This window comes from Nelumbo lutea, chromosome 5 (assembly GCF_056320005.1).
Source record: "Nelumbo lutea isolate HS-2025 chromosome 5, American lotus-T2T, whole genome shotgun sequence".
NCBI classification, from domain to species: domain Eukaryota; kingdom Viridiplantae; phylum Streptophyta; class Magnoliopsida; order Proteales; family Nelumbonaceae; genus Nelumbo; species Nelumbo lutea.
The window spans coordinates 44793250-44937428 of record NC_142688.1 but is presented as its reverse complement, the minus strand read 5'-3'; the positions used below and the strand labels follow the sequence as shown (position 1 = coordinate 44937428).

At 36.3% G+C, this 144179-nt stretch overlaps 6 protein-coding genes, 1 long non-coding RNA gene, 1 other non-coding gene and 2 pseudogenes across 14 annotated transcripts; 3 read left to right on the top strand and 7 right to left on the bottom strand.

The window, feature by feature from the left end:
• Positions 1 to 16884: 16884 nt before the first annotated feature.
• On the bottom strand, positions 16885 to 18303 carry LOC148852097 (transmembrane emp24 domain-containing protein p24delta3-like). The gene is made up of 4 exons (XM_088945051.1): positions 17902 to 18303; positions 17549 to 17758; positions 17254 to 17330; positions 16885 to 17140 (listed from the first exon to the last, which is right to left on the bottom strand). The coding sequence occupies exons 1-4, from the start codon at positions 18103 to 18105 to the stop codon at positions 16996 to 16998; spliced, it is 636 nt and encodes a 211-aa protein (XP_088801177.1). The 5' UTR covers positions 18106 to 18303; the 3' UTR covers positions 16885 to 16995.
• Positions 18304 to 21796: 3493 nt separating this feature from the next.
• On the top strand, positions 21797 to 23134 carry LOC148852096 (pentatricopeptide repeat-containing protein At1g74600, chloroplastic-like; annotated as a pseudogene).
• A 25307-nt stretch (positions 23135 to 48441) lies between these two features.
• On the bottom strand, positions 48442 to 54393 carry LOC148852095 (transmembrane emp24 domain-containing protein p24delta3-like). Of its 3 annotated transcripts, none has more exons than XM_088945050.1 (4): positions 53905 to 54393; positions 52625 to 52834; positions 52460 to 52536; positions 48442 to 48655 (listed from the first exon to the last, which is right to left on the bottom strand). In XM_088945050.1, exons 1-4 carry the CDS (start codon positions 54109 to 54111, stop codon positions 48622 to 48624), a joined length of 528 nt encoding a protein of 175 aa, XP_088801176.1. In that variant the 5' UTR covers positions 54112 to 54393; the 3' UTR covers positions 48442 to 48621. The 3 variants fall into 3 exon arrangements, with proteins under 3 accessions (XP_088801176.1, XP_088801175.1, XP_088801174.1); XM_088945049.1 differs by lacking the exon at positions 48442 to 48655 and adding an exon at positions 50232 to 50409 and having other exon boundaries at positions 53905 to 54302; XM_088945048.1 differs by lacking the exon at positions 48442 to 48655 and adding an exon at positions 51892 to 52359 and having other exon boundaries at positions 53905 to 54311.
• A 10520-nt stretch (positions 54394 to 64913) lies between these two features.
• LOC148852090 (transmembrane emp24 domain-containing protein p24delta3-like) lies at positions 64914 to 110275 on the bottom strand. Of its 2 annotated transcripts, XM_088945043.1 has the most exons (5): positions 109863 to 110269; positions 109563 to 109749; positions 65696 to 65718; positions 65520 to 65596; positions 64914 to 65407 (listed from the first exon to the last, which is right to left on the bottom strand). In XM_088945043.1, exons 1-5 carry the CDS (start codon positions 110067 to 110069, stop codon positions 65260 to 65262), a joined length of 642 nt encoding a protein of 213 aa, XP_088801169.1. In that variant the 5' UTR covers positions 110070 to 110269; the 3' UTR covers positions 64914 to 65259. The 2 variants fall into 2 exon arrangements, with proteins under 2 accessions (XP_088801169.1, XP_088801170.1); XM_088945044.1 differs by lacking the exons at positions 64914 to 65407; positions 65520 to 65596; positions 65696 to 65718 and adding exons at positions 108815 to 109251; positions 109342 to 109418 and having other exon boundaries at positions 109537 to 109749; positions 109863 to 110275.
• TRNAS-GCU (transfer RNA serine (anticodon GCU)) lies at positions 67532 to 67613 on the bottom strand. Its single transcript has one exon. It is a non-coding gene; the product is annotated as a tRNA-Ser (tRNA).
• On the top strand, positions 76140 to 77765 carry LOC148852093 (transmembrane emp24 domain-containing protein p24delta3-like). Of its 2 annotated transcripts, none has more exons than XM_088945045.1 (4): positions 76140 to 76543; positions 76711 to 76917; positions 77015 to 77091; positions 77212 to 77765. In XM_088945045.1, exons 1-4 carry the CDS (start codon positions 76337 to 76339, stop codon positions 77354 to 77356), a joined length of 636 nt encoding a protein of 211 aa, XP_088801171.1. In that variant the 5' UTR covers positions 76140 to 76336; the 3' UTR covers positions 77357 to 77765. The 2 variants fall into 2 exon arrangements, with proteins under 2 accessions (XP_088801171.1, XP_088801173.1); XM_088945047.1 differs by having other exon boundaries at positions 76147 to 76571.
• LOC148852092 (cytochrome P450 71A1 pseudogene) lies at positions 87298 to 89543 on the bottom strand (annotated as a pseudogene). Its single transcript, XR_016099079.1, has 2 exons — positions 89538 to 89543; positions 87298 to 88136 (listed from the first exon to the last, which is right to left on the bottom strand). The product of XR_016099079.1 is annotated as a cytochrome P450 71A1 pseudogene (transcript).
• LOC148852091 (uncharacterized) lies at positions 104727 to 105534 on the bottom strand. Its single transcript, XR_016099311.1, has 2 exons — positions 105183 to 105534; positions 104727 to 105079 (listed from the first exon to the last, which is right to left on the bottom strand). It is a non-coding gene; the product is annotated as an uncharacterized LOC148852091 (long non-coding RNA).
• Positions 110276 to 120066: 9791 nt separating the features above from the next.
• On the bottom strand, positions 120067 to 122419 carry LOC148852089 (transmembrane emp24 domain-containing protein p24delta3-like). 2 transcript variants are annotated; one of them, XM_088945041.1, is made up of 4 exons: positions 122010 to 122419; positions 121394 to 121603; positions 120712 to 120788; positions 120067 to 120609 (listed from the first exon to the last, which is right to left on the bottom strand). In XM_088945041.1, the coding sequence occupies exons 1-4, from the start codon at positions 122205 to 122207 to the stop codon at positions 120411 to 120413; spliced, it is 684 nt and encodes a 227-aa protein (XP_088801167.1). In that variant the 5' UTR covers positions 122208 to 122419; the 3' UTR covers positions 120067 to 120410. The 2 variants fall into 2 exon arrangements, with proteins under 2 accessions (XP_088801167.1, XP_088801168.1); XM_088945042.1 differs by having other exon boundaries at positions 121394 to 121546.
• An 8593-nt stretch (positions 122420 to 131012) lies between these two features.
• Positions 131013 to 136059, top strand: LOC148852088 (WAT1-related protein At1g44800-like). Its single transcript, XM_088945179.1, has 7 exons — positions 131013 to 131684; positions 132079 to 132141; positions 133283 to 133399; positions 134404 to 134641; positions 134733 to 134891; positions 135389 to 135540; positions 135658 to 136059. Exons 1-7 carry the CDS (start codon positions 131389 to 131391, stop codon positions 135872 to 135874), a joined length of 1242 nt encoding a protein of 413 aa, XP_088801305.1. The 5' UTR covers positions 131013 to 131388; the 3' UTR covers positions 135875 to 136059.
• Positions 136060 to 144179: the final 8120 nt, after the last annotated feature.

The window sequence follows — 144179 nt, the reverse complement described above, 5'->3', positions numbered from 1 at the left end:
TCATTTATGTGTTAAATAATTTAGATTTCTCATTTCTTAATTTTTTAAATAGTTCTCAATTCCCAAAGTTCATAGGAAAGTTCAATATTTTAGTTTTATAATTTTACTAAGAAAAGAAATCAAAATTTTCAAAAAAAATAGTGCAGCCCGATTCGGCCCAGGTCCAAGGCCCGCACTATGGCCAAACCCGGCACGGCCAAAAGCCCGGCCCAACCCAGGCCCATGTACTGGCACAGGTCCGCTTGGGCCTAGGTCGTGGGCTGTACTAGGCCGACCCCCAAAATTTCCATTAAGGAGGACCCGACCATGGGCTATGCCATGCTGGCCCGACATGGCCCACTTTACACCTCTAACTTTGACCTTTAAGGTTGTATCATCCTCTACCACTGTATCCCACTTGATCTCATATAAGTTGCTACCTCATACCATTGTTACCGCACTACCACACATACAGACATACTTTGTCTCTCAATATCAACCTTGTCATGTCCTTGCCAATGCCTCACTCTAAAATCCTTAAATATATTATCTCCTCAGCCTAACACATTTAACGCCCATCAACCCATCTTTGTGTCTAACTTTGCCATGGTCCCACTTCCCTTTCTAGCACTAGCCCAAAAGCCCATTCCATGACAGAACGCCAGAACCTACTTCTTACATTTAAGCCTCCCATGACCCCAATAGGTGTCTGACCAAGCAACAAGAAATTGCTACCTTGGAGCGGATCAAAACATAGTCTATTGTTGATTTGCCACTTGGTAAATGTCCAATTATTTTCAAGGGGGTGTACAAACTAATGGCTAAAGCTGATGGCATAACCAAGCGGTGTTGTCAATACACGCAAATCGAGGGCTATGACTACCATCATTGCACTCTTGGTGAAGCTCATCACTCTTTGATTACTTATTAGAAGTATATGTGGCCATTCCTCCAAGGTTTCTTAAATAAGATAAGAACAAGGTCTATAAGTTGCATAAATCATTATATGGCCTAAAATAAGTTTTTTTTTTTTTTTTTTTCTGGTTTGGGTAGTTTTCCTTTACCCGTGAAGGAATCATGTTTGTACAATCCGTTGTAGATTGTTCCCTTTTAACTTCTTAAGGGTGTTTCTTGTGTGGCTATTCTTGCCTATGTTATGATTTAACCATTATTGGTAATTATGCTTTATGAATTCGCCCTCAAGTCATATCTCGATAGATGTTTTTGATTTAAAGATTTTTATTCACTCCATTATTTCGTTGGTCCGGAGATTACAAATTCTTCTAGCATATTTGTTTGTCAACATAAACATCTTGTATACGTACATATCATATTCGAAACATACATTGTTGAATGTAAAGTAACTTCACACCCTATGGAGTAACAATGCCAATTCACTAATGGATCTGGTTAGTGTTTTCAAAATCAAATCGGGCCAGAAAAATTGGGAATCGGTCACTTGACCGGTTCTGTTACCCCCAAAACTATTTTTGACTAAAAACTGTTGATTTGGTTAGGAAACGGCTGATTTGGGCGGTCGAACTATCAAACTGTTGGCTCGGACAACAATTTTTGTCCATTTTTTGTTTCTTTGTTAATTTTTTTTTTTTTGTTAGAGTGGGTCGTCCATTCGGACCGAACGGTTGGACTATTCAACTTAGGACTATACCCCGCAACGGTTACTTGTCTGGTCCAATTTTAAAAACCTTGGATCTAGTCCATTACTTGGTCATCTAACTCAATTGAGACTTGTTGGCTAACTTGTCTCTTGCTTGAGTGGTTTAACCTAGGAGAGGGATGAATTAAGTTTCTTAAAAATTTTTTCTCACTAAGGTCACCCTCTTTCTAATATAAATGGAAGGGATAAAAGAATAAGAGAAATTGAACAATATAGAAAGTTGAATAGTGATTGCAAGAACAAAGATAAGAAGTAATAAGAATAAACAGAGGCAAAAGTAATACGTACAAGATGCCTATAAGATTCATAGAGGTTTGACTATTCTTAACTTACGCCCTCTTCATGAGCACACCACTTAAGAGTTTTAACTCCACTAATCAATAAACAAATGCAATAGTAATACCTAGATGATGCATGCAAGATTTATAGAGGCTTTACTAGTCATAACCTACGTCCTAGTTGGACTTGTGGCTGCCAACGAAACCTCTTACAATCATTTGATAAACTTACAAGTGCTATCCATATCTTTTCATGTTCTATCCCAAAACACACAATAACAGAAAGTTACAAATTGTACAATCACAATAAGAATACAAGTAAACTATTCATATGTAAGTGGTGTAGTAGTGTACTAAGGTGAAAATATTTAAGTTTCTCTATGAAAAACAATCAAACACAAATCTCTATTTTCTTTTTCTCATAAAGATAATATTCTTTTAGCTCAAAATCTCTTCTCATACTTTTCTCTTTTGCCTTTTATTCTCTTTTTCTTCCTCCTTACTTTCTTCAGTACACTTTGTTCCTTGTTATTCTTGCAATTAGAAAAACACATATAACCGTTATAGATCCTTGGGAATTGATTTTGTACCTATTGCACTCAAAGATGATATCCAACAATAGCTTTCAAGGAAACAGTCATTAGAACTTTAAATACTTAGAAAAATAGAGAGTTGACGATTGATTTTGTGCACAGTGGTCGGCTATTAAGCGTTAGTATCCGATTTCTTCAAATGTTAGGGTTGAAGAACTCTGATAGGTTAGATTGGGAATCAATGACCAAGGTTTGATAGTTAATTTTGATGCATAGGAGATATAAGAAGTTTGTATATTTGTATTTCAAGCATATTAGTATCCTAAATGAATTTGTTATCATCAAAATACATAGAATCAATGTTATCTACCTGACTATCACTTAGCTCAAGTTGAACTACCCTGTTCATGTTCTTACATAGTATCTTAGTACTCTATGAGAGGAATGGATGTAGGCTGCCAAATGAGTCGTGCGTTGCATCAAGGGAGTTTTCTTCATCTTTGTATCATTTTTATTGTTGATGATAATATTTTCTTAAGAGCCTACTATGATTCTAATTAGGCTTCTTGCCCAACCACGAAAAAGTCAGCAATTCACCATGTTACGCAACTCCCTCGTTTCATGGAAAACATACAAGTAAGCTACAGTAGCTTATGGCCTTAACAACAAGTGAAATTCTATGATTGTAGCACATTCTGGTCAGTTAGTTTGTGAAAGCCAAACAACAATTCACATTGTTACCAATCCTGTACCAAATGCATCACATTGATTGTCCTTTTGTTTGTTCGAATGTTTAAGTCAAGACCATAGAGTTGTGTCACATCTCTATTGCTTCATAACCTGCTGATTTGTTAACTAAGGCCTTAGGGGTTGACTAGTTTCATTTTCTTATTGATCATGCCTACATGGAAGGCAAGTTGACAGCTGGTGTTCCACTGACCTTGTAAACTATACATATGTATTTAAGTAAAAAATGATGTCAAAGAAGTTTTCATTTCTTTCAAGCTCTGGTCATATACTGAAATCGTCAATGAATTCTTCTTTCTTTTTTCACATGCAATTACTTTTCGAGTAAAGCAAGCCCATAAGAGTTGATTTTCATGGGAATCCCATAGACCACCGCTGGATTACCATGGGCCAAACCTTGACAAAGAATAAAAAAAGGATAGAAAGGAACCCAAGAAGAACACTATATCCAGACTCTTTTAATGCAGGTTTTTAATTACTTATCATCAAAATAGTCTCAAAAACCATAAGCTCTTAAATGAGGTCTTTGAGTAAATATTATTTTTTAACATGTCCTCTCACACGAAGGAAGTGCGGACAGCATAGGCCCACCCTTACCTTAATTAATTATTATGGGGCGGGGTGATGAGAGTCTAATACCATCTCAAAACACGGTTCAACCTAAAAACTTAAAACTGTTAAATATGGTTGAATGAGTTTTGTTTTTCTATCAAGTAACAAATAGATTATGCAAATATGATATTTGCCCTCTGTTCTTGAGCATTGCAAAACAAGTCAGATGACAGCTCGTCACGTCGCATTCCATGGACCATTGGGTCCACTTCTCTATGGACCTCCAACGAAAGCTCGTCACGTCATCTTTAAAATTTAATTGTCGACTTAACTGCAGCAGTGACGATATATACCACTTCTCTCCTTTTCTTCTTTCTTCGTCTTCTTCTCTTCTAACATAGAGACTCGGAGGAAACCTCAACCGATCATTCAGGTACTCCAGCGTTCATTCACGGTTCACCAAAATTGGAAAACTACAGAGATGAGCAATCGTTTTTTCCTAAATAATGCCCTGTCTGAAAAATGGCATGAAGACTGTTCTCGGGAAGAGCAATTGTTCCCGAAGAATAGATTGGAGATGAGCGCTCGTTCACAAATACAAGTTAGACAGGTCACTCTACAGGAGAAGAACCGGATCACGTATTCGTATTCACAGGTCAGACAAATCACTCTTCAAGAATAGAACCGGACCACCGTATTCGTATTTACAGATCAGACAGATCGCTCATCTCTCTGGTTTTCTTTTGTTCTCTTGGATGAAGCACTATTTCATTGTTTTCTCTTTGGAACAATTCTCTTGCCAGTATTAAGTTGTTTCTCACTTGCTTGGTGAAGAAATTTCTTGAAACTGTAGAGACAAATACACATTGGCGTTGCTAGGTTGCTGATGAGCAGAAACTGGCACTGCTCATTCAGGTGAGCTTCTGGTTCTCGATTGAAAGAAAATGAGAAAAAGAAAACTACTGTGTTTAGTGCTGTCAAGTCTCACTTCTTTTTTAATATAACGTGGCGAGTTTTAACTGGAGAATTCATGTAACTTGATTCACGGGGCGCGTGAGCCCTCCAATAGGAGGCGTGCACGTCATCTCTTAATATAAGCACGTTTAACATTAACTTCTATCCGTCCGGTTGAACTTTAGCGACAGTGAGAAGACCACCAGCGATTTTCCTGTGCAAATTATAGTGAGAAGAGCATCGGCGACGTTCAAAATAGAGGCAACCCTGTTTTGACCACCGGCGCTAAAAGAAGAAAACGACAGTGAGAAGGCGGCGCAGGAAGTTTCTTGGCAGCCTGAAACCACTGTGGTGAGACCGTGAGAAGACCACCGACAACGTTCAAAACAGAGGCAACCCTGTTTTGACAACCGGCGCTAAAAGAAGAAAACGACAGTGAGTTTCAAGGAGGAGGAGGAATCAGTAGTACGATAGAGGCAACCCTGTTTTGACCACTGGGAACCCTAATCTCTGCAGTGTGCAATCAGTAAAACCATTCCCTCAGTACCCGAAAGTAAAATCTCTAGTCGCAGTTTTCGCTACGTTGGCTTTGCTACTTGTGTCGGTTTTTTTCTGGTTGTATAAGAGTAGGGTAGAGGAAATTTGCGGGAAAACAAAGTCACCATGGAAGATGACATCATTCCATTGGCTGAGTTTCAAGTAGGAGGAGGAGGAGGTGTTTGCTTTACTAACAGAGAAAAATCTGATCGGAACGGGAGAATCAGGTAAGGTGTATAGGGCGAGGCTGAAATCCAGACAGATGGTGGCCGTGAAGAAGCTGTGGGAAGGGAGTTCGGCTTCAGTCCAGGCACTCTTAGTCCGGCACCGTTCGCGCATTCCGAGGACGTGCCACACATCTCCGAATCGTGTGAAGGGCTGAAGCATGCGAAGATACTTCAACTCGTTCGTGAGACTCGCTATTAGTTAAACAAAACGAGACATCTCTCCTCTCTTCTCCCTTTGAGTGTCGCAGACGAGACATATCTCCTCCCTCTCTCCCCCACCATCAGCCTGGCGGCGACTTAACAACCAATCAGAAATATCCCTTTCTTGAAAGCCAGAAGTAGTTCCATAGCTGCCACCCTGATTACTAATTATAGTGTTGGTAACAGGTGAAGCAGGTGGGAGTAATGAAAGAGGAGAGGGAAGATGAATACATGGTGATTGCTGGCTGCCTTCTCCTAGGTCCATCATATTCTTCAAAGGTGGCAGCTGCATATCTGCAGGCAAACGAGAGGAAAGGATTGAAGAAGGCAAAGCTTGAGATGCAATTCCAACAGAAAATCGGATGAGATCGTCAAGCTGTGATGAACTTAAAACAGGATTTTCTTTCAAGAATGAGTTCAGTACTAGGCTGTTCATGGAACCGATGGAAGAGTTTGTCTTCAAAAAAGCTGCCGTCTGGAGGAGGCATTGAAAATACTGAAGCTTACCCAACTCATAAGCTTTTGGTGGAGTAGTTTAGCCCGATGTAATAGATGGGGTTGGTCCATGAAGAAGTTAGTTCGAGGTTGGTGGGTGATCGGATGGATGCCCATCTTTATCAGCTTCTTCTTTAGGTGGGTGATCCAGAAAATTTTAATTTCATTATCAGTTCGGCCAGGGAACTGCTTCGCGATTTCCGACCACCTGGTAAACAAAACCAAATTGAGAATTTGAGATATTAGTATATGCGTAAACAATCGGGCATATCAAAACCCAGAATTTGCAGACTAACGAAATTAATTACTTGTTGCGAAGGATGGAATGAAGTGTGAGAATTCTGTTCATCTTCCTGTCAAAATTTTCCTCTCTTGATGTCAGGCCTCAGGTAATTGTTCCATCTTAACCTACAGCTCTTCCCACATCTCTTAAGACCTGCAATATCAAGCACTCAACAAACAAGATGCAATAGGAAAAGAAACCCCAAATAAGAAGTCCAGAGAATGAAAACACTATCCATTTTGTACATTAAAAAAAAAGACAAAAAACAAATGCTGGAGCATAGATCTATCCATTTTGTACATTAAAAAAAATAACAAAGACCAAAAAATCACCTAAAACTGATGTTAAACTAAGTGGAATAAACTCCTCTTTTCATGAAAGAAGAAGAGATGCAAAGAAAACAATACCTGAGGTTGATCCCACCGTCGGTGATGATTGTTTGTCGCTGGCGGTGATAATTGTTAAGTCACCGCTGGGCGGATGGAGGGAGAGAGAGAGAGACGAGAGATGTTTCATCTGCCACACTGAAGGGAGAGGAGAGGAACAAAATGAGTCTCACTAACGGGGTGAAGCATCCTCACATGCTTCAACCCTTCACACACGATTTGGAGACGCGTGACGCGTCCTCCGAGTGCATGAACGGTGCCCTGACTAAGGGTGCCTGGACTGAAGCTGTTGTTTAGTTAGGGACGTTGGGGAGAATCAGGCACAACAACATTGTGAAACTGTTGTTCAGTTGCACGAGCGAGGGCGACGGCATCTCGTTTTGAAATATGTATATCAGAAGATAACATGTTGAAATCAGGCACACGACAACATCAGTGAAGTAGTGAGGATGTTACCGGTGACCTATAGAGAGGAAGAAGATAACATTTGAGATTAAATCTTGGGTTCCAGATCCACCGGAGAAGGAGAAGATGCTTACCGAGGGTTTTTTGCTTGCCGCTGGTTGAATGTTTCACCGTTGGAGGTCGGTGAATCAGTAAGGATGCTGCCGGTTTTCCTAGCTTGGGTGACGATGGAGGGAGAGACTTTGTTTTCTTCCCGCCAGCTTGAACCGGTTAACGGGTACTTAATGTAACGACAACGAGGGATTCGAGTTGAGTCTTGAAGGGGCGACGTGCACGCCTCCTATGGGAGGAAGGCTCACGCGGGTCCACTGAATCCAGACTCTTTTTTTGTGGGTGCCAAGTTTATTACAATTATAGGTGTAATGTGGGCTCACTTTTTTCGGGCCACCCACACAGGCCCGCATGGTGCAAAAGTGTAGGGAGAAGGCTTGGCCCAAATTTTCTTCTTTCTTTTTTTGAAGAAAAACATATTTATATATTACTATATATTGTTATTATTGTGGATTATAGTATGATACCGAAAAAGTTGCATCCAATCAATCGGTATCATAAAAATGACTTAACAAAACCAGTATCATAAAAAAGGTGACTAATGAGTAGAGGTGTGAAGTGGTCCGTGGCTTGTGTAAAGTGCGGGACATGCCGTCCTTTCTGGAGAAAATTTTTGGGGTTGGTCCAGCAAGGCCCATGGCCTAGGTCTGTACGGGTCTGTGTTGTTTCGCTGCGGGCCTGTCCAGATCGGGCTATAGGCCATGTCATGGGTTTGGGCTGTGTTGGGCTAGGCCAAATCGGGCTAGACTAATTTTTGAAAATTTTAGAAATGAAAATTTTAAGTTATCTAACACATAAATGAAAAAATATTTAACCAAATTGAAATAAGAACGATAGAATAACAAATTGGAAGAAAAATAGGAATTTTATTTCATTTAAATTTGATTTATACAAATTGCAAATACAATGATTGGATCATTGGATACATGGGTGAATGAAATATGAGAATGATATAAATTAATAAAATATAAAAAAATGCAATATAGTTGTAAATTGAAAATACAAAATTCCAATGTTAAAAAAATAAAAAAATAGCAAATAAATTAAATAAAATTAAAAAATTACAATAATTTGAAAAAAAAAAGATTTTATACAACTAGTTGACTTCATGAATCATGATTTTCATCATATGCTTTAGGTGAAATCGGGTGTAGTATCATGCACTCTTTTGTCTTGTAATTAATCTATCTTCTGCATCTAGCAAATTCTTTAAGTAGATGCACATCTTTATATTTTCATGCAGCTTTTCTTGTCGTCTAACACTCTCATACCTACACTAGAATAAGACTCCAATAGAACTGTACCTACACTAAAATATCAAAATTATTTGTTCCCTTTCCTAAACTAGAAAAGTTGCTTGTAAATAAAAATTAAATTCAGTAAATGAACTTGTTGTAAAAGTAGTAGACTTCTGTCTTCTACTTATTAAATAAAAATGCTTTTCTCTTTTACTATTGGGCTCAATTTCAAAAGTAGAAGATGCTGACAAGTTGTAAGAATATTTTCAATTATTTGAGATTCATATAAATTGTACATTTCAAATAACAAATTATTAATTTCTTCTTTTTTATTTATAATTTCAATATACATATTTGCACAACATGATTCAATTAAAACATCTAAACCATCTTTCATAATCCTAAGGTCTAATATTGTAGCTAAACAATAAATGGGAGAAATGCTCTCTCAATGTTTTTTAAATTTATTTTCCATTATTTTAAAAATACATTGAAATTGTGGATTATTTCTTTATTTTGCAAAACAATCACTAATTACCATTAATTGATAAGGTAAACTACAACTAATTGGATAATAAATACCTGATAATTCATTAGTTACATAATAAAAATGTTTTAAAAAATCTCTTATACAAATTGCCATTTCATAGTCTTCCTCAAATATAATATCATCAGGCATTTTTGCATTATAAAATTTAGTAAGAATTTGTTTATAAGAAATACAACTTTCTAACATAGCATAGGTAGAATCCCATCTATGTTTTACAGATAATATAAAATGTTTATATTTTAAATCATAATTTTGACATAAATATTTAAATTCTTGTTTTCTTGCCCCTGAACTTTTAATATATATAATACAATTTCTAATTTTAGAAATATGAGTAGAAATAATATTCAAGACATATTGAATACATAAATTTAAGATGTGACATGCACATTTGGCATGAAATAATTTACCATTTAAACATGGTTTTAATTGACATTTTAAAATATTTATCACATAATCATTATTTCTGGCATTATCAAAACTAAAAGAAAATAATTTATTTTCTATTCTATAAGCATGCAAAGTATTTAAAATACTTGCAGCAATAGCTAGCCTAGTATGTGGCCATTCAAGCCTAGTAGAACTTAAATTTCTTATTTTTAAAAGCCAACTTTCATCAATAAAATGGCTGGTAAAACAAATATAACTTATGTTAAAATTAGATATCCAAACATCAGAATTAATTGCAACTTTAGAATTAAAATTTGATAACAAAGAAATTAAAATTTGTTTATATGAATAAAAAAATTTTAAATCATTTGATCAAATAGTATTCCTAGAAACTTTTTTATATTGTAGGTTTACAGAATTATACAACAATTTTTCATGCTTAGGATCTTTAGCTAATATAAATGGTTGTTTTGCATGTACAATATACTTTGTTAATTCTTATCTCATTTTTTCGTGTGAATATTTGAATGTACCAAAATGACCCCTCCCAATTTGTGTTTGTATTACTTCCCTCCCTTTTTCTTCTTCCTTCTCATGTGTGAGCAAATGTTTGCTCAAATGGCCTATACCACCCTTGCTACAATAACTAAAATATTTTTTTTTCAGTTTTGGCAAACTGTTATTTTTCCCTTGTCCTCAATATCTTCTACTTAATTTTTTTTTTTCAAACCGGGCTACTCAACATAGAGGCCCTTCTTTTTCCCCTAGTATTAGTGTCGGGGTGAAGGTTCCACTTCCATCAATATTAATAGCATCGGTGCTAACACTATCATGATGTGATTGAATATCGTCAATAATGAACTTGTTGGGGAATCGGTTTTCGGAAGAGCTAACCATTTTTTTAATTCTAGAAAGATAAAAATTAATTTAATTGGACTTACACGGATTTCCAGTTCAGAATCCCAACTTGATTTCAACGTTTAAAGCCTTTCAACGTCCAAGTCTCCTAAATTGAGATACTTGAACTGGTTGAGCAAGCCTTCTTCTTGTTGAAAGTTGAAACTTTAATAAAGTTGAGACTTGAGAATTGAAAAATTAGACAATCAATCAATCAGAATTACTCAAATTGTAGAGAATTAAGAATGTATGAGTATGAGAGAGAGAAAAGAGATTAAGACAATTGTTGAATTGGTGTGATGAGATTGGTGGAGGATATGACTATTTATAAGAATTGAACATAATTCAATTGCCCAAAATACCCTAAGAACTAGCTATTTTGTAGTTGTTGGGAAGGGTATTTTGGCTTTATATAAAATTATTTATAACATTACCAAAAAGCCCCACTAAATTAGTTGTTATATAGCTGTTGGGGGGCGTTTATGTCATTTTTTCTCCCCTTCATAAGCCAAATGCATAAATACCCCTTATATAGCTGTTTATAGATGTTGGGGGCATTTATGTAAAAACCCCCCAAAAAGCTAAAACTAGCCAATGGGGGGGGGGGGGCAATGACTAGTTTTCGGATAGGCTGAGTGCGGCCCGCTACAGGCCCTACGTTTAGTATTCCGTCAATTGACTAATACTTCCCTTACCGTTTGCATCCATTATTTTTTCATCAAAACCCATATACATGTGAGACCATGTGGTATTTAAAATTCTTTTAAAACCCAATATTACCCCTTCCTCATTCCGAATTCATTTTCGAGAGAACTGAAAAATACTATTTATCGTCTCTTCCCTGGTGCCCACAAATCTAGAATTCTTTAACAAAGTAGTGATTAGTTATGCTCGAAAGATATTGAAGAAGAGGAAGAATATCGTTCTCCTCAGTGGAATGAATTGTCGAAGTAGGCCATCGGATGAGTTTTCTTATGGTTCATATCAGAGATTACTTCATCTGTTTAGCACAAAGTTCTAGCGCAATTGGATTTGTCTCTAATGTCAAAAGAACTCCAAACATCTAGCGAAAGCAGCTTGGTATTTTTTTCTTGTGGACACCATCTTATCCTTCTTTCCAAACAGCGGTGGCGAATCGGCATTGACCCCCTCCACCTTTGGATAATCCCTTCCCCAATCTCTCTCTCTCCTCTTCCATCTCTCTTTCCCCCTCTTCTTCTTCTTCTCTTTCTCCTTCTTCCTCTTCTTCTCCTTCCTTCATCCTCAGCTTTGTTCATCATCTTCTTGACGGTGAACAGGAAGACATCGGTGAAGGGACTTGATCGGACGATCAGGCCATATCCATTCCTAATTTCTAATGACGAAATCACCACTACCACTGCAACTTCCAACAACGGCGGTGATTTCTTCCTTCACCCTCTTTTCCTCTTCATTCTCCCTCTACACCCCCTTCCACCTCCGGTCAGGTCCCTTCTCTCTCTCTCTCTCGCTCTCTCTCCTCTTCCCTCTCTCTTTCCCCCCTCTTCTTCTTCTCTTTCTCATTCTTCCTTATTGCAGATAATTCTCATAGAACCTATCCTAACCAAACCAGCTTTGGAAATAATCCTCTTGAAGGTTATCCTACTAGATCCAAAACTTCTAACCAACCCATAACCAATTTGGATTCTGAGAAAGATAAGGATAAGGACTATAAATCAAGATCAAGATGATCCATCTTGTACTCTATCTTTAGATTAAACTTGGTATCAAAGCCGATGGATTTTTCTCAAGGGAGCAATGGCAGCCATACCGATGTGGATGCTGGTTCAAATATTTCAAGATCAGCATCTTCGATTCCTTCTCTTCAGAATGTGACGTAGTACCTCCCCATCAAGTTAGGCAATGACAACTACCTACTATGGCGTGCGCAGTTCCTTCCTATACTCTGACATCACCATCTGATGGATCTTGTTGAAGGGAAAAGCAGCCTCCACTAGAGATGATACTTGATCCAGTAGGCAAAGAGAGTATTTTGAATCCAGAATATGTCAAATGGTATGACACTGATAAACTTGTTCTAAGTTGGTTAATTTCTTCTCTTACTGAGGCGTCATGGCCCAAGTTGTGGAATTCTCGACTTTAGCAGAAGTATGGTGTTCTCTTGCTTACTCAACCCATGCTAGATCTCGCATCTTGCAACTTAGGAAGTAGTTGCATTGTTTTAAGAAGGGGTCTTTATCTATTTCTGCTTATATTCGAAAGGCAAAATCTATAGCGGATAGTTTGTCTATTGTTGTTGAACCTGTTCATATATTTGATTTGGTTTTATATATTCTAGCTGGGCTAGAAACTGAATGAGTCTGTTGTGACTACCATAACCAACAAGCCAGATGCGCATACCCTTGGTGTGCATGATATTATTGGCTCTCTTCCGAACCATGAGAATTGGCTTGAAGAGCAAGGACTTACCTCATCAGATTCGGGTGTTTCACCAGCTACATTAGTAGTTGGAGTGAAACAAAAAAATAATACAGGGTTCCAGAATCAGCAAAACAATTCTCAGAATATGTACAGCCATGGTAAAGACTGAGAGCGAAGTCAAGAACAAAATTTTTAGAACTATAATTCTTAACAAATTTACAACCAGAATCAATTTTTTAATGGTGGACGAGGTAAGGCACCTCCGATTATCTATCAGATCTGCAACAAACCTGGACATGGTGTGCTCACTTGTAAGAAGGCGAAATACATTTTTGCAAATAACAGTGATCACAATTATGAACCTACCGCCTATAATAGTCTCACTGCGCCTTCCTACAACAACGGTAATTCTTCATTTGATCCAACATGGTATCCGGACTTTGGTGCAAGACATCACATGAAATTCGATGTTGATAACATCCAGAGTCCGTCTGAATACCAGGGTTTAGATTAGGTCAGAGTGGGTAACGACCAAGTTTTGCAAATAAAACATACTGGCTCTTCATCTTTTCTCTTTAATCAACATACTTTCACATTGATTGATATATGTCATGTTCCTACAATTTGCAAAAATTTATTTTCCGTTAGCAAGTTTACAAAGGACAATGATATATTTTTTGAGTTTCACTATGATTATTGCTTTGTAAAGGATTATACAGGGAAAATCCTGCTTCGAGGAGTTAGTAGAGGAGGGTTGTACTGTTTCCCATCAATAGCATCCATTTCACATAGCTCGACAATTACACCTTCTGCTTTTGTTGGTGAACAGACATTCATTCAGGGTTAGCATCAGCGTCTTGGTGATGTAGCACTTCGTAGAGTTTAGCAAGTCCTCTCTCAGTATGGTTTACCGTATTCTGGTCAAAATTCTTATTTATTTGTTTGTGAATCTTGTCAAATGGGTAAGAGTCATCGGTTGTCTTTACCTTTGTCTTTGTCTAGGTCTCAAAGTCCATTGGAACTATTTTTTTTTTTATGTATGGGGTCATTTCCTAGTTAAGTCTAATAAAGGGTATTTTTACTATGTGTTATTTCTTGATGATTATTCAAAAATTTTCTAGATATACCCTTAGCACGAAAACTTGATGTTTTCGAGGTCTTTTTAAAATTTAAGCGACATGTTGAATTGTTCTTCAACTCCAAAATTCGTGCTTTTCAATTTGGATGGGGAGGGGAGTATCGCAAGTTCTCTTCTTATCTTGATTCATAGGGTATCATTCATTGGGTGTCCTATCGACACACACATGAGCATAATGGTATAGTTGAGAGAAAATGTCATCACATTATTGAATCCACTCTCTTTCTTCTGGCTACCTCCAAGCTCCCCTTCTCCTTCTGGGCTGATGTAGCTGAGATAGCCGTATACTTGATTAATCGGCTACCTCTTCCACTTTGTGAGGTTCATCTCCTTTTCAGATGTTGTTTCAGAAGAACCTTGACTACTCTATCCTGCAATGTTTTAAATGTGCCTACTATCCCCTTCTGTGACCATACAATGCTCATAAGTTCCAGTACCGCTCTCTATAATGCATTTTCCTTGGCTATAGTCACTTTCATAAAGGGTACAGGTGCTTTCACCCGTCGACAGGTCAAGAATTTATTGCCCGCCATGTGGTATTCGATGAAGGTCTATTTCTTGGAATTCCTCCAGCTCCACCATCCACCAGCTCAACCAGGATTCTATCTACATGTACCTTCACATATTCTAACATCTCAGGTATCTCCCTCTTCAATTCAGCCACTAGATGCAACACCTCTTCCCAATAGCACCACTTCCAGTTCGGTTGAGAACTCTTCTCCTATACAAGCTCCTGTTCACAGACAACAATGTTTTCGTATGATGGAGGACTTGTTTGCGCACACACCAGCTGTATCACCATCCACTCGGTAGCACTCTATGATCACCTCGTTCTATGGATGGTACTCTCCTTGCTTGATCACATCTCACCACTCGGTATCCCATTCCAGCCGCCTTGCTTAGTTCTCTCTTTTCTGAAATAGCGCCTCACTCCTATACAAAAGCAATCAAGTCTCCCTAATGGAGGTCGGCTATGCAGCTAGAGTTCAATGCTCTTTTGAAAATCAAACATGGGATCTCATGTCGTATCATTCTTCCATGAATGTAATTGGTACTAAATGGGTGCATAAAATTAAGGGGAAGTCAGATGGTTCTTTGGAGCGGTACAAGGCCAGCCTTGTTGCCCAAGGTTTTCATCAGGTACCTGGCATTATTCCACTGATACATTCAGTCCGGTATCCAAATCAATAACTATTCATACCATTTTAGCTCTTGCCACTACTCATCGGTGGTTTGTTCGACAAGTGGACATCAATAATGCTTTTCTTCATGGGCTTATAGTAGAGGACATCTACTATTAAACGCATGAGACCGGATATCTCCTTCTCAGTCAACATGGTTTGTCAATTTCTTCAAACCCCGATTGATGAACATTGGTCTGCTATTAAACGCATCTTGCGTTACCTTAAGGGAACCATAGATCATAGTCTACATTTTGCTGCATCCTCTACTTCTCTTCTGCTGAATGCCTTCACAGATGCTGGCTGGGCCAGTTGCCCCGATGATCGCCGGTCTACGGGTGGCTTTTCCATCTATTTGGGTGGTCATCTAATAAGTTGGAGCTCTAAGAAACAACATACTGTAGCTCGTTCAAGCATGAAGTCTGAATTTTGGTCTCTTGCCAATACTGTCACTGAGTTTTGTGGATTCAATTGCTTTTGATTGATCTTAGGTTTCCAGTTTCCAAGCCCACTGTATGGTGTGACAATCTTGGTGCTACTTACCTTGCTGCTCATCCAGTTTTCCATGCTCGAACCAAGCATGTGGAAGTTGATTTTCACTTCCTACGGGATCTTTGTGTGGCTAACAAATTCCCTTCGGTATCTCTACTCTGAAGATCAAGTAGCTAACATTTTCACAAAACCTCTAGCCACACCACGATTCAATCTTCTTCAATCCAAGCTTCACATTTGGACCATTAGCTTATAAATATGATCCAAACTCTTCACCAAAGCCTATAAATACCATTAGCTTTTGTGCTCCAACACATTGAAGTCAATTCCCTTATGTCTGACTCTCTATTTTCTTTTATTTCTTTAGTTTAAACTTTCCTCTTCTTCTCCTTCCTCCATCTTCATCTCTGTTCATCGTCTTCTTGACGGTGAACAGAGAACTACCACTGGTGAAGGGACCTGGCCGGACGATCAAGCCATATTCATCCCTGATTTCCGATGATGAAATCACTGCCGTTGCAACTTCCAATAGCAGTAGTGATTTCTTCCTTTGCCCCCTTTTCCTCTTCGTTCTCCCTCTCCACCTCCCTTTATCAGAACTTTTTCTTCCACCAATAGAAGGAAAGTATTAATCAATTGTCATAAATAGTAAAGGTAGTGTTAGTCAATTTTCAAATAGTAAGGGTACACAGTCAATTAGCTAAAATACAAGGGTAGTTTAAGAAGTTTACCCTTAATCAATTATTATTATTATTATTATTATTATTATTATGAGTGGTGTGGGATTGTATTGAGCCCAGCCTGTTTTACATCTCAAAGCCATGAGTTTGGATGGACTCTCCACAGAGCAAGCCCCACAGGCACCCCATAGCCTATCCCCCTACTGCATTGGAAATATTTTTTCGTACTGAGGAACGGACTGTAGGGAATGCTTTGTGGGGGGGAGCCCATTCCATCTCTTAAGAGGCTAAGACTCTCGTATGCTAGTGGGTACATTTGGATACCATTCTTCCTTTGGTAAATGCCAAAGATTGTATGGACCCAGCCAATTGAGGGATGGTTCCGTTAGTATATTAGTAGGTTGGACTCAGTTTGAAAGGAGTATATATAAATACAAATATATACGATACAAACAAAATAATATAAATTAGAATGTTTTGAATTCTACATATTTGTATTCGTACTCCTTCCAAACTGAGCAATCACCAAATAATAAAATTAAAAGAAAAAGCTACAGAAAACTTTGCACTAGATTAAAATATTAATTAAGAACACAAAGCTTTGGTGCAATATGTAATTTGGCTCAGATACAAGGGAACAGGGATGTAGTCAACCCATCAAGTCTAAATAAGACTCTTCCTTACGAAGTAGCTCTTCAAATACCATAACTGTAAAGCCGAAACCACTATGCAGATCCCCAAGGACATGATACTGAGCCATGCTACTCTGGCATTGATATCTTCACTTATGTTCCTCATTTCCGCTTCCCTGTTAATAAACAACCAATTACACATCTAGATTAAATGTTATTCTATTTGCATGTCTAAATAACAATGGCAACTAAATTTGTATGCATTGAGTCATAATAGAATAAACAGTACCTGCTTCTGATATGGAACATAGTATCATAAATGGAGTCCGTCATTGCCTCTAGTTTCTTCAGCTCAAGCTCAACATCCTGTATGACACATGATGTATAAATATATGCATCAATTCATATATACACTGAGGCTGTGTTTGTTTGTGATGCAAACACTGAACTGGGGTGGATATCTAACTGCTTGTTTAACATTATAATTAAGAGGCCAAAAATATAAACCCACGACCCACCCATTTTACATTTTACATTTTGCAAACAAACGCAACCCAAGGGAGGGAGAGGGGTTTGGAACAAACCTCGACCGTTTCTTTTTTTGCCATAGAATCCCAGTCCTTTGCAGCAATTCCGATTTTCCAATCAAGGTTAACACTTACTCCTGCATCTGGATAATGGCCATCCAACCAAAAACATACCAAGTAGTTCCCAACCTCGGTGGCTGTGAATGCAAAATGACCATGAGTGACATTTTCTGAACTATAAACTGTGTTCCCATATGGAGATGCCACCTGAAAAAGAGAAAGTGGGTTTATCAAGTCTGGCGCAGATAGAGATGAAAGGATCAATCGTCAATCGATATCCAACAGAAATCACAGGAAATAATACAATTAAAAAGCAACGGACAACGGGGACTTTGTGGTAGAAACCGTACCTTGGCAGTGATGGTGGGGGCGTGTGCTTGGTCGTCGGCGATGAGACTGTAATCACCTGAGATGATGGCGTCGTTGTGGATTTCTTCTGAAACGCACTTGGTCCTTGATGGAGGAATACTCACCCAAATCGCTTCCCCCAAAGGTAGAAGAAGACCCATCGAACATACAAGAAGAAACAAAGCCGGGATGCGTAGCTCCATCATCGTTTTCCCTGTAGAAAACTTGAACCAACGAAGCAAGAGCACCTTCTATTTCTTGATTGATCTCTTTCGCTTGCCCACTCTGGTTGTGAACAGAGATGGAACAAGCGAAAGCCTCGAAGATTCAATGGATAGGGACCAGAAACAAGAACCCAGATAACTATCTCTCAATCTCTGGTCTGGGTTGCTTGTTCATCATTTACAACATGAATTTATAGACGGAGAATGTCTACTTTTGGGGAGTCCGAATCTATTGGAATATCACTATTAAAATGGCAATCGGTATTCCAAGTTTCAACCACACAAAGGCATGTAAACCAGGACCACGCTCCATTTTGAGTCTCATGCGAGACTTTAGGTTGTGTTTGGTTTTATGCAGCTAGCCCTTTGTTAAGCCGAAAAAGTACACATGTATGCCAAATTTGCGTCTGATTAAATTATTTTTCTCGATAAATGCGCAAAAAACATTTTTATCACTTACCAACAATATTTTAATTTTCAGGTAAAAGAATGACATTATTGAAGGGATAATATTCTCTCAATACATATTAGTTATTTTCCGCATGCATGAATAAGTAATTTATCCAAGTCTGAGGGAGATCGGCTTCAATTAAAACAAGCCCAGTGTGTTCGAACAGCCTTTACAGCCTTACATCAGGAATATCTCCGTACTTCTCTGCTTTATTTCATGGAGAGATATCCCCAATACAAGGCTATGATGGCTGTTCAGATGGACTTTGCTCTGACTGATCTGGTCTCAGTCTGAGGAAAGTATTACTTTCACAAATAAACGAGTTTCTCAGAAATTTATTCTTTTCCATGGAGCTTACCAACTTATCCGCCCCACTTCCTAGAAAATGAACGAGGCCGTAGTTAATCACTTTTGCACTAATTCCACCTCGTGGTAGGGCCAAGGTTTAAAATGTTGGTAGTTTGGTAGTGTGTATTGTATTAATAATCATGTTGGGATGCCCTTTGGATACAATTGATATGGAGGAAATATATGAAAATGGTGTTTTTTTTTTTTTTAATTTAATAAGCTACCCAATGGGGGTGGCCCTCCTCCAAATCCCTTGACACCTCAACCTAGTTGATGGTGGGATTCGATCCTAAGTCTTTGCTATAACTAGCTAGACATTATCTATAGGGTGGCCTAGTACCTTGAATATAAGGATGCTTGGATACATTGGGGAAATTCTTAGAAATCCTACAATTACATCAATCACAATAAATCTTAAGTTGAAATAGCTATGTATAAAATATAAATTCATGATAAAAGCACATTTTAATAGTTTATATGATGAGATACATTGTAACCAACGATAACTACAATGTAGGGTCTGTTTGGTTTCCTAGAATAGGTGCCTGGAACTGGATTAGAATAGTCCATTTTGATACCAACTGTTTATTTGATTTCCATTCTTGGGGAAGTGGCCATTCCAAACCCTTGTAGGGAAAGGAATTTCGACTCCCAATCCAGAGTATGTCCAAAAGTAAAGAACTCATGGCAAAACCCCCAAACTCTAATATTAATAATAATAATAATAAAGTATATATAAAATATCAATAAAAAATAATTAAAGTAATAATAAACTAATATTAAAAAACAGCTTATGAAATAATAGTAAAACATTAATAATTAAATAATAACATATTATGAAGGTAATAATACGATAATAATAATAAGATAAGAAAATATTAATATTTAAAATAATAATAAAATACTAGTAAAACATTAATTTGAAAATAAAAATTAATGTAAGAAAAATAATTATTAAATATAATAAAATAATAAATTACTAATAAAATATAACAATGGAAATATTATTAGATGTCATACAATAGCTTTACTAATAATACATCGAACAATGTTCAAGCTTCCAGTCTACTAAAAACTCATTGCAAGACATCAAATTCTTGTTGAACCAATGAGCTTAATAAATTATCAATAGATCCATCTTATAACCTCTTTGAGGCAGTGCCCAGATTGTTACGCCTTTCGTGCGGGTCGGGACTTAACCGACAAAGAATTTTGCCAGTCGTTGGCTCCTCCATCATGGTCACCAACTTCTTTGACCTTCCGGCACTGGCGTTAGCCGGCCCCTATATACGGTCTCATGACTTTGCGGAGACCTGTGTTTTTTATAAACAGTCACTCACGCCTAGTCACTGCGCCCTTCTTAGTTCTTTCTTATTATGAAAATCATTCAAAATATATTAATTGTAAAAGATTTTTTTTTAATTTTAGTTTTTCTTAAAAATTGAGAAAACATTATTTTTGGCATAAATTGTTAATAGATCATTGTTAATTCCACCTTTGAAGTTCTTTCCTATAATAAAAATCATGTAAAAAACTTTTTTTTTAATATTTTTATATTTTTTTGAAAAAATCTATATATCTAACAAATGTAATTTGATATATGTTGAATGGAGTGATTCTTGACTAATAGAAGTACCGATTGCCATATGTCAATTAAAACATGTATTGTCTTTCACGTCCATGCATTGGTACCTTTGGATACCGATATCATACACTTTATACTGAGTGTGTTGTGTTGATGTTTTAAACCTTGGGTGAGGCCACAAAAATACATCTAAGGTCACGATTTATGATTTTAGACATGCTAAAATCTTGTTGTAATAACAAAAATGAACTCGTTTGGTTGGTTGTAGTGAAGACTATTTGGGACCAAAAATGGCCTCACCAAGGTTAGGGGACAGCTACCCTCGTAGTGCACAACAATAACTCAAAAGAGTTCATAGATGATTGCATCCAATTGTTTGTAAGGGTGTAAATGGATCGAATTCGATTAGAAAATTTGAAATATGAATTCGATTCGATATCCGATGGATATTGAAAATTAATATCTGAATTTGAATCCGATTAAATATTCGAATATTTGATTTCATTCAAATTTGATTAATTAATTATTTTAGATAATTAATAAATATTTTATTGATATAAAGTATATAAATATATAAATTATTTATATAACTTAATTATTATATATATTATATATATAAATTAAATAATGAGATATTTATCGAATCGAATAAAGTCATATCCAAATTTGAATCTAATTAACTATCGATAAGAATAGGATATCCATTTTCGACCGATTAAATATTCGAATTATGTGAATTCGACTTGATTATATCAAATATCGAATTTAAAATTAGATTTTCGAATACCGTTGACACCCCTAATTGTTTGTGAGAACAACTGTTGTGCTTTGTCTCGCACGACAAAGGAGATAAACTATATATGACCAACTGCTGTGCTCTGTCTATAATTAATGGGGCTGTAGAAAGTAGAAACCCTTGTCAGGACGTCACACAAGGTATTCACCATTTATTGTTTTGAGTTCAAATTCTTTATTTTGATTCTAAAAATTCTTGTCATGAGCCTCATTTTTTTTTTTAAATGAAAAACGGTTTTGGCATAAGAATAGAGACAGCCTGCAGCACGGAAAATATTTGTATCGCATGCTGCCCATTCTCATTTGTTCTATCTCAAGTTTCTCTCCCTCTCTCTATGGGTATTCGCAGTGGATCTCTACTGTCGTTGATGATCACTTCAAGCTGCGATCTCTCTCTCTTGTGTGCGGAAAATCAAACCACTGAACGTCACCTTGTTCAAACAAAACTATTTTGTGTTTAAAGAAAATGAATTCTCTGCTCTTGGCAATCCAGCATGAATCAAATGAGTTTCCTCAACAGTGAAACTCTCTTGGCAAAATTTCCAATTTTCCCAATCAAATGTATATCTTCTCTCTCCCTCCTTGAAATCCCATTAGCACATCTTTTAACCTAGTTGACTACTTTGGTGGCCCATAGAGAAGTCAAATCAATTCATTCTCACGTCATCAAAACGTCCCTTATTTACTCTGTTCCTGAATGTTATCGTAAATGTGTAGCAATGGACAATGCCATCCGATTGTTCGATGACATCCCTTATCCAAATGTTTTGTTGAATGCTTTCTTTTGGGTCTGATCCCAATCGGTTCACCTATGGGACTGTTCTTTCAGCCTACACTTCCTCTAGGCTATTTTTTCTGGTCAACAAATTTGTTTTCGCATAATAGGAATGAGTATTTTACTAATGGATATGTTTGGATTGGAATGATAGACTTGCTTTCAAAAAGTGAGAGTTTCAAATATGCTTTAACTAGTGTTGTTAAGAATGCGTATGCTGGAATGCTATAATTGTTGGTGTTGTTAAGAATGGGGATAACATACCAAATGTTAGGTGGGTTGTTGATGCCAAACAGTTTTACATTTTCCTGACAGTTTGTACTACACTTGAAGAAGTAGGGGTTGGCAAAGGGTTCATGGGTGGGTGATCAAATGTGGTGCCGACGTATTTGTGGGAATTGCTATTGTTGATCTTTATGCCCAGTAGGGTGATATTGATGAAGTAGTTATTAATGAATTTTCATGATGGCAATCCATAATATAGCTTCTTGGACTACCATAATTTTTTGGTTTGTTCAGAAAGAGGGTTACATTCTGCTCTAAAGTTCTTGAGAGAAATGAAAGTAGTTGGGGAAGAAATTAAATACTTACATAACCACAAGTGTGCTCACTGCTTGTGCTAACCCTGGAATGGTGAGAGAAGCCATCCAAATCCATTCCTTGATTATAAAAAATGGGGTTTATTCAGATTCCACAGCGAGGGGCTCTTTGATTAATATGTATGCAAAAATAGGAGCAATTGAATTGTCTGGGATAGTATTTGGTGATATTGGGTATAACAACTTGAATGCTTGGGCAGCTATTGTATCTGCATTCGCTCAGAACTTGAGTTTAGGAAGGACAATTGAATTATTTGGGAGGACCGTTCAGGGAGGCGAGGCCTAAGACCTGATGAATTTTGTAGTTATAATTTTAGGTACTGTTGACAATTTATACCTTAGGAAACAAATCCATTATTACATTTTTAAAGATGGGTTAATTTCTCATGTTTTTGTTAGGACTGTTTTTACGGCAATGTACTCCAAAATGTGGGAGCATAGAAGAATCTCATCCATAAGGGTAAATTTCATGGGTCTCAATGATGACTGGTTTTCTAGAGCATGTTTGATTATGCTATTATTATTTTGATTAATGAAAAAAATGAATGAGAATGAAATTTGTAACCAAATAAGTTAAAATTTACTCTCATCCTTAGGGTGTCAATCGACCAATTTTCGATTGTATCCAATCTGATCCAAACATTATTAAGTCGGATTTGGATGGTCCATTATAATTATTTGATTGGGCCAATCAAAATAAATTGGTCCATATTCTTATTGGTTTGAAATGGAACTAAATTAAATTTTTAATAATCCAATCATGAGGCCAAACCCTTGTTCAACCGAAGTTGGGTGATACTTTTATAAAAGTAATTTCATAAAAAGTACTTTTACAAAAGCACTTTTATAAAAATATTTTTACGAAAGCACTTTTACAAAAGTACTTTTCTGAAATCACTTTTACAGAAGCAGTTTTGTAAAAGCACTTTATATGAAAGCTCTTTTATGAAAGAACTTTTATAAAAGCACTTTTATGAAAGCACTTTTATGAAAGTACTTTTATAAAAGCACTTCTACAAAAGTAATTTTATAAAAGTAATTTTATAGAAATACTTTTATGAAAGCTTCTATGAAAGTATGCATATAAAAGTATTTTTATATAATTTTTGATATTCTATTCGGTTTGCATTGGATCTGATCTAGTCCATTTGTAAGTGGACTCACATTGGATTGGATAGGGTTGGACCAAATCCAGTTCAATTGACACCTATACTCATCCTTGCTACAAAAAAAAATTCTTTTCCATCTTAGATTTTCATCTTGGGTAAGAATGAGAAAGAATGAGAGTTGAACCCAACATGGCCATAATTTCCAAGGTAAAAGGTCACTAAATAATATAAAATTTTAGTAAGACAATTAACAAATAATAAGTTTGTAATAAGTATAGGACTATGAAAGGTAGGAGGCAAACTTAACAAATCAATAACCTTACATTACCCTCTTCCTTAGACATAGGAGCAAGAGACCCATCAATAGTAGAAACTCTATCCCTTTCTAAAGACAAAGAATAAGTATGAAATAAAGAAGAAACACTAGTCATGTGATTTAATTCATCTAAATCTATAATCTGAGTGGACTTACTAGTAGTGGCATATATATTGTTGTACCTCTCAATCTTTGCCTTAGTAGGAGCTAAAGCCTCCATTGATGTAAAAGGAGGAACAACAAGAGGACCAACTGACCAATAGCCACAGGGTTGTTATATTAGCACTACCCTTTTTTTTACCATATACCTCGTTAAACTAAGTTGGAACCAAGTGACTTACATTAGTTACATACACTTTATTCCTTAGTATCTGAGCTTCTTCCCTTATTTTGAGGTGCCTTATCTTTAGATGTGACTAGGGAAGAATGATCTAGAGTTGGGGTTTGCATTATAGCTTTTCTCCTACTAGATGGTCGGGCGAAATTTCAAAAAATTTATTTCACTCTTACGGGAATTGTATTCCTAGTTTTAGAAAAATTGCATTTTTTTATGATCATTCTTGCATCGAAAATGGACTAGATTTGAAACCAAAAGAAAGGGAGAAGTATACATGATATTGAATCCACAAGTGTAGCTTCCAAAATGGTAGTTCATGCCCAAAGAGTATACCAAAACCATCTTCCACCGAAGATATCACAGCTTGAATTGAAGCCAGTTCAACAACACAATTTTTCAGCAAAAACTATAATCCAACAGCTTGGATCGAGCAAGGGTAGTGAGCATGAATTGAATCTGATATTTTCTTACAAAAATAAAAATTCAAAACTAATCTTTATCAGTTCAAGAACTAGAGGTCGAACTAGGGTTGTGGGCGGCAAGAGCAAAAGGAGAGAACTAAAAGCAGATGTGATCACTGAAACAGTTCACCCTCCTCCTTTTATAAGCCTTAAGAATCAACACTCCTAATCAAATTAGGAGGATCCTAATACAAATGTTTATTTGGATTTGGATTCTTTAAGTGGACAAGACTTATCCTCTTATCCTAATTGCTGATCCAAACCCATATGCATACCCATATTCACCCTGTCACATGACTGTTTAAATTGTCATGTGGCTTTAGGTCCTTTAAATAAGTGGCTCACAACCCTACATAGTTGCTGGCCCATTTGGTTCCCTTTGTATGGCATGGGACCCCAACAATGACCTCACATAAGCTCATATGGGTTCGACCCAACTTCTGTGGAAAAGCCTAGTCGAATTCATTGTCGAGTATAGTGAATCTTGAGTCCATTAGTATGGTCTCTTAATGGGCCCAACAATTATATTAAATGATCATTGAGAGCAGCCATCCTATGATGGCCCTAGGACAATGGACTTAAGTGGGATATAGCACATCCAGTAAAACAACAATAAATGGTTTTTTACACTTAACCTCTCAACCATAATGATCAAACACTACTCGATAGGGAAGGACCTCTCCCCTGGCTGCAAGGTGCAATGTTACACTCTCTGATTGGATGGGTCCCGGGATTTAAAACCTTTTACAAACATTTTTCTTAAAACATAATATTTATATCATATAAATATATTTTACAAAACAAATCTCAAACTCGGTTGAAATCGACTACCGACAGTTTTGGTTTCCATCAAAGAGAGTGTAGTCTCGATCATTTACTTTGTCTGACAAAGGGGCTGGTCCTGTCATTATGATCACCCACTTGAGTGAATTCTCAGACTGCCCCAACATACCTAGGTTTTGATCCTGAATGATCTCATTAATTGGCATATCAAAGACAGCCCAATCCGACACCTAGTGCATTATCATAATTGAGTCTAGGGGTCAAGTGTAATTTTCTAGTTTTTCTCACCAATATTCAAGGTCTAGGGAATAATTGAAAATTGGTTCGGGTTTAGTGTTTCAAACAAATACATAGTACAAGTGCTTCGGGTCCATCCCTAGCAACTAAGACAAGATGCCCCAACCTTCTTGGCAGCACATCAGTGTTAGCCTTGGTAGGATAAACTTCCCCAAGTCTATCCAATGGCTAAGAACATTCTACACTAACATGAGTCTCATAAGTGTCTAGTTTAAGGGTAATTACACAGAAACACACTAATTATAACATGAATCATTTATGTACTTTTATTCATTTACAATAAATGGATATGTACATCAATTTGATTGGAACTAAGGGCATACACTGTCTAACACTGTCTAACACTGCCCACTATGAACATGAACATATGATTGAGAAAGTAAAATATTCTTTTAAGTAAGAATATGGTGGTAGGTAATGTCATACTTAGCATTAAGACTAGCCAACAAATCAAAGATATCACTTGGTTATTACTTTCTATAAACCTATTATGTATATTTTCATCCTCCTTATACTTCAATTGAACTTTGTATAAATGGTCAACTTCAAACCAAAAGGATTATAATGTAGAGAATATGGTTCTCTAAACTATATTAGTCTCTTCCTTCAACTCATAAACTCTAGCAACATCTAAAGATTGAGAATGTTGTTCATCTACATTTACCTAAACCTCTTTTTTAGCTTTCACCCATGGTTTTTAAAAACGAGCTGGTTAGGGGTCTGATTACTGGTTCGAACAGTCCAACCGTTCGACCCGAACGACCGGTTAACCGGCCGGTTTAGTGGTTTGTTGACCAAAATCAATGGTTTTAGGGAAAAAAATGGGTTTGGGGTAAAAACAGAACTGGTCAGGTGACCAGTTCCCGGTTTTTCCTGTCTGATTGTCTGGTCCGATCCGGTTTTGAAAGTCATGCTTTCACCCATAAATAATTCCTCCTAATATGTAATTGCACATATTCATCAACCATGAGATTACCATGTAGTTCTCTTGCACCCACATAGAATAAGTAGGATCTTGGGAATCTGGTTTAGCTATCTCTAGTGATGTTACCAAATTTACCATGACTAAAACCCCAAGTGGCAGTTATCATAGTCTAAGCTCATTCCAAACAATTAGCTACATCTAACTTCATATAGACAATGATACTTGCGTTTTGGAGATCTCTAATGCTTGCAACTTGAACCCTGGGATCCATACCAAGGTTTAAAGTATTGGAAACATAATTTGTATCAGAGAGACAATTTTAAGATATGTATCGAGATACGCTTAAGATACACATGGATTGGAAGTTTGAAACATAATTGGTTTTATATCACTATAAATAAGCTATTTAAACATAAAAATCCATATTTGAGTGATTTATACAAAGTGTGAAATATTAAATGTTTGAAACATAATTGGAAAATATTGAAAAATGATGAAATAATTAAAATGTTTGTGTATGCATACACACCATAGTATTTAAAGAATCAATATAATTTGTATTGATGCTTACTGATGAAGGAAGATTTGGCCCGACCTCTCTATTACACACTTCGCCGAACTGACCCACCTTGTAACAGCTCGGGACACACTTCGCCGAACTGACCCTTGTAACAGCTTGGGATACACTTCGCCGAACTGACCCACCTTGTAACAGCTCGAGATACACTTCGCCGAACTGACCCACCTTGTAATAGCTCGGGATACACTTCGCCGAACTGACCCACCTTGTAACAGCTCAGGATACACTTCGCCGAACTGACCCACCTTGTAATAGTTCGGGATACACTTCGCCGAACTGACCCACCTTGTAAAAGTTCGGGATACACTTCGCCGAACTGACCCTTGTAACAGTTCGGGATACACCTCGCCGAACTGACTTGCCCTATAGATACCTCCGAGCTCAAGACCGCCTCGCTCAGCACTTCACTTCACCTTCTGGGCACCAAAACCAAACAAGTCATACCATGCCTGACACTAGGGAAGTCCGTGCCCGAGGGCTCCATGCCTGACTGACTTGGGATCTAACGTTTGGCGGCAGCACTCTAAACGGCCACCTGCCACCGCCACTGACACCGTCATCTCCAGTTAGAAAGATGGTTAGGCAGTGACGGTTCTGTCTCAGCAGAAAGGACGACGGCCGAATTGACAAGCACAAGGGTAATCATACCCGACCTGACAAGGGCCTCGGGACGATTGCACGAAGTGAATATAAGAGCCCCCTGCCCCCCGACAACGGAGGTATGAAAACTTTGCGTTATCTGGTATTACCTTGCTTTTGAAGGATTCTAACTTGAGCTTCGGAGCCTCTACACCGGGTTCCCCCCGGAGCTTTCCCATCTCCTCCGTTTCAGGTTCCCTGCTACCCCATTCGGAAGCAAGGTAGCGGACAGCTAAGACGGGCCGGATCGCGCTCCATCAATTGGCGCCGTCTGTGGGAAAACGCTTCAAAAAGCCTCCCTCCAAACTTCGATAACCCCTTTTCTTCAAAAAAACCCAACACTCATGGCCTCCTCCAGCAACACCGGATGTGGCACGGAGACAAACGCCACCGGGGAGCAACTTCAAGTCCCCGTAGTGTGTGTTGGACAGTTCACCATCCCCCTTTCGGCGGATGGGATCCCCAGCTTGAATGCGCCACAAGCAGTGGCACCCGTAAACCCTCCTACCACAAGCAATCCCTTTCCTCTCCCCATTGAGACAACCTTCACTGAACCAACTACCGTCCCCCTGGCAGCTAGCCAAAACCGGTTGGAGGACCTGATGCAGTGCATGCGGGCAATGCAAGCCCAAATGCAACAGTTCCAACAGCACCAGCTTCACCAGCACCAAGTGCTGCACAACATCTCCCAGTATCACTATCAGCAGCAGTTCCCCCAACTGCCACCGAACCAACCACTACCACCTCGCCACCCTGCTCCGAGGCCGGTCAAGGCCTCCCCGCAGGATGGACGCCCCCACCAGGCGAAGGCCTCCCGGCTCCAGAACCACCCTAACAGCCAGGCCTCATCCCCGGGCCGAAGAGAGAAAAGAGTCATCCCCGCCTCGCAACCCGCGGGCGGGTCGGGAACCTCACCCGCGAGGTCGGCACCCTGGCGCTCACCGAAAACCGATTCAGCGCCCTGGCGGCGGACTACCAGCATTCCGGGCCCATCGAGCTCGGTAACACGGAGGCCAGCAGCGCTAGTACAAGGCCCGCCCTACGGCGAAGGCGCTTGCGAAGTCGCTGAACCGCCACCCGTGCCTTGTCGGAATTTAGAGGCAAAGACATGAGCTCGGGCGAGGTAGGGGCTGCCCCGGCTCTCTCCGTTCCTTCCCCCCTCGCATCGGAACTCCTGGCGGTCCCCTTACCCAGAGACTTCAAGCTCCCACCTCTGGACAAGTACGACGGGTCCTTCGACCCCAACGACCACGTTGACGCCTTTCAGTCGCAAATGCACCTCGCCAGGGCCAGCGAATCGTGCATGTGCGTGGCCTTTACAACCACCCTCATGGGGGTGGCCCGCACTTGGGACAGGAACCTGGCCCCCGGGTCGATAAAGTGCTGGAACCAGTTCGTGCAAGTCTTCACCACACACTTCATCACCAGCCGACGGTGCCCCAGAATAGAGGAAAGCATCTTCGGAGTGGTCCAAAGAGAAGGAGAACATATTCGAGGCTACATCAAGCGGTTCAACGAAGCATGCTTGCAGATACCGCGGTTGGACCCCACAGTGCAGCTCGCGGCGGCCAAAAGAGGGGTGACGCACAAAGAATTCAAATGGCACATGGTGGCCAACCAGCCCGCAACCGTGGCCGAATTCCTCAAACTCGTGGATAAGTTCATGAGGACAAAGGAAGAAACCAACCAACGAACCGAAGGCGGGAACGAGAAAAGAAAGAGAGAAGGCGAGCTCTCCAACCTAGTGAATAGAAAAAACCTGACCCGGGAGTCGAAGCCAAACCAGTCATTCCAGGTCCCCCTAGCAGTTCGGACGAACTACACGCCGTTAAACACGAGGCGGACAGAGATCTTAATGACGATCAAAGACGCTTCGTATGTTAAGTGGCCACCTCGCCTAAAGGGAAATCCGAACGAGAGAAACAAGAATTTGTATCGTAGTTTCCATAGAGACCATGGTCATAGCACCGAACAGTGTAATAACCTTCGGGACAAGATAGAGGGTCTCATCCGTCGCAGATACTTGAGAAACTTTGTACAGCACAACAATAAAAATAAAGCAGGATGGCAAGGGGAGCACGAAAAGGATGCCCCCGAGTCTAGCAACAGACCTGCCGAACCGTTGTAGAAGCAGCCTCCGGAAGAGAGGCAAGTTCGAGGAACCATCCATGTAATAGTAGGAGGTTCGGTGGTAGCGGGGTGTACCTCGGCAGCAGCTTGGACTTCAGTTCGTGAAGCGGCCCTCGAAGAACGGAACCCACCGAAGAGACCAAAGACCGAAGAGCCAATCTTTTTTACGGAGGATGACGCGCGAGGAGTCCACTACCCCCATGATGACGCGCTTGTCATTAAACTAAGGATCAGCGACTTCGAGGTCATGCGCGTACTCGTAGATTCGGGCAGCTCAGCGGACATCCTCTTCAAATCTGCATTCGACCAGCTGCAGTTACAGAGAAGCGAGCTGAAGCCCGCGAACACTCCCCTGGTGGGTTTTAGCGGAGAGGAAGTCAGGCCCCTCGGAAAAGTAACTGTCCCTGTGGAAGTGGGCACATGGCCTTGTTCGGTCAGACTCAACCATGATTTCCTGGTAGTCGCGACCCCCTTCCCATACAATGCCATTATAGGGCGGCCGATCACGCATATCCTACGGGCAGCGGTCTCCACCTACTATTTGGCCATGAAGTTCCCTACGGACTTCGGTATAGGGGTAGCGCGGGGCGACCAGCTCGAGTCCCACAAGTGCTATGTTGCCGCCCTGAAGGGAAAAACCAAGGCGGCCGACGACCTCGAACTGGAGCGGCCTGCGGAGCAAGGTGAGGAGCGAGTTTCACCCACGGAGGAAACAGTCGCAATTCTGACTTCAGCTACGGACCCAGCTCGCACACTAAGCATCAGAGCTTCCATCGAAGACCCCCTACGAGCCGAACTGGTGAGTTTTTTACTTCAAAATTTAGATATTTTTGCTTGGTCCGCGGCCGACATGCCCGGCATTAGCCCCGGACTAATAACTCACAAACTTAATACTAACCCTGTAGTCAGACCCGTTAGACAGAAGAAACGCAACTTAGCCCCAGAGCGCTGGAGAGCGGTCGACGAGGAGGTCGAGAAGCTCCTCGCAGCAAACTTCATAAGGGAAGTCCATTACCCGAGCTGGGTGGCCAACCCGGTGCTGGTAAAAAAGGCAAGCGGCAAGTGGCGCATGTGCGTCGACTATACCGACCTGAACCGAGCTTGCCCGAAAGATTGCTTCCCCCTCCCCAGAATTGACCGCCTAGTGGACGCGACCTCGGGAAACGAGTTGCTAAGCTTCCTGGATGCCTACTCGGGCTACAACCAAGTTAGGATGGACCCATCCGATGAAGAAAAAACCAGCTTCATAACCGAGTTCGGCCTGTATTGCTACAAAGTCATGCCCTTCGGACTAAAAAGTGCCAGCGCGACTTTCCAAAGACTTGTAAATAGGCTATTTCGGCCCCTGATTGGTACGAAGATAGAGTGCTATGTAGACGACATGGTCGTCAAGACTCAGTTTTCACAAGAATTAATACAAGACTTAGATTATGTTTTCCAAATCCTGCGTCAGTTTAGCATGAAGTTGAACCCCAACAAGTGTGTCTTTGGTGTCACCTCGGGCAAGTTCCTAGGCTACATTGTCAATCGGCGCGGTATTGAGGCCAACCTTGACAAGGTAAAAGCCATTCTAGATATGAAACCACCTCAAAAAGTAAAAGAGGTTCAGAGGCTAAACGGCCGAATAGCCGCTCTAAGCCGCTTCTTGTCTAAATCGGCAAACCGTTGCCTACCCTTCTTTAGGGCAGTCAAAGGCAAAGGGTTCGAGTGGACCCAGGACTGCCAGTTCGCGTTCGACGAACTAAAAGTTTACCTCGCTAGTGTGCCAACCTTAGCCCGGTCCGAGGTGGGCGAGGTCTTAGAACTGTACCTCTCGGCGAGCGACGAGGCAGTCAGTTCGGTACTGATAAAAGAAACAGACTGGGTCCAGCGACCCATCTATTATGTTAGTAAAATTTTGCAGGGAGCAGAGGCAAGGTACCCAGAGATAGAAAAACTAGCATACGCCCTAGTAATAGCAGCTCGGAAACTCCACCCATACTTCCAGGCTCACACCGTCATCGTCCTAATTGACAAACCTCTTAGACAAGTTTTACTCAAACTCGAGGTCTTCGGTCGACTGACGAAATGGGCCATCGAACTCAGCGAGTATGACCTCCAGTACAAACCGAGAACCGCTATCAAGGCCCAAGCTTTGGTAGATTTTATCGCCGAGTGCACTTTCAGCCACGAAGCCCCACAGGTCGAGCCCGAGGTCCCCAGTTCAGGCAAACCCGGATCTCCTGAGCACATAGAGTCCGAACCCCGTGAAGTAGTAGCCAGTGTGGCATCTCTCCTGGTCAGGCAAAGCGTGAACTGGGATGAGGAGCCATGGATCCTTCACGTGGACGGTTCCTCGAACCGGCAAGGCAGCGGAGCTGGAATAATCTTGTGCGGCCCGGGCGGCACAAAATTAGAATACACACTACGCTTTGAGTTCACGGCATCCAACAATGAGGCAGAGTACGAAGCACTGATCGCCGGGCTGGACCTAGCGCGAAAGGTAAAGGCAAAACACTTGGTCATCTACAGCGATTCTCCGCTCGTGGTAAACCAAGTTAACGACGAATACGAAGCACGCGATCTCTCCATGATCGCATATTTGGCCAAAGTAAAAGAAGCCCTGCTCAACTTCCGATCACACATCATCAGGCAAATCCCGAGGTCAGAAAACACTGAGGCCGATGCCCTGTCCCGGTTAGCCAGTATGAGTCACAACAATATGAGAACTGTGTACATAGAGGACTTACCTCGGCCTAGTATTCTCGGGGGGGGGGGGGTAGAGGAGGTCGCTCCCGTCTCAAAAGCAGAGCCGAGCTATATCGATCCACTCGCGAGTTTCCTGATAGACGGAACCCTCCCTACAGAACGCAATGCGGCCAAGAGGGTGCAGTGCCAGGCGGCCAAATATGTCATAATAGACGAACTGTTATACCGACGGTCATACACGCTCCCCTATTTGCGTTGCCTGCGACCTACCGAAGCCGAGTTCGTACTCCGCGACACTCATGAAGGCCTGTGCGGCGGACACTTGGGGGGCAGAGCACTCGCCCAAAACGCACTTCGACAAGGATACTACTGGCCAACAATGAAGGCAGAAGCTGTCGAGCTCATCAAAAAATGCGACAAGTGTCAAAAACACGCTAACATCCACCATCAACCCGCCTCTGACCTCAAATACCTCGCCAGCCCGTGGCCCTTTGCACAATGGGGCATCGACTTCCTAGGGCCATTTCCACCAGCAACAGGCGGAAGAAAATTCTTAGTTGTGGCAGTAGATTATTTTACGAAGTGGATAGAAGCCGAACCTCTGGCGACTGTTATGGCTCGAAACATACAGAACTTCTTCTGGAAGAACATAGTATGTCGGTTTGGGTTACCTCGGGTACTAATCTTCGACAACGGCAAACAGTTCGAGGATATCAAGTTCCAAGAGTGGTGCTAGAACATGGGGATTCGGAAAAATTTCACGTCAGTCGCACACCCGCAGGCAAACGGTCAGACGGAAGTTATAAACAGAGCCATCTTGCGCGGACTGAAAGCACGTCTGGATCGAGCTACGGGATTGTGGGCCGAAGAGCTACCAAGTGTCTTATGGGCTCACCGAACTACCGAAAAAGCAGCCACGGGGGAAACCCCCTTCAACCTCACCTACGGCACTGAAGCAGTAATCCCGGCCGAAATCAAAATACCAACGTTGCGATTAGAAACATACGACGATCAGACGAACGGAGACGAGCTACGTACCAACCTCGACCTACTGGACGAGGTAAGGGACCTCGCGCACATCCGAACAGCAGCATACCAGCAGTAGGTAACTCGCTACTACAATAGCAGAGTTAAGCAACGAAGCTTCCGAGTCGGCGACCTGGTCCTTCGTAAGATTATGGTGCCTGAACCCGGCATGGGCAAGCTTGGACCTAATTGGGAAGGGCCCTATAAAGTAAAAAGAGCGCTCAGGGGCACATACGAACTCAAAACTTTGGAAGGCAAACGAGTACCTCGAACGTGGAACATCGTGAACTTAAGGCGATACTACTTATAAACCACCAATCGAAGTGGAAGAAATCAGGCCCTATGTGCCACAAGGCAAGCCAAGAGGAACTTCGGCGTAGACAAACAAAGAGCACATTATCAGCTTGGAAAAAAATCAGTTTGCGGCATAAAAGACCGCGGAAATTTAATAACCCGGCAAAGAAACAGTTCGGGGAAGATGAGCAAGGGGAAAAAGACACCATTGCAAGAAACAGTACATTGGCGCAAAAAAAAAATTTACATGTCCGGAGCCACTTCTTCGCCATTAGAAGGCACTTCAACAACACCCGAAGGCCCTGCCTCTCCTTCAGAGTCCGGGTCGCCATCGGCAGCATTGGCCATCTCCTGAGTTATACGCGAAGTGGTTATGGCACTTACATCGAGGTCGGGGTACGTATTCCAGATCATCCACTGGCTCAACTTGAACCCCCTCCTGTAAGAGTCCACCATCAAATCGTCAAAACGCGGAGAGGCAATGTAGTCTTCAACTACCTTCTTCTCGGCGTCTTCAATGCCTTGGGAAAAAATCTGCGTTCTCTCCCTGATGTCCTCCTGAAGATATTCGACTTGATGCTGCAAATCCAACCTCAAGTCCGCCATATGCTTGACAACTACCCCCATGGCCTTGGCGTCACGCTGAGACCTCGCCTGTCTGGCCATAGCGACGCGAGCAGCCTCTTCAGCAGCATAAGCAGCCGCCTCAGCAGCCTGGGTATTTGCCTCTACAGCATGGAAGGCTTCTTCAGCAGCATGAGCGGCAGCCTCAGCAGCTCGCGCCTGTCGCGAGCTCCTCTCCACTTGGGCCGCCAAGGCATGAATTGAAGAATTCACCTACCAAAAGAAACAAGTGAGCAAATGACAACAGAAGCAACTGAATAAAAAAGGAAGACAGAATCTAACTTACCACCATGGCATGTGTTACGGCGCGGCAAGCGACCTGATTCAAGGGAAGATCGGTCCACGCCGCGACCTCCTCAGGGAAAGTAGCGTCCCTACTCTTTTGAAGAGCGTAGTTCGGCGTCAACACGCTTCTGAACTCCCCTTGAGCTCTCGAGCCTGAGGGCCCAGCCCGCGTATGAGCAGACCCGGAGTGAGCAGGAGCACTTGAGTATGCAGGAGCGCTCGTATGATTGGTCTCAGCGTAAGGCGCCCCGGCAGTTTCGTGCACCGGTGGAGTCACTTCGGGCTCCCTGGGCAGATCCTCTGGCGTATGGTCTGGGGCTTGGGGCTCCTCATCCAGGGGCAGCTCGGTACGAGTTCGCTTGGCGACCCGCTTCCTCCTCTTCATACCTTGGAACAAATGCCCCCCACGAGTTCTCTCCGCGTCCATCACACCTGCAGAAACAAGTTCGACATCAAAAAAAAAAAACGAAAAGAACAGAGCAAGCAAGAACCGCATAGCTAGAAACCTACCCGAACTCAGGCCGGCTGCAATAAGCTTGGCCTCCGTTAAGTAGTGGTGGCACTTTAAGCCTTGCCGCACCCATTGCCGGAGGCCCTTAACCGTCTCTTTATTGGGAGTCACGCCTAAATCAGGAGCGACCTCACCCCACCCAGTCTGAAAAGGCCATCCTTGTGCACTTCGCACGCCGAAGTAGTCCCGCTTCCACGCTGGGACCTTGTTAGGAAGATCATGTAGAAGCTTAAAACCCTGGCGAGGAGTAAGGTAATACGCCCGTCTCCCCCCAGGAAGAGGACCCGCCTGTCTCTTGAGCATCAAGATAGAGGAGAATATCTCTAGGTCCAAGGGGAAGTTCTGCTCGCAAAAAAGGGAAACTGTCCCCACCAGGTTCCAAATAGAGTTCGGATGAAGCTGGCCAATGGTGACACCGAAGTGGTTTATGACTTCGACGAGAAGGGGATGGAAAGGAAGTCGCAACCCTGTAGTGAGTTGTTCTCGAAAAATCACGATCTCGTCGGGACCGTGTTCCCAAGGAAAGCTACCCGAAGGAATAAAATATGTGTACCCCTCAGGAAGATTGTAAGATAGAAGTATGGATTGAAGCCCCTCAGGCATCATGGTCGAAGGACCAAACCTGTCTAGCATCCGACCTCGGCGGGAGGTAGATGCCAAACTGCCCGAAGCGACTCGGCCCACTAGTTCATAGTCAAGCTCCACCTCAGGATCACTGAGGCAGTCTGGGGACACTGCTCGGTTGGTGGAGCCTACGTCCGCCCTACTCGAAGAATCGTATGAGCTATCAAAGCTAGACATTGGGGAAAAGATGGATTCAAGAAAGTACTCACCGGAAAGTTTGAGAACAAGCCAAAGAACTGTGAAGACTATATAACCAGCCTTGACGCGAGCTGGAAAAGACTTGGACGCGAGCTGAAAGATCGGACGTGAGCTGAAAGGTTGGACGCGAACTCAGTAGACAACCACAGAAGTGACAAACCGACCGGGGTCCCCCACTATTTATAGCTACAGTAACCAAGAATCGACCGTGCAGATCGAAGATGACCCGACGACCCACGTTCCTACTGACCGCACGACCCCTAAGGTCGAGACGTGATTGGCGCACGTCTTTCCGAAAAAAGCAAAACGTCAGCGCACGTCTTTTTGAAACTGACGTCGCTTCGACACGCGTCTTTCCGAAACTGACGCGCCGCACGTCTCCCTGACAGTCGCCCGCGCACGTACAGCAGTGGCACGCCTTTTTGAAATGACCCGCTGTCACGTCCTAGCGGCGCGAATTGGTTTGAAATTTAAAACGTGCGCTGCCACAACCACCAGCATTCTTAAGCACGTTTCCAGTCTTCTCGGAAACCGAAAGAACCCTAGCAAAAGCGTCTCGTGCAGTGAAGGTTCGAAGGACGGGACAAATCCACCTGCTACCTCGCGAAAACTCCCCGCACCATGGCAAAACCCCCGGCGCATGGAGTGGGGGGCAATTGATGAAGGAAGATTTGGCCCGACCTCTCTATTATGTGACACGTGGCAGGAACAACAGCTCGGCAAAAGGGGCCAAGCATAGGCGGGAACAAGGGGACACACTTCGCCAAACTGACCCACCTTGTAACAGCTCGAGACACACTTCGCCGAACTGACCCTTGTCACAGCTCGGGATACACTTCGCCAAACTGACCCACCTTGTAACAGCTCGTGATACACTTCGCCGAACTGACCCACCTTGTAACAGCTCGGGATACACTTCGCCGAACTGACCCACCTTGTAACAGCTCGGGATACACTTCGCCGAACTGACCCACCTTGTAACAGTTCGGGATACACTTCGCCGAACTGACCCTTGTAACAGTTCGGGATACACCTCGCCGAACTGACTTGCCCTATAGATACCTCCGAGCTCAAGACCGCCTTGCTCAGCACTTCACTTCACCTTCTGGACACCAAAACCAAACAAGTCATACCATGCTTGACACTAGGGAAGTCCGTGCCCGAGGGCGCCACGCCTGACTGACTTGGGATCTGACGTTTGGCGGCAACACTCTAAACGGCCACCTGCCACCGCCATTGACACCGCCATCTCCAGTTAGAAAGACGGTTAGGCAGTGACGGTTCTGTCTCAGCAGAAAGGACGACGGCCGAATTGACAAGCACAAGGTTAATCATACCCGACTTGACAAGGGCCTCGGGACGAGTGCACGAAGTGACTATAAGAGCCCCCTGCCCCCCGACAACGGAGGTATGAAAACTTTGCGTTATCTGGTATTACCTTGCTTTTGAAGGATTCTAACTTGAGCTTCGGAGCTTCTACACCGGGTTCCCCCCGGAGCTTTCCCATCTCCTTTGTTTCAGGTTCCCTGCTACCCCGTTCGGAAGCAAGGCAGCGGACAGCTAAGACCGGCCGGATCGCGCTCCATCACTTATCATTTTTCAGAAAATATAATTGATTGGCCTATTGTATCTGTTGGACCTTGACTAGATTGAGTTAAAAATTTGCCAAAATTTCCGGCCCAACTAGTCAAACTCAAAAAGACAAAAGTAGCTGGTTTTTTTTTTTAATTGTTTTAGCACATTGGTTTTGGAAAAACAATAGATTTTTTAAATTGTTTTATCACTTTAATGCAAATTTCTAAAGTCCATAACTTTTTGCTCAGATATATATATAACCTTAGTTTAACCTCTAACCTATGAACCTCTCCCTTTTCTGGGTTCATGTCCAGCCCGATTGTATTGACTGTACATACCTGAAACAGACTGATACGGGCCCGTATTGGACTAATACTAATGACGCCTACAACCCAATAGAAAAACACCTATCCCGGGAAGCAGGAATCACCAAGAAAGAATAATGGTTTCACTAGTGGAGCCAACCAACAAAAATAAACCTCTTATATATTATGATCATAGCCAAACAAAGTAAAAAAAAAGAGTCCCAAATTACTACCAACAAAAACAAAGCAGGCCTACCTCACTTTAGCTATGGTTCCTCTTGCTTTTGGTTGATTCTTCAAGTGAACACCTTGGACGGCACCTAGACACTGAACACTCTAGTATCCATGCCTCAAAGATGGGATTGACCAACCCTTTTTAATTCATTATGTAGTTGGTTTACCCAAAGACTATATAAGACTCATCTACAAGGGCTATAGAAGGTGTAGCTTTGTTACCAACTTCACAATTTTAATTAGCAACCAAAATGAAAATAGTAAATGGTATGTAACAAAGAGCAAGTGGGAAAATGCTTAGAATAGCAAGGGAGAAGAGGGTGACTTGAATAGAAGAGTAGTAGTTTATGGGATCTAAGGAGATCCCCACTAGCGTTTATATTTTTTTACTAATTTAGTGTTAAATTACATGTATTCCCTTCATAAGGTGGCCGCAATATAATACATTAAAAAGGAAAAATAGAAAAGTGGCCAATGGACCAAATAAGGAAGAACTAAGAGGGACAATAAAACAGAAATAACTTATAAATCAGGCCATAAACAAATAAAACAACCATATTAAATGGCCTATCAACAAATAGTTAAGAATTTTCCAAGGTTATCTGTCTATAATAGAAAAGTTTCCTTGGAGGGTACGCAAGGACACTTTAATTTTTCCCAATGAAATGAAAAAGTTTTTTACTAAGATAGTATGCTAAAAAATTGAATGGATAGAGAACTGTCCTGATTTCTCCAGGTCCATGCTTTCATGTCATTTTCAGAAAAATTTGGATATACATAATGAAGTATGCGCAGAAGGTTCACAGTGGTAATGATTTCCCAGTTGTTTAGATGCCTCCTAAAGACTAGCCTCCATAGAAAACCGTTCTCTTCTTGATTATATCTGCCCTCTACTATAGCTTCTTTATCTTGAGCTATTTTGTATAGAGTGAGAAACAACTCAACTGGGAATTGAAGGGAGTTGGAAAGGTTCTCACTTGCTTTAAATCCATTTATGAATTAAACCTCTTTCAATAACCTTCATTGTAAGCTTGCTAACTCATTAGATAGACTATTCAGTTGCAACCCATCTAGTCTTGGCATCTTTTTTCCATTACTCTTTATATAGTTTTGTAGTAATCTACCACAGACGATTTTTTTTTTTTTTCTGTTTGTATCTTTAATTTAATCTTTTCTTCGTTTAATTTAAAAAATCTGATATGATCGATTCTCATTATAGCATTTGCCATTTTATGGAAATAGGTTGTATTTTTATATCCTTTCAGCCATAAGCTTCTTGACCTTTGCCTCCACTTTACTTTCTTTTTGTATGAGAATCTATTAAACTTCATTTTGGCCTCCTCTCTCCTTTTCCTTTTTTCTTGGCACAAAGCTGACCTCTTTATGCTTCTTTGTCAATGTTATCAATTTCTTATAGGCATTAATGTTTTTTCGGATTCCACCATCTTAATTACTTCTTTGTCCAAAATCTTTCTTTGCTTCAGACCCTTCAATTTCAGATGCATAATATTGATGGGCTGAGCCTTCAAAGTAAATTCTAACCACCACTTCTCAACAAAATCAACAAAGCCTTATTATGCTACATATGCCCAAATTTAAAGGGAGTGGGGGTTCCAATAATGCCTCCACTATCGAATAAAAATGGAATGTGATCTAATAGTAGGAGCCTAGGAAAAGCATTTTGAGTATTCTTTGGAAATTTTTCCAATTCAGTTTAGAGAAGGAACTTGTCAAGTTTAACTAGAGCTGGGTTAGCTTGATTATTTGTCCATGTAAAATTTTCACGTGAGAGGGACAAGTTGATTAATTCCCACCTGAAGACAATTTGAAAAGTCTCTCAGGCCTACTTCTTTCCCTCCTCACCCTTATTTCTTTTCATAGAACCTAATTGTGTTGAAATAACCTCCTATGCACCAAGGAAAATTTCTCACCTCTTCTCAAATGTTATTTAACTCTTCCCATAAGTAGGTTCTAGATACATTGACAGTTGGACCATAATGTTGTGGTTAACAACCCACCAAAAACTCCTTTCCTAAAGTTGAGTTTTACATTAATAACATAGGAAAAGCCAAATTAACTTTTAATCTATAATTTCCAACTTGTTGCTATCCCATGCAACCAAGGCTCCTTCCCTAAAGTTGATTTTACAATGACAAAGTGGAAGGCAATTCCTTTTTAATCTATAATTTCCCCATACAGAAAATGTCCTCACCCACCCCTAGTGTAGGTAAATTTGAAAGTGAAATTATACAAAAGAAAAGGAATTGATTTCACTGAAAGCCCAATATCTCCATGGAGTATCTAACTATTTAAATATTTCTATTATTTCATAATTGTAGAATCCTAGTTGCAGGGGTGTCAATTGGACTGGATTTGGTCCAATGTGAGTCTATTATAAATGGACCAGGTTCAATCCAAATCAAGGAATGTTTTGGATCAATTTGGATCGGTCCAATTCAATGTCTGGACCATCCAATCTGTTCAAATTTGGATTGATTTCAACCCAAACCCAGTCCATTGACACATATATTCTTATGGACCAGATATTGGCTTAATCCAATACAATCCAATATAAAGTTATTATGGACGGATTAGGTCCAACCCAATATGTTGTCCAATCCGACCAAATTGATTTTGGAATGGACAGGATCTAATCCAAAACAGATCCATTGACACCCTTAACAATTGTCATGCCTAGCTAGTATTTCCTTTATCCAACCACACCTCTAATAGAAGTCACACTGCTCCCTTTGTTCATTACAACTATTGCTCCCAAATTTGGATATGTTAGTAAACTATAATGTACTGTATATTAGGGGTGATCAAGCTCTCAAGTTTGCGGCTTTTATACATTAATTGTTTTCAAAGTCTTAAACCTTTTGTAGAGAGAGGGGCATATATTTTGCCTCAAGGCTCTCCCAAAATGGAGCCTTGATACATCCAAAATTAAACATGAATAACTAAACAAAAAAGCAGCTAGTTACATAATCAGATGGAGAGAGACCAAGCATCATATCATTTGGGTGAAAATCAATTATCTTTTCACCCTTTTTCCCCTCCTAAAAATATATAGTGATGATAGTATCAATCACGATAAAGACATTTCAGACCTAATTGAAGACCCCATATTAATTAGAGTTATGTGAGGGAAATTTCTAGCCATTTGAACTGATTAAAAAGGAGTAAGGGTCTCATAATTTGCTTAATTTCTTGGGCCGTAGGATTCGTCAGGTCAGTTTTCAACATAATTTCAATTGCCATAAGTTATTTCCTTGGAAATGTGAATAAATTAGATAAGAATTAAGATACTGTATGCTAAGCCATTCGTTTCAACTCTTCCTCTGCCATGTCTAATGCCTCAATGATCAAATTAGTTGCAATAAGGGTCCCCTTAATTTGTTTTCTTTACCGCCATGCCCATAGTTCCGGCCCTCTTCTCGGAGGTCTTCCTTTGTATTCTCTATTCAATCATTGAACTAGCTAGCCAATTGCGTTCAGAACCATCTTGAATGCCTAAATCCATTCTCCCTAGCTTGGTGTTGTTAACTACCAACTTTACACAAACTTCCTAAGTATAAACATGGTTGGTCAATTTGAACCATATTTGTTGAGACCAAGAAAGAAGAATTCAGATGTTTATTGAGCTTTTAAATGCTCATGGCAATTGATTTAAAAGACATTTTTAGGAAAGGATAAATTCAAATATAACATTCCAAATTAGTTCTTGGATTCTCCAACTTGAATGTTGAATCTGTTGCTTATTGGCATTCAAGCTTAGAGCTACTTAGAATGGGCCCGCCCTTTGATTGGTGATGTTGAAAAGAATTTCCATAACTACGTTTTCTTTATTAGCGTCATATAACCATTTTCCTCATAAAATTCCTTCTATTTCTCCTCGATGAAATATTTATTTATTTGTTGGTGCCAAAAAGGCCAAAAAATTGAAAAGAAGAGAAGCAATCGAACAATTTGAAGGGAATAACTTAATAAAAAAGAGTTAGTGGGTTGAAAAGGGAAGTGTGGGAGGAAGGGGAAGTGCCGAAGTGAAGGAACTACAAATCACTGATGAAGAGTAAAAGGATTTTCTAAAGTTATAAAGAAAATAAGAAAGGTTGAAAGGAGGGGTGAGCAGGGGGAGGAAGGAGAAGTTGTGGGGAGTAGAGCGGAGTGGCTGTTTTCAAAAAAGAGGGAAGGATAGTGGGGGTAAAATTAGATATAAGGAGGAATTTAAGGAATAACAACTGGGTTTTAATGATGGAAGAAAGGTTTATGTAAGGAACTTGGTAAGAATTTTTAGGGTGGAAGAAAGAAATTATCAAACATGTTGAAGTCAAGGATTGGAATTTGATTAGGTTAGTAGCATCTGTGGGTTTTTTTTTTTTTTTTTGTTTAGTTGGATTATGGTAATGCCTGAGTTGATCAAATAAAAAAAGTTGCCTTTGGGTTTTAGTGTAAGGGAGTCGATGGAATCTTAGATTTGTATTTTTGTTATTTGGAGTTTGCTTAGTTTGGCTTTGTTTGTGATTTGAGTTGATATTGGTGTTCCTCAACACCTCATCATTGTGTTTTTATTTTTCCTTTTTCTTTAAAACATAGGTCTTAAATGAAACATATCATATAAAATTTTATAATCCAAATGGAGGGAATGTTCAAAGTATATAAGATTTGAATTGGTTGTTCCAAGACTTTTATTCTAACTATGTATTATACTCATTGGCAGAAGAACTTAATTGATGCTATGGAAAGTTTCAACAAAGAAGATAAAATGGTGGAGACTTTGTAGACAATAAGATAATATCAATGTGCTACTAAGCAGGGTTTTCAAAACTGAATCAGACAACGAACCGGTTAGGGGTCCGGTTCCCGGGTCGAATGGCCCGACCATTCGAATCAAATGGATAGCCCATTCTGACAATAAAATAAAAAAAAATAAAAAAAAAGGTCAAAACTGTTGAATGGTTTGAACGCCCAGATCAATGGTTTGCTGACCAAATCAACATTTTTTTGGCAAAATTCCAGTTTTGGGGAAAAACAAAACTGGTCACTTCTGGTCCTACCATCTGGTCCGGTCCAATTTTGAAAACCATGCTACTAAGATTTCATTCATTTATAGTTTTAATTGGAATAAATCATATGCTTACAAGTTAGTTATAGTTGGAAATATTGCAAGTATTAGAGAACCTTATGAAGCTTGTTGATGGTTTAGAAGAAAATTTATAGAGAAATTTAAATTGGTTTATGAAGGGAAGACTCCTCAAGCGGCATCTCATTGAGTTCGGTAAAAGGTGCAACAATAAATGAGGTAAATTTGATTGTATTTATGATGTTTTATTTCCTATGATTTCAGTGATACAAAATAACTTGTTATGGTGTCTTTCAATTGTCAAATGTTCACATTTTTAAAAGATCTAGTGAGTCGCATGGAGGGATTAGGAGGACAACTAGTTGAAAAATATAAAATGATTGAGTTGAACTTGAATAAATAAAGGATATGATACCTTCAAGGGTGAAAATCAAGCAAAAATGAGTGTATTTCATTCTTCTAAGATTTTTCCCAAATTGACAATAAAAGAAAAGAATGTAATTTAGAAAACTTTATTTGATGATAATATTGATATAGAGTAAGGAATTTTATATCTATTATTAACATATTTTAGTAATCATGATGCATTTAGTTATTAGTATAATAGATTTTTTTTTTTTTTTGCAGGAAAACAATACTTATTTACGATGGGATTGCTTGCATTAAAAGACTATCTATGAAGTATAATGGATGGGTGGAAAGTGGTGTAAATAGTACTTGAAAATATATTAACTTTTTAATTTATAATGATTTATGACTAATAACCAAGGATTAAAGTATCGATATTAGGTAACATATTGAACAACTTGGATATAAATACGGATATGAATACACTTTGAAAACACATGGATACAGACAAAAAATATATAAATGCTTGGATACGGTAGGAAAACATATAAAAGTTTTATATAGATATATTAATAATATTAAATTTAAGGTCAAATAACCACAAATAATGTATAAATACAAATAAAATATATATTAATTTTAATGATGTATATGGATAATATATTACAATCAATATAAGAGGATGCATAGATACCAAACAATTTTATTGATAATGTTCAAATAAGAATCTAAAATGCAAAACATATGCTCCTATTATATTTTAATTATTATATAAATTATTTTCTATTTTACTATTTTTAGTTTTTTCATTAACAAAGATGTCAACCAAATATTAAATTCACAAATGTAAATTAAAACATTAATTAATAATTTATAAAATATATAATTTTAACCTAAATTATATCACATCTATTAAAATTTATAAGATACATGTCTTATGAAAATTCATAATTTCTAACTACTAAAATGATTATTTCAGTATTAACATTTTTATTTCAATAATTTTCCAAAATTAATTTTTTTTATATAAATATAGATTAGTAGATCTGATAGATTAATTTTAATATTATATTCTTGAATATTTTGTAAACATTTTTCAGTTTTGCAAATAATAAATATGTTATAATTAATTGTAAATTAAAATACTAATAAATAATTTAAATTTTATAAAAAAAAATTAAAATACATATCCTATGAAAATTTATAAATTTTAAATACTAATATTATTATTTTATTATTAATATTATACTTGTATAAATTTCTTGAGATTGAAATTTTCTTTTGATATAAATTTAGGTTTAATATATTATTTATTCCATTATTTTCTAAAATACTAATTTTGAATATTATTTTTTTTTTAATTTTTAGTTGGAATTGTTAAACATGATTGTTTATTATTTATTTGGATTTCGTTTTGACAATAAAGTAATAAAAGTAATTTTATTCTCTATATTAACATATAGAGCAGCATTAAGCGCTGGTTTGGTTATTGGCTCAGATTCGAATTACTAAAACATACATTTTTTTAGTAGAAAGGCATATCTATGTGGATTCGTGTCCTGCGTGGCTATGTAGCATATCATTGTTTTCCGGTTCGGTATGTATAAATTGATACAACGCGATACAAATGCTATACATTCATATCAACCCGATACGCACGACTGATAAGATACACCATCATGTTATATACTATCGATACCGATATGATACACACCCTGTATCAGATGTATTGAATTTTCAAAATTCCATAAAAGAGTTAGGTGGCTTTTTTGTTAATCCAACTGAATTGGGTTATGAAATTGTGAAGTGTGACCATATTGTTATTAACTCACTTTGAAAATTAATAATAATTATGGTGTCTTACTTTCTTGTTGATGCAATTATTTATAAGATTGAGATAATAATAATTATGGTGCGTTAGCCCATCACTTACATGAAAAAAATATATAATGATTGAGATATAGACAAAAATTATAATTAATGAATAAATTTATAAGTCTACCCACCGTGATTTTGAGGGATCCGAATTGCACATGTGTGCTTTGTATGGCCCGCTTGGCCATAATATCCACATTTTCTTATCTTTTCTTGATCACTTGACTTTGTTTTATCGCTACCAGGATGACCTTTTGTCTTAATTTTGATAAGATTACGAATAGGTTCTCTAGTAAAATTCCTAGATTGAGAAGGCTCAATGATTGTGTCACTTGTTCAAGCATTTAAAAGTAAACCACTTCGTGTATTTTCTAATCTCTCCAATAAATTCTGTATAACACCATGAACTTGTTGAAATCCTTTTAATGACTTAGATCTCAAGTAATATAAATGATTGAACATGTTGGAGATGTATTTTCATGATGGAATTGAGGTGTTCCACCTTTTATTAATGCAACTTGGAGAAATATCTCTCAATTGTTCCACCTTAGAAATAGAAATCATATGCTGACATGGAAATTCCATTCCTTCAAAGAGCATGCAAGAACACGTTACCTTTTTCTCAGTGCCATCATACAAAACTGCACATGCATGTTTTGGATGTAAAAATTCAGGAACAGTGTAGCTGCTTTGTTGTTCACCATGCCTTTGAATATCAATTACAACATGACTTTCATCCTTCTTGATTTCTTTATATAATTCCACATATGAACTCTTAGTATATGTAGTTAGGGGTGTTAATGGTATTCGAAAATTTGATTTCGAATTTGATATTCGACATAATTGAATCAAATTCGGTTAATTCGAATATCTATTCGGTCGAATTCGGATATCCTATTCTTATTGAATAGTTAATCGGATTCGACTTCGGATATGACCTAATTCAATTCAATAAATATCCGAATTTGACTGATTATTTAATCCTTATATATAATATATAAAATATTTTATATAATTTGTATATAGTAATTAAGTTATATAAATAATTTATATATTTATATACTTTATATCAAAAAAATATTTATTTTATATATTTATTAATTATCTAAAATAATTAATTAATCAAATTTGAATCAAATATTCGAATATTTAATCGGTTTCAAATTCATATATTAATTTTTAATATCTGTCGGATATTGGACTTGAATTTGGATATTATCGACTCCGATTCGAATTCGATCCGTTTACACCCCTATATATAATTGTCATTTGAACTTGATAACTTCATAAATGGTTTCTAAAAATTGGCCGAGTCATTCTTGATTTGTAATCTTCTTTTGCCTTCCAAGAATAACTATGTGACAAATCTAGTTCAAAATGGCAAATGAACTCATTAAGATTACACTTGCAAATATCGATTATAGTATGCATTTTGACTTTCATATCGCTAAGTGCTTATTTTTGCAAAAAACTACCCCCTTAAAATGCTTTTGCCCATGTTTCATTTACTATAAATCTCATTTACCCATTCGTTTACACTTAGATTGTTTCTTGTAATCATTATTTCCATGCAAGCTGAAACTCTTGAGGTGTTCTTTCTAAATACATGCATTTGTTAACTCATTAATAAAGCACTCAATTTTCACATTAGCTATTATATTAAGGTGACATGATAATAACCAATGTAGGCACTTCAAAAACATCCTTTTGATTGAATTTTTGGTTGCTTTATCACCACCAATGATAACAAAACCCATAATTTTTCCATTCATTGCTTTAAGAAATGTGTTTAATGTTCAATCTTATGAGTTAACAGTCTCATCTGCTAACAAAGTATATGCAAAAGCAATTGTTTGATGGTGGTTGTTCACTTCAACAAATTTGACAAGTGGTTTGTGATAAACGTTTGTCCTGTAAATTAAATCAATCCCCAAATCTATAGGTTTCACGAGATCTGGAATATGCCCAAAAAAAGGTTTCTAAGATGCTTATCTTCATCAATAGTATATTCAAAAAACAAATATATATCTACAATCTTCTATACCTTTAAATTCCATAAAATCCAATATTGTCTCTACATTCTCATATTTTACAACATTTCGCTTGATTGAATCAACAAATTTGTTAACATCTTTGTCAGTAAAGACTACATTATTAGTCTTATTTTAACCCTAGTATTGTGTAGAGCAGATATTTGAGCATTATCAGCATCACTTAATGCTCTATGCATGTGATATCATTATTGGATTTTAATCTCATAAGAAATTAAATCCAATGGGTTTGATTGGTCAATTACATGAGAAATTGTACCTGCACACTTGGTTGAAAAATCAGTTTTTTTTTCTTATAAAAATCTGGTTTTGAATTTGTCCCACATTAAAAAATTATAAGTTTTGTTTTCAGTGTTTCAATAGGAGATGATTTACACTCCTTAGAATTAGTAGAGGAAAGTATGGAGATTCGATACCGCACAACGCGCACACACATGCGATGCAATGACCTCAACACGCCCAAAACAAAAACCAAAACCTATGTATTTATTCACTATACCTTTGGGGTAGACAATTTCGCTGGATGATTTAGATCTACATCGAAAGTCTCCTCACTCAAAACTTTCTCGAACCAATCTTGGCAAGAATCAATCCATTCTCCCTCAGTGCAGTAGCACTTCTGTTGATATTGTGAAATGACGTCCATGTCAATCAAGCTTCGACTGCAATCCTTTGAGTGTTCTGTGTATGATGGTGTTGGTGCCAGCGTTTAAAAGAACACATATACAGAGGAGAGAGATACAGACAAAGAGAGATATTAAATACATACTGAACCAGATGCGTGGAAATAGAGAGAGAGGGAGAGCGAGAGAGAGAGCACGATAATGGATGCGAGGTAGAAACACACATGATGGGTGGAAAACATGGAGAGAGAAAAAGTCGAAAGGCTTCCCATGTTACATGATACATTGTGTTTTTTTGGTAGAAAGACACATCACGAGTGGGGTAAAGACTAATTGCACCCAGGATCAGAGTCCGGATGTAGTAGGCACGTTACGTAAACACACTAATTAAGCACCTAATAGCTGTGTGATAACTATCCCAGCTAATTTGCCTTTCATCTTAACGTTTTTGTTCCATTAGGAGTTCTTTATTACTTTATTATTTGTGTCAAAATAATTAAAAATAAAAATAAATCATAAAAAAGGAAAGCATAAACGTGCTGGGAGATGGAAGTACTTGGAACTCATTGGATTCTCGATCTCCAACCTTCTGACGTTTAAGTTTCAATTATAAAGAGGGTTTCAATTATAAAAAAAACCTTTTGCTGTTTTGACAATTTTTTAATTTTTTGTCAGAGCGGGTCGTTTAACCCAAAAATCAAACCCTTGACCAGTTCGGTCTCCGAGTCGGTTTTAAAAACTATGATGTTATGTCATTCGATCGTGTGACTCATATGACCCGAAAATGGAACCGTTCTTGCCACCAGTTTTCGGATTGATAGTTCAACCGTCCAGTTCGGATGGACGGCTTGTTCTGACAACAAAAATTAAAAAAAAAAAAGGCCAAAAACCATTGAATGGGTCAACGGGTTGACAGTTCAACCACTCGAGTCAATGGGTCGTTGGCCGATTCAACGATTTTTGGCCAGGGAGCAGGATTGGGGTAAAATGGAACTAGTTGCCTAGACGGTTCCCAATTAAAAAAAAAAAAACAAATGACCCGTTCTGACAACAAAAATTATAGGCAAAAAATTGAGTGTGTGGGGTCTATTAAGCAGTACCATATGTGTTATGTCATTCAAGTGTGTGACTCATATGAACTAAAAACGAAACTGTTATGGCCACCAGTTTTCGGGTCGACGGTTCGATTGTTTGGACCAAACGGATGGCCCGTTTTGACAACAAAAATAAAAAAAAATAAAATAAACCAAAAATGGGTCAATGGGTTGTTGACCGATTCAACGGTTTTTGGCCAGGGACCGAGATTAGGATAAAATGAAACCGGTTGCACAGATGGTTCCGAATTAAAAAAAAAAAGGCCAAAAACCATTGAATGGGTTAACGGGTTGATGGTTCGATCGCTCGAGTAATGAGTCTTTGACCAATTCAACGGTTTTTGTCCAAAGATTGGGTCAATGGTTCCATTCCAGCCCCTGCAAAGCACGGCCCCTCCGCTAGTTTATATGTATTACTCTAAAGCTCTCCATGTGCAGGAATGTTCTTTATTTTTTAAAATTTTATAATTTATACACTAATCAAAGCTATCTATTATAAACAAAATAACAATAGAGTAAAAATTAGTTTCAGAATTTCTAAAGATAATAGAGGATGAAAAAAGATTGTAATTAATAGAATTAAATGCGATATTTATTTTAAGGGTCTTTGAGAAAACATGATGCAAATAATTAAATCCACTCCAATCAACCAAGTTGAGTGCCTACACCAACCAACCAGTTGCAGCGGCTGAAAGTCGAAAAGTGGGAGAACCCTAAACTGCAAAGGGGTGGAGAGAAAGGTGCATTAAATGGGACAGGTTTTCCTTTATCATGATTTTTTTTTTGATTATTTTGAAATAAATAATAAAACAATAGAAAACTCCTAACGGAACAAAAATGTTAAGATGAAAGGCAAATTAGCTGGAACAATTTCACACAGCTATTAGGTGCTTACCTAACGTGCCTACTATATCTGGACCCCCCAGATCATTTCCAACGGTTAAAGTTTGTTAATTGCATTTTATGCAAAGTAATTGCCCTTTCAAGCTATCAGGCACCTAGGAGAGCTGAGCTAAAGATTAAGTTTATTTAGCTGATATGAAGTGATCTAGATAATCTATTCACTGCTCATTTGTAAAAGTGAAGTATAGTTAGGGTTGTATTTGAATCAGATTCAGAAAATCCAAATTAATTCAAATCAAGTACTCAAAAGTTGCATCTAACTCCGATCAGAAATCGGATTGGATTTGAAGACTTCATATTTGAATCCAAATCCTAGTGGATTCGGATTAGATTAGGATTTAATCCGGTTTTATTTTACTTTTTTAAAATAACAATAAAATAAAATTTTAATTACTTCTATACATACTAAATTAATATAAAAATAACATATTGAATTTATTATATATAATGTATAATATATATTTTGTACAATTTTAAATATAATTATATAAAATTATATATCAAAATCAATTAAATATTATAACATAATTGGACTCAGATTTTTAATCACATCAGATGGGGTCAAATCTGAATCTGAATCCAATGTAATTATAAATCAAATGTAAATAACATCAAATAGGATATAAATACATAAATACATCATCCAAATATAAGATAATCAGATTGATTGTCGGATCGAGTCTCAGATTTTTAAGTATTATTGACAAACTTAAGGATAGCGGCTTCTAACTTTTCATGGTGGGCCCTATATAAACATCAAATAGGATATGTTAGATGAATAATCGGACCAGACCCGATTATTAATTTGAACAAAGTAATGCACCCAAAATCGTCCCAATTAATAGTTGAGTCTATCGAGTCTTTCTTACCCGATAGACCTGATTATTATGAAAACTAAATTTACTTCTTAAAGAAGTAAAATGGTATGATGCTCATTTTAAGGTATCTTGAGTAGTCTTGGTTTGTTATTTGCATCAGTTTAAACATACATAGGATGAATTATGTCAAAAATCCTTAATGTATTATCATCTACTTGGGATAATGAACATGAGAATGAGAATGTATAGACTTATCATAGAGATTAGTGGGATAATTTAGAATTCAGCTCACATTGACAAGAATCTTTGGAATGCATGGAAAGAATAGTTGAATAAGCTCTGTAACCTAGGATTCAAGTTTGTATGAAACAGCTTTATCAAAGTTGTGAAAGGTGAATCACTTTAGAATGGTTGGACTAGGATTTGGCTAAATATCTGTATCCTTGAATCTTGAGAAAATAGTGTTGTATGTAGAATGGTTGGACAATGCGCTTCTCAAGACAAATAATATTTTGTTGGTAAAATTAGTCCTACATATTAGTTGATACATTAAAACAAAAGAAAATAATAATGGAATAAAATCTTTACATGCTTTTGTGGGTGTCAAGACTTTAGAACTGACAAAGAAACTAATGTACGTGTAGCAGATTTGATTTAAACTTTGCCCTAGCTAGATTATAGAAAATAAAGAAAAGGAAGAATTAGTGCAAAGATGTCTATAATTTGGTTTTAATTTGTCATTGCCTAGAAATATAATGGTTGTAGGTTCTGCATTATCTGAAGGCTAGCTAACTCGTCAAGTCTAAATAATCTTCTTCTTTCGGAAGTAACGTTTCAAATACCATAGCTGCAAAGCTGAAACCACTATGTTGATCCCCAAAGACATGATACTGAACGTTGTTACTCTGGCATGGATTGTTTCAATTACCACCCTCATTTCCATTTCCCTATCGATAACAAATTAATTAAATATGTTATTCTACCTGCTTAAAACTATGGCAACCAAATATATTTGGTTGCATTGAATCAGAAAAGAACACTCACTACCTGCCCATGAGACGGAGCATCTTTTCATGAATGGACTCCACTATTTCCTCTTGTTTCCTCAGCTCTAGCTCAACACCCTATATGACACCAGATATATGCATCCAAATATCAATAAGCACTATGTGAATGGGGTAAAGAGAAAGGAAGAAATTAAGATGTGCAAACCAGGAGCTTTTCTTCTTTTGCAACAGAATCCCAGTCCCTTGCAGCAATTCCAATCTTCCAATCAAGGTAAACGCTTGCTTCCTCATCTCGATGATAGTCACCCATCCAAAAACAGACCAAGTACTTCCCAGCCTCGGTGGTGTTGAATTCAAACCAGTCATCAGTAGCATTTTCTACTCTGTAGATGTTGCTTCCAGATGGAGATGTCACCTTGAAACAAAGTGGATTTATCAAGTAAGTTGCATATATATATATATATATATATCCAAAGTGGATTTATCAATCATCAATCAATATCCAACAGAAATAAATTAAATTAAGAGTTTTTTTTTTTTATTTTGAGAGAGGGAAAAGTTGGTTAATGGGATTTTGATTTTATTGATCAAGAAACCCATGTTTTTTTATCAGATTTATATGGGAATCATGGAAAGTTTTTTTTTCCATACTATCTCTTAGGTGGGTAAATCAATGTTTTAAAAACCAATCCGGAGGCCGAACTGTTTTTGCCTCTAGGTCACAGGTCACTGGTTCGACTGATCAGGATGAATGGTTCAAACTGTGCCACGTTAGTGTATATATATATACATATGTGTGTGTGCGTGTGTGTAAATATATATTTTAGCAATAAATAATGTATAAAAATATTTTAGATATGCTATATGTATTATTTTATATTTAATTTAAGTTTTTTAAATTCAGTTTTTAATTTTTTACTTATAAACAATATTAAAAATTGTAATTTGAGGCTAAACAATAAGTTATTTCGTGAAAAATAGCGGGGATGCATAGATCTCAAAAAGTTACAATAAAAAAAATCACACCAATTGAACAATGGAGTGCAAAGTTATGGCCTCCAAAAATTTTGTACGCATTGCGTGTGCAACCCATGACTCAGTCATTGGATTGAATGGGTCAACGGTCAAACTAGCCAGGTCAAACGGTTCTTGACCAAATCGACGGTTTTTTATCATCTGACTGGTCTTGATTGATTTGGACTCAGAATCCTGGCCGAGTGATAGTTCAAATGATTTGACGATTGGATTAACGGCAGGTTAAAAACATTGGGGTAAACAATTTTCCCACGAGGGAAAGTTGCCCAACACATGAATGGAACAAAATGCATCTTTCAATAATAAATTTTTATAGGTAAAATAGTCATTACATTATTTAGATAAGAAATAAAAGAACATGAATAAATACATTTACAAGGATAAATAACTTACTGAGAGGCAAACAGCCTGAAATGCAACGGGGACTTTGAGTTAGAAAAATATATATACCTTGACAGTGATGGCAGGGCCGTCGCCTATTTGATCGGCAGATATGACATTGTATTTTGCCAAGACAGATACTCCATTCTGGATTTCCTCTGAGACGCACTTGGTTCTTAATGGAGGAAGAGTCAACCAAATCGATTCCCCCAAAGGTAAAAGAAGACCCATCGAACTAACAATAAGAAACAAAGCTGGGATGCGCAGTGACATCATCGTTCCTTGTAGAATAACTTAAAACCAAATGAAGCAAGAGCACCTTCTACCTATCAGTCGCTTTCGCTTGCCCGCTCTGGTTGGTGAACAGAGATGGAACAAGCGAAAGCGTCGAAGATTCAACGCAGGGACAGTGACCAAAAACCAGAACCCAGATCAGTATATAATATACATTTCTCAGGTTCTGATCAAGGTTACTTACTGATAGTTTTCAATATTATACGAGGATAATGTCCACTTTTGGGGAGCCCGGATCAGCTGGAATACCGCTATTAAAATTGCAAATGGTATTCCAAGAACATGGAAGGCATGTAATCCAGGATCAAGCTCCATTTTGAGTGACGGACTCAGGGTATGAGGCTAATAACGGAGCATGGTTTTCAAAACCGGATTGGAAAAATTGGGAACCGGTTAGGTGATTGGTTCTGTTTTACCCTAGAGCCGTTATTTTGCCAAAAAACTATTGATTTGATCAATAAACCACTGATCTGGGTTTTGAGTTGTCCAATGGTTTTGGTTGTTTTTTATTTTTTTATTTTTTTGTCGAAACGGGCTATCCATTTGATTCAAACGGTCAGACCATTTGACCTGAAAAGGGACCCCTGACTGGTTCATTGTATAGTTTGATTTTAATAACCTTGGTTTGGTGTGATCATTTAAATTTTTATAGTTAAAACAAATTTGTATTTTTAATTAGGGTTAATTACTAAAACCTCCCTCAAATTTTTAACAGTTGCTTGCTAATAATAGTCAACTCTTTTTCAAACCTCAGACGCCATTAGAATATTGGCAAAAATTAGTGATGGCATCAATTAAACATTTTCTAGATGGCAAAATTTCGATTCAAACTAGGACTCTGGAATCTAAATCCGAGTTGATTATTTCGACTCCAACTATTTGGTTGGGTGGAATAGGAATCCCATTTTCATTCTTATTGATTTTGTTTTTCATTTGGTTGGGCTATTCTGATTTTCCCATTTGAGAGAGTGGTGGTCATTCCCTGCCCCTCCCTTGAAAATGAAATCCCTTTTCTGCTAATTCTTATTCTCATTTCCATTTCTATTTGAATTAAACAGATTATAAAAATAAATCATTCTGATTTTGATTCCAATTCCAATTCTAATTCCAAATGCAAACCAAACGGACCCTAAAAATTGAGAACGCATACACCTCTTTCCACCAATCATTTGGTCCAATGGTGGGCGTCATTTAAAATTTAATAAACTATAAATGGGTAATGTCACCAATAGTGGTGATAGTTTGATTTTAATAATTGTAGTGTAGTGAAGGAAGGAAATATTAAATATGAAACTACTATTTATTATTAACAAAAAAAAATCCTAGACTGCATGTACAAATCAATAATTTGAGAGTTGGATGACTCTTCAACTTGGCAGTTAAATACTCGAAAACGTCGCTTTGGCCGAGTGGTTAAGGCGTGTGCCTGCTAATTTCATGGGGTCTCCCCGCGAGAATTCTAATCTTTCAGGCGACGTGGGATCAATTTTAGGTCAAAGAAAATAAAAAACTAATCAAACCGACAAACCGCTAATTAATATACCAAGAATGTGAATCGGAAGTGAACAATTCAAATGATGAAATACGTAAATTGCCAGACTATGTTTTCAAATCGTCATTGATGTAGGTGGTTGAACCATTTGAATCATGGTTTTGAAATCGGACCGAACCAGTTGATTCGGGAATAGCAATTGGTTTTATATAGTTTTAATCGTTTTTGGCCAAAAACCGTTGAATTGATCAGTGACCCACTGACTTGGTGGTCGATTATTGATCCGAACAACAGTTTTGACCGTTTTTTTAATTATTTTTTATTTTTTAAAATCAGAATAAACCATCCATTTGAACCTGATGGTTGAACTGTTTAACTCGAAAATCAGTGGCCAAAATAGCTTCACGTCTGATCCGATTTTTAAAACCTTGATTTGAATTACCAATAAGTGCAAATTTTGGTCTGGATTAACCTTAAACTCAAATATTGGTGCAAAACCACTGACTTGGTCAAAAAATATGTCAACCTAAACGCATGAACCGTTATGCCATTTGGCCCACACAATCCATTCTGGGTTATAAATTATATAATGCCCAAAATATTTGAGAGGCCATAACTTATTTGCCATTTGGCCCACACAATCCATTTTATTTATTTATTTAGGATTACTTTTCCCGATATATAGCAATGCAAAGGCTGAAGGCACCTTGATCCATTATTTTTGTCGAAATAACAGTTTTTATGTCTCGAATCTTAATTTCAAATATAGAAAAGTTAAGCTTAAAATAAAATATATATATTACATATAATTATATACTAGCGGCGATTCGTGCGATGTGTGAATTTTATTAAGCGGAAGTTAAATAGTATAAACAAATTAGAGTACACAATTGTTTTATGTTTCAATCTTTTAATAATTTTTTTACAATATAAAATCACAATAATTAATTTCAGTTAGGGTTCATCAAACCGATGAAAGTGACCAACCCAATCCAACTCGACCTGAGCTGATCAGATTTCTAGTATTTCCAATTGGCTTTAGTTCAGCAATTTTCCAACCCAACCAGGTTGGGTCAGTTCCGATTTGGTCATTTGTAAACCGACCAAAACTAAACCGACTTGACCATGTATATATATATATATATATATATATATATATATATATATATATAATTTTTAATACAAGAAAGTGGGAAATTCCCTTATTTCTTAGTCTAAAATATTTTAATCTTTTGAACCGATTGGCTAAACCGATAATCAACCCAAATTGATACAATCCAAGTTGGATGAATTTCACTAATCTTTAGTTGGTTTCGAGTGACCAACTTCCCAACTTAATAGTCTAATTTCAGCTAAATTAATAGTCTAATTTTTAATAAATAACTATTATTGAAAATTTATAGCAAAATACACAATTTTTTAAAATAAATTTATAATGAAAATACAATAAATACTGAATATATATTAAATTAATAAATAAATAGTGTAATCTCAAATAATAGTTTAATATCTAATAAATATTAATTAATAAATTATAACAAAAATACATAATTACTAAAAATAATTTTATAATAAAATAACAATAAATAAAATAAGTATAATACATTAAATTTAAAAAGTTAAATAAGAGTAGTTTAATGTTCAATAATTATTGAAATTTTTTGGTTAAATAACAAAACAAAAATATATTTATTCATAATTATTTAAAATAAATTTATCACAAAAGTTCAACAAATAATTAATGAAAATACAATAAATATTAATTTTAATATATACAATTTTGCTAGCATTATTAATTGATATAAGTAAAATTAGTTTTTTGCAATATTATTTAGTTATTTAAATAATATCGTTATTTAAATTTTTTAAATATAATTATTTATTGAACTTAAGATTTTTTTCTACTATTAAGAATTTTTTTAAAATATTACAGAGTTTCATTATTTTTAATATTATATTTTTATTATTTGAATAACATTTAAATTGAATAATCCGTTAAATTATTATTTATATTGTTAGTACATAATTTCATCACAAACTTTGTAAAAATATGAAATTAATAATATGAATTTTATTAAATCTACTTAATTATTTTTTGTATTCTTAATAAACATTTTAATTCAAAACTTCTTTAGGTAGACACTAGTAGAGACTCGTGCGATGCACAGGCTTTGTTAAAGCAGTTTCAAGCAATAGGGCTAGGGGTGCAAGTTGCGTGTGCCCAATTCAAGCCCAACCCGCTTCAATCAAAGCTTTTTCATAGGTTGTATATGAGTTTTTTAACTTTAAGATGGGGAGGGTTTTATAAATTCTAGACTTTACTCACTTAGTGGGTTGGATTTTGAGAATCCAAACCCTCCCCACACATGAAAATGCAAAACCCTACCCATATTCAAGGGTTGGCATGGGTTGGGCTTAAAGCCTGCATCTAATTTCATATTATTTCTTGTTATATAAAAGCAATAAATAAGTAAAATAACACAAATAAACAACAAAATTTCCAATTATTTGAATAAGATGTAAGAACACATAAATCATCAATTATCCTTTACATCTAATTCAAAATATTATTAAATTCAACACATAGTACATTAAGTTTATATGTTTTCCAACAAATATGAAGGTTGAGGGCTCAGGTTTAGCCTAATAGCATACACTACCTGTAACACACAAGTTGTAGAATCCCAAAACATGACTTTCCTCAAAACGCATCCCTCAAACAAAAAAGCCCACCTGCTCAAGGTGGGTAGGGGAGGATACTCATCGGGTATAGTAGAAATTGTCATTCCTAAGCATGAGATGCTTAGTTAAGGTTGAGTTGGGCCTAGGTTGGTAAATTGAAGCTTAACCTTGAAATGGACAAAGCTTGAGCTTGAGGTTTGAGACTTAGGATTGGATTGACCCTCAGCCCAACCCAACCCACTCAAGTTGCACCTAGTAGGGACCCATGCGATGCAAATGCTTTGTTAAGCAAAAACCAAACAATAAAAGCACACAAGAGTGGACAATTGTTTTATATTTTAATATTTTAAATAATTAATAATTAGTTATATTTTTTATACTAATTTTAATATTATTTTACAACACAAAAATAACTAATTAATTTCAGCTAGGTTGTTCATCAAATTGGTGAAGCCGACCAACACGACCCAACTCGACTCGAGTTGGTTGGTTTTCTAGTATTTCTAGTGGGTTTCAGCTCAGCAATTTCCCAACCTAACCAAGCCAGGTCAATTTTAGTTTAGCCATTAAAATATTTTATATTGTAAATTTAAAATTTTTAACTTAATTTTTAATGACACCACTATAATTTTTAAATTTAATTTTTTAAGTTTAAATCTTCTGAACCAACCAACCAATTGAACATTGACCCAAACCAATATAACCCAAGTTGGCTGGTCTTCACTAATGATTTATTGGTTTCGGGTGACCAACTCCCCAACCCGGCTAGGTCAATTTTGTTGGCTAAACAACATACAATTGAATCGAACCAACCCGTGAACACTCCTAATTTTAGCTAAACTAATAGTTTAATCTCTAATAAATAACAATAGTTTAATCGCCAATAATTATCGAAGATTTTCTATTAAATAACAAAATAAAAATTGATTTATAAATGACTATTAAAAATGTATTTATCACAAAAATACAATAAATAATTACTGAAAATACAATAAATATAAATTTTAGTATATATAAATATATAAAATATATAGATTAAGATTTAAAAATTATTATTAATAAATATACTTTTTTGAAAGTTATTTTCTATAATTCTTAATTAATGTAGAAATTATTATTATATTTATTAATACCTATTAAAAACATTTTTTGAAAGTTATTACCTACTTTTTTTTATTTGAAATCTTCAATATCTCTAAATTATTTTATCTATTTTTCATTGATTCATTGATAATTAAAAGTTTTAAATTATTTATATTTGATATTCTTATTATCAAATATTATTAAATCTATTATTTCCTTTATTTAATCTATTTAATTTGTTTTTAATAATATTGAAAAAATAATTTAGTAATTAAATTTTTAATATTTAATATTATCTATTGAAAATATTATTTACCTATTTAATTAATATCATTATTTAGTTATTTCAATATTACTTAGTTATTGAATTTCATAATCCATAAAATCATAATTGATATTATTATTACATAATTCCATTATTAATTTTGTAAAATATAAATTATTATTAATTCAAATATTATGAAATCTATTATAATGGTTTTCTATTTTTAATGAAACTTTTAAGTCTATTACATAATTTTGTTATTTTAACAATTTAAAATTTAGTTATGTTAAATATTTAGTTATTTAAATATTTAAATAAAATGTAAAATAGTTAAAATTTTTCATAATCTAAATTTTATTTGTTTTAAAGTTGTTACATGATATTAAATATTTTGTTATTTAATATTTAAATATTTTTATATTTTTTATTTATAATATTTAGTTATTTAAAATTTTAAATAATATTTTATAAATTGAATAATATTTAAGTTGAATAATTCATAAAATTATAATTTAAATTTTTAATACATAATTTTTTTATGAATTTCATAAAAGTAGTAAAAATTATTAATAATATGAATATTATTAAATCTTTGATAATTTTTGGGTTTTTAATAAATATTTTGAAGTTATTACATAATTTCATGATAATATTTAAATGATTCTTAAACTTTTTAATTCAAACTTTTTCTTTTGATAGATATAGATGAAATGTGGGGTAGGATAAATTGGAATTAGAGATAAATTAGGAGATAATTTAAAATTATAGATAATTTAGGAGAAAGTGGGGGATAGTGGTGCCACTTGGTAGATTAGATTAGATTTTTGTACAGAGAGATTTTAGAAATAGTTTTAGGAAGGGATATCCAAAGGTATAAACATAAAGGAAATAGGGATGGGCTAGGCATGCTGAGATGTCAAAATGAGAGAGCAAATAAGGTTAAAATGAAGTGGATAAATAGGAATTAGAGATAATTTAGGGGAGAAACTTCATACTAAATTAAGGATAACTTAGGAGAAAGTGGGGGATAGTGGTACCACTTGGCTAGACCTTAGAAAAGCAAATCCCTCATTCTTTATTTGTTGGATGTTAGAGTGGCAATTATTTAGGTAGGAGAGGTAGTTTAGGAGAAATTTTAGGAGATGAGATTATTTAAGTTATTCGGAACGTGTGTGTGTGTGGGAGAGAGAGACTCTAAAATATTTTTATGGGAAAATGAGAGTATCACATTGGTTGTTCCAAAAATGACATGGAATAAAAAATCAAAAAATTCAAAAAATGAGAAAATTCCTAGATTTCCTTCTTTTAATATATACTAGTGGGAATTCGTGCCCAGACCCAACCCAACTCAACCAAAGATTTTGCATAGGTTGGGCTTGAGTTTTCAAACTTCAAATTGGACTTAGGCCAAAAAACTAGCGTCTAACCTAAATATAGGTTGAGCTTGGGTTGAGGGCACAGGTAGCCCAAGCCTGATTTGATCAATTTGAGCTCGTTCAACATTTTGTGATATACATATCTACATATTATCAAATATATTCTACCTAAAAATTGGGCCACAAATCTCAACACATCCAATCCTAAGCCCAACCCAAGATGTTAGGTTAAAGCTTAGGTTAAGGCTAGGTTGGTAAGAGAAATATTATTGGTAATTTTCAATAATGACTAATAATTTCCTAATACATAACAAATATAGAATGACAATAATTACTAGTAATTTACTATAAAATTAGATTTATATTTATTGGAATTAGTTTTCCACAAAAAATAAATTACTAAAACTTTTAATTATTATCCGATAATATCTTTAAATGTTAATAGATTGTCAAAAATTACTGAAAATGTAAAAAATAAATTTATATTTATTAAGATAAAAATTTCAATGAAAATTTACCAACAATTTTTAATTAATAAATTTTTATTAATTATCGATTTCAATAATTAATTTTCAAAAATTTCTGAAATTAAATTTCCAAAATCAGTAATTTTCAGCATGTAATTTTTAGTAATTAAATTTTCCATTTTACCAAAATTATGAAAAAGTATAGTTTTGGTGTTGATATTTACTGAATAGTATTCGATAATATCAATAATTATTGAAAATGTCAAAATATTTTACAAATCAATTTAACTATTTTTTTTTTTTTGTTTTTATTTGGTTAATTGGACATGCACTATAGATTAAGAGTTGTTTTAGGAGGAATTTTAGGTGGGAGAGATAGTTTAAGAGAAATTTTTGGAGGGGGTTGGCTAAGTGTTCTGCGAACATGAGAGAGAGAGAGAGAGAGAGAGAGAGAGAGAGAGAGAGAAGGCTGCCACGTTCCTACATGAATGGGCTAGCTTTTAGGCAAGTTTCCATTTGTTTGTGGATTGGGAGAGTTTATAGGGAAAGATTACAGAGAGAGAAAAAATAAATTTATATTTATTAAGATAAAAATTTCAATGAAAAATTACCAACAATTTTTAATTAATAAATTTTTATTAATTATCGATTTCAATAATTAATTTTCAAAAATTTCTGAAATTAAATTTCCAAAATCAGTAATTTTCAGCATGTAATTTTTAGTAATTAAATTTTCCATTTTACCAAAATTATGAAAAAGTATAGTTTTGGTGTTGATATTTACTGAATAGTATTCGATAATATCAATAATTATTGAAAATGTCAAAATATTTTACAAATCAATTTAACTATTTTTTTTTGTTTTTATTTGGTTAATTGGACATGCACTATAGATTAAGAGTTGTTTTAGGAGGAATTTTAGGTGGGAGAGATAGTTTAAGAGAAATTTTTGGAGGGGGTTGGCTAGGTGTTCTGCGAACATGGAGAGAGAGAGAGAGAGAGAGAGAGAGAGAGAGAGAGAGAGTGCCATGATAGGTTTCAACTCCATAGACTTCTAGAGGGGATCTTGCACCCCCTCTATAATTGCTTGGTTTGGGTAGCCGAGCAAGGAGTTAAGGGTTGCTGACGTGGCAAGCTCTATTTTATTATAATTAATAAGAAACAATATTTATGCCTAAAACAAATTTTATCCAACAATAATTAATAGAAAATAAATAATTAACATATAAGAATAAAACATAAATTAATAAAAATTTATTAATCCATTTAAAATAAAAATAGTAAATTATAAATAAAAATAAAATCCAATAAAACTCCAATTAGAAATTAATATTAATGAAAACTAAAATTTCAAGTAAAAATAATAAGAATAATATTAAAAGTAGAAATAATATATATAACAAAAATAGTAAAACTTTATTTTTCATAAAATTATTAAAAATAAAAATAAAATACATTTATCTTTACCTTAAAGCTCAAATTAATAAAAAAGAAAAAGAAAGTAATAAATCTAATATTTTGAAGCCCTTTCATTTTAGACAGATTTCAATGATAAATGATGTTTAGGAATAGCTGAACGCAATAGTTGTATTTCAGTAGACTGTGGGACCAATATATAATAACCCTCCACACCAGTTATAAAATACATGGGGCCGACAGCCATTCAACTTCTCAGTGCGGGCTCCATGTATTTTATTACTGGCATGGGGTATTATCATTGATTCCACAGCTAAAAGCCTTCAACTCATCCAATTTTGCTTTTTAAGTGGCTGGTTACTGAAATTTGGAATCAACCTATATTCGGTTGTTTTGCTGTTTTTTCTTAAGATAAAAGGGTCAGAGGGGCGTTAAAAGAGATGGAACTTGTAAGTCTTTGATTACATCTACCAAAAGAATTGGATTAGCTGAAGATGATGTTCTGATAAATGAAAAGGAATGATGTGAGAATTGCAGTGGACATTCCAAATGCAATCTTATGGATGTTAAGAATGTTCTTCATAATACTCATGGAGGAGACATTTTAGAGGCATAAGTCTATAATAAACTGGATGAAAGAGGAAGATAAAAATACCAGACTTTTTCATGTTAAATAGAAAGAAAAATAAGTTGAAGAGGTAAAGTTGGAGAATGGGCATTGGATTGATCAATATGAGCATATTATAACTGATAACTGTAGTTTCTTTCTTTCTTTCTTTTCTTTTCTTTTCTTTTCTTTTTTTTTTTTTTTTTGAGAAGGTTCTCACTCTAAAAATAGAAGATCTTAATGGTGACGGATTGATGGTTTTATTAGTTTTTCTTTTTTAGTTAATGTTGGGAAATTATACAGAAGGAAGTTGTTAAAGAGGGGTGATAATGGGCCGGGCTGAGCTTTTCACCTGTGATATGGGTTATATCTTGGGGACGGCCCAGGCCTGGGTTCCAGGACGGACTTATAACTTTTATTATAAATACATTAAATATATATTATGCATGTAATATGTGTAAAAAAATTATTTTATACAATATATAATAGAATATGCTATATAAAATATGAATTATACATGACATATTATAATATTTCTATTTAAAACATACGATATAACATATAAAACATATAAATATTAATATATTAATATATGCAGGCTCGGATGAGCTTGATGAAGTACTGAGCCTAGGCTCAGCCTGGAAATTCGCAGGCTTGATTGCTTGAACACAAAACCTAGGCCTTAGTCTTGAATTTCCGGACCTGGCTGGGCTGGGATGAAAATGATCACCCGTAATTGTTGATGTTGTAATTTCTTTCTTTCCTACATTTTATGACATGAAAATCATTTTGAATAGGTATTTTCTGAGGAGCAAGAATTTTACATCCCAAGATGGCTTCCCCTCCACCAAGACAATGTTTGGGGTTAACGAAAAAAAGAAAATGGTTTGAAAATTATTTTTTTAACAATTTAAAATTCATCATCAATTTTCATTAATTTTGATCTTTTCTACATTCCATTTAAAAATAATAAAAATTAATGAGAATATATTACTTTTAAAAATAATTTGGTAATTTTAGGATCCATTAAAATTTCATTTAAAAACTACTCACTGAATTTTGTACAAAGAATAGCGTCATGGGCCATGCCATGGAATGTGCCAACATGGCCCACTTTGTTGTGCCATGTCGTGCCGGATTGTGAAACCTCTCAATCAAAGCCCAGCACGGCCTAGGGGGTGTGAGTTGGGCTGCGACATGACCCAATTGCTATAGTAATCGAGCCATGCTTGACATAGCTTATATCATACTAAGTTGTGCTGGTCCGCAAATGATACGGTCCACTTAAGCATTTAGTTCATAGCAATATTTTCTCATTCTTCTCATTCCTCTCATTTCTATTCATTCATATCCATTCTACAATAATAAGAATAATGAATGAGAATTGAACCAAACATGGTTTGAAATTGGCAGATTTATATTACAATGTAGTGGAATGTACAGTCCTGGAGGTTAAAAAACATATGAATTAGTTGATGCTTTAACAGAAAGCAATTATACAAAATATGCCATAAAAAGGAATAATATGTATACATGTTTTGGTGGATGTCAAGTTTGTAGAACTGAAAAAAGATAATAATGTACATGCATTATATATACACCAATGTACATGTATTATATATATACCAATGGACCAGAAGCTTTGCCCTATATAGGTTAGAAAAAATAAGAAAAAGAAAGCGTTAATTGGTGCAAAGAGCTCTTGTAGGTTCAGCATCTGGAGACTAGCCAACCCACCATGTCTACATAATAATCCTCTTCTTTTGGAAGTAGCGTTTCAAATACCAAAGTTGCAAAACTGAAACCACTACGCAGATCCCCACGGACATGATACTGAACATTTCTACTCTGTCATTGGTTTTCTCACTTACCATCCTCATTTCCGCTTCCCTTTTGATGAACAACCAATAATAAATTAATCAAATCTTATTCTACCTGCAGATTAACAGAATGACAACCAAATCTTGATTCATTGAACCATAATAGAACAAACACTACGTACCTGCTTTTGAGATGGAGCATCTTTTCATGAATGGACTCCACTATTGCTTCGTGTTTCTTCAGCTCTAGCTCAACACCCTATATGACACGGGATGTATATATATAAATGCATCGATCGAAGCACTAGCTGAGCGAAGGAGGTAAAGAGAAAGGAAGAAAATATATATATATGCAGACCTTGAGCTTTTCTTTTCTTGCAAAGACCCACCAAACATACAATAAGAAGCAATGCCAGAACGCGAAGCGCCATCATCGTTTCCTGTAGAAAACTTACACCAACGAAGATAACCTTCTATCTATCGCTTTCGCTTGCCCGCTCTTGTGGGTCAATAGAGATGGAGCAAGCGAAAGCGTCGAAAATTCGAAGCAGCAGGGACAGGGACCAGAAACCAGAACCCAGATCACTATCTCTCAATTATGTCTGGTCTGGGTTGCTTATTCATCACTGAGAACATGAATTTATAGAAGGGTTCTCCATTTTGGGGAATCCGGATCAGTTGGAATACCACTATTAAAATGGCAACTGGTACTCCAATCATACCAAGGCGTATAAACCAGGAGGGTTTTCCATTTAGAGTCTCTTGGTGCAATTCCCCTAAGATGATAATGGAGTTAAACAAGTTGGTATTTTTAGTTAACAAAACCCTTTTCCCTTCCTTTGGATTTGGAGCTCTCCACCAGAAATAATAAAATAATTATTTTTTCATATTATCCGTTGGTGCTCTTTTCTATTTATTTTACTTTGTTAACGATTAAATGTTATAATTTTTTGCAAATATTAATAATATTGTCAAATATATAAGGTTGGGTTGGTATTTGGTTGATACTCAACATGACCCAACCCACCAAGTTGCATCCTAAGAACAATGTGACATTTGTAACTAGCATGGTGTTTGGAAGTATGGACGCTTTTGGAGACCAATTTTCAAGAAAAAATGTCCATGCTTTTAAGACCCGTTTTTCACAAAAAAATACTTCTACCATGTCGGCAATGAGCAACATTATGTTGTTTGGTAAGGTGATTTTCATCATTGTTTTTCATATATATGTTGACAGGTAAGCACCACATAGGATACACATTAGTCAACCGTTGGGGGAAATAGTTCATCGAATTTGGCATTTCATGCGTCAATGGGATCCTGATTTTTGAGGCATGTCCGATTTTTTAATAATCAGCTGAACCAAACAATGAGATACATTGGCGTTTGTTGAAACGCCTATGTGGATCCGACGTGGCATCGTTTTTTGAAAAACAGTCACAATTCCAAACATCCCCTAGATTAAACCAAATTAACTAAGTACTATTTTTGGGTTTTTTTAATTATTTTTAGATAAAAAATTTTAATATTAAAACCAATTAAAGGAGCTCTAGGGGATGGGCTAACCCCATTACGGTTAACTTTGACTATTGGGGTCCAACAGCATAGGCTGTTGAGACAGTTTCTAGGGTGGGTATGTTTTGGGCAGTTCACCTATTCATGCCCATGCTTTGGTTTTTAGTAAAAATAAATTAATATGTAAATACTAATTTACTCATTCTCATGGTAACATGGCATTCACAGAAATTCTCTCAATAACATAAGTTGTTGGCCCCCAACAGCTAGTTTTTCCTTCCACCCCCATTGTGTGGCCTAATGAACCAAAATTTGCACTCATTGGCAGTTCAAATCAAGGTTTTAAAAATCGGATCAGATGCGAAGCTGTTTTGGCCACTGATTCCCGAGTCAAACAGTCCAACCATCTGGTTCAAATGGATGGTTCATTCTGATTTAAAAAAATAAAAAATAATTAAAATAGAAAACAGTCAAAACTGTTGTTTGGATCAATAAACCAACCACCGAATCAGTGGGTTACTGACCAAGTCAAGGGTTTTTGGCCAGGAACGGTTAGTAGAGCGATATAGAACCAATTGCCATTCCCGAATCAACTGTCCGGTCCGATTTTCAAAACCATGATTCAAATGGTTCAACCACCTGCGTCAATAAAGATGTCTTTGACCAGAAAAAGAACAAACGTCGCCTGAGAGATTCGAACTCTCGCGGGGAAACCCCATGTACTTAGCAGGCACACGCCTTAACCACTCGGCCAAAGCGACGCTCGACAATAAGATTCAATTCAAGTATTCAACAGCCAAGTTGGTGAGTCATTCAACTCTCAATTTGTACATTAGCTATTTATAGTTTATTAAATTTTAAAAGACGCCCACCATTGGACCAAATAATAGGTGGAAAGAGGTGTATGCGTTCTCAATTTTTAGGGTCTGTTTGGTTTGCATTTAAAATTGGAATTAGAATTGGAATCAAAATTGGAATAATCTATTTTTATAATTTGTACGATTCATATAGAAATGGGAATGACTACTATTAACAAGCAACTCTTAAAAAATTGAGGGAGGTTTTAGTAATTAACCCTAATTAAAAATACAAATTTGTTTTAACTTGATCCACCTCTTATCTTAATGGGAATTATAAAAATTTAAATGATCACTCCAAACCAAGGTTTTTAAAACTGAACCAGACAATGAACTAGTCAGGGTCTAGTTATCGAGTCAAATTGTTCGACCGTTTAAACCAAACAGACAGCTTGTTTTGACAAAAAAAAAAAAAAAAAAAAACAGCCAAAACCATTAGACAATTCAAACAGTTCGAACACCCAAGTTAGCGGTTTGCTGACCAAATCAACGGTTTTTGGCAAAATAATGGTTTTAGGGTAAAATAGAACCAGTCACCTGACCGGTTCCCATTTATTCTAGTCTAGTCGTCTGATCCATTCCGGTTTTGAAAATCATGCTCGAAACAAAACAAAAAATAGTTGTCATTCTGTTATTAGCCTCATACCCTGACCCAAAATAGGGCTTGATCCTGGATTACATGTCGTCCATTTTCTTGGAATACCATTTGCAATTTTAATAGTGGTATTCCAGCTGATTTGGACTCCCCGAAAGTAGACATTCTCCTTGTCTAATATTGAAAACTATCAGTAAGCAACCTAGACCAGAACTTGAGAAATATATACTGATTTGGGTTATGGTTTTTGGTCATTGTTCCTATGTTGAACCTTCGACACTTTTGCTTGTTCCATCTCTGTTCACCAACCAGAGTAGGCAAGCGAAAGCGACTGATAGGTAGTAGCGGTCAAGGGAGAGAAGGTTTCCTCATAGTCAATACCTTTTTTTTAAGTATAAAAATTTTTCATAAGTTAATCTTTACAGGTTTCAACTTTTCCACCATGGCCCTTCTTCCTCTTGTAGATCAACTTACAATCAGTTGCTTTTACCCCAAGAGACGGGTCTACAAGAGTTCAGACTCAGTTTGTGTTCATTAAGTTCATCTTGGTTTTCATGGCATCTACCCACTTCAAGAGATCTATGTCTAACATAACTTTCATATAAGTCAGTGAATCTTCTTTATTATCCACGGTTTTTATCAACTAACTTTATTGATCATAATTGAAATGAACATGAGGTCTAGACACCCATGTAGATCTTCTAAGCTAGGTATTGGTATTTAGAACTTGTAGGCTATCTCCTACTACTCATAAGCCCTCTTCAACCAAGAATAATTTTTTGATGATGATTGCTTAGGATGTAGTTCTCTTTTGAGAAGTGGACATTTTGAATAACAAATACCTTTAATTCATTTGGCTAGATGCCTAATTGAGTCCCTAGGGTAGCCAATAAGTATGCAACGGTTGGTTTTGGATTCCATTTTGTCTATAGTTGTCATTTTGACATGTGTTGGGAAATTCCATACCTTAAAGTGTTTGACACTTGCTTTCTTGCCAGTCCAAAGCTTAAATAGTCTTAAGAGCTAACTTAGTTTGGACCTAGTTTAGCACGTGGATTGTAATATCTAATGTGTGTCCCCAAATGGATATGGATAATTTTGAGTGAACAAGAAGTGATTGAACCATATCTCATAAGGTCCAATTTCTTCTCTTTGATACATTGTTTAATTGTAATGTATAAGATGAAACAATTGTAATACAATCTCATTGTCCTTAGTCATTGAATTCTTCAAAGGGATATTCACATTATTGATCTAATTAAAGGGCTTCGATTTGTCTCCCTAATTATTTCACAACTTCATGTCTAACACCAAGAGGCAAAAGTGACCAACATGTTGGTGTCTATGACTAAGTTTCAAAATTACCTTATTTCTTCTTCTTGAAGGATTTCAGATGTTGATGACAAATTCGCTTTAAGTGTTTGGTCTACTTGTAGAAGTGACACTCATCTAATCACTTGTTTCTTTTTTGCCTCTTTGGCATGCCAACCCTCTTCTATGACCTCTTCATGCCCTTATATGCCCCTTTGGCATGCTAGCCCAACTGGTCAATTGTCCCCACTCTTTTTGCTTCTATCGAGACACCAAGGTTAAAGATTTGGGAGAATGACGATTCAGCCTAGGGTCAGAATTTTTAGACCCAAAGTATAGTTGGGTGGTTGCCAGCTCGGAATTGATGCCAATTCACAGGCGGGCATTGGTGTATAGAGTGGGGTTTTTTACATTTTGAATGTTTATAGATCTGTAGTAGAATTTAGAAACTTGCATTGGGCATGTCTGTACTTTTATGCAAAGTACTTGGGTTGATTGATCTTTGGTATTGCCCATAGCACCGCATATATAGATCCTTTTGTCTTGTGGTGATTAGTACCTTGAACCCCATGTATTGATTGATCTATGGAGAGAATCATCTCTCAAGACCACCACGTGATAGAAATGAGTCAACCAACAACCTGAATACCCAAAAATAACATTTTTGAGAGAATAATTTCTATCAAGGCTACCCATGTGGTAAAAACGAATTGAGTTGAATTATATGCCCGAAATGCAAAAATTGTGCAGAAAAACACCAAAAAATTGTAGAAAATGCAAAAACAAAAGAAATGTTGCAAAAAAATTTAGAAAAAAATATAAATAATTTGCAAAAATATAGAAAAAATACCAGAAATCGCAAAACTTTTGTAGAAAAAATGCAAATAATACCGGAAAATTGCATAGATGCATGAAAACACTAGAAAAATGTAGAAATTATGTAAAAAAATTGCAAGAAATTCAAAAAAAATAAAAAAATAACAGAAATTTTGAAAAAAATTCAGAAAATACCAAAAAATGTAGAAAATACAAAAAATTGCAGAATTTACAAAATATGGTAGAAAGTTGAAAAAATAATGCAGAAAATATCAAGAAATTGCAGGAAATACAAAAAATACCAGAAAATTACAAAAAATGCAGCAAATACAGTGTAGTTTCAGAAAAATTCTAGAAAATTGTAGAAAATAACATAAAATAGCAAAAAATTGCAAAACTTATGCAAAAAAAATTAGAAAAAATTTTTAGAAAATGCACAAACAATTGCCATTAAGTGGCATTTGAAAAAGACACAAATGCCCTTCAAGTGTCATCTAATTTTCTTTATCAACCATTTAAAAGTTGACAAAAAATGAACATTCCCAAATCCTTGCTTCTTGAATTCAAGAAAGTTGGGGTCACATTTGAGTTGGCATTCTGGTAACGCCAATTATCTTGAATAGAAGATGGAAGAATTTGAATATGTTAGTTTTTTGTTAATGTTTGGATGATTAATAAAGAAAATTAGATGACACTCAAAGGGTATTTACATCTTTTTCAAATGTTGTACTGTATTGTTAGGTTTTAAAAGTTTGAATAATAAATTATCACATTTTAAAATTTGGAGGCCAAAATGACACTAATCCAAACTACATGGATTCCTACACTGGTACAGCTGCAGCTTAGCTTTGATTCGACTCAAGCTGCAGATACTCTGCTTCGAGCAAACTGTGTTGATATTTTGCTGGTTTGGCGTCTTAAATTCAAGAATGGAGTGTTGAAGCTGTGAAGATGATGCATAATTAATACATGCCACTTGCTTAATTTACCCAGTAGGAATAAGAGGGGAGGTAAAAAGAATTTGAAAAGAATAAGAATAAGAATAACAAGAAGAGAAAATTAGCAGTGTGTTACATCACGTTAGCCAACCAAAGAAGATTACAGTCAGTCAGTCACCAATTGTATGGATTCTGACTTCTGAGGTGTATTCTTTTGATTGGGTTTGGTAGCCAGTTGCACGGACGCGACAACACTAATAATGGTCTAACAATAACAAGAGACTACAAAATTGAAGTCCAGATCTGCTCTCACAAGTTCGCTTTGCATTGAAAACATTCAATATTTATGTGTTTTATTTTATGGAAAGATATTTCTAATGCAAGGTTACAAAAGAGGATATGGATATAGGCTTATTTTAATGCTGTATTTGGTTTGAAGGAAAAAGTAGGGAAATGAAAGAAAAGGTAGGAAAATCTTTACAATATTTCCCTTCCTTTCCCTATTTATTCCTTCAAATCAAATATAACCTAATGAAAATATCCCACTGTATATTAAAAACATCTCCTCTACATAATATTATATAAGTACAGAAGATTTTTCCAATACATGGTGAGATATTGATACGAGATCGGTGTGAGATGTACTGAATCAGGAGCATGATAGTTTTTAGAGACAGTGAGTTTACATCGGGTGCAACTGCAAGCCTGCAACCAGGATTGCAGCACTCCTTTTCAAACCCGGTGAAAATAAAATCTTGTGAAACTTTTCATTTCCAATACTGATGTGTCTGTGTTTTAGTGGGTGGGTGGAAGAGAGTGTTGCTGTTATGGTCACTGCAGATGTGTTCTCGGGCTGGAGGGAGGAAGTGAGATCGGCTTTGGTGCTCATAAGACTGTGTTTGCACAGCCTTTTACACCGTATATTGCAGAACACAGCCTTTTATACCGTATATTGCAAATATCTCGGTATTTGTATATTTTTTTGATGAGGAAATATTCAGGAAGCAAGGGTGCAAGGGACTGTATTAACGGAGTGAGCAGCCGATTTAGGAGGATGTTAAAGGAGGAATAAAGGGGGAAATTTTCAGATTAATACTCTGTACTTTGGGATTAATATCATTTTGGTCCCTTAATTTTAAAATGTGCCAGTTCAGTATTTAAACTTCTAAAATACATCAATTTAGTTTTTGCCATTAGGGATGACAATTTTCCCCATTTTCTCAATTCTCGTGGAGATCTGCCCCGAATGAAGTGAGGGGATAGGAATGATTTTCCCCCTGTGGGGATGAGGATAGGGAAATTTTCATCTCCATTAGTGGGGATGGGACAGGGACGAGGAGAGCACTCCCCCCCTGTAGGGACTCCGATCCCCTCCCTATTGTATCCCCACTAATACACTGTGTATATATGTATGCATACATTTATATATACATGCGCTTATTTATTAATATTTTTAAAAATAATATGATTGAATATGCTTGAATTTTTCTGATATGATTATAAATTTTAATTATTTTATTTTTATTTATTAAATAAAAACAAAAACAATAAAAAAAAAATGGTTGGCATTAAAATTCATTAAGAGAGGGGATCCCCACGGAAACGGAGATGGGGATTTTCACGGGAATGGGGATGGGGAGAGGCTCCCAGTCCCAGCCCCACTTCATTCTCATTCCTATTAGCCATTAACGAACCATTAAAACTATTGTAAAAAGACATAAATACCTTTTAGGTGTTATCTATTTTTCTTTGCGTTTGGAAAAGATGCAAATGGAGTATAAATCTCGGTTCAAGGTAAATTTGTAATCTGTTTCACTTTTGTCTGTGATTAGAAACATTACATTTTTACAACAGTGACAATAAGATGTAAAATTTGCACCCTATTTCCACCTTCCAACAAGGAGAAAGATGGCACGCTATGTGTCGTCTCTATTCACGAAATGTATCCATTTGTCATCGCTCCCCTCATTAACTAGTTTGAGGCCGTATCCGATGCGATACAGCCACTTGAACCATTCAGACGAGACAAACACACGCTGAATGTAAAACAACAGAAAACATAAAGCATGTTACATCCGTTGATCAGATTATGGGTATAAAAAAAGTTGATGCGACTTGAACCCCTTGGAGGAGGTTATCCGAGAACCACACTTTTTTAATAAAAAAATTTGCATGTTTAAAATATGTTGATCGGATTATCGCTGTGTGTTTGCCTCCTCGGCGTCGATGATGGCAAGTTCTTGCGACTTGATACAATTTGTTTTCTTTAAAAATCAATAAATTATTAAAAAATAAAATATATCAATTTAAATAAAGAAAAATAAAAAATTATAAGTATTTATTTTAATTATTTTCATTATATATATACATGTTTTTTATAAAACAAATAATATAATAAATTTACAAAAATATAATATAAATAATATTTTTATAAATAAATAGATAACATATATATGTGTATTACATATTTTTATATAAACAAATATATAACATATATTGGATTAGATATTCTCCAATCGAATAGGGGTAATCTGAATCTGATCCAATTCGATTTTTAATAGGATCTTATTATCCGATCTAAAGATTAGAACAAGAGTGGTGTAAATTTGACAAAATAAAATCAGATCTCGGATCATATCAGATCCATTTGCACCCCTATTTATGGTTAGACATTCAGGGGGTGTGGCGGCATGGTTGGCTTTGTTCTTTTTGAAAACAAAAAAAAAAAACAATTGTCACGTTAGTACAAAATTAATAAAATTAGAGGACAAATGTAATATGTATATGTAATGTTTCTTAATTGGAGATCACATTGGTGCTTCACATAGCCACAGCACATCCCAACCCTGTATTGTTCACCTCCTTGGCTTCATCTAAATTATGGATTAGCAAATCATGGGAACTGATCTACTTTTAGACAAAAACACTCGATATATTAGTGATCTTATTTCAACATGTTTGGAAGCCCCGTGAAGGCATTTCATTTTCTATAGCATGGTTTTGGAACCACCATTGATCTGGACAGTCAGATTGTTTGGCCATAAACTGTTAGGGTAATCGATTCCGTTTCACTCTTAATCTATTATTTGACAAAAGAACCATTGACTTGATCAGTAACCTATTGATTTAGTCAATTGAATTATTGACTCATTTGACCCAAACAATAATTTTTAGTCTTTTTATTTATTTTTAATTTCCTTAAATTAGAATACACTATAACAAAGTAGGCCCAAAAATAAGTAAGAAATATTTAAGGGCTAATATAACGACCATTATATAGGTGTGTGTTTTATATATTGTGGCACATATATCGGCCGCTAAAAAATAAAAACATATATTTAGTGGCAAATATACCACTCCTATAAGTCAAATTATAGGAAATATCAGTACTGCTATTATATTTTTTTGTTTTTACAACCTATAATATATTTACATAGGACACATACTGTTTAATTTTTACATCACATCAGAATTGCAAATAAAATTTAATATTATTTATTAAAGTACATCAAAAATGTGGATTCATACATAAATGTTACTAAAATAAACCCTAATAAAAATGTAAAATGTTGATCTCAAAATATCTTCATCCATGCCTATTATCACTCCTTCCATATTGGTTCAGCCTGAAAAACAAAATGAAAAAAAAAAAAAAAAACATAAAAGTTAGATAACGCATTATGTACATCAAGTTATAATGCGTAACTTGATGGAATATGCCCCACTTGGGAGATATCCGTATTGCCAAGAATAGCTTAACTTAATAATCCTCATCTAACTATCACATTTAGTCAAGATTGACTATTAAGTTTCTTTTCCCGTTAAGATAATGCAAGATGAGAGAGATCAAAGAGCTACACAAACCAATTAAACAAGATCCTAGGTTAGGAGATTTTCAAGGTAAGACCAACTAAATGATAGATGCAATCCCACTATGTACTCTACTATTATGGTTATTAATTGGTTGTATTAAATGAAACCTTCACTTTCCTTTCTAATTTGTTTTCCCGTTATGTTGGAAATGGGGAACAGTAGTGCATTAAATCAGATACTTCAAAAAACAAAATCAAAAGTAAAGCTCTATTAATTGCTTAATATTGAAAAAATAATTATTTTATTAAGCATTTAACAGTAATATATTATTTTTATTAAAAATTATTAATATAAACTAATTTAAATTACTAAATTATTTTTATAACAAATCAATAAAATAAAGATTAATTATTTAACAGTAATATATTATTTTTATTAAAAATTATTAATATAAACTAATTTAAATTACTAAATTATTTTTATAACAAATCAATAAAATAAAGATTAATTATTTTAAACAACATTGTATTCTATTGTTAATTTTCCCTTGACAAATCTGGTGCATTGCACGGGTCACGGCTAGTATACATATATGGTGAAGTATATATATCATGCATTATCGAACAGGCTGAGATTTGGTTGGGCTAGGCTCGAAGTTGGGCTCAGGCTACCCGAGTCCTCAACCTAAGTCCAACCTTTAAGTCAGGCCCATGTTTCGTAGCGCAGATCCATGCCGAAGTCCAAACACTCAATCCTTAACCTTGCATAATCTCAAAGATTTGGCCCGCCCAATTTACAGCCCACTCTCATCTTCAGTTACCCTTTCAAATTTCAGTTATCATGAATGGTCAAGTAAAGAAAAACGGTTGGTACAATTGCCATTTTAATAGTGGTATTCCAGTTGATTCGGACTCCCCAATAGTAGACAATCTCCTTCTATAAATTCATGTTGAAAATGAACAATAAGCAACCCAGACTAGAAAAATAAAGAGAGAGTGATCGTCTGGGTTGTTGTCTCTGGTCCCTGTCCCTGACTTTGAATCTTCGACGCTTTCGTTTGCTCCATCTCTGTTGAATATTCAGAGAGGGCAACCGAAAGCGATCGAGAGATAGAGGTGCCCTTGCTTGGTTGGGTTAAGCTTCTACATAGATCGATGATGGAACAACGTTTGTTAACCTTGTTTCTTATTGCAAGCTTCATGGGTCTTCTTCTGCCTTTGGGGGAAGCCATTTGGTTGAAGCTTCCTCCTTCAGAAATCAAGTGTGTTTCAGAAGAAATCCAACACAACGTCATGGTCACGGGCAATTACAATGTCATCTTCGAAGACCAAACCAACGATGCCCCTGCCATCAACGCAAGGGTACGCGCGGTTTCTACCCCCAAATTCTGTAATGCATTTAGTGTATTTTTCTATTATTTCTGTTGGATGTTGATTAGTGATTAAAGTCATTAAACCCCTATCACCTACATCTGTAACTGCAACTGATCACCTGATAATTAAGTAGTCCTTTTAATTTGTTTTTTCAGTTGACATCTCCATTTGGGAACATCATCCGTGAAGTAGAAAATGTCACTGATGACCAGTTTGAATTCAAAACCACAAAGACAGGGAGTTACATCCTTTGTTTTTGGATGTATGATAATCGAGATGTAGTAGCAAACATCAACCTTGATTGGAAAGTCGGAATTTCTACAAGGGACTGGGATTCTGTTTCTAAACATGAAAAGCTTGAGGTTTGCACTTGCTCCTCTCTGGCTAGCTCTTTAATTTAATTTGCCTCCTGGCTCAGTGATTCAAATTCAATTGATGAATATATATCGTGTCATGAAGGGTGTTGAGCTTGGGCTGTGGAAAAACGAGTTAATAGTGGATTACATTCACGAAACGATGCTTCGTCTTAGAAGCAGGTATGGTTTAATTTCTATATATTATGATTCAATACATCCAAATTTAGTTGACATTCTTAATTTACACTCATTGATCTAATAACATCTGATTTATTAACTATTTCTGGTTGATTATAATAGGGAAAAGGAAATGAGGATGGTAAGCGAAACGACCAATACAAGAGTAGCAATGTTCAGTATCATGTCCTTGGGTATGTGCGTAATGGTTTCAGCTTTGCAACTATGGAATTTGAGACGCTACTTCGAAAAGAAGAGGATTATTTGAACTTGCCGAATTGATAGTTTCCAAATACAGAAGAACATACAACCATTTCAAGGAATGACAAATTAGATCCGGATTATAGAGGTCTTTGCACCAATGCTTTCTTAAGTTTCTAACTCTGGGTAAAGTTTTTTGGGGTATTGATAGAATTTCCGGCCTTGCTGAAAGAGGAACAATGGAATCCAGAAGTAGCTAACTAACTACATGGAAGTGTGTAGCTCGAAGCATATCTGCTACGTACATGTACATTAAACTTTGTCAGTTCTAAACACTTGACACCCACAAAAATATATGTATACATTTTATTCTATCTTATGAATCTTTTTTTTTTTTTTTTTTTTATAGTTGCATTTTGCAAAAGCATCAATTCATAATTCTACCATAAAAAATGATATTTGAGTTTTGAGAAGCACATTACCACATGTTTGACCAATACACACTAACGAACTCATCAAGGAGAAACCAAATTCAACCTTAGGACTGGAACGATCCACCATACTTTCACACTCGATGTCTCCATGGCTCTAATTAGCTCCAAGTTGTCTCTTCTTGATAGCTCTTACTTAGATGATAGGTAACCCCTTCCAAAAAAGCTCTTACTCGACAGTCCCCGGAAGGCAGTCTTTTGTATTTACACCGTTCTAACAGTCTTTTGCAACCTTGTATTCAGAATATCCCCATGAAATAAAGTATACAAGTACGGAGATACTCTTAATGCAAGGCAGTAAAGGCTGTTCCAATGGATTTTGCACTAACAGAAGTCGAACTCTTGTATTTACAATGTTGTAAGCATGTTCAATGATTATCTAGAAAATTTTTTAACACCGTTCCCTTAAAATAACCCCAGCCTACCCTTGAAAGGATTAAAAATCATTTTTGAAAATTGTCAGAATTATTATTTATGATCAAATGCTCATTGGACGTGCTTATACTGTATTGTGCCTACTAGATCTGGTCCCCTTATTTGAATGGTAGGTTGCCACATCACATGATCTGGATGCAAGACACAGTAGCGCAGATTTATAAATGCAATCTGCACTCTCAATGAAGAGTAACCAAATTCTGTATTAATTTATATCAACTTCAAACGGTTTTTAAAATAATAAAAATTAATTATAAAATAATAGTTTTTATTAATTATATTAGTTTCTATCATATTCAAATGAATTTTACCTGGACTTTACATTCATAAAAAATAATTTAAAAATTAATATTTTTTCTTTAGCTTTTTATTAATTATTATTTTTATTAACAACTAAGTTTTGTTATTTTCTAATAATAAAAATTTAATTTTAATTTTTAACATTATTTTTGTAATTATTTTCAAATAGAATTTAAGTGAATTTTAAATTATAATTTTTATTAGTGATAACAATTAATAATTATTATAGATTATATAATTAAATATAATTATTATGAGCTTTTGTAATTAATTGTTAGTTTTAGTTAATTATTATAATTTTACTATTGTTATTTTATCCTATTTTATTATCTATTATTTTTCTCTTTTTACTTTATAGGTATCTTTTTTTCTACTCATCCTATTTTAATATTTAGCTTAACTTAATTATTAATATTTTAATACGTCTAATTCATTTGTCATTTTAATTAATTAATATTATACAAAAATAAAATTCTAACTTAAAAATATGGACTTGTATTAAAGTATAACGGTCGTTGCATTTTACCAAAAAAAAAAAAAAAGAGTATAATACAAATTATTAGCTAATGAAGGAGCGCTATAAAGCATAGGAATCGTGTATGGTACAGAACTAGATTGTGGTGTGCCTATATACAGTGTGGATCTTAAAATGCCTACCAAACGGGCATCATTAATCAGCCCATCACTTTTTTATCATTTCTATCCATGAATTAAAAAGCAGGTATTTTGAAAGCAGAATGTCGTCCTTTCTGATTTCTTTATTCTTTTACTACAAAGATGTGACCAAATGGATTCGATCCCATTAAAGTGCTCTTGCACAACGAAACATAAAGCTTGGGTTCACATCAGGGGTGAGCATGAGTCAGCTTGGTTATATTTCAAGGTAGAACATAAAATTAGGGGTGGGCATTCGATTTATTTGATTAAAAACCGAATTAAATAAATATAAATTTTTATAATCGGATTAAAAAAATAAAAATTGAAAATTATAGAAAAATCAAAATAATCAAAACTGAAAAAATTTATTCTGTTTTCGGTTAAAACCAAATTTTAATAATGTATATACTATATTATACATATAATATATTATATATTATAATATATTATGAAAGCAAATTTCATTATATTACATATTAATACATAAATAATATAATATATTATACATTATATGTTACATATTATATACCAAAGTTTGGTTAATCTGTTTTATTTGGTCAATTGAATTTTTAATTCTAAAAACTGAAATAAAAAAACGAATTAAACAAAACCCGAAAAATCCAATCTGAAATAACTGAAACCAAAATTTTTTGTCCAGTTTTTTGGTTTTAACTGAATTATGCTAACCCCTACCTAAAACCTATCCTGTAGGAGTTGGTTCTATGGTCTACTGGTAAAACCTATTATATCTTTACCCCTTCCAAAAAAATGGAACTTCTTCTTTAAAAACATTATTTTTAATAATAATAATATAATTCAAAACATATGTTACCTTTATTGATTAAGTTGATTAAATTGATCTATAAATTTATCATTATATATTAATACGTAGTTCAAAATTAATTATTACCTTTTGCATTAGTTATTACACACAATTATTAAATTGATGAAAAGTGATCAAATCACTTAAGTGGCTTAATGGTCAAGTGAAACCATGGTCAACCAAAGGCCACCGAGGTCAATTAAAGGCCAACTAAGACTAGTTCTTTAGGTTGGTTTAGATAGGGTAATCCATAAACAATAGAATTGGCTTGGGGAGGGATTAGTTACAAGAATTTGGAACCAGACCTATCCGGTAATAGATTGAGTACAGTTGGTTCAAGTCTGGTTCAAGATCGGTTCTGGGTAGAACCTACCCATTTGCTCAGCCCTTGTTCTCACTTGGGTGATCCCATGTGGTTGTGGTTAACTTGATGTAAAATGAAATACAATTGGATGGTGAAGAAAGATAGAGACAATTGTAAGAGAAAACATTAAATAGCATTTTTGGGAACATGATATAGATAGTTTAACAAAGGTTTCAAGTGAGGGAGATGTTTTAGGTAGTTGAAAGTGTAGAAGTTAATGAAAGGTTTTAGATAGGCTTGCCAAAGATTTACCGACTGCCGCTAGCGTGGGTTTTCCTCCCCCGCGCATTTCCTTCCCGCCCTCTCTGTTTTCTCTTCTCTCCCACTAGTCTCTTTCTCAGTCCTCTCTCTCGCGCTCTTCACCTCTCTCTCTCTCTCTCTCTCTCCCCCCCCCCGAGATATCTATTAGTCGTTCTCTCGCTCGGTCTCTATCTCAATCTCTCTCAGTCCTCTCTTCTCTCTCTCGCTCTTTCTCTCTCGTGCTTTCTCATTCTCACGCTCTCTCTCTCTCTCTCTCGCTCTCTATCGCAGTCGATTTTCTCTCTCTCTCTCGCTCTCTATCGCAGTCGATTTTCTCTCTCTCTCTCTCTCTCTCAGTCGTTCTCACACTCTCCTCGCTCTCTATCTCAATCTATCTCACACACAGTTACACACAATCGCACATCTCAATCTCTCGCTCTCTATCTCATCACACATCTGATTCAGGTAAAAATACCTTTCTCTGTTTTTTAGATTTTTTATTTTTTGAAAAAATCAATGGTCGAGCAGCTCACCAAAGAGCAGATCTCAGAGTTCAATGAGGCTTTCAGTCTCTTCGATAAGTAACGTCATTGAACTCTGTGATCTACTCTTTCGAATTTGAATTCAATTTGATCCTATTTTGTCGGATTCATATATCTTTCTATCAGATTTTTTAATTGGATCTGATAAAAAAATAGGTTTTATTTTTAAAATAAAAATAAAAATGGTTGAAAACAATACTTATGTTTTATTTTTGCATTTTTGCATTTTTTCTTTGTATAAACTGTTTTATCTTTTCTATATTAATAATTAGTTAATTCTATAAGTGGCATTTGTATCTGAAGAAGGTTTCTGGGTTTGGCCACACCACAGGGACTTGTCTTACAATAATTTGAGTGGCCTTATTCCCAAGTAAGTTGCTGCTAATTTTGAGTGGCCTTACAATAAACTGTTTTATTCTCATTATATTCTGATCCCAAAGCTAGCTTATATTATAGAAAAGCTCTCCTAGAATGCTTTCATGTCTAAACATATATTGCACACTTTCTCTTCCATCTTTAACTGTATTTGTTTTCTGAAATGTTATCTCTTTGATTATTATATTACATAGATAAGTTGCTGTTTTCTTTTTGCTGGTTGCTGAATTAATATAATACACTATTTATTCTCTCTCTCTCTCTCTCTGATATACTCATTTAGTAATCACAAGGATTTGCCAATTAATTATTGTTGTTGACATCAGAAAATTGAAATGGAGGTAATTTTATAACACAAACTTGTAGTGATTGCGTAAGGTTAATTTCATCCTCCCATGAATCAAGTGATAACAAATTCGTCTTAAAAACTAGGCAATTAATTCCATCATCAAGGGTACCACTATAGACACGTCCAAATCCACCTTCCCCCAGTATTCTTGAATCATCATAGTTATCAGTAGCTCTTTCTATTTCACCTGCACTGAAAGTTCTAGCAGTTCCTATATATGTTGCAAAGCTAGATCCAAAGGATAGTGATGCAGAACTGGCTCCACTTCCAAACATCATAGATCCAACAGCCCCTGTAGAAATGAATATTCGATATGTACTATCTAACCAAAAAAACGAAAAAATAAAAGCAGTTATAATGATAAGAAATATTAGCAGTGCTTTACCTGATGTCTTTGCAAGGGAAGGTACAAAAGCTTCAATGGTGGATGCAGGTTGACTAGAATGTCTTCCACATTTCAATATAAACACCCAAGCGGCTCCAACACAGAATACAATGGCTATAACAGATAACAGAACTATTATAGCAATCATGCCACCACCAAGTCCTCCTTTTTGTTTCCTCCTCATATCAACTCCCAGAGGCTGTATTGTCCTTCCATTATTGCCATGGCCAGGTAAAGGTCCACCATCTATGGTGGTAATGCTTGAGGTTGTTGAAGGTGGGGAGGGAGGAAGCCCTGATATGGTGCAAGTGTTATTAACAGATGCCAGAGCCAGACTACATGATAAACTACATAGAAAAACATCCATTCACATGTACCTGGATATTTAACATACAACACTTCATAGTCACCAAAGAAGGAAGCCTTTATGGCAATCTGTTTGTGCCAGAACTTCTCATAGGTCATAAATGCTGTGGTGTTATCAAATTTTACTCCAAGTGGCCCCAGATTGATAAGAACAATAGTATTCTCTGGCTGTTGGCTGGCTGCATTTGCTCCCATGATATGAACTTGACTTTGTCTCATGAAAACTCCAGCTGCTATTTCTGCAGCCAGTTCAGAAACCAAAGGAAAGAAGGTGTATAGGGCCACACTAAGGCACAGTTCAACTTGCATTGGCAACACTCAAAATTGCCTTTTGAATCCCTTTTGATTATAAATATCCATTTGCAACCAATGGGTGTCGAGCCTTCAGGCATTTCGACAAGATCCCAAACGTCATTGTCTTTCATGGATTTCATCTCTTCTTGCATGGCATTGATCCAATGTTGAGAATTATAACTTTAAAGGACTTCGTGAAGGGTGATTGGATCATTTTCCGCTAAGCCTACCGAGTCTTCTTGTTCTAGGAGGAACACGATATAGTCATCTGGAATCGCACTTCTCCTTTGTTTGTTGGATCTCCACAATGGCACTTCTTGAGGTTGTTGAGTTTGCTCTATGGAAGGAACTTCATTGTTGTCTTGAACCGGAATCGCTTCATGAACAGTGCCAAGAATTGTTGTCTGATCACTGGTGATAATAATATCAGGAAGAGAAATGAATTTCTCTTCTTGCAAGATAATAATATCAGGAAGAGAAATGAATTTCTCTTCTTGCAAGATAATTGTTTGGTCAAAAGAGACGTTCCTTAATTCTTCCCCTCCAAACTCAACATCTTCAAGAAATCTCGCATTTTCCGTCTCAAAGAAGGAGCGTGTAGTGGGATCATATAACTTGAACCATCGAGAACACTCCACGTATCCAACAAAGTAACAGCTAACTGTCCTAGAGTCCAATTTCCTTTCGTTGTGCCTATAAGGCCTCGCTTCAGCTCCAAATGTGTAGGTGCCTTATGTTGAGCTTTTTCCCAGTCCACAAGTCATATGGGGTTTCAGTTACTGCTTTGTTGGGTACTCTGTTAAGGATATACACTATAGTTTTTAATGCTTCTCCCCAAAGTGATTCAGGTAAAGAAGAATGACTAATCATGCTCATCACCATGTCCTTAAGTGTCATGTTTCGTCTTTTAGCAACACCATTCATGTTGGGTGTACCTGGCATTGTGTACTGTGGGACGATACCACATTACTTTAAGAAGTTAGCGAAGGGTCCTGGACGTTGCTCTCCTGATCCATCATATCTGCCATAGTATTCCCCGTCACAGTCAGATTTGACGACTTTAATTTTCTTACCAAGTTGAAGTTCAACTTCAGCTTTATAAGACTTGAAAATGTCCAAGGATTGAGACTTCTCACTTATTAAGTATAGGTACCCATACCATGAATAGTCGTCTATGAAAGTGATGAAGTACTGCTAGCCATTCCATGCAGGCATAGGGAATGGCCCACAGATGTCCATATGTATCAGTTCTAAGACTTCCGTACATCTATTGGCACATATTTTCTTTGTGTTCGACAATTTTCCCTTAATACACTCAATACAGACTTGGAAGTCCATTAAATTAAGGGAATCAAGATTTCTATCCGACACAAGCCTCTGAATTCTCTATTTAGAGATGTGGCCTAAACGCTTATGCCATAAAGAAGCAAAATTCTCGGTTAATTTACGGTTTGCACCTTTAGTACTTGCATGCAGGACTGCATTGTGGGAAGCAATAGTTTCTAACATATAAAGACGATCAATTAAAATACCGGTACCAATAACATTTGAATTTAGAGAAATATTAACTTTATTATTTCCAAAACCACAAAAGTAACCGGATTTGTCTAAATAGGAAATAGAAATTAAGTTCTGTTTAAATGACGAAGCTACAAACGTCTCAACTAAATTCAAATAACAACTAGTTTTTAAAATCAATCTAAAATGTCCTACAGCTTCCACAGGAAGTTTATTGCCATCGCCTACACAGATGAATCTTTCAGCATCAGTTGGCGGTCGGCTCTAGATGCAACCCTGCATAGATAAACTTATGTGAGTAGTAGCGCCAGAATCTATCCACCAAGTGTCTATAGGTACAGAAGCTAAATTAGCCTCAGAACAAACTAAAGTGAGAGACATACCCTTCTTCATGCACCATGCGGCGTATTTGGGACACTCTTTCTTCATGTGTCCTCCTTTCTTGTAGAAAAAATAGGTAAATCCATCACCTTGATTCTTTGCCTTTTTCTACGTGGATATTCATTTTGTAGTATCTTAGTCCTCTTCTTTTTATTATTCTGAAAGGTTGATGCTAAGTGAGCACTTTTCGTCTTTTCTCTCTAGATTCTTTCTTCTTCTTGCACACACTGAGAAATGAGCTCATTAAGAGTCCATTTCTCCTTTTGAGTATTATAACTCACCTTAAATTGACTGAATTGTGCAGGAAGAGAAATGAGAACTAAATGCACAAGCAAATCATCATTTATCTCTAACTTTAGTGCCTTTAGTTTACCAACAAGATTCGACATTTCCAATATGTACTCTCTTATATTTCATTTTCCCTTGTACCTCATAGAAATTAGAGTAGCTAAAAGGTTGCTAGTCTCTGTTTTCTCATTCTTGGCGAAATACTATTGTATCGCCACAAGGGATTCCTTAGCATTATTGCTCTCAGAAATAGAGCCCCGAAACGCTTCCGATATGGAATGTTTCATTCCGGTATGGAACGTTTCATAATCATCAGACTCATGCGATTAGAGCGATCCCATTTCTCAACTTTGGCCTCATTGGAATTGTCCTCAGCAGGGATGGGTCGCTCTGTCCTTAACGCAAGGTCTAAATCCATGCAGTCAAGAACGATTTCCACATTCTCTTTTCAGATCTTAAAGTTTGTACCATTCAGCATGGGAATGGCACTGATTTGAGCAGAAACATTATTTGCAGTTGTTGAAACTAAACAGAGAACAAAAACAACATATAATCAATAATATAAATTACAAAGGCAAGATACTCAGTACAACTTGACATTTAGTGTTTGCACAGAAATATCAAATGTAAATGGTACTCTCAACGCAACAATCAAACATTGATAATAAATCCTGTCAAACAATAGCCTTTCTTTGGACCGACTACTATTCACATGGATAATAACTTTATTATATCAATATTCATCATCGCATGTGTGTTCATTGCCCGGCCAAACATCAACCTTCCTTTGGGTTGATCAATGTCCGCATGGACAATGAACACACAAAATCTTTATATTTAAATCATCGCATGTGTGTTCACTGCCCGGCCAAACATCAACCTTCCTTTGGGCCTATCAATGTCTGCATGGACAATGAACACAAAAAATCTTTATATTTCAAATCAAATTAATTTTACACTACAGAGGCTACTTTGGTAACATGTTGCTTCAATCAATTTAATTTGAAAAGGAAAAAGTATTCATAATTCATCGCATGCATGACAAAGTCAAAAGTTCAAGGTTACTTCCATGCCAAAGAAGACATGTAAATTACTTATGTGCATGCAAATCACGATTCCAATTTTTTTTTTTTGAGTTGGTTCTGTAGACGCATCGAATCACTGATGTGAATTCATTCTTGGGTTCCAGAGGCGCATCGCAACACTGATGCGTCGTTGTTTTTTTTTTTTTTGGGTTCCAAACACACAACACTGATTCCAGAGAGGCATCGCAAGTAAAGACGCAACACCGATGCGTCTTATGATTTTTTTTTTGTTTTTTTTTCTTTTTTGGGTCAACTGAAAGCGAAACTGAATAATCAATGTGTCTCTCCCTAAACCGCATTGAATCATCAATGCGTCTTCCCTTTTTTTTTTTTTTGGTCGACTGAAATCGAAATCGCATTGAATCATCAATGCGTCTTTGTGTTTTTTTTTTTGGTCGACACAACCTTGCTTCATGGCTGTTCGACAAGCACACACAGCCGAACGACTGTATCCATCGATCGAGAGGCAACCACAAAGAAATCGATAAAAAAAGAAAAACGATAATCCTAATAACCAAACATGATATAAGGCTCTGATACCACTTGTAAGAATATATAAAGGGGAGCAAATCAATCCTTAGTCTTGCAGAATCATACCAATATCATTCATGTACGAAGAACAAGAAGCCATGTTGCACCCCAAAGAATATCATGCTGCAGTTATCAAGGAGGTTTAAACGTGCATACCTGTATCCATCGTAGTAGTAGAAACCTTTGCGGAATGAGTGATGAATCAATGGTAGGTCGACTGTGGTTTTCCTCAATTAAATCTTCATTCTTCCTTGGGTTTTCTCAGCTCTTGACTCTAATGGGGTAGAGCAAGAGGGCAGCTAGATGATTTAACATATTGGGAACCATAACCTAGGAGCCTTTATATTTTGACCTAATAGGATCCCATTAAGCCTATATGGGCAAAAATGTGGTATCCACTCATTAAGCCCCATACCCTTTTGTTGAAGCCTACGGGCTTTGCCTAAATGAATCACTTGATTTAGCCCACTTACAAGATAGTCCATCAATGCAATTGTTTCACTGAATATGTAAGCCCACTTAACAGAGATTAAAACCTAACACTTCTTTATCAAGTATTCAAAATGGTTTCATTGTATCAAATAAATAAGAAAAGGAGAGTCATTAATGAGAGTGTAGGATGGGATGCTCTCCATATATGTGCCTGTAATCAGAGTCCAACTTCCTGTAAATTAAGACTTTAGTCTTGCTGGAGCTACTAAACACATCAAGGCTACCCATTAATATTAGAAGCAGTAGAATATTAAACATAGAAACAAAAACAGTAGGAGCAGCAGCAACAAGAACGACAAATAAAGAATGATCACTGGTGATGATCATTATAGTTAGTAGCCACAAGGTGAAGAGCATTTTTCTTGTGCATTGTAATACCAAGTGACCCCTCCATGTCAATATCTTCTTCCTTGATCCCCTTAGGCAGTTCCCAGTTAAATGAATAGAGAAGATTTGCAAGTGTAAGCTCCACAATCACCATTCCAAGCTGTATGCCTGGACAAACTCTTCGACCAGACCCAAATGGTATAAATTCGAAGTGTTGTCCTTTGAAATCGATGGAGCTATCGGTGAACCTTTCTGGTACGAATTCTTCTGGGTTCTCCCAATATTCAGGATCCCTTCCAATAGTCCATGCATTCACCAAGAGCTGGGTCTTGGGATAAATGTGGTAGCCATCAATTATGCAGTGTTTCATGGTTTCTCGCGGAACCAATGATGGAGCTGGAGGCTGCAACCTTAGCGTCTCCTTTATGATACACTTGAGGTAATGAAGTTGGTGAAGATCATCCTCTGTTATCTTCCCTTTTTTCCCTGTCAAGCTTCTAACTTCGTTCTGTGCTTTCTTCATCACTTTTGGATTTTTGGCTAGTAGAGTAAGAGACCAGACCAAGGTTGCTGTAGTTGTGTCCACTCCAGCAATCAAAATATCCTGCAATGAATTAGTACTTCAATTTCCTAGTTCATAAAAGTTATATAGCACACTGTTCATTGGGCTTTTACCTTATAATAGTTAGTTATTCCATTCGCATTAATGCAAAAGAATGGGAATACAAATAAGTTGAGTCCAAATTTTGGTTTCATTTGATAAAAGGTTTCACTTTTTTCTGTTTACCTCAAGTGAAATAAAATAAAATCCAAAGCAGAAATGAACCAAAATTTATGGTTTTTCATTAACACTCCCATGCATTTGTATCATTGCAAATAAATATGCACTACAAATTAACATAACCTTGATGTGTTTGGTTTCAATGCAAATAAATTTGTACTGATGCAAAACTATGGCAGTGCAAAAAATGATTTGAGTGTAAATTTTGACCTATTTTTCAGTCAAATTTTAGATTTTTTTCTTAATTTCTGTATAAATGAAGCAAATTAAGACACAAAGCAGACTAAAATAAAACCCAAAACAAAATTAAACAAAAATTTACATTTTTCTCATTTGCACTATCATACATTTATATTAGTATAAATAAAATTGCACTGCAACCAAACGCAGCATTAGAACAAGCTATTCTCAGTTACATGAGTTGACTCACGTCACATGACTCATGAACTAATGTATGTGATATATTTTAAAGTATTTATAAAATATTTAATATAAAATAAAATAGAGCACATTTGTACATGTATTACATATATAATATATAAAATAAATATTATCTATTAAACATATACTTTTTTAGGTAAAAAGATAATTCATTCAAAGGGCCAGCAAAAGGCACCGAAAGAACAACAAAACACAAAAGGACAACAACAGCTGAACAAACAAAAACAAGAAAAAAATATAAAAGAAAGACAAAAAAACCAAATATAATATTTTTATTTATATATGCATTTGGGCTAGATCACGCTAAGAATAACCTCTATGACCGGGTCTACTTGACGGAGATAGCCACCATAAGAAGTTATCTTTATCACATTTTCACAACATACATGATCCAAAATCTTGGCTGTGGAATTTGACAAATTCTCTATCCTATATATATAGTATGAAAATTTTCAACCCTATTGATGGAGCGCGATCCGGCCGGTCTTAGCTGTCCGCTACCTTGCTTCCGAACGGGGTAGCAGGGAACCTAAAACGGAGGAGATGGGGAAGCTCCGGGGGGAACCCGGTGTAGAGGCTCCGAAGCTCAAGCTAGAATCCTTCAAAAGCAAGGTAATACCAGATAGCGCAAAGTTTGCATACCTCCGTTGTCGGGGGCAAGGGGCTCTTATAGTCACCTCGTGCACTCGTCCCGGGGCCCTTGTCAGGTCAAGTATGATTACCCTTGTGCTTGTCGATTCGGCCGTCGTCCTTTCTGCTAAGACAGAACCGTCGCTGCCTAACCGTCATCTAACTGGAGGTGGCGGTGTCAGTGGCGGTGGCAGGTGGCCGTTTAGGGTGCTGCCGCCAAACGTCAGATCCCAAGTCAGTCAAGCGCGACGCCCTTGGGCACGAACTTCCTTAGTGTCAGGCGTGGTACGACTTTTGCAGATTTATTTACCTAAATTAGGAGGTGGTGGGGGTAATGTTTGAATTGATGGAGATAATGGTGTCTTTGGCTTCCTTGGCAAAGAACTTGGAGGAGAAATTTTGGGAGGAAGAACACGCCCTTGCTTACAGAAAACAAGATTAGGGAACATCCATTAATTTTTACTGTACAGAAAACAAATGATGTAGGAGATGTAAGCTTCACCATACTTTGGCCAGATTGAACCGCTGGGGATGGTACAGGTGCAAAAGAACCTCTTTTCACTGTTGGAGGAACTGGATATTGGACAAGGGAAATAGAGGGACATGCCAGGTTGGATCATAATAAGAGGTCAAAGTAAACAAACCAATTTACAGCTCAGATGCTTGGTCACATTGAACCTAAAATCAATTATTAAGTACCTAGTTGTTGGACTAGCACAACCCCAGAAAGGTAGAGTACAAGGGCATGGCTGTACATTAATTAAACAAAAAGAGAAACACACACGCCTCCATATATTCTACAAATATTGATTAGTTAATATGACAGCCCTATTATTTCAAGATAGATAATTACTTTAGAGTGCACCACATTTTGTCCATGGAAAGGTACAAAGTTTTAGTTAAAATTGTTCACCCTCCCAAAAAAAACCAGTTAAGATCAATATTTCACCAAAGGAAGAAGGGGATACATTGGTGATATACCACTTAAGTTATCATAAAGAAAATTAGAGGTGTCTCCTTTTGATCAAACATTAGGAAGAAATAACAATAATGGAACTTCAACATGAGAGGATGTAGCAAAAGAGCTGCACAGACCCACTGCTCACCCAATAAAAAATTCAAGGGAATAAAAGCAAGAGTCTTGCTAACTTCTTTGAGATGATCAGCCAACCCCCGAATAGGGATGCAAATGGATTGGATTTGAATGTGATTCATTTAAGTTGTATTTGGATCCATCTAGCCATAATTGGATTGAATTGAATATGAAAATATGATTCATTCATTAATTGGATCAAGTTTGGGTATTGCTTGATCCAATTTGCTAGGATCTGATTATATACATATATAAATGATCATTTTTAGTATTAAGTTTCTTTAGAATTAAGCGGGGTTTGGGATTTAGATATACCCAGTTTTTCTATTTATAGTAAATATTTATTGTTCCTATTTAATTTTGTAAATTAGAGCTGAAACTCAGATGCTGACTGAATCCATAAATCTTCCAAGTGAATCAATACAAAGTTAGAGCGAAATCTAAAAATACTTCGAAATTAATGGCTTTACTCTGCTATCTTATTGGGAAATGGAATATCGCAATGATAAATTGATATAGCTGATGCTTGGGAAAATTCATGTTCTCCGTTGATTTCAAACCCTGCTCATAGAAAAAAGCAGAAATATGAGGTATATTATGTGTTGTTTGTGTACAAGGGTCATTACCATATAGGTGAGTGTAAGTGTGTTTTTCTTTCTCCTTTTGTTTTTTTTAAGCCCTGTATAAATATAATAATGAATATATGGTGTTTTTTTGTGTGAAAATTGGACTACTCTACCTTGTTGGCTAGTTTCAAGTTTCTGCACTTCTTTTCTACCTTGTTGGCTAGTTTGATTCAAGTTCCTGCACTTCTTTTCCTTTTGTAGTGTGAGGCGTTGAGCAGTAGTATGTAATGCAGTGTCAGATGTGACAGTCTAACTCAAAATCGTCTTGCTTTTCCTTGAGGTGTTTTTGGGTTTTGCTGAATTGTAAGGGGAAATAAATGTTTTTACATTGTTTGCTTTCCTTTATGGTTAAATGAAAGACACTTGAAACTTCAAGACCTGTTAGGCTGTAGACTAACAGGGAAATTTCACTGTTTATTTCCCTCTTTTTGAATGATGAAGGCTGGTGGCTTGGAGCTGCCCTGGCTTGAGCCTTGGGGAGTTCTTAGAGATGTCATTTTGGTAATGATCTAGACTTTGCTTGAAATGGTGCCAGTTTGGTTTGGCTGAAAGAGGAGGTCAGCTATTGTCTTTCTTGCCATCTTATATAGCCTCGTAGGAGGTTTGCTTGAAATAAATACCAACGTGGCAAACCGGCAATGAGCATGTTTTTTCTATGCTGTAATAGTCATGGATATCTGGTTATAAGAATGCTTCTTTTTTTTTTTTTTTGTGGCTTATGGTCTTGCTATGGAGAGGTCAGGAGTCATGATCCTTCCACCTTTCAATTGTTCCTTAGCACTGGGGTTGCGGTGGCGGCGAAGGTGATAACCAGAGGGGGGGGGGATATGGAGAGGTCAGGAGTCAGATGCTGACTGAATCCATAAATCTCCCCAATGAATCAATTCAAAGTTAGAGTGAAATCTAAAAATACTACGAAATTAATGGCATTATTCTGCTATCTTCTTGGAATATGGAATATCTCAATGATAAATTGATATAGCCAATGCTTGGGAAAATTCTTGTTCTCCGTTGATTTTAATTCTCATTCCCATTCCTGTTTGAACCAAACAGACTATGGGAATGGATCATTCCGAATCGGAATCCAAAGGAAAGTAAGTTTTGAAATTCTTCTTGAAATCCTTATCCATTATTTTCATTCATATCACAATTGATCTCGTCTTTTTTTCATTAGGGTGTAAGATGGACAAGAGTTGGATTCACCGTTCAAGAACTTCTGAAGAGTATCTAGATGGTGTTGATCAGTTCAGTAGGTTTGCTTTTAGGAAGGCAGACCGTGAAGGAAAAATTCGATGTCCTTGTACAAAATGTGGAAATGTATTGTTGATGGGTCAATTTCTGTGCATACGACATATAATGAGGCTCGTTCTTTTGATAACCCAATTGAGTGTGATGATGCACATGGGATGATTCATGATGCATGTGGTATTCCTATAGTGGAACAATGTGATGAAATGATGGATATTCCAGTACAACCTAGTGGAGGGCCTAATCCTGATGCTCATAATTTTTTTAATCTCTTACAACATGCTGAACAAGAATTATATCCAAGGTGTACAAGATTCTCAAAGCTTTCATTCATTGTTAGGTTATTTCATATGAAGTGTTTGTATGGATGGGGTAACAAGTCATTTACCAAGTTTCTTGAATTGTTGAAGGAGGTGCTCCCAGAAGATAATCAAGTACCAAGTTCTTTCTATGAAACTAAGAAGTCAGTATGAAAAGATTGATGCATGTCCAAATGATTGCATGTTGTTTTGGCAAGAACATGCTAATGATGAGATCTGTTCCGTGTGTGGTGATTCAAGATGGAAGCCAAATGGCGACCATGAGAACAACACTGATGGGGCAGTTGGTACAAGGGAGAGAAAGATTGCTGCAAAGGTCCTGTGCTATTTTCCTTTAAAGCCAAAGCTGCAACATCTTTTCATGTCAACTAAAACGGCATCTCTTATGACTTGGCATGAAAATGGATGTATCAAGGTTGGCTTCATGAGACACCCTGCTGACTCTCCTGCTTCGAAGGAATTTGACGCTAAGTATCCGGACTTTGCAGCTGAACCTTGCAATGTGAGGCTTGGTTTGGCAAGTGATGGCATAAATCCCTTCAGAACACTCAGTGTCACATACAGTATATGGCCAGTGGTATTCATCCTATACAATTTGTTCCCATGGATGTGGATTTCTAAGTAGTGCCTGATAATCAGAAATTTCTTATCCGTGTCTTGGAGAACTTCTCCTAAAAAGTCTCAGCAAGTTAATTCTATAACTGTCTCCTCTAGAGGACCCGTGATCCTTGCAGATGGGACCAACGCAACCCAGAGTGCTGCCTCAGAAATTGCTCTCTCTCCTCCTTCCATTGTTTCAGGGTCCAGCGGTTTCTGGTTTCTTATTTCAGGGTTCTTTCATAGATTAATTTTGATATATCCATATAAGATTGTGAGTTAGCCCGATAACATCCATTATCGTATATACTTTTTTCAGGATTTTGGCTCCAACAACTTACATATTCTTTGCTTCTGCTATCCCAGTTATTTCATTTGGTGAACAGTTGGACAGGAATACAGGTAACACTGATAAATTATACTGTGGTTCTAATTCTGTTTTCTAGTTAGGTTGGTAATCTCATGAAGTCCAGCTAGAGTTTCGAATGGTATTGATAAGATTTCCTTTGCATTGCAAGCTATTAATAGAAGCATTTTGTTCTGTTTTCTAGAAAGCATGTCTGTTTTCTAGATGGTATTCTAACAGCAGTTCAGACATTGGCATCTACTGCTTTGTGTGGGATTATACACTATTATTGGAGGTCAGCCTTTGCTGATTCTTGGAGTAGCAGAACCTACTGTTCTTATGTACACGTTCATGTTTAACTTTGCGAAAGACAGACCTGATTTGGGACCAAAACTCTTCCTAGCATGGACTGGATGGTAAGATATTTTTCTGCCTCTGCCTCTGTTTTGCACATTAATATACGTATTGAAATATTACTTTTTGATTTCTTTGTAGTAGAACTTACATGATCTTTTGGCAGGGTATGTGTATGGACTGCAATCTTGCTGTTCTTGCTGGCTATTTTAGGAGCTTGTTCTATTATCAATAGGTTTACCCGATTGGCAGGGGAACTGTTTGGCCTGCTTATTGCAATGCTCTTCGTGCAGCAAGCTATTGCACAACATTTTAATTCATATTTGACTTCTCACAAAAGAATAAGACAAAGTCAAATGTGAAGCAAAAGTAAACTAAATTACACTCACTCTATTTGCACTCCCATGCATCTAAGCCAATGCAAATGAAATTTGCATTTCAACCAAACTGAGCCTTAAAGGATTTTTGAGATTGTATCTATTTCATTTGTCCTAGTCCAATATATCAAAGTCTTGGTCAAGGAACCCTTTTCTTTGATAGGGCTGGTTAGGAGACTCTTTAGAAGTTAATGGGCTCCCATTTCCAAATTCTCAGTCAGTCATTCAGTCCAATTAAATTGATGGTAATCTGTGTTCTAATTTGTTCTTCTTTTCCTTTCTTTTCAATTTGTCAATACTACCTGTCTTCTCTTTGGAAAAGAAGATTGGTCATGACTGATGAAAATCACTTTTTTATTATTTAACTGTTAGGTATATATATAAGTCTGGATTATTTCTGTTTCCAAACATAACATCACTTACCCAGTGGTTCAAGTTCAACTTTTCAATTAGGTAAAACGATACACATGGTCAAGTGAAATTTCATGCTTTCAGATGTTTTCATATATTAATGGTTTCTCTTGCCCATTGTGGATTTAAATCACAGCCAAACAAAGTAAAATTCCCAGAGGATGCCTGCCTCTGATCCCTGACAAATAAGTCTATATGTCTCCTTGCATCAGGGGATTTGAAAAACTGGGGAGGAGGAAGAAGCAGAAGAAGAACAAGACTAAAGTTTGATGTGTCGTTTTCTATCAAGTCATTACAGTTGAGGTTTTTAAATAAGTGATGCTGTGGGCCCCCATGTTTAGGTAGGTGGGATGTCAAATCCATGTTGGGGCCCACAAAAGGCTCACCTCATATTTGTGTCACTACTCACTACCCCTTTTGTGGCCTATTATTATATAACCCTCCAAGCAGTTTGGGCAGTTAAGGGGACTCTCAATTCTCAAACCCTAGTAGGCTGAGACTGCAAGAGTAGATTAACCAATGAGCCTCCATTGATATATCTTTTGTGGAAATTGCTCATATCTCATTTGATATATCCAAATTCAATAGAAAAATCTGGAGTAGAGTGTCTGATCTATTTATGATCCATAAGACTAATAACTTCAATTGGTTAATTTCCTTCCTAATAAGGAGAGGTCAGTCACCAAATTGATTGTATAAAATGAAACCACACTAGAGCCCAAATGTGATAATGTATGAACAACTGCAACCACCACCTCCTCCATTTTCTTTTAATAATATCATGGTCACCCATTTTTCGTCCATTTCTTTTCTGATTTTTTCTTATTATTGGTAGTTAAGTCTATACATCTTGGATGTAGCAGAGAGGACCATCCCAATTGAAAGCTCCATGGCCGACCCTTAATCAATGGGGGGGCACCTCTGTGGATGGAGCCTTGCTAGCCTCAAAAAAGCATAAACCAAACTAAAACCAAGTCACATTCAGCTTCCAGCAGGGTCACTGTTCAATACAGGATTCTTCACATGATCTTGTTGTTTTGACCACTAGCACTGGGTTGGTCTCATCAGCAGGACTGGGCCCATCACAGTTTGCAACCCTTGTGACCCATCACAGTTTAACATTTTGATTGGAATGTTTGAATCAAACATTTAATGCTATGAGCTCCCCCTCCTTGTTCTTCCTTTCTGCAACCAATGAAGGAAAAGCTCCAATTGATTTCTGGGCCTCAGTAGGAGTAATTTTAGGTCCACCTGTACAGTAATGGAGGTGTTTCTGGGCATAAATGCAATGCAACTTTTACTTAAAAGTTAAAAACATCCAAATTGATTCAACAGGGATTACTGCATCTGTCTATTTATTTATTTATTTGTTTTTTTTAATTGAAAGTTTGAAACTGAAACTATTCATGAAGTTTTCACATGGTTGCTGCAGGAAATTTGGGTCCACTGAGGATCATGGACTTAAGCCCATATAAAAGCCCATAAATTACAAGTTGTGAATTGTGATGCTTTACTAGTGCGACTCACCAATGGTAATGCCTAGCACATTGGGCTGTTAACAGTCTGATAGTTTGATGTCACATTCTGAAGAAAAGAAAGAAGTCAACTGTTACTTGAATTTGGCATCAAAATGATAAGAGGTGAGACTATGTGAATTTCTGCAGTTACATGTAAATATTTATGGTCATACATCAAACTCATAGCAATATTATCAAATAATGTATGCTTATCAATTAATACCTCCTCAGTTGTCAACTGAGCAATGCCAATTTTGCAACATAATTTAATGTCCATCCATGTTAATTTTGTTCTTCCTGTAACCACCATTTGGTTAAGCAGTTAGAGTTCAGGGAAAAAAGCTGTACTGTTTTGTTGTAACAGATGTTTTGTTGTCAATTTTGTGATGAAATACCATGAATTGAGAGTTAAAGGGACAAACATGCATGTAGCTGCATGTTACAGAATAACTCTAGGCGAGGTAGAGAATAAAGAGGAAAACTGAGGTTCTCCTTTTGAAGCTAAAATTATTGAATTGGATACTTCAGTTATGGGATTTATAGTATATAAATAGGTTTTAAATTTAGTATTGCAGGCCCATTTACATGCACATTACTGCAACCATCTCTGTTCTTAGGGGCTGCAATCCCCACAACAGAGCCAACCCTATCAAGCCAATTAGATGTGCCAATGCAAAGTATTTGGCTTATGAATATAGCCTGCATTCTCCTCCTAAGTCCTCAGGAGGATGGCATCAAAATCCATTTTTACAAACCAGAACAATGATGATGATATCATCTAAGCTTTGTCCCAACTATACGGGGTTGGCTACATGAATTATGTTCTACCATTCTGTTCTATTCAGTACCATATCCATTGTTAGATCATAGCCCCTTGAATCATTTCTCATTACTTTAACCGATGTCCTTTATGGTCTGTTGGCCCTTCAGATAGACTTTGCCATTGATGGTTCTAGTGTGGACTGCTGTTTCCTGCATACCATCTGGTAGTGTTCCAAGAGGGATCCCTCGGCACCTCTTCAGCCCAAACCTCACCAGGCGCCTATGAGAATTGGACAATAATCCAGGCATGTCCAAATCACCCTTGCATTTCCTGATGCTTTTTTTAATGTTGATAAAGGAACAATTTGTTCTTGTTTTTATTGCTTGCTGTTTTTTTCTTGTTCTCTATTTGTGCAGACCATACAGATCTTAGTCCATTAGGAAGAACTAGTACTGATAATTTGTTCTTAAAATTGACAGGAGATGCTAGATGTGCCCATTTTCTATATAGTTGGAGCTTTTATTCCAGCAACAATGATTGCAGTTCTTTACTATTTTGACCACAGTGTAGCATCTCAGCTTGCTCAGCAGAAAGAGTTCAATTTGAGAAAACCACTGTGTTTCCATTATGATTTACTTCTCTTGGGTTTCCTGGTAGGCAAACCTTCTTTCATCCTTTTATTTATCCAATTACTGAAATTTTTTACTTAATTATTTTTACTTTGATCACCCGGACTTTGTGCATCTGATTGGGGAGTGGTGGAGAGAAGAGTTAAGAGGGGTGAAATGGAAGGGAGTGAGATTCCACAAAAAGCTGAAGAGGTTGAGATCCAAAATTAAGGAGTGGAACAGGGAACATTTGGGAAGAGTAGAGGGGAAAAAAATTAGTTTATTGTCTAGGATTGAGGAATTAGATTCCAAAGAAGCCCAAAGGATGATGAGTGAGCAAGAAAGGGTGTTAAGAAGAAACCTAAAGAAGGATTTGGAAGAGGTCCTTTTAAGAGAGGAAATTTCATGAAGGCAAAAGTCAAGACATAAATTTATTAAGGAAGGGGATGGGAACACAAAATTTTTCCATGCGCTGGCCAATGGGAGGAGAAGAAAAAATTTCATGGCCAAGTTAGATGTGAATGGGGAGGAAGTAACAAATCAAGATGAGATAGCAAGGTTGTTTGTGGATCACTTCAAATCAATCTATAGGAAACCTTTGAATAATAGGCTAACATTGGAAGATTTGGATTGGACTAGGATAACAGAAGAACAAGCAAATTGGTTAGAAAGGGATTTCAGTGAAGAAGAGATCAGACATGCAGTGTTTTCAATGGATAGATCCAAAGCACCTGGTCCAGATGGCTTCATAATGGCTTTCTGTCAGGATTGTTGGGATGTGGTTAAAGAAGATCTTGTTGGGGTATTTCAGGAATTTGTAGATAAAAAAAAGGTAAGCCTTGGAGTTAGTGCAACCTTCTTAGCCCTTATCCCAAAGAAAATAGATGCAAAGCACCCTAAGGATTATAGGCCGATTAGTTTGGTGACAAGCATCAATAAAATCTTGGCCAAAGTGTTGTCCATGAGAATCCGAATAGTACTACCATTCATCATTAGTCAAGCACAAGGTGCATTCGTGCAAGGAAGGCAAATAGCAGATCAGATCCTAATAGCAAATGAGTGTGTGGAGGACATGAGAAAGTTGGGGAGCCAAGGTTTTGCGTGTAAGCTAGAATTAGAGAAGGCTTATGATCTTGTGGATTGGAGTTTTTTACTAGAGATCCTTGGGTGTTATGGCTTTGGAGAAAGATGGTGCAACTGGGTAAAGGGATGTATTAGTTCCTGCCATTACTCAGTCTTGGTCAATGGGATGGTTAGAGATTTTTTCCCAGCCTGTAGAGGCCTTAGACAAGGTGACCCACTCTCCCCGTTTCTTTTCACCTTAGTGGCAGTTGCTTTCAGTAGATTAATCTCTAAGGCAAATAGGGAAGAGGAGGTGAGTGGTTGGAGGACAGGAAGAAACAATGTCCGGGTAACCCATCTACAATTTGCTGATGATATCATAATTTTTTGTGAAGGGGGTGACAGGCAAAAAGTGAGGAACCTTAGAGCATTGTTATAGCAGTTTGAGAAGGCTTCCAATTTGAAGGTAAACATGGATAAGAGTTGTGTGGTAGGAGTCAATATGGATGAGGAGAGTATTCAGTCTGTGGCAGATTGTCTAGGTTGTCCTGTCTCTTCATGGCCCTTACAGTACCTAGGTCTTCCTCTAGGGGCTAAATTTTGAGAAAAGATTAGCTGCTTGGAAAAGGAACTATATCTCTATGGGGGGTAGAGTGACTTTATTGAGAGCCACCCTAGCGAACCTACCGATCTATTTCTTATCTGTTTTAGGATTCCTAATAGGGAGGCTAAGAAGTTGGAGAGATTAATGAGAAATTTTCTTTGGAAGCCAGGGGAGGGAAAGAAAGATCATTTCATTAATTGGGAAATAGTATGTAGGAGCAAAGAGGAAGGTGGACTGGGGTTAGGAAGGTTAACTCTCAAGAATAAATCCCTCTTAGGAAAATGGTTGTGGAGATGGCCTAGAGAAAGGGAGAGGTTGTGACATGAAGTGATAGTGAGTATACATGGCAGACTGGAAAATGGATGGGATGTGGGTGTATCATGGCAAACAACGTTGTCATCTCCTTGGAAAGCAACCTAGAGTATCCTCCCTCAACGTTGTCAGGTATGATGCCAACTCTGGTAACTCTGTTTTATTCTGGGAAGACACTTGGGTGGGTTCTGTTGCTTTAAAGGACCAATTTCCGTCCCTTTATTCTATTTCCCTTTACAAGGAAAAAGCTATCTCTCTTTTGCTCCCTTCTCCTTTTTCACCCTCATCCTTAAGTTGGGACCTTGGCTTTCGGAGAGGGTTGAAGGATGATGAACTTAACAGTGTTTCAGACCTGTTGTCTCTGCTTGGCAATGTCCTTTTGGACCCTCTTAGTGTGGATGTGAGATTATGGTCCCCTCATCCAAAAGGTTACTTTTCTTGTGCTTCATTTTTCAAGACTCTTTACTCTTCCTTGAGTCAGTGGGGTTTTCCAACTAAGGAGATTTGGTCTAGACCTGTTCCACCTAAAGTTGTTATTTTCTGTTGGGAGGTGTTTTATAGAAAGATTAAATCCTTGGATTTCTTGCAGAGGAAAAGGCCTTTCATGTGTTTATCCCCTAACTGGTGTGTACTTTGCAAGGCTAGTGGTGAAGGTTGCTCCCACCTACTTGTATCTTGTTCCTTTTCTAGAGCTATTTGGAGTTGGATTTTCTCTTTATTTCAATCCCTCCTTTTCTGTGTGGCCTACAAAAAAGGGAAAATTGATGTGGAGATGTATTAGAGCAGTTGCATTGTGGACAATTTGGGAAGAAAGGAATGCAAGGATTTTCAAAGATCAAGAAAGAAGCATTCAGGCCGTTGAGGATTGTATATTGACTAGGGTCATTCACTGGTTGAGAACTTTGGACTTCTTTCATACCTTTTCCTTAGATGATATTTGGAGAAACTGGGTAGTGGTGGCTAACAGCCATATAAGGGACAGGGAATCTGTAGTGTGGACCCCTCCGCCTAAAAGATGGGTAAAGTTGAACTTCGATGGCAGCAGCCAAGGAAACCCAGGCTCATCAGGGATAGGAGGGGTGCTGAGAGACATGGAGAGCAACATATTAGCCTTGTTCTCAGGCCCCATGGGAATAAGAGACTCTAATAGAGCTGAGATTTTAGCGGCGGTACAAGGTATTCAGATTGCAGAACAATTAGGGGTTCAGCACTTGGTAGTTGAAGGAGACTCTCAAATTGTGGTGGGATGGTTGAAAGACCCAGCTTCAGCCATGTGGCAACACAGAGATTTATTAAGGAGAGTAAACTGGCTTACAAGAAATATGACTGTTACCTCTATGGGTGGGAAGATCAGCAAACACCTTAGTGGATGGGTTAGCTAAGCAGGGGGCTACAAGGGAGCAGCTATTTTGGGCTGCTTTGTAATTTTATTTATGGTTAATTCTGTTTTATTTTGAGGTATTTCCTTTCTGAAGAGGTAACAACTCGTGCTTCTTCAGTGGTGTTTCTTCTGATTTAATAAATTTCTTCATTCATAAAAAATATATATATATATATTTTTACTTTGATCCATAGTACATATTAACCCTTGTAATCCTCTAAATTCTTCTGTTCAAATTTCAGGTCATATTGTGTGGTCTTCTTGATGTACCACCATCAAATGGTGTCATCCCACAATCTCCAATGCATACAAAGAGATTGGCTACTCTTGAGCACCAAGTAAGGCATCCCAAAGCACTGTTTTTCTTTTTAATTTATCATTAGTCACTCTAAACTGTTCTATGAGACTCAACCATCATGGTGCAAGAGCATACCTACTCCTGGTAGCTGAGCCATCAGCTGAACTAAGGTATTGTATGTTGAGCTATGAGGTTCCTGGTTCATTTCAAGCACACTTACCTTCTATCCCCCATCTTGTCAAGGAAAATTAGGAGCATGTGTGGTTTGAGATGTATTTTAATAAATCGTTGTTCTAAGTGGACCTGGTTAAAGTTCTATCTTTGTTAGACTCAATGCTTTTATTTTTTCACTACCAACAACTACATTTTTCAATTCTAACAAGTACTGCTTACCCTGCAGCTTCTTCATAACCGGCTTGTAGCCACAGCTCGCAAAAGTATGAGTAAGAACTCAAGCTTGGGACAATTATATGGAAATATGCAAGAGGCCTACCAACAGATGCAGACTCCATTGATCTATTAGGAGGCTTCAGTTCAAGTATGATATCTATCAGGAGGCTTCAGCATTCTCGTTCTCTAATTTTCTTTAAAGCAGCCAGCCTTAAGGATCTGAAAATATGCAGTGCAGAAATAGATGATTTACTGGTTTGTTCTCTTCACAACAGAGCACTCGGATGGACTATTTAAGGGAATGCCACTTTTCAATATATTTGGAGAAGCTCAGAAATGGGTATTTGTTTCCTGAGGTCTGTGACTAGATTCAAGCTTTTTTTTTACTCCCATATTTCTCTGTCGGATTGAAGAATCCAAGCTTTTTATTGGTTTGATCTTATTCCTTTCTCTTCATCTATGCTGTTTGTGTTTATTTTTATTGGATTGAAGAATCCAAGCTTTTCAATATATTCCTTTCTTGCTGCAGCTCGGTCACCCTACATTAAACACTTCATTACAAACTTCAGAGTTTAGGGCTTCAGATATTGATTGTTGAGGTTTTTGGGTCAACCATTGCATTAATATAGGCCCAGTTGACCACTCAGGCCATTGGCCCATTGCTATATTATGATCAGCTCGGTCCAAGTCTAGCCCAGTTTGAACATGGCTACATGCTAGCTCCCAGAAATGGGTTTTCATCTTTACTCTCAAACTGTTTGAACTTTGAAACCATAATTTAGATGATATAAGAAGACCCAAAGTGAAATGATTCCATAACTTGGAAAGTTTGAAATTCATATTGTATGCAGTAACAACTCGTTTGGGTGTTTAGTAGTTATGATAATCTTTTTCTAATAGAATGTAATTTCATGGCAGGAAAAGCCCCAAATGAGCACAATGGAAAGTTTGATCAGATAGAAGATCTTTGATATTGAGAATGGACCTGGGTTAACACTTCGGGAGTTCAACAGAGAGGATCTGGCTCTATACCAAAGATTTGATAGGTGTGGACAAGCTTTAGACATGGACAAGTGAACTTTGGTTAGTTTAGCAGGAGGATCAAAGATTTTGAATCTTTTAGAAGCAATGGGCCATTTCCTATAATTGTACAATGATGTTATGAACTAAATTGTATTTGTGATTCAAACATTTTGAATGGAGAATGGTTGCTTAAATTTTATTGTATTCAGTGTTTTTTTTTTATTTTTTGTATTTTATTTCGGTTTAAATGAATGTAGAGAACACAGGTAATTCGAAGAAAATTAGAAAAAAAGGTTGTTTAATTGAAAAAAAAATACTGACTGCCGCTAAAAAAATTCTAGACTGCTGCTAAAAAGCACGCGCCAAACTTGTAGCGGCAGCTAAATTAGTTTTAGCAGCAGTTGCAACTGCGTCGCACCAGTATTAGCGGCAGTTGGTTGCCGCTAAAGAAATTCTCGTGTGTTTTTCTTGAAGTGGGAGAGCCTCTCTCCTTGCCTATCTGTATTCTCTTTTTATCTCTTTTTTTTGTTAATAAAGTTTTTAATTGTCTTCAAAATATAATACTTAAAAGGGATAACCAAACCTCCTTGTTTGGAAACAAGTTGAAAGAACAATAATCGACCAACTTATTATTCTTAGAATCCATAGTTTAAATAACAATAGAAATTGAGAAAAGTAAGGACCATAACAACAAGGGCGCCTAGTGTGATATGACCATCAAACCATAACAAACAACATAAATTAGCATACTATTGTTTAAATAGAATTTAAATTGACTAGTGACTTAAATACCAACTTATTAAGGAATAAGATGCATGACATTAGCAATAGTGAATGGCCTTAGGGTACCAAAGCTTGACCATACTAGCCTCTTCCCATACCGCCTGTCAGTGTAAGCCTTTTCAGGTGGATGAGTTCCCATTGGTGGTTAAGTCTCCTTCACTACAGGAAATATGGTTTGTAGCAGCTGCTTTTGAAAAGACTAAAAGGTGGCTGTCAGTAGAAACATTGGTCTTTAGCGGCAGTCAATTAAAACTATCGCTAAATACCAAGCGATTGCCATTTGCCAATGTAATGTGCGCATTAAGTAGGATTTTCTCCCTCGCACCTTTTCTTAATCTTCACAATTTTTTATTTTCCCTCCCCGCCTGTCTCTCTCAAATTTCACACCACCAGCGTCGACTAAACCACTGGTGGTGTGAAATTTGACTGATATTTCTTAAAATTATTTTGACACACTAGTTCAAGTTCAACTAATCTGCACTCTCTCAAAGAAAGGAAAATGGAGATGGAGGACGAAAAGCGACTGAAGCAATCAGTAGGGGAGGGAAGGGTGGAGGAGGAAGAGAGAGAACGAGAGGAAGAAAGTATGTAGTTATAAAGATCCACTAATATCCAGAAGTCTGTGAGTCTGTGAGACGTCTCAAGCAAACCCCCCCCCCCCCCTACCTTCTCTCTTTTCCTTTGATGAAGCCTTCTCCTTCATCACAGTTTGTGGCTTCGCAGGTGAACTCGGCTTCGAGTTCTGTCTTTGATTCTTTCCTCTCTATCTGCCAACATTCCTTTACAACTGAAATTAAAGAAAAATTAGGGCTTTTAGGCTTGTATATGGAACTGATATTTCTATTATTAAAGGCAGTAAGAGGCTTCTTATTCTTCTGCTTTTGCTTCTGCTTCCTTTTCTATTCCTTCTTCGGCGTCGTCTCTTTCCATTAAGAATTGTAACACAATCCTTGTAAGCCATAGACAGGTTAGTCCATCTCTTTCGGTTTGTCTGTTGGTAAACACATTCTGTGTTTGCTTTAATGTAGTATTCAAAGTATTCATTTTGTATATTAATGAAATTAATTTGCTTTTTGATTGTTCCGAATTATTAGATGATGCCGAGGCAACCGGCACTAGTGATGGTGGCAATACATGCATAGGCGCCCATTGCTTTGTGTTGGATGTACGTGTTTCTCGTAATTAGAACCAGGAACGTTTATTCTAAAATTTATGCCACCAATAAGTCCAAGAAATCAACTGTGAATCCTACAGCCATTAAATAAATAAGATGAATTCACATCTCCGCCCCACAACGCCCCGCAGCACATAGTAACATCTCCCAATATTTGCTTTCTCACATAAATCCTTTATATGGGATTTATGACTAAATATTGATTTCCCAATATTTGCATGTTTTCTAACCAACTTAACCATACAAAGGAAACATGGTAGTAGAATATGATGACAACATATGCCAGGTTTGTAGTGATGGTAAGAGGCAAACAAGCATAACCAGGAAAATTAGTGCCTTCAATAGATCCCCGCAAATCTTCTTGGCCAAATGTTCCCATCAAGCCAATGTATCTTAGAATACATTTTCCTGAAACTCCAGAAAATAAAATCAATAAAACTAAGATCTATTGATAAAAGAACAAAACAGTAAATAGAAAATTTAGAAAAAAAAATATAAACATTGAACATACCTTTCTATTTAGAGATGAGTGCCCTGAAAATCTTCAAGCAAATAGGTAATCAGCGCCAATAAAAGCTTTGCAAATCCAAAAGGGGATGGAGGCATCCATGCATGGAGAGATAATAACAGTTTATTGGGTACTTGTGGCTAATGATCGATGATGAAATTCATTATGTCAGGTTGGCTGCACCTTCTTTCTCCTTGTTTTTCTTTCCGGTAAAAGACTTAGTATATGTTTGAAATCGATGCTGCAGATCTGCTGATGTGTAGGTTTGAACAAACATTCTCTGAGAAAATGATGTTTTTTTTTTTTTTTGTTTGGAAATGTTGCTGCCAGGTAACATGTTTTCTGGAGCAACAACATTTTCTTTTTGGTACTAATGCTTCATGTATGTTTTCAGCACTGGTACCCATTACAGGAAATCCACGTCACTGCTACATTATGTTTTCTCTGGCAGCAACAAGCTGCAATCTGAGAAAATGTCAAATTCGGTGTTGCTCCAAACCACGCCTTCTCGATTTCCAAGGTGTGTTTTGAAGCACCATTTTTATAAAAAATGGTTCCAAGCAATCAAACATTTCTTGAAATACTTTTTTTTCCGATGTGGCACTGATGTGTCACCATTTTCTGGAACAACGTCATCGATGCCAGACAGACGCTTAAAAGATAAGTTGAATTTTTAGAAATTATGTTTTATTTGGTTCTTTTTCTTGAAAATATTTGAAAGAAAATGAAGGTTAGAAAAGTCGTAATCTGCTTATGTCCAATTTAAAACCTCAAGCTATGTTTAAGTCAATGTTTGAAGTCTCATGTTTAATTCTTTTACCCTTTAAACACAAAAATTTGAGAAAAATAAGACTGTAACAACATCAACATCTAGTGTGATACAACTGTGGACCCATAACTAACAACGTAAATTAACATGAAACTGCTTAATTATAAGGGTGAAAGACTTAAACTTCTCTTCAAATTTCACCTAAATACTAAAACCTCTCATCTCCTTTTTTAAAAGACTAAGACCTCCCCTATTAAAGTTATTTCGAACTGAATCATCAAAAGGACTCTTTTACCTTTGTTAATTTTTCAAAAATTGAAAACCGTGGAATAGTTTCTTTGTCTATTCCGTTATCTTCTATGTAGCCTTACACTTTGTCAAGTTTTAATGTCAATTTGCATTCAAGTGGGCTTTTTATAAAAAAAAAAAAAACATATGCTTTATTGGAATTCGTTTTTGCATTTATTACAACTAAAAGTCTGTTAGGTAAGAAGATAAATTTGTCAATGCAAAATTAACTCAACTTTGTAATTTATATGGACTGTTTTACACTCTACATATTTGCATCGATTCCAAATGCAGCCTAATGTATTGAAGGATGCAGTTGCAGATCAACCTTTTACCCTTATTTCTACATATCCATGCTCATGCAAAATGAGAGCAGCTATATTTATGGCTACAACTGATTTTTTGTTTCTCATTTTCTTTCAACTGCCAAGAAGTTTTTTGGCCTTGGTTGATCAATACCTCAAATATCAGTGGAACCCGTGTTTCCTACTCTGTCCCCACCCCTTAATCACACTATAATGTATATGTAATGTTAGCAAGGAAAAGAAGTTAGCTCCATCAAATAAAAACATTTTCAATTTTTTAGTAGTGCATGCTAGAAGGGCCAGGACTACAAAAATGTTACTAAAATAGGTGGAGAGGAGTTTCAAACTGACAAATTAAGGCCATGTTTTGTTCAATTCTCATTCTTTTCATTCTTAACCGAGATGAAATTAAAAAATGGACAAGAATGGATAAAAATGGGCAGAATGAGAAAATATTGCTATGAATCAAATGTTTTTTTCTAAAAATGAATTCTTTTTAGACCAACAAGTGTCCTATGTTGCTCGTTTTCATTCTTCAAAAAAAAAAAAAAAAAACTATGCCAGTATTCATAAACCACCAGCCTAGGTCTTCAAAACTATTGGTATAGATGTTTTGTAAAAGTGCTTTTATAAAAATACTTTTATAAAAGTACTTTCATAAAAAATACTTTTGGAAAAGTATTTTTATAAATGTACTTTCGTAAAAGTGTTTATAAAAGAACTTTCATAAAAGTGTTATAAAAGTACTTTCATAAAAGTGCTTTTATAAAAGTACTTTCATAAAAGTACTTTTATAAAAGTGCTTTAATATAAGTGTTTTTATAAAAATGCTTTCATAAAAGTAATTTAATGTAAAAGTGCTTTCATAAAAGTACTTTTACATAAGTACTTTTATAAAAGTGCTTTAATAAAAGTGTTTTTATAAAAATGCTTTCATAAAAGTAATTTAATGTAAAAGTGCTTTCATAAAAGTACTTTTCATAAATTTACTTTTATAAATATGATTTCGTAAAAGTTCTTTCATGTAAAAGTACTTTTATAAAAGTTCTTTCATAAAAGTACTTTTGGAGAAATACTTTTGTAAAAGTACTTTCGTAAAAGTGCTTTCACAGAAGTAAATATTTATGGCAGCAGTTTTGTAGGTAGAGTTTCCTTGAAGAATCAAAATGAGCAAGATGGGGCATGATTATTTTTTATGCTGTAAGCTACTCAATTTTTGTGCTATGGGGCTGATTTTTCATTCTAAAAAGAATGTAGCTCAAACACTCTAATGTTATTCTTTCTTTCCTAGAATGAGCAACAATTAAAAAAATGTGGCCTAGAATAGTGAACCAAACCTGGCCTAAATTGGATTCGGTTTAGATAATAAACTTGCATCATCTTTACTTACGGTATTGGATGCAGTATGCAATCCTAAAAATAACATTCAGTTAGGTCTCTCCCTGCATTTGTTTATGTTCAAACAAGAAAAAAAAAAAAAAAGAAAAAAAGAAAGACTATAAAGAAACAAAGGAAAAGAAAATTTGAATGCATCTTATAGAGAATAAATTCAATGCTCTTCAAAAGGATGTGAAATTTTTACAAGAATCTAAATTAAGATTACTTGGGTTTAACTAGCAGAAAGGTCATGATTTGTCACCATATCGCAGTTGTTACAACAAATGGTTTAATGGTTGTTCAAAGTGAATAAGGGTAGTTTTTCATTCATTTGTGTCCTTCAACCGCAAGAACATTTTTGGGAATGGTTGATCAAATAGTTCAATACTCCATAAAACAATCGTCCCAAGCAAGGTTCAAAATATTGTTACGTATTGACTTGTCTCAGCCGATATATATTTTATTGTGGCATTCCCGATACACCCCTACAAGGGGTGTTTCGGGTCAGACTATGTTTCAGAGAGTAACCGGGCTTTAAACTGACCCCTCTGAACCATAATAGAAAAAAAAAAAAAAACACAAAAAAGCATCGATACAGGCCAATATGCCTTATCGATACTTTGAACCTTGGTCCCAAGTACCCAAACCCTAAAGGGGCAAAATTGGATATTAGGGTCAAAACTATCATTTTTCACTATTATTTAATAAAAGGTCGATTAAGTAAATTGATCCTAAACTATATATAGAGGGTCCTTTAATAAATTACCCTAAAATTTGACAAGTAAATTGTGAATATGGCTTCTTAAAACTCAAATATTTTTTTTTTCTTTTATGATAGGATCCTAAACATGGTTGATGATTTACCCAAAAGCAAATGCAAGAAACGAATCAGAAAATGAAATAAAATGTATACATTTTTCTTTTTTTTTTTTGTGGGTGTTAAGCTTTTAGAACTGATTACAAAAAAAAAAGAAAAGAAAAGAAATGTACATGTAACAGATATGACTCTAACCATAGACACTACTTTTTTTGTACAGATACTTTTGGACACCAATCTTTCTTCTTTTCCACAGGTTAGAAAATATGAAAAAGAAAGTGTTGGTGAAAAGAGCTCTAGTTTGATTTTAATTTCTCATTCCTTAACATGGTTGTAGTTTCTGCATGAGGGAAATAGCCAACTCATCAAGTCTAGATAACCTTCATCCTTCGGAAGTAGCGCTTCACACACCATATCTGCAAAGTTGAGACTACAATGCAGATTGCCATGGACATGACACTGAACCATGCTACTCTAGCATTGGTTGTCTCACTTACTATCCTCATTTCAAGTTCCCTATTAATGAACAAGCAATAATAAATCAAATGCTATTCTCTGCTTGCGTGAACAATGGCAAATAATTAAATCTGGATGAATATCTACTACCTGCTTCTGAGATGGAACATAGTTTCATAAATGGACTCCACTATTGCCTCATGTTTCCTCAGCGTAAACTCAACACCCTATATGACACAAGATGATGTATATGTACGCATTAGTCTATATATATCCTATCCAATAAGAGATTAAGAACAAGGTTCAAAAGTTAATACAGAAAAACACATATGAACGTGGAGAAACCTTGGCTTTTTCTTCTTTTCTAGCAACAGAATCCCAGTCCCTTGCAGCGATTCCAATTCTCCAGTCAAGGTTGATTCTTGCTCCTACATCTCGATGATAGTCGGCCAGATGAAAACAAACCAAGTAGTTCCCAGCCTGCGTAGTTGTGAATGTAAAATGGCCATCTGTGACATTTTTCACACTATAAAGGGTGTTCCCAATTGGAGCTATCACCTGAGAAAGGCCGGACCAATCGTCAACCAATACCCAAACCCAATAGAAGTCACCGGAAAATATTAAATAAAATGTATTGCAGAGAATTTAATTTGGAGTACAAATATTCTTACATCGGCGTTGATGGCGGGAATACCGTGGATATGGCCTTGGGATGTGACGTTGTAAATGCCTAATACAAGGACATTATTTTGGATTTCGTCTGAAACACACTTTCTTGTTGAAGGAGGAAGATTCAACATAACCGCTTCCCCCGAAGGCAGAAGAAGAAGACCCATCCAACTTACGGTAAGAATCAAAACCGGGATGGGCAATGCCATCGTCGTTAATTTTCTGTAGAAACTTAAACCAACCAACCAAGACCACCTAGTATCCCTCGATCAATCGCTCTCACTTGCCCCACTCTGCAGGTTGGTCAACAGAGATGGAACAAGCGAAAGTGTCGAAAATGCAAAAGCGGGGACAGGGATTGAAAGCAAGAACCCAGATCGATCTTCTATCTCTTGATCTTTCGTCTGGGTTAATTGTTCATTATTTTGCAACATGAATTTAGAGGACGAGACTGTCTATTTTTTACCAGTCCGGAACTACTGGAATACCACCCTTCTAAAGGCAACTTGGGAGGGGATATCCTCACAACAAAATACTTTTCTAACGTGTTTCAGCCTGATATGTGTCCATACATCTCACCATGATCAACATAGGTCTTAATCTCATGGTAGGATGTGCAGATAACGTGTTGGAAAAGTATTTTCTTGTCAAGAGATCTCTGGGCCAGGCAAAGTATTCCTATCAAGTTAAGGCATGTAAACCAGGAGTCATTTTAATTTAAGTATCCTGCCAAGATTCTGTGTGTTTGCTATAGCTTTGGTTTATTAATAAACATGTGTAATTGATTTATATTCAAAGTGAGAAAAAGTATTTGATAAATTGTTTATTGACAATTAGGGGTCATTAGGTGACATTACGCGCCATATGAGTAGGATAAATGCTTAACCATTGGTCAATGGTTGGCGTACACATAAATCAAGACCAACTTTTATCAGTACCCATGAATACGAATCGGTACAATGGGATAAATCCTGATTTGGCATGACATTACACTATTCACAAAAGCTATAATGGAAGGACAACATTTAGTTGACAACCATTTAAAATTTTATAACTTTCATAATCTACTCACTAAAATGCAGTAGTCATCCTCTCTCCATTATTCCAATAAATATTTGGGTTAAATACTTAAACTACTCTTATGGTTTAGCAAATGGACACAAACCTACCCTACTATTTATGAAAATACTTAAAGTACACCTGAGATTTCTGATAACGGACAAGATTGTTAAAACTTGGATTGCCGATCCAAACGCAGAGGTTATCATGTTGTCTCCTAAAACCCTAATGGCGACGAATAGATTTGTGCGAGATCTGTGGAGGAAGACTTCAATAGTTGCCAGATTTCTCCACTTCTGCCACCGGTTTCTCTCTTCAATCACCATGGATTCTCAGATTTATAGTGTCTCCGAGCTCTTCTACGGGCTTCTCCTCTCCATTGTCAGAAAACTCCAATCTAAAGCTGTCATCCCCGTTGAATGGAGCAAAGGTTTTGGCAATGGTTGAAGCCTTTCCTCTTTGAAAAGAAGATGCCACCAAAGGCGAAAGGGTATTTTGGACCATAAAAGGATAGTTTAGACATTTTAAAAAATAAAAATGTCACATGGCATCACATGCTAGGGGATATATATTAATGGTGAACTGACAGTAAGGGGTGACTATGTCCATTGTCAGAAATGTTTGGGATACTTTACCTAATTTCTTAAACAGTAGGATAGGTTTGTGTCTATTTTCCCAATTCTTTGTCTTTTTCAACACATGTAATATCTACCATCTCACATTCTAAGTACATTCTTCAATTACTCTAGCTTTTAAAACTTCTCTTAAATTATCTCACATTCCCAATGACACTAAAGCTAATATTTCCTTCTAAAACTCTCTTTCTGTCATTGTTTCTCTGCCTTTCATGCAAATTTAAATACATGCATTTGGTTTTTGATCCAACATATATATCAAAATATTAGGGGGAATTACTTAAATAGTTTGAAGTATTTGACAAATACTAAAACATGTCATGTGGAAAATTATTTAAATATACCCTAACAGAACATTCTATTGTTAAGTTTGATGGAATAGGTTAAAGAACAAAATTCCCTCCTCTTATCTAGAAAAAGGCCTCATCCATATATCTATGAAATTTAAAGAGAAGATCCGAATGCAATTCATACGGGTATTTTTCAATGATGAACACAACTTTTGATTGGCTTCTTCCGTTCCCTTACCAAGATTAGGAATGCTCTAGAACACCCAAATTCCCCTAAATTCCACCAAGCACACATTAGACATCAAATTAGACCATTTTGACCTTCTTAGAACATCTAAAACCCATGAGAATACAAACTCCAATTCAGCTACCCAAACTTACAAGATTTCAATCCAGTGTTCTAATAAGCATCACTTATCAACATTTCTGTCATGTAATGACACAACCATCTAAACCCGAACCAAAGACCTAACCATACCAAATCTCACCTCTAGGCTTCAATATTTTATCTATCCATCATAGATTCGATTTTAGCATATCTAGTGCTGTAATACTTCTCTACCCTAAAACCTTCCATCTACATGTCACCAACATAATTAGACTCTGCCACAAATCTCTTAAATCTGGTCTCTTCTACCCTAAAAAAGTTTAGGCAGGACAATCACTAATTTAACTCTTAATTAATTGGCTGGTCCAATTTAGCTAAGAACACTTGGGGCTATCATATCTCCCATTTCACCCATCCAATTGAAAATCCATCTTATCCATCAAATCCAAACACTTTAAACACCTATCAATTGAATTTGACTCTTAATCTCGACCATTCAACTTGTCAATAAATCTTGACTCCATTTTAGCACTCCTTATCAATCAAACCTTCATGTTCCAGATCTACCCCTTTGACCCAACTTCATCTTCATCAGACATCATCAATAGCTTTTGGACATCGCAAAATACCTACCCACAAAATTCCAGTCCAAAACTCCCATATTTATACCTCCATCATTCTAAGACTAATGCAGACGATCTCAATTGTCAAAATCCACATCACCTAAATCCACTTTGATCTTGACACTTTTGAGACAACTAGTAAACATGCACGTGTTTTGTATATGATAATTCTAGATGATGACAATGATAGTAATAATATATCCAAAATTTTCTATAAATTTATATATATTTTTTTATTTTCATATTTTATATTTTTTATTATTAATCAGTTGTAGATTGCAAAATCCAAATCTAATAACATAAACACCTCATCCAAATGTATAATAATCAGATTGAGTTGTGAAGTTTCAGGTATCATTTACAAACCAATCAGCCTGGTAGGGATACAAACAGATTGGATTGGATTCGAATTAGGGTATATCTGAATTTGATCCAATATTATTAACAACAGATTTGATTGCATCTCAAAAACAAGGATTTAAATACAAATATGATGAGAAAGTCAAGTATTTCAATCTGATCAGTTCCAATTTAATTTAAAAAATAATAAAATAATAAAAGAAAATTAAAATATAACAATTTAAATAAAGAAAAACAAAAAATACAAGTATCTTTTCAACTATTTTCATCATATATATACATTTTTATAAAAAATAAATAATATAACAATTTTACAAAAAATGCAATATAAATAAGTAAATAATGTGTGTGTATATTATATATATATTGAATTCGATAGGGAGTGATCCGAATTCAAGAAGGATTTATCAGATCATGATTCGATTCCGTTTTCATCCCTACTACTTGGCTAGATTTTTCAATTTATAATGCTTTATTTTTTGTGTATATTTTTGTTCATTCATAAAAAAAATGTAAAATTTAAATAGATTGAATTGAATGTGGTGAAAAGAGTAGTTAAATTTATAATTTAAACATCACAATTAAATAAGTACTAAATTCAAAATTGATTATTTCAGTCAAAACAAAATTCCACAATCTTATTCATATTTTTAATAGTAGTGTAAATATAGAAACATAGATGTATTCAATTTTTACTATAGCTAATTCTAATATTTTACACTTACTTTTTGTTTAATATGATATAATACATGTGTCTGAATGCTTTTTTCCATTTTTTTTTGCAAAATTCATTTCTTTTTTTTTCTGTATTTTTATATTTTATATTTTTTATTATTTATTTATGACATTAAAGTTTCATTTTTGGTAAATTTTAAATTATGTATTTTATTTTCATTATCAATAAAAATAATTATTGTTTTTTATACTTATTTTTTAATTTGATTACAAAAATGTGTCTAATTTTTCTACATCTTTTTGTAATTTTTCATATTTATTTATATTTTAAAAATTTTATTACCTAACTATGACTTTGTAGATTGATCAATTTGATTGGATGGTTGAATTGCTTAACCATCACTTGGATAAAGAATGGTTTTGTTTTTTAGTCAATTTTAAAATATATGAATTTATAATATAAAAAATATTGACATTGATCTAATCAATAGCATTTATTAGTGGAAAATAAATTAAAAATAAGAGAAAATGAGATTTAATACCTTAAGTATAATACTAATTAGGGTGTATTTTATTCCGTGGGTATTTATCAATAAAGCTGCCATGTGTGCACCAATTAGGCATGGTCGTTTATTGATGGTAAAACCACTGTTTGGTTTGCCCGTTTATTAAAAAATGGAAAAAATTGTCAAACATTGATTTGTGTGCCCAGAGCCGTTGAAGTAGCAATAATTTCTTGCTTCCCCCAACGGCATGGCATTTCTGGAAACCTCTTGATGATGTGGCATCAACGTGGATGCCAATGTGGTGGTTCGAGTAAGATGATCCCATGCATCACGGACCATGAAGAAGAAATGCTTTTCACCCTAATGTGAAGAGAACCCATTTTTTCATGTGTTTGGTTTTGTCTGTAGAGAACTGCCACCGTGGTTTGTCACCGGTAAGAGCCACCGTCAACTTGAAATCTTGTATTATTTCCGTTGTCTTCGGTATCCACATTTTCTTCTTATTTTTGGAGATCTATACCTAGACGCAAGTCTCTCCTGTGCACCGACCTTCTGGGCGTTTCTTCCCACCGTACGTCGACGGCTCTGAAGGGAGTGAAATTCCAATCTCTATATAACCGCTTGGAGGATGGAATGATAAGTCCTCTTCATAAGAAATAGCTTGCCTCTTCTCTCTATTCAATGAAACTATTTTCTGGGCATGCATTATTCCGTTGTCAAATATCTGATGACCTACCATGAAGGTGTTTTAATACGGAGAGATGACTCTTGGTAGAACTGACCTGAGTTTGGTTGCTAGAATTTTGGACATTGGACGTCAAAAAGTCATTAAGTAAATTCTTAGCTGATAAAAATTTGTTGAACAAGTGTAAGTAACCATGATACAACAACACTCATCAGTTGTTTCTTCTGCAACATCAAGAAATGTGAGTGCGTGATTGGGTCTATCAGGATAAGTTCTATATGCCACACTATTTGGGGAGCCAGTTGAATCTTCCTAGGGGAGAAGCTTAGGTTGGAACCAACTTGTATAATTCAGAGTCAGAGCTATGGGCGTGAATCTGACGCTGAAAAAATTGGGTCCAGTAGGGCGGTTGCAAAGAAAGTGGAGGCCAAGGGTTTATAGCTCCCTAGAAGTATTTGACGATCCAAACTTCAATGTTGGTTAAAAAATGGCAAAAGAAAGTGTTGGAATGCGACGTAGAATCAACCCTAGATGATCCAAATTTCAGTGCTACACGTCCATCTAATGCAAGCATTTCCTCTAATCGAAGAGAGTAAACAAACAAACAAAAATTAAAGGGAAAATGAGAGAGGAATTAATTTGCCTACATACAAAAACTTATTGGACATTAGACTCTTTTATTAGCCACATTAAAATTATAAGGAAAGTCATAAGCGAGAAAAGCAACCATTGGGGGGGGGGTGTAGTTTGGATGAGTAAAGGTTTTTTTGGACCATTGGATTACTTTAATGGCACCCATACATCCACTGTACCTGTCATTTTGACCGTTGGATGTGATTTTCATCCAAAATCAACCGTTGGATCTCAAAATATGCAAGCTAACTATATTTCGACCATTGGATCAATTCCGTGGCACCCAAATATCAAGGAAGTGTGCCACACCAAATCACCTAAATGCCCATTTCTTGAAATGCCCTTCCAAACAACAAAAGTTCATGAAACATTTATCTTTGCTTAGTTGGCAGGTGCCTTTAAACACTGTTTCTTGAAATGCCCACTTTAAACTCAACCAAACAATGAAAACAAAAAAAATGTTTAAAGTGGTGTTTATCAAATATATGGTTTATCTAATAAACACCCCCAAAGAAATACCAACAGAACCAAACATATTAATTAAGGGAGATTAAATGAGGTGGAAAGTAATAATTGAAGTTATATTTTCAATCTTTACAATTAGAGATGGATTAAATATACAATATGGACATTTTAACAGCCACTAAATCTGACATTAAAACTATAATAAAATAACTTTTATACCCTTTTTCAAATAAAGAAATAGATAGTAATTTTAGTCCCAAATAACCTCCACACTACATTCACATTTTTATATATATTATAGATTAAACCCTTACTAAAAACACTCCTACGCTTAAAGGGAGCAATGATTCCATTATAAGAAACTCCATTTCTTCACTTATTGGACTAGTACTACACCTTAGGCTTTGACTTCAGCCATTAGATCTCCCTCCTAAAACCCTCCTTAAATCTAGCCATGTCCTAGAAACCATTCTCTGAATTCTCAAGCACACTCCTCAAATCTAAAAACCACTAGGACACCTCTCGATTAAAATCTTGTTTAAACACTCAAATCTAAAAACCCTAGACTAACTCTCCTCATCAACCCTTTGTTAATTATGAATAACCTTAGAGTTCCCTTCTCTATTTAAGTTCACTTACCTAATTTGGCTAAGGACTAGAAGCCAGAAAAAGGAGAGATCGGTCAAGGCATAGAAAAATGTGAGTTTTGCATTGCCTTTAGATTGAGTGTTGATGGTAGGAATCTCTTTTCTGACTTGTGATCCATCATTAGTGTCCAAAAAATAATTTCAGATTGATAGTTCATGTTGCATTACAAATAAAAAAATAAATAGAATAGTTATATTTTAATATTTTCTTCTTCTATGTGATAGACTTTTTTATTTGTATTCTATCTATAATTAGTGTTGTATTTTTCTCTATTTTCATTGTTGTTGCATTGTCTCTCTTCTAGCATTAACCTTCTTTTCTTTAGGCTTCTCAAACCAAATTTGCAAAAATTCTCAAATTGATACTTTCCATTGGAGTGGCTAGGCTATTGAATGGTTGAGTTAATTACACTTGCTAGTAGGAAGCTAAGAGTTAAATAAAAAGACTGTTGGAAGGAGACCTCACAATATCATCTCTTGCTTTGGCTCTTGGATTTCCAAAAGGAGTATACTTATAGGAAGGTTCTCAAATAAAGAAGGGGAGGAGATCTCAGCTTCCGTTTTCTTTGATGGAGTTCTTTAAAGGGGTTAGTGAACTAAAACATTCAAGAGATTTAAATCCTCCCTAGTGTGAAGGTTATGAACAAGAAGGGGATTGAAATTGTCAAGGATTTCCCTTCTTTTCTTTGATGGGTTCTTTGGCGAAAGGTACTACATGTTGAAGGAGGAGGGATACCTAACGCCTTTTCCTCTCTTTCCCTTAAATGTAACTAGACAAGTCAATAATGGCATTTAAGTTAAGCTTTTCTAAGTTCCAAACGTAATGGGCCCATCACTCCCATGTTCTTGTGATAGATGGGTGATGGCTCCTTGGTTTATAGCCATGGTGAGCCCCCATTTTTTGAATGCTCACATTGATCAAAGACTCAACCCACTAGCACTCTTCTCATACTAGACCTAATATAAACTCTTTAGAAGTAACATCTTTTGTTACCCTCACTCTATAATTCAACCCAAATATAAGTTACGCTGGATGCAATCCTTGCTTATAATGATGATGATTTCATCCTCTTCAAATTAGTCTAAAGTGAATCAAATGTGCAGCCTCGACCAAACAAACATTGACAAAGTGAGTATGGTATTTTAATGTTATTTTCTAATGAATTGAAGATGATCTGCACAACGATGTCAATTGCACTGTTTACCCTCTCACATTGGACTTGAATGCCAAGTACCAACTTTATAAAAATTTACCAACATGTGATTAAGGGGAAGTTTGAAGATTGAGGACACATTGCAACCATTTTATATGTTTAATGTTATTTCACAGTAAATCAAAATAGATTGTACATAACATTGTTAGTTGTACTTTGATTACCCTCCCACATTGGCATTACTTGCCTAATTAGCAAGCTGATAATACTTTACCAAGGTGTGTGTGAGGTGTTGGCTAATTGTGTGCTTACCCTTTCCATATTCGCACTATATGCCCTAACTACTAATTTGGTAAAAAATTAGCAATATGAGATTTAGTGCCTAATTTGAAGTGTGAGGACACAAGACAACCATCATGGACGGCAAGCGAACGTAGAAAGCAACGACGATATTTTCGCCTAGGAACACATCAATAGGTATCTTGTCTCGTCATTGTACCTAGTTTTGTATCGTATGTTCTATTTAAATTCACCTTTTCTCTGGCCAGATTCACCTGAAATCTTTTTTGCTCTCACCGCAAAGATGAGTTTTAAACGTTCTCTTACTGATGCGATCTGAAATCATTTTTCTTATATTATTTTGTTTGCATTTGTTATATGTTATGTCGAATGGGTATGGTTTCTTCTCTAATCCCATCGAATGGGTGGATTTGCAAAATTAATGTTAAGTTTCTGCTTCTATAGAACAAAAATTCATTCTTGAATAACAATTTGCCAAATGTATCTATTATTCCTGAAGAGCAAGAAATAAATTTCTTGTTCTAGAACATGAATTTCTAAAAGAACAGGAATATGTGGAAACATTGCCAAATAGGGCCTAAAAATTCATTGGAAAGGATTCAATCTATTCTTGCTAATGCTCAAATCAAGTTCCTAATGAGTAGAAGGCATACCACAATTTGAAATATTCGTTATGCCTTACAATGTTCAAAATTTTCCACAAATTGTTGACTGCTTCAAGGCAGTGGTTGACTAGAAACCTTAGGAAGGAATCTTTTTTTGTAGTCAATTAACTGGCCATACCAAATCTCCACTGTCAAGCATAGCCAATTCATGAACAATATTCTCACAAACACTGCCTTGGACTATCATGACTAGTTGACTCATCGTCATTTCCTGTAGTTGACTATTCACTATTTACAATCTTAGAAACTTGAATATTTTTATTCCAATGGTCAAGAAGTTATTTCTTTAGGCTAAGTTTGGAAGGAGTACAAATACAAATATGTAGAGTACAAAATCTTATATTTTATATGTATTTACGCTGTACATATTTGCACTTGTACTCTTTCCAAACAGAGTCTTAGGTTTTTAACTAAGATTAATACCTTTTAAGTTTAAGAATACTTAAGAATTAGACACTAGCCATTAAGTTTTTGGTTTTATCATGATTAGTCAATCTCAAGCTTATAGTATGCATCTCATGCTTGTGATTTACAGTAAGTCCTAAATACGATACAATATCAACCACTTAGACTTGAATGCTTCTTTCATCTTTTAGCTCTTGGTTGTAGATATCATCTTTGGAGAGATTCAATGAGATTGATGACAACTATCCAAGTCTTCATTCATATACTTTGTTTCTTCATATAGCGTTTGTTTAAGTATTCTAGCTCAATGGAAATAACTGCAAACTTCATATAGCGTTTGTTTCATTCATATATCCTTTCTCAATATTTCCCTTTCTCTTTCTATTGTTTCTCATAAAACAAATATGAGAAAATGTAATCATTCAGGAATATTATAAGTTTCTCATACCTTAATTGGGAACCAAATTATAGATCCTAAGGGAGGTTTGTATTTTACCTTTTTTTAAGAAACAAATAAATAAATATATATATAAATAAATAAATATATATATATATATATATATATATTAAGAAAAAGAAGAGAAGGTGATAGAGAGTAATATATTAGAATAGTCGAGAGCTTTATAAAAGGGGCAATTTGGAATAGAGTGAGAGTCAATGAGATGTTAAATGTGAAAGTGTGGTGGAATGTTATGGTCCTAAAGGTTGAAGGGTTTGGCTGGATATGTTCCAAACAGTCCACGTACTGTTTTTGCGTAAATATTAGAAAAAAAATATATCCAAAAGGTTGTGCATTTCACAAAGTCAAATACTAAATTTGTGTGATGAACTCTTACATATCAGTGAATGCTTTGGCGAAAAATAACAATACAAAAAACAAACGAATCAGAAATGGAACAAACAAAATAAATCTATACATGTTTTTGTGGGTGTCAAACTTCTGTACATGTAGCAGATATTCGAACCACACACAGTTTCATTGAGTTGGCTACTTTTGGATACGCCAATCTCCCTCTTTCAGCAAGGCCGGAAATTCTGTCTACCCAAAACTTTGCCCTAGTTTAGAAAATTAAGAAAACAAGGCATTGGTGCAAAAGAGATGTATAATTTGGTTCTAACTTCAAATTCCTTGAAATGGTTGTAGGTTCTGCATCAGGAGATTAGTCGATTTGTCAAGTCTAACAAGCTTCTTTCGGAAGTAGCGCTTCAAATGCCATAACTGCAAAGCTGAAACCAATATGCAGATCCCCAACGACATGATACTGAACATTGATAATCTGGAATTGGTTGTTTCATTTAATATCCTCATTTCCATACCCCTATTTATGTGCCACCAATAATAAATTAAATGTTATTCTACCTCTGTAAGCAATAATGTTAATATATTTAGACCATTAAATGGAATCACAATAGAACATTACCTGTTTCTAAGAATAAGCATAGTTTCTTTAATGGTCTCCACTAGTTCCTCATGTTTTCTCAGCTCAAGCTCAACACCCTATATGACAATATGACAAAAGGAAGTATATATATATATATATATGCAGGAAATCCAAAAGTAAAGTAAAATTCAAAGAAGTGCCCTGTACTTTGGTGGTAGTAACACTTAAGTCCCCAAGCATTCATTTGCAACAAACTGCTACTTGGGTCTTTAAGATTTTAACCAATTTTGGACTTTTGTGAGACCATTTTACATTTTCCTTTATTGGATCTCTAAAACCCAAGTTTTGAACTTTTTTAAGATAAAATAAAAATATATTAAAAAAAAGAAAAATGAGAGGGTTGAAAGTTTACAAAGTTTTGAACATTATGCCAGAGACTACCTCTCATTTAACTCTCTTTCATCTCTCTTAAACAAATGCATGGAAAAAAAAAAAAAAAAAACGTAAATAAAAATCCCTTCTCGTGGGTTTTAGAGATGCAATAAAGGAGATGCAAAATGGTCTAATGTTAGAATCTAAATACAAAAGGTAGCTCTTTGTTTCAAATGAATGCTTGCTTATTTTCTTAGTACTAAATGTCACCACCCCCAAAGTATAAGATAGGACTCTATATTTTAGGCAAAAAGAAATTAATATAGAAAACACATCTTAATGTGCAAACCTCGAGTTTTTCAATTTTTGCAACATAACCCCAGTCCCTTGCAGCAAGTCCCTTTCTCCAATCAAGATTAACAGTTGTTTCTACATCTCGATTATAGCCATCCATCCAAAAACAAGTCAAGTAATTCCCCGGCTCTGTCGTTGTGAATGAAAACTGGCCATGTGTAACATTTTTCACATTATAAACCACATTCCCACTTGGAGATGTCACCTATATATGAAAGTGGGCTTATCAACTCAGTTGCAGAAATGGATGAAAGGATCCATCATCAATCAATATCCAATCATAGATAGAATTTCAACGGTAATATGGAAAAGGGGTTCGACTATGATATGGAAAATATATTATAACTGATCAATAAATTAAAATTATAAACGTGATAATAAATAAGGTGCTATATATCAAAATTCATAGGTGGGTTTTGATTGATCAAAACTCTTTCCATATCTTTTTGCATCATAGTTTTTCCCATCGAAAACATGATATCTGAAAACTTGTTACCAAACAATAGTTATTATAAAGGTGGTAATCAATGATGTGGTATTTATTGGTTAAACACCATAAATATTCCCTCAAAAATAAAAATGTACTGTCGAATTTAGGGTAGAAATTATACCTTAGCATCAATGGTGTTGCTGTGATCTGGGTCGTTGGAGATGACATTGTATTTGCCCAAGACGTTGGCATTGCCCTTGATTTCTTCTGAAAGACACTTTGCTTTTGAAGGAGGAACATTCAACCAAAGCGCTTCGCCCAAATGCAGAACACCCATCCAGCTTACAATAAGCAACATAGCGGGGATGCGCAGTGCCATTCTCGTTTCAGTATAGAGATTCGAACTCTATGCTCTTTCCTTTTTTAATAAACTTTATTTTATTACAGAAGAAACACCACCTTCTATCGATCTCTTCCTTTCGCTTGCTCGCTCTAGTCGGTCGTCTACAGGCAGAGATGGAACAAGCGAAAGCGTCAAAACTTCAGAAGCGGAACCAGGGACAGGGACCGAAATCTACTACACAGATTACTTCTCGTAATCTCTGGTTTGGGTTGCTTGTTGTTGATTTCCAACATGAATTTATAGGATGAGAATATCTATTTTTGGGGAGATCCATTCTTGACATATTTCGCTATGTTTCTATGGATCTTCACCTCTCAATTGGTTGGTTCCACTTACAAATCAAAGTCAAATTGCCATTACGAGAATAGTAACCGAATGACCCGGAACCACTGTTTTCAAAACCGGACCAGACCAGAAAAACCTGACTAGTTTCATTTTCCTCCAAAATTGTTGAATCTGGTCAGCAAACCGCTGAACTGGCCGGTTAACTGTTTGAACCGTTTGAACGGTTTTGACAATTTTCCAATTTTTAATTTTTTTTGTCAGAACGGGCTGGCTGTTCAGGTTGAACGGTCAGACCCTTCGAACCAGTAACCGGACCCCTGACCATTCATTTTTTAAAACCATTCCCGGAACAAAAGAAATGTTCGGAGCTTGGATCTCCTGTGCACAGATTATTCCCATATTGCTACTCACTTCACACTAGGCCTTGTTCGGCAAGTTATTTATCCAGGTAAATGCAATTACATGGATAAGTTTTTTTCCTATAAAACACTTACCTAAGTGTATTTACCTATGTTCTTTTATTTTTCAGGTAAATAAGATAATGATCATTTTAGTCATAAAAATCAATTATTAAAAGGGACATTTTTATTCCATTTAAGTCTTAGCAACTTTCCTCTTAAATGGAAAAATTATTTACCTGCATAGGAGATAGGTATCACTTAATCCAGGAAAATAAACTTTCCCCATTAATATGAAAAATGAGCATGTGATTCTTTGTCAATGGAAACCAAAATCCTATTGACCAACTTTCTCCCTCTCAAAATCCAAAAACAGAATTATGCACCGGAAATATCTCCCATTCATATGAATATGCATGGTTTTATTTTTCAAAATAAAAATAATTTCCACGTTAGCAAAAGTAATAAGACTTTTGGTACCAAATAAAAAAAAACACAATATGATTTTGCTGATGTGATGTGAAGATGAGATCGGCTTCCATCAGGGCAAGCCTGTGCCCACACTGTTCTAACAACCTTTCCCAACCTTGCATTGAGAATATCTCCCCATGAAATAAAGCATATAAGTATGGAGATATTCTCAATGCAAGGCAATAAAGACTGCTTGAATGGACTTTTCCGTGACTGAAGCCGAATTCTGTGAAAATTACTTTTATTTGAAAAAATAAAATTATGCATATTGGCAAAAATCCCCTTCAAAATCATCAACTAATAAATGTATCACGTAGGAAAAAAAAAAAGAAAAAAAGAAACCGAGCAATGCTAGGTATGTGGTAATATATATTGTTTTAAAACATATGTAAAGCAAAGCAACAAAAGAAAATCAAAGTTAGCAAATAACAAACATGTGATATTTAAAGTTAATTCACATCTGCTTTGGGAGATGTTCCCAATGCACGCTGTGAGATGTGCATGTGGGACATTTGTGGAGATATTACCATCATTATTAAATCTATGTATGTATGTAATCTATATATACATACTTATAGTTGGAATGAATTCAGGGTCGGGGTTTGGGAATTTTTAGACATACTACTATAATAGTGATTATTAATTGCCAAATGACTGTAAGGGAGACTTGAGATGGAGTAACACCTACACCAGGGTTGGGGGATTATGGCTTTGGGGATCCCCTCCTCACCCTCGACAAGCCTTTAAACTGTATATTTTATGTCTAGGTCGATTTAAATATCTCAACCCAAAATGCAACTAAGTCCAGCCTGGTATTTGCAGCCACTGAAAGCAGGTGAGGCTGGGCTGTGCTTGTCTTAAAACTTTTAATAATTAATATCCTTTTGGTGCAGCAAGGCTGAGACAAGGGCACAGCACAAATATGCACTAATTAAGAGGATGTTTTGTTAAGGTTTTGCCTTTTAGCTTATAAGACCCCAAAATGAAGCTTGACTTTTAACTTTGATTTTAAGCTTTTCGCATTAAAATTTTATTATTTATGTTTTTGCTTCAAATATACTTTAACCCGTAATATTATATATGCCCATTTACCATTATAGAACAATATCATTTAGGCTGAGCCTGATTAGGGGTGGATTCAAGTCAAGTCCAGTTGAATAGTACGAGGTTTGAGTTCGACTTGTCAAAATAGTACAAGGTTCAAACTCGACTTGTCAAGGTAGTACAAGGTTTGAGTTCGGTTTGAATTAGAACCTTGAGCTCAATCTCAACTCAAGTAAAAAACTTGTAAATTCAAGTTCGGTTCGGCTCGAGTAAAAAACTCATAAGCTCGAGTTCGACTCGGCTTGAGTCCGATTTGAAAAAAAATGTTCTATAAAAATAAAAAATTATATATAAAAAATATATTTTATTTGATATTAAAAAATTAAAAATTATAATATTTTTATTATATATATATATATATATTTAAGCTTGACTTGTTTATTAATCGAACCTATAAATTAGGCTCGAACTCGACTTGTGGCCACTCTAAGCCTGACCCAAGGGAAGATGAAATTGGGCTGCAAATTTCATCCCATGTCTTGGGCATAAAATCTTATTCTAAATCCCATTAATAAACCGGCAAAGCTTATGATAGTGCATACCTAATCGCGCATGTGAAAAAGTAAAATGTCAAATGCATTGCATCTTTTGGCTTTAAACTTGCTTTTGCTTTTTGGTATTTTTGTTTAATAGAATAACAATATCAAGTAAGTAATGTATGTAGCTTTAAACTTGCTTTTGCGTTTGCGTTTTAGAATCTAAAAAGCTTTTTTCAAAAGTTTTAAGCAAATGGCCCTGAACTTTCTTGAGCTGTGCCACACTACCAACATCTGGAGCTCTGCTCTTGGAGATGGCAAGATTTTCATAAATTTTCCCCTTCCAACCATCATTAGGAATAAAAAGAAAACCGGGGGGAGAGGATAAAGCGTGTGAGACGGCGGCAGAATTTTAAACTTTCCTGCCCAAGCTCGTTTCCGCTCTTGCATTTCGGGAAGGCCTGAGCCCAGAAAGCAGTGTGACCTTTGCAAAGAAAACCGGGATTTTGTTCCGGTGGCGGTGGTTACTGTTTGGGAGAGACTGTGGCCTGTGCGGAATTTCTGAGGTAAGAAGGAATAAGCTTGAGAAACTTAAAAAAATTAATTTTGGCCAAAGGAATTTGTAAATGTAGAGGTTTGAAACTCATGTGCAAAAGGATGGAAAACAATGAATTAGTGATTCTGATGTGGAAGGAGGGAGGTACGGATGCGAAAATGTTTAAGGTGGACTTGGGTGAAAGACCTGTGTGAAGGATACTCTGGAACTCGGGTAAGGAAACATTCAAATAAAGAGAAGACCTAGTTAAAAGGATGGTAGATGAGAGTGTGAAAACGGCAAAAACCCTCGGTTTATTTTAATTAGGGGGAGAAGCGAATGCAAAGAACATTTTTCAGAAGCTTGGAGGAGGAAGAAAGAAACCCTAAGGCTGTGTTTGGAATACTAAATCAGAAAGTGACCATTGATTTTTTGAAAATAATCAACTGAAATGCACTCAAAACTACACTCCATCTAAATGCATATAAAATTGAATCAAAATGTAGTTTTACATAGATAATAATTATACCTTCTTTCCAAACCAATACAAAACTGAACTGATGTAAAATTTACTTCAGTTCTTGATTTATATGGCATCCAAATGCAGCCTAAAGAGAGAGAAGAGAGCAAGAGGAAGAGGGCAGAAAAAACAATGAATTCTTAACAGAAGCAAATGAAACCGTTAAGTTAAGGTGTCTGCCTGGGAGTAGAATGTTAAGAAGACTAACTGACCTTTACGTAGGTAGATTGCTCAGTGCAAGTGGATAAAGATTTGAGAAATTAAAGTCTTAGGGGAAGAGGAAGGAGAAGAAGAGGTGTTTAGGGGAGGGTCGAATTGGTTTGTGGGAAGAGATTAATTAAGACAATGGGTGTGACTTTTTGTATGATTTGTTTTGGGTGAGGTTTGGATTGCGTCTGGTTTGTAAATTCTTTATTTTTTTTTTCTTTTCATAAAATTTTTATTTGCATTCAAAAAATATCGTATTTATACCTAGATAATGTAAAGACTTTTTTTTTTTAAATATTTAAAACTTTAAAATGATGGATTGATCCAGTAATACCTATAAAATTTAAAAAATAAAAAACAACAAGAGTATTGGTCCAAACAATAAACATTAAAAGAGGTATGGGGCATATCAATATTTTAATCCTTGGAGAGTATTGATAGAGTGCATTAATTTAGTTTGGGGTAAGCTACTTGAATCCCAATGTTCGATTAACTGGATGGTTTTAAACCGATGCCAGAGTCACGGGAGTGAGTGCCACAAACACCTTAAACCACCAAAGGAGAAAAGGTAACAACCATGAAAATCAATGTATTTATGCTAATTAAAATCATGTTTTAACTTTATTATTTTATGAATCTAAAGGGTTTTACGAGTCTAGGATTAGCTTATTGAGTTTCGTTGTTGGGAAAATTTTGTTTTCCTTTTCTACTCTTTTTCATCATCATATTTTTATTTCATTGCTTCGGTTATAAAAAACAAAATTCTATAAGTTGCAAGGTCAGGTTAAAAATGTTTAAATGAATGCGAGCGTTTAGATGAATGAATGGTAAAAGTAAAATTAGAAGGACACGGTTAAAAATGAGGTCATTATCAAAGGAACTTCCGGTAGGTGATAAAACGTCTCTTAGTAAAAGTGATGCTTTACAAGTTGAAGGCTAAAAGGAGGGGTAGACCAAAAAAAAAGAGTTAAATGAATGTAATAAGAAATGATTTAAATGCCCAACAATACTAGGACGGTGTGGGACCCACTCATTCCTTGAGATTGTGTTCTCCCGGAGAGTCGATTTGTCATTCCCAAAGAAGATGTTTTTTGGGCGCTATTCTCGTCATTCCTTGAGAATGACTTGTTTCTTGTGTTTTTTTTTTGTCAAATATTTTTGTTCCACAGGAGCAGCAGGAACAAGCCCACGAACCCTAAAGTTTCAATTTCAATGAATTAGCTTCTTACTGGTTCTAACCATTGAGCTTAAGAAATTGGGTTTTTTAATATATTCTCACTTACATGGGAAGAAATTTTTAATCGAATCACTTGAAAATTGAAATTGTTTCCTCATTTTCAATCATATGTGAAAAAGGCAGTGTAGGGAATTTCACTTCAATTATTTCTTTTTAAACTTTTGAAATCATTTACTAGATAAATAATGTCCGCAAACTCTAGAACTTAAATATACAAAGAATTTAAATGTTAAATAACATTTTGTTTCATTGAAATGTGGTAAAGGGGGGTTGTTCCATTAAAACTTGTCTCGTGCATGGAGGGCAGAAAGGAGAAATGTGGAGCCCCTTTGAGCTGCCAAACATTACCTGCCACGTAGAGCTGATCAATTGATCCGACATTTATAATTGGTCGAGTAGTCCTTGTTTCAATACTGTTCCAAGGGAATCTCTCTGTATAGATTTTTTATTTTTTCAGCTTTTGCTTCATACTTGTAAAGTGGTTTTCTTCCATTTTTTGAGTTTCAGCTTCAAACCCTACAGCTAGTAGCTATTTGCATATACTGAACGAAGAGGCTGACTGTGTGTGTAGCGCCCATGAGTCATGTTGTTGCTTCCACCCCACATTGGAGTGTCACAACCACATAGCTTGAGAATGATGTGAAATTGGCTAAGTCAAATGAGTCCGGTTGGATGGATATTCATGAATTATCATTGATGAATTAAAATAAAATTGATAAGGATGTTCTTAATAAAATGAGCTAGAATTCTCTTGAACCTACGACTCCTTAGTGAACATTCGATCTAATTTTACTATATGTTTATATATTTATTCAGGCTCAGTTTGGAACAGTAGAAATACAAATATATACAGTATGAATACATATAAAATAATACAAAATATAAGATTTTGCAATCTATATATTTGTATTTTTACTCCTTTTAAACTCAGTTTCATGCAATTCAATTATAAACAGATGGGTTCGAATTTGAATCTGGACAATCAGATTGTTTGAAATTCTGTTGGCAACGGTACCCCCAGGTAACTATCTAGCCATTATTGGCTATAGCCTTGTTATCTATCATCTATCATTGGTTGATTGTGTTAGAAAATATCACACTGAATATTTATGGATTGAAATTATTGATTTGTACCAAGGTTTTAGAAGCCGGACTGGACACAGTTTTGGGACTGGTTCCTGGGTTGAAAGGTCCGACTGTTCAGTTCGTGCTGACTTAAAAAATAAATAAACAAAATAAAATCGACCAAAAAATGTTGTTTGGGTCAATGGATCGATGGTTTGACCACCCAGTTCAACGGGTTACTGACCAAATTAATGGTTTTTGGTTAAAAACGGTTTTAGGGTGAAATAGAACTGTTTACCTAACCGATGTCCAGGTGAAATGATCCGACCATTCAGTCTCGTCCGGTTTTCAAACCCACCTGACTTAAAAAATAAATAAACAAAATAAAATCGACCAAAAAATGTTGTTTGGGTCAATGGATCGATGGTTTGACCACCCAGTTCAACGGGTCACTGACCAAATTAATGGTTTTTGGTTAAAAACGGTTTTAGGGTGAAATAGAACTGTTTACCTAACCGATGTCCAGGTGAAACGATCCGACCATTCAGTCTCGTCCGGTTTTCAAACCCACCTGACTTAAAAAATAAATAAACAAAATAAAATCGACCAAAAAATGTTGTTTGGTTCAATGGATCGATGGTTTGACCACCCAGTTCAACGGATCACTGACCAAATTAATGGTTTTTGGTTAAAAACGGTTTTAGGGTGAAATAGAACTGTTTACCTAACCGATGTCCAGGTGAAACGATCCGACCATTCAGTCTCGTCCGGTTTTCAAACCCATGGTTTTCTAAGCTATATTGGGTGATTAATCATGTAAAGAGAACTGGTCAATGTGGTTTTAGGAGGGTCTAGTTTGATAACAACAGTGAACATTTGTGTGCATTCTACTATCATCGTCACCAAGCATATATTTTTCTTCTCACATCAGAAGAAACCAAAGAAGTGGTCATTGGTTAGCATGATCGATGGGTGCAAAAGGCCATCTTGCTTTTCCGACTAACCGTGCAATACGGTCACGAAATTATGAAAAGCCTTTGTTTCCACAGAAGAATTTCAAACTATCAACAGTTCCGAGCTAAGAACGCAGGGCTCCATCATGGCCTTTCTAGCAGCAGGCCATCTTTGCTTTTGGATCAACCGATGTTAATATATTGATAATCATCGATCAACTTTAAATTCTAGTTAGAAACCAAAAGACATATCTGAGTGCCAGTGGGGCCAACTCCCTGTTCCATTGGAAGCGTCCCCTCGTCGCGGGCCTCCGCCTTCAGTCACGTCCCTTTGTTTGAGCCAATAGCTTCAGAATTTGCTTGCTCTTACCGTCAAAATGCTCTATAAACTTTTCTCTGATTGATACATTACTCTAGTGCAAGCTAAAATCTGTAGACTTCGAGCTTTATCAATATTAAAGTGAAAAAGGAATCCGTATAGTGTAGGGTTTTAAGCATTCTAGGCCTTGCCAAGTTTAGAATATAGGACCAAATAATTTAGGACTCTGGGACTGGGAGCTTTCAGGGTTTCAGACTTGGAAATCAGCTGTGCATCATCTGAACAAAGAACTTAGGCTTCTTTTTCTGCTGGCCTCTTGTATTTGAGTTATGTGGAGAAGTGAGGTGGCCAATTTGGACTATATCCGTCGAACCTCTAGACTGATTGGCCATGCATTCATTCATTTCCTCTGCCACAACCCACAACAAGCTGTTTTATATTCTCACCAATGTTTGCTTGAACATTTCCACAAACAAGTTATGTTAAGCATGTGAAAGTTTACTAATTGTAATTTAGTACTACCCAAAAGAGGACGAATTGGGCCACATTTATAGGGCTGTAGACCTGAAAATTGCGTTGGGTCGCCAACCACGGTGCCAAATATAAGATTCCTGGGCCATCTAGATCAGGTCCCTGAATGACTCTATCGTCTGGAAGACACACTCTTTTATTTCTTTTTCTTACCCCTTTCCCAGTCTAAGACATATCAAACATGGGCCCTCTTTTCATCTATTTTGGTCGCTTGCCCCTAACCTTTAACTAAACACTGCAACTACTTTTGGCATTTTCGATTTTTGACCATTCTTTTGACTCCCTTTTTATCTGTCACAGTCCTATTAAACGATTTAAACACGAACTGTTGAGGTCCCTTTGTTGCTTTCTTTCTTTTCTTTTGGCTGTATGGAAATCGTAAAAGATTGCAATTAGTACAAACTTGTGTATAGGAAAATATCACTCACTCTCTCTCTCTCGTATCTATCATGAACACTTGGGTAGTCGTCTAGTAGCTCTAAGATTAGACGTAAGCTAAAAGGGTTCACGTTGTTTTAAATCTCGACCACAAGCTATATACATGCATGAACATACAACTCTAACAACTTTTCTCACGTATAAAAAAAAATGGTTTCTTTAAGCGCACCCATTTTGCCTTTTTTCCGTGTAGTTTGGGTTGATTGCCGGATAAGATGGGGCTCATCATCAAGACTACTCATGGGCAGCGTTGGATTCCAAAGATGAGTGCACCCACTTGCTTTGGTTGAGCCTTTCTCTCCATCCCCTCAAATCACCAACTCTCACAAACACCACAAATACTGCATACATCATCAGACAGCACTAAACCTTAACTTCATTAGGGGTCACTGTATTCAATCCTCCACTCTCCCACCCAACAAGGAAAAAGAAGGAAATAAAGCATTTTTGTTCTAAGAAAAACACCTCATCTTTTCTTTGAGCCTATCATCAAAGCAAGGATTCTTGTTGTTTGGAAAATGGGTGTTTTTTTGCTATTGGATAGAAGTGTTGTGGTGAAATAGGTCTCTTTGTTCTAGCTCTTTACTAGTATATATAAGGCCATTTGTTCACTCACAAATGCAGGCAGGTGTGTGTGTAAACAATAGAGAGAGAGAGAGAGAGAGAGAGAGCGATAGAGCGATAGAGAAAGAGAGAAAGATGGGAAGCCAAAGTCCGTTTATTGGGTTGTTGTGCACCTTCTTCAATAAGGTGAAACCTTTTATGGCGATGGTCTCCCTGCAATTTGGTTATGCTGGGATGTATATCGTAACCATGCTTTGCTTGAAGAGAGGAATGAGCCACTACGTACTTGCTGTTTATCGCCATGCAGCTGCCACTCTTGCCATCGCTCCTTTCGCTTTGTTTTTTGAAAGGCTCTCTCTCTCTCTCTCTCTCTCTCTCTCTCTCTCTCTCTCTCTCTCTCTCATGGTTTTTAAAAACGAACCGGTGACCGAACCGGTCAGGGGTCCGATTACTGGTTCGAACGGTCTGACCGTTTGACCCGAATGACTAGCCCATTCTGACCAAAAAAACTTAATTGGAAAACGGTCAAAACGGTTCGAATGGCTAATCGGCTGATTCAGCGATTTGCTGACTAAAATCAACAGTTTTGGAGAAAAAAAACAGTTTTGGGGGAAAACAGAACCGATCAAATGACTGATTCCCAATTTTTTCAATCCAACCATCTGGTCCTGTCCTGTTTTGAAAACCATGCTCTCTCTCTCTGCTTTAATAATAATAATTAATAAAAGTTTGTACCTTTTGCAGGAAAATCAGGCCAAAGATGACAGTCTCTGTCTTCCTGAAGATAATGGTGCTAGCCTTCCTCGAGTATTACTCTAATCCCTATATGAATCTGAGTTCCAGCCTCTTCAATGGACCACATTACTACTATTTACCACGTGTCCCAATTCCTACCAACTCAACCTGAACTGACGCTGAGGCCCATCTAGTATCTGTTTGGATGCACCAACTTTTTCTGCAAGTGTCAACTCGTTTCTAGTTTGTAGAGACCCGGCCGCCTGATCTGGCTTTCTTATGCATTTATCATATATTCTTCCAACTTGCTTTCTTAGTACTAAAATCGTAGCCCAACTGGCCTGCAATTAAGGCCAGGTCGAACATGGCTTTCAGGTCTGGTAGACTAGAAAACTAAACAATTCTTTTCATATCAAGATGAGTATATCCTTTTTTATATTAACTTGAATCCAGACGCCCAGCTAGGCCTTTAGGTGGTGAGGTGAGACTACAATGAAAATATTCTATCCCCAGAAAATATTCTATCCCCAGTGTTTGGAAAAGAAACCGGAAAAAGAAAACTAAAGTGATGTCATGTAAAATGGAGTATTCATTTGTTTCAATTTTTCATAGCTTCTTCATCGCTACCCATACCTCATTCCGAACAAAATTGGAATGATTTCATTCCAATGAGATAGTTGAAAAAAAAAAAAAAAACAGAGCAAGAATGAAGTTAGATCCGTGGTTTTTAAAAACGAACCGGTGACAGAACCTGTCAGGGGTCCGATTACCCGTTCGAATGGTCCGATCGTTCGATCTGAACGGCCAGCCCATTTTGACAAAAAAATAAAAAAAAATTAAAAAATTTATAAAACGGTCAAAACCATTTGAACGATTAACCGGCCAGTTCATCGGTTTACTAATTAAAATTAACGATTTTAAAGAAAAAACGATTTTAGGGAAAAACAGAACTGATCAAATGACCGATTCCTGGTTTTTTTCTGTCCGGTTTTGAAAACCATGGTTATTTTAACTTACACCAAATAGGGGCTAAGATCAAACAGGATGACCGAGTTTGTGGACCCTGAGGCAGATTCAGACCAAATATGAATGTGATGAGGTCCATGGGAGAATGATAATAACTCAGTTCCATCATATATATATATATATATATATATCACTGTCTAGAAAACTTTCTGGAACGCCTTAAAATTCTGTTTGTTCTTTTCACCAGGCCGGTGCTTGATCAAAATCTATACTACGTGGGGATGAAGTCCACTTCAGCAACTTTTTCATCTGCCATATTCAATGTTCTTCCTGGCATCACCTTTATAATGGCAATCATCTTCAGGTAAGACGGATCACCTCCATCAGAGTGCACTCGTAACAGCTAAAAGTTTGTATACTTTAACCAAGGGCTCACCACCAGATTCCTCAGAAGAGAATCACAGAGATTCTTTTGGGATCAGTGGATGGTGGTGGACCCATTATTATGTGACGAATATACCAACTTTTCTTTCTTTATATATATAAGCACAAAAGACCAAGTTCAGGATTAAGATATCCCCCCAATAATTTTGATATAGTGCTCCCAATAATAGGTTGCTTTGTTAAAGGAGAAAAATAAAAACAAGGGTGTTTCTATCACCAAGAAAGTTCAACCTAATTGGGTCAAATGATCATGATGATCCCGTTTAATTGTTTCTGCTAAATGGAGGGAAGACTCTTCTGATATTTCATGTCTTCACTCACCTAGTCCATGCCATTCCTACTTCTTTTTAGTTTAAGACATATATAAGTTTCTTTGTTTTATTTAAATTCTTGCAAAGAAAAGCTTGTTTTAATTAAACATGTGATGAAGGTTTTTAGGCCGAATTTTGGCCCCTCAATGGTTTTAATGAAAGAACATTATTAATTAATTTATCCTTAATTATTCTCTAAATTATCTGACTAGCAAACCCCTTAGCTGACTATATATCATATATTCTATTAGATAGCAGGTGATAAAAGAAAAGGAAGACAATGGTATTTTATCTTGTTATCAATCTCCATTGACTGGCTTTCATTTATTTATATATATATATATATATATATATATATGGCAAACAGACCGCTTTCAATCTCCTTTGAGTGGAGCTTCCAAGTTCCAAGAGATAAAATACTAAGATAGAATGCTTTAAAAACCAGTCTATTTTATGCAATGTTACTGTCTTGAGTTTTGATGCATGTGGTCTCCCCTTTACATTTTCTTTATCTGTAGTCTTCAGCATCAACCCATTTGCAAAGCAATTGTCCTCGTCTGAGAATGCCACTTTAACAAATTCTTAATGCTTAATATGATGACTTGTCTACCAGGTTGGAACATGTAAAGATTAAGAAGATACACAGTCAGGCCAAAATCATCGGAACTATAGTGACCTTCGCCGGAGCAATGGCCATGACATTGTACAAAGGCCCCATCCTAAACCTGGGACTGTCACGAGGTGGAGCACATCATGAAGCCAGCAGCAGCGCCGCCGGTCAGCATTGGGTTGCGGGGACACTTATGCTTCTCGCCAGTTGCACCGGTTGGTCTTGTTTCTTCATATTGCAGGTGACTTATCTCCAACCAAATTAAAGCTGTAATTTTAGGGTTTTCTTTTCCAATGTTTATAGAAGCTGATATCATGGTTTGGGTGCAACAGTCCTTCACACTAAAGCAATACCCGGCAGAGCTCTCTCTCACCTCTCTGATATGCTTCATGGGCATGGTGCAAGGTGCGGCTGTGGCACTTGTCATGGAACGTAAGCCTGGTGCTTGGTCCCTGGGCTGGGACTCTAGGCTCCTTGCTGCCGTCTATTCGGTAAGTGGAGTACTCCCCCAATTCGCCTTCTAAACTGGCTCAACCATGGTTTCACTAAGTGGGTAATTACATAGAAAGCCCAAGAAAATGAAGCAAGTTAAATGGACAACTTATCTCTGATGACTCTCTTTCTTTAACTCGAGATAATAAAACATTTTAATTAGGGAATTCTACGAAGAAGACTGTGACTTCTTCCACAGTTCTGCCCACTATTTATTCCTGAATTTGTTATAGGAAAATAATTACCGCCCAAATCGGGAAAAAGTTGTGGTAGTTGAGCAAATCAAGAATGTCGGTTTTCTTTTTCTTGACATCCAAACGTCAGAAAAGCAACTTTCTTAAGAAGCTGCCCACTTTCTTATGTTGTCCTTCGTTTTCTAGCTTACCAAATGTGGTTAAGCTTAATTTATCAATGTTTGGTAACACCCATCTAGTGGAATTACTGTTTTATGGTCTCTTTATTAGTTAGCTCAGTTCTTTCATTCAATTCCATGCAGGGAGTTGTGTGCTCAGGGATCACATACTATGTGCAAGGAATAGTGATAAAGGAACGAGGCCCTGTTTTTGTGACGGCCTTCAACCCTCTTTGCATGGTCATTGTTGCAGCTTTGGGGTCCTTGATATTAGCAGAGCAAATCCACCTAGGAAGGTATAAATTAAACATTCAGTTAGTTCTGTCTCTCTATTAAATGAGTAGTATTTTTAGTTTGTTTTTTCTTCATTTGTTGATTAATGTTTAATTGGTTGGTTATTGTGATTTGAACAGTGTTATTGGAGCAATTGTCATAGTAATCGGCCTTTATTCTGTTGTATGGGGCAAAAGCAAGGATATTGTAGCCTCGTCCCAATTGACTAACAAGAAGGGTCAGGCCCTAGAACTACCAGTTGCTGCAACAGATGGTGCTAAATCAATTAATGGAGATCATAATGGAAGTAGTGTGATGGAGGAGATTTCAACAAAAATCCCTGTAGCACAGAAGTGATCTACGTTGTTTACCTCTGCCGTTTGAGAATTGTTGCTTTAGGAGGTTTTAATTAAACCTTTTTATATGTATGGAGATGGACCTACTAGTCTATGTACAAATATTGCTTATCTTAGATTTCAAGTTTCAATGTATGTTGAAGTTCCGTTAATGTATTAATAAATTATTCAGTGTTTACCCCTGCAGTGCCTCTCTATTCAACCTATAGAAAAACACACATGATGGAATTGGGAAGGGGAAAGAGAGAGAGAGAAGGCGCAGTTAGACTTTCCAATAGCCTGGTAAAGGGTCGGTAACTAATAGGCATATAGAATCAGCCGATTTATAATTAATTAGTAAGGAGATGTTTGGCATCAATGCTGTTTTTTCAGAAAATGGTGGTGTTATATTAGAGAAAATGGTGCTTTAAATAACACCTTTTTGTTTGGTATCTTTTTTTCCAGACCATGCCTTAGAAATCGGGAAAGTGTGGTTTAGAGCAACACTAAATTCAATGGTTTTTGGGAAAACGGTGCATTGCTCCCAATGATGCAATGATGTGGCATCACCTTGGACGTTGAATAATATAAATCAATGTTAAAAACGTTGCTGCCAGCAATGGTACCAAACAAAATCAGTGTTGTTTTCTCAAAAAATGCCTATGTGGCAGCACCGGTTACAAACAAAAAATAAGCACCATTTTTTGGTACTTACAATTCTATATGCCCGGCACCATTTTTCTGTGAAAACAATTCAATATTCCAAAGCACTGATACCAAACACCTACTAAGTTTCTTGCTTTGTTTTCTCAAAATATTTTATCATATATATCCCTAAGGCCATGATACAATGTTGGTCCCAGCTATCTCGAGCCTCAGGAGGGATAGAGAGGTAGGATACAGCCCCAACCTTTGGCATTTTATCACAAAAGTAGTGGCTACTCTCAAACTTGAACATGTGCTCTAACATTTGCCTCAGGCTGAAATTTTACCATTACACAAAGTAATGCCCCCTATTTATTATACCCCCTTATAAAATAATTAATTTAGACATTATACGAAACTATTAATTAAAAAAAAAAAAAAGCCCTAATAGACATTATATGAACATGGTTCCAATTTGCACAAAGCGGCCACTCTAAGATTTCAACCTACGCCCTCACACTTGCCAAAATTATTGAGATTTTACCATTACACCAAATAATAATGGCCATATCTCCTTATTATAAAATAATAAATTTATACATATTACATAATTCAAAATCACTAAGAAGCTCGCCAATGATAAATTACAATTATTACCCAAAAGATGAATAAGCCAATCTGCAGTTTGATTTGCCTCATGGTACACATGTCGGTACCTAATGGTAATATCCATCTACTCACTGAGGCGCTGACAATCCTCGATGATGTGCTTGAGACTCCACGGCAAAACTAGCATCCTTTGAGCATGGAATCACCTTCAATAATAATATGAAGACCATGAAAGTTGAGGGCAACATTATGAGCAGAAGTCCTTTTGCCCTCCAAATTTGCACAAAATGGCCACTCTCAGACTTGCCAACTTGAGAACTACGTTACAATAAGGTAATGACCCCTATCTTATTAAATCTCCTTATTATCATATATTAAATTTAGACATATTATATGAAACCATTAAAAAATAGCCCTAATGCACAACAGGCATAAAAAATTAATCTTCTAAACTCTAACTCCTCCCTCTCTCTCTCTCCTCGCCCTTTAGAAGAATTTTGTGCAAACATCTAAAAGTAATATCATGTAATGCCCAATTGGTAACATTAAGTGGTTCTCCTTTTGTACCATGCGTGGTTCATGTGAAGGGGTTTCAACAATAAATCTTGTGAAAATAGCAGAGTAGTGAAGTTAATCAAGTTGATAGATTTCTTACACAGTTCAAACAAGACAATAATTTAGATGTACGTAGCTAACGTAGTCTAAATCCAAGCTGAGAGCTTTGTTTCATCAATGATGAAGGGGAGTCTTGGAAAATCACCAAATGAATGTAGATCCACATTTCCATATTTGCTGAAACCTTTTCCACGAAATCTTTTCAAACTCCAAACATTTTCTTGACAAAAAAAAAAAGGAAGGAAAGAAAGACAACAATCATTCCCCATAACGCACTTCAAATACCACAAGAAATTAGTGCTCATTGGACCCCTCATAATATGCTTAGCTAAAATGAAAATGAAGGCGCAATTCCAACCAGTGGACCAAGATATGTCGCGCGATTGTGACTGAAGAAAATAATAGCTTTTAACCTTCCGATCTCCGCGTATTTGTATAGGGTACTAAGAGCCCATTTGGGCCCAGAATTGGAATGATAATGATCAAACTGTTCGGTTGGGTGGAATTGGAATCCAGGCCATTCCAATTCCGATTCTAATTCCCATCTGAACCTATACAAAAAGACTTTCCAATTCTAGTTGCAAACCAAACAGACCCTAAAAGTTTTATAGTTAACTAGGAAAACTCTCGGCTACTTGTTGCCTGTGGATTTGGATTATGAGTATTTTTAGGGATATTTGCTCTTAATTTTTTTTTTTTTAATGGGCAAGTGACTCAGTGGGGCAACTAATTAAATGATGTTGCTAGATCCACATAGCACTCCTATCTAGGTGGCTTTAGTAAATTTCTATCTAGGGAAGATTTGGATAGGACCATTTTGATAGTGGCTCTCATCAACACTCATAATGATGTAGCTCAAATAAGAAGAAAGAAAATAAAAGAAATTGCTCAAAAGAAGAGGAAAAAAGAGAAATTGAATAAAATTTGGCTAATATGAAAGGAATTATAAAGAAGCAACAAGTTTAGAGACTCACTCATTCAATAAAGGACTCTTCCAACTCTCAAAAGAAAGCAATAAATTAAAAAAAAAAATAGAAATAAAAACAAAGGAAAAAAACTTGAATGCCTAATGCTTAGAATAGTTGTGAGAAATACACTAACAAACTAGGTAGCTGTTAGAGGTCCATCAATAAATTAATTATAAAAAAAACCCACGTATATTTTACGAGGTAGGCCCGACATACCATTGGTGGACATGCATGTGGGGTCCATGTGTGGATATGTATGTGGGGCTCGCATACATTTTACAAGGTGGGCCCCACATGCCATTGGTGGACATGCATGTAAGTCCATGTATGGACATGTATGTGGGGCCCACATACATTTTACAAGGTGGGCCCTACATGCCATTGATGGACATGCATGTGGGTCCATGTGTGCACATATATGTGGGTCCATGTACATTTTTCAAGGTGGGCCCCACATACAATTGGTGGACATGCATGTATGGCCAATGTGTGGACATGTATGTGGGAAACACATACATTTTGCAAGGTGGGCCCCACATACCATTGGTGGACATGCATGTGGGGTCCATGTGTGGATATGTATGTGAGGCTCGCATACATTTTACAAGGTGGGCCCCACATGCCATTGGTGGACATGCATGTGGGTCCATGTGTGGACATGTATGTGGGGTTCACATACATTTTACAAGATGGGCCCCACATGCCATTGGTGGACATGCATGTGGGTCCATGTGTGCACATATATGTGGGGCCCATATACATTTTTCAAGGTGGGCCCCACATAATACTTAATGTGGGCCCCACATACATTTGAAGCTTCCTGAAAAAGTTTTTGTGGAAAGATAATTTTTGTAGAAGACCATTAGTAGGTCCCAAATGGGCCTCACATACATTCAAATAGTTTTTGTGGAAAGATAACTCATTTTCTCCCAAGTGTGTATTTGAAGATGGGGATAAAAGACTTTTGAAGGTTCTTGAAAAAACCCAAATTCAAGCTTCGGTCATCTTTTATGGGCTGGAGCTTTTCTTATTTAGATCTTTCTATTACCAAATGGGAAAAACCCAAAATTCAAACTTCGGACTTCTAAACAGCCCAAAACCCGAACGAATACACTTGCCAAATACGACCTAAGATTGCAATCTCTTTGATAATAGCGGATGAACAAGGTAAGGGCAAAATTTTGGCATTAGAAGCTTGTTTAGAGATTTCAGAGATAATATACTTGATATGACCATACATTTCACATGGCTATAAAGGTTTCTAGCTAGTTGCGTTAGCAAGCCAAACATTAGGGGTGTGTTTAGCCTCCCCCTACCCCATTTCACAACAAAGTGATTCCAATTACTGCAATTTGTCTAAGCACGTGATACTTTTTCTAAAACAAAAAGAAACCCCAAACTGAGTCAGAAAAGCAAGAAGCGTGGTTCTTTTTCATAGTACCACCGTCCTCCTTATCAGTCATTTCATTAATCAATTATTGGTTTTCAGTCAAAGACACTGTTCTAGTCTCAAATCTTAGATTGTCTTAGATAGTCATATTTAGACATTTTAGGACTGGTTGATAGATTTTAGAATTTTGTACTATATTTTTAAAAAACATTCACACCATTTTGGAAAATTCAACATAAAATTCTATTGCAGCATATATTTTGGAAAATTGAATTATGTCTTCATTACAAATAAGGGCATTTTAATGGCATGAATTCATTCTTGAAGTTGAAGTCCAAATGTTTCTCTCCCTTGGATTAAAAGGTTCGTTACCTGGAGATATGGCTCTCTCACACTTCAATATATCTAAGCTGTGGGTGGGTTCGGGTTTGTCTTTTATCAAAATTTGAATGGATCCAGCCCGAAGCAGAGTAAACTAAGTTGCACCCTTTAATTATATCATTCTGATCATTTACTCTCTGGCGCTCTAAGGGTATATTTGTTTAATTTACACTTTATCATTATTCTCAAGTTTCTGCTTCTCTCTGATTTTTTATCAAACCAAACACAGCATAAACGAGAAAAAGCCACAAGGAATAAATGGGCCTTTAAATCATGCGAAGTGTGGCTTTGTTATCCAATGCTTTTCATCTCTCCATGAAAGAGCCAACATTTTTCTCCAAACATATGTATTGCATTTGACAAACTTATCGCATTAAAGATATGAGAAAAAAAATGAGAAAAGACAAATTAAAAATCGTAATCAATCAGTCAATCCGGAGTTTCGTCATGTGGACCAAACCCATATCTGCTTTTTTCATTAGGTTTGGCCATATCTGAGAATGATTAATCCACGTTTCGAGTAGAGCATGTGGGGGACTGTGTAACCAAATAACAAATCAGCCATCAAGTGTATATTCCCCACAGCGGCACCACTATCTCACTTCGAATCAATGGCTGAGTTGGGGTAGTTGGGGTGTTTTAGTGTGTTAGCCCCCACGCGAAAAGCTGTGAACGTGAAATGAAAGCCTTCCGTGTATTGCTGTGGTCTCGAATTAATTGGATGAATTGACAATGTAGTGGAGTGGCACCGATAGACTGATTCTAAATTCATGTTGCATGCGCATCTAATTGTGCATTTGCACTGACAGTAGCTTCTAGACAAAACTATTTATAATTCATAGACAATTTTTTTAACAGATATAAGTAGATAGTTTCAGTTTTTGGAGTGAGAGCAAATGACATATATGCCATTTTTTATGCATATTACATATTACTTAGATAAGGGATAAAAAATCCATAAAATAGGACTATTAACTCTTTTATCAGTAGTATAGATTTCTTATCGTATAAGTAAAACACTTGATACATTTCTACCATATGATTTTGGTTTGGATGTTTTTGGTCGGGGACTTTAGTCTTAATGAAAGGCTCTCATCGTAAGGTCATTCCTTGGTTTCTCTGAAGTATTTTTTCCCATTATTTTCCTACAAAGTTTGTATTTTGTGCTACAAGTTTTTTGGTTTTTTGGTATAAAGATTCTTTTATGAAATTAGTGAACAGTGTTTGGGTTTTGGTGCTTCTCTTTGGTTTATCTTTTGCAAATTGATTCTACTTTTGGCTTGAGAAAAAGTGTTTTCTTGGGAAAAGAGGACCCACTTTGTGTTGTGATGGAAACAAAGAAGGAAGACTACAAATAATGGAGAATAATTCACACCAAAATGTTAAATACAAAGATTTAAGAGTCGTATCATGGGTTGTATCATGCCATGCACATGGGCCATGCTGCTGACACGTACCTATATGGGCCGCTGGCCATACCAGTCCTTGGGCTTCAACTCCTTGGCCCAGAAAGGTTCGGTACTGTAACATGCGGGCCATGCTGGCCCTTGGCTTTGAACGTAAGAAACACTTACAATATATCTATCCAATTATTAGAACTTAAAAAAAGAAAAATAGTACCAATGGCTTTTGATGCTCGTTATTCATCAGTATCAAAGTATATTGATACTTTGAACCCATGATTATTGCTACAAAACGCACTATTCTCAATCAACCAAACACCTTATTAAAACTTTCTTAGCTTTTATATCACTGAAATATTGTGTTTTTCAAGTTTCTTAATCATTATAAAATAATTGGGAATATACAAGGCAAATTGTACCAAAAATACCCTTATATGGACAAGTTTTGGATTCCCTTTAACTTGTAAAATTCTACTCTCTGCCATGTAAATTGTCCTTTCAATATACAAGACAACTTTCATTATTAAGGCTTAGTTTGGAAAGAGTACAAATGCAAATATATACAGTATAAATACATACAAAATACAAGATTTTACACAGTCATTATGAATTATTCATATATAACTTAATGTATATATGTTAATTATATGCTTGTCTTTGCTGATGTACATCCTGTATGTAAATCTAGTGTTGGTAGGAAAATAAATGTACTAAAATTTTCGAATGGTAGCATGGATGTGAAGCCAAGATACAGTGTAAAGATAACTGAAATTGTTATACTTGATTTATATTTGGATATGCAAGCAGCTGCCTTAACGATTCTGCCTGAGTTATAAATGCCAAGACCATGCACCTTGCTTTTTCATCGGATATGTTCGGAATCATAAAAGCTAAAAATGACTTCACTCTCTTCACTTTGTTGAGTCATTATCTCTTGCCAAGTTGCCTCTGATGATGGTCTTCTTCCTTTTTCCAGATCTCCATGCTCAGTCGCCTCGACCCATAAAAGAAGTTCCGTAGTCTCTACTGCTTCTTAGAGATGCATTAACTTTAGCGCTATTATTCAAGTACATTGGCCTGGATTAATTCCATCTTTTCAATTCCATTGGCCGCCTGTCTCTCTCCCTTGGGCTATTCCTCTTTCACTTCTGGGTGCTCCTTTATCCTTTTGCATGGCTTTTATTGTTCTATTACGTGATTTCAATTCCATCCCGCTCTTGTCAATCACTTGTCATTCTAGCATGGTTCTACTCCAACTTTCCCTCTTTGATTCATCATTCATCACCTCCCCCTCGGTTTGCAGCATCCCCACCTACCAGTTCTTGTCATTTATTGCTTTCCTGATGTAATCAAGATTCCTGATTCCAGGAGAAGTGCTACTTATCTTAGTTGCAATTGGACACTTATATTGAGACTTCATTGTTTTGCTTTCCACCTAAATATCTGGATTTTCTTGACTAGGGAACTATTAGTTCAGAATTGAGGTTCTACACCCTTCTCGTTACCCATATATGAAGTTTCAGAATTCATGGTTTTTATACATATATTTTCAATAAATTTTACCTTTCTTCTTCTCAAAGAAAAAAGAAAAAAAAAAGAAAAGAAATTGAAGCCCACAAAGATCAACTTATGGCTAAAGGGTTCAGTATTAAACAACATATCCCCTGGCCTTTGAGATGATGTTAGTTAAGTAACCCAGTTGCCAAGCTGCTCTCCATATATGGGGTACATTGATTGTCTGATCTGTTGGGTATCCAAGTCTGAGGCCTAATTTTTAAGCCCATGTATTAAATGGGCTAGGCACTGAACTTACTCCAGTGTGTAAAGTAATGACAAGCACAGAATATCTGCTTTGCTTGTCTTTACACATAATTTTGTTTTATGATTTATTATAGATCGCTAGTTCTTACACAACATTTCTATCATCCTGCTGGCAATTGAAAGAAAAGCTGAAATTAATGCTGGAACCCAAGTATTGGGCTCCAACATTTCAGAAATCCTCAGGTCTGGCCTTGGGCTCCCAATAGATTATCTACCTTTCTCTTTGTACCCCATATAATTCATTTGTATATATATTCACACTGTACTTTCATCCACTAGGTTCATCAGGAGGAGGTATGAAAAAGGTACCATATGTGTGTGATCTCTGGTGAAGGGAAAGCTGCAGGAACGCATGCATGGTTTGATGTTTTGTCAAGTGTTGCAATCGATAGCAGATGACCTTCTAAGGCAAAAACTGTTGGATTGAGACTTTTTACTTGTAATTTCTTTCTTAGGATTATTGCTTTAGGCCATTCTTCTACAAACACCATTATA

What these genes read in the sequence shown, in the direction of transcription:
- LOC148852090 (XM_088945044.1), bottom strand. Translation starts at nt 110,069, where the DNA reads ATGGCATTGCCCATCCCGGTTTTGATTCTTACCGTAAGTTGGATGGGT. An exon ending in TTCCCGCCATCAACGCCGAT is followed by an intron (nt 109,750 to 109,862) that starts GTAAGAATATTT and finishes GGCCTTTCTCAG; the next exon opens with GTGATAGCTCCAATTGGGAA. An exon ending in GAAAAGAAGAAAAAGCCAAG is followed by an intron (nt 109,419 to 109,536) that starts GTTTCTCCACGT and finishes TGTGTCATATAG; the next exon opens with GGTGTTGAGTTTACGCTGAG.
- LOC148852093 (XM_088945045.1), top strand. Translation starts at nt 76,337, where the DNA reads ATGATGGAACAACGTTTGTTAACCTTGTTTCTTATTGCAAGCTTCATG. An exon ending in CCCCTGCCATCAACGCAAGG is followed by an intron (nt 76,544 to 76,710) that starts GTACGCGCGGTT and finishes TTGTTTTTTCAG; the next exon opens with TTGACATCTCCATTTGGGAA. An exon ending in CTAAACATGAAAAGCTTGAG is followed by an intron (nt 76,918 to 77,014) that starts GTTTGCACTTGC and finishes CGTGTCATGAAG; the next exon opens with GGTGTTGAGCTTGGGCTGTG.
- LOC148852088 (XM_088945179.1), top strand. Translation starts at nt 131,389, where the DNA reads ATGCAGGCAGGTGTGTGTGTAAACAATAGAGAGAGAGAGAGAGAGAGA. An exon ending in TTCGCTTTGTTTTTTGAAAG is followed by an intron (nt 131,685 to 132,078) that starts GCTCTCTCTCTC and finishes TACCTTTTGCAG; the next exon opens with GAAAATCAGGCCAAAGATGA. An exon ending in ATGGTGCTAGCCTTCCTCGA is followed by an intron (nt 132,142 to 133,282) that starts GTATTACTCTAA and finishes TCTTTTCACCAG; the next exon opens with GCCGGTGCTTGATCAAAATC.
- LOC148852095 (XM_088945048.1), bottom strand. Translation starts at nt 54,111, where the DNA reads ATGATGTCACTGCGCATCCCAGCTTTGTTTCTTATTGTTAGTTCGATG. An exon ending in GCCCTGCCATCACTGTCAAG is followed by an intron (nt 52,835 to 53,904) that starts GTATATATATTT and finishes CTTTGTTTCAAG; the next exon opens with GTGACATCTCCATCTGGAAG. An exon ending in ATGCTCCGTCTCATGGGCAG is followed by an intron (nt 52,360 to 52,459) that starts GTAGTGAGTGTT and finishes TGTTATCGATAG; the next exon opens with GGAAATGGAAATGAGGGTGG.
- LOC148852089 (XM_088945041.1), bottom strand. Translation starts at nt 122,207, where the DNA reads ATGGCACTGCGCATCCCCGCTATGTTGCTTATTGTAAGCTGGATGGGT. An exon ending in GCAACACCATTGATGCTAAG is followed by an intron (nt 121,604 to 122,009) that starts GTATAATTTCTA and finishes TTTCATATATAG; the next exon opens with GTGACATCTCCAAGTGGGAA. An exon ending in ATGCTTATTCTTAGAAACAG is followed by an intron (nt 120,610 to 120,711) that starts GTAATGTTCTAT and finishes GCACATAAATAG; the next exon opens with GGGTATGGAAATGAGGATAT.
- LOC148852097 (XM_088945051.1), bottom strand. Translation starts at nt 18,105, where the DNA reads ATGATGGAGCTACGCATCCCGGCTTTGTTTCTTCTTGTATGTTCGATG. An exon ending in CCCCCACCATCACTGCCAAG is followed by an intron (nt 17,759 to 17,901) that starts GTACGGTTTCTA and finishes TCTCTTTTTCAG; the next exon opens with GTGGCATCTCCATATGGGAA. An exon ending in ATGTTCCATATCAGAAGCAG is followed by an intron (nt 17,141 to 17,253) that starts GTACTGTTTATT and finishes GTTTATTAACAG; the next exon opens with GGAAGCGGAAATGAGGAACA.